This window comes from Ambystoma mexicanum, chromosome 13 (genome assembly GCF_040938575.1).
Source record: "Ambystoma mexicanum isolate Mex_15411 chromosome 13, UKY_AmexF1_1, whole genome shotgun sequence".
NCBI classification, from domain to species: domain Eukaryota; kingdom Metazoa; phylum Chordata; class Amphibia; order Caudata; family Ambystomatidae; genus Ambystoma; species Ambystoma mexicanum.
In genome coordinates, this window is record NC_090938.1 from 770960043 (window position 1) to 771104221 (window position 144179).

The 144179-nt window shown below is 48.2% G+C and overlaps 1 protein-coding gene across 1 annotated transcript; it reads left to right on the forward strand.

Moving 5' to 3' along the window:
* Nucleotides 1-5590: 5590 nt before the first annotated feature.
* Nucleotides 5591-117222, forward strand: LOC138520556 (uncharacterized). Its single transcript, XM_069632897.1, has 5 exons — nucleotides 5591-6230; nucleotides 42171-42461; nucleotides 80418-80747; nucleotides 106466-106561; nucleotides 116851-117222. The coding sequence occupies exons 1-5, from the start codon at nucleotides 5727-5729 to the stop codon at nucleotides 117220-117222; spliced, it is 1593 nt and encodes a 530-aa protein (XP_069488998.1). The 5' UTR covers nucleotides 5591-5726.
* Nucleotides 117223-144179: the final 26957 nt, after the last annotated feature.

The following is a 144179-nucleotide window of genomic DNA, read 5'->3' on the forward strand; positions in this document are numbered from 1 at the left end:
TAACTCTGATGATCTCTTTGACTCTGAGGTTGAATCAGATGTTCATCATTCCATGTCGTTGACGGTGAGTGATTCTGCAAGGGATGCTGTTCGGTCCGCCACACCTGCAGTGAGGGTAGAGCCCTCAAGGGGCAAGTCAGTGTTGGAACGTCCACCTGTGGTGGTTACAGGTGCAGGGTCACACTCCACTACAGTTGCTCCTGTTCCTGGGCACGCTGATCGACAGAGTCATGCAGTCCTGCAGCCTCAGGCAGTGCCAGCACAGCAAGGACCAGGTCTCCTTGGGTCCAACAGGTGTGGTGCCTGGCAACGTGGTGGCCGTGCGCTACCGGGGACAACTGGGTGGGAGCATGCCATGTATGCCATTGCAAAGCAACAGGGGGGAGCTATTGAGCTGATGGCTCAGGGCATGGAACATGTGGCCAATTCCATTCTCCCCCCTGATAGGCAGGTGGAGCTCCAGCAGCAGGCAACGTGGTCCACGTGCCGCTCACTCAGGCTGGGCACGGCGGCCTCCAACAGGGCACGCTGGGCTGAACTGGTGGCTCTGTGCACAGCTATTGCTGCTGAGGCAGAGGCAGACAGGGAGGCCCAGAGGGTAGATAACACCTCCCTAGGGACTACTCTCGCTACGCTCTTGATGAGCCAGAGGACACGGACAGAAGAGAGGATGGAGCGGCTGGAAGACACCATCTCGGCTGAGCTCCGTGCAAGCCGGGAGGAGGCCCATCTGTCATGTGAGGTCTTGCAGGCAGAACTCCGTGCTACATGTAAGACCTTGCAGGAGGAACTCTGTGTTTCACGTGAGGTGCTGCATGGGGACCTCCGTGCCATATGCCTGCAGGACCAGGCTTACCAGGCCCGCATGCTTGCTGCCGTTGAGGGCTATGCATGGTCCGGCACCTGTACCACGTCCACCTTCTGAGTTGCAATCAGAGGGGGAGGAAAACGACTGATCTCTCACCCAGGTCGTGCCGTGCAGGCAATGAGCCCATGGATGATTTTTTTTTTTATCTCAAAATCAACTCATGTGGGTGTTGAGGTGCACCCTGTCCTCCCCCCTCCCGGGTAACCCCCCCCTTCCCGGGTCCACTATGGCCATTTTTCATTTTATTTTTATTTTTTGTCTATTGTGCATTCATGTGACAGTGTGGTGCTGTGTGGCATGCGAAAGCATCCACTGTGTGTTCCGGCTGGGCCCATACAGGCTTGTCTCATGTTTGTGTTTGTGGCTTGGGGTCCAGACACATATGCCACTCCTGCTTCCCCTTTCCATGGGCTCGCAAGGATGGCTCAGTGTGACAGTAACTTACACAGTGGCATTGAGCTTCTGTCATATCTGTGGCCAGTCTGAAGTCCTACTTGTGTATGCACCCCTAGTGGGGATTCATGATGGTTTCTCCACTACATGGTTGAACTGCAATTTGGTGAGTATTTTGTTGACTGTGCATATTTTCATGTTGCTTGTTAATTTTTGAGTTGCCTATATACATTGTTGATGCACTTTGTGCTGTATGCGGTACACTGCCCCCTTTAACTGTCAAAGCCACACTGAGGATGGGAGGGGGCCGTGTGCTGACAATGTAACGTTGAGTCACTTGTGCTACAGTGATCGGTTACTGTCTGACGTTTTCGATGTTGGGTCCTGTGTCCATGTTATGTTATGCTGGTCAATGGGTGGTCCTGTGTTGGGTTTGCTTTTGATGTGTCAGGGGATTTATGTGGTATTTTCATCACTGGGGTGTACACTACAGCAATGTTCACATGTGATGTGTACGCAACACTGAGGATCCCTTCTTTTACCATGCATGCATTCAGTGAATGGCACTACTGAGACACACACACTAACAACATACCCCCACCCTCGCCACCACCCTGATATGCCCCACACACGCCCCATTTCCTTCTCAGCCATGCTGTGTCCATGCAGTGCATGATCAATTTCAGTCCTGTGATTGTGGACATGCACCGCAGGGTAGTTTACTTTTATGTGATTTGTTTTTTTTAGGATGCTGCAGGGGTTTTCACCACGCAAAGCCCGCTCACTGTGCTTTGTGGCGTGGTGAGCAGGGTGTTGCAGGGGACACACAAACAACACACAGTTGATGTATTTGCTAATTTGAATTACCTGAGATGCATGCCAACAAGGCTTTGGACTTTTGGTGTATGAAGCATTGGTGGCATGCATTTACGGCATTATTGTGTAGGTGGTACATTTTTTTACAGTCATTTAATCATGTTACGTGTCAGGGGGAATTGTCTATGGCCTGTTTCCATTTGTCACAGGGCACTTTGTGTCAATTTATTCTTGTGTTGTGCATTTGTTTTGCTGATTGGCTGTTGCATGCCATGGCATGGTGTGTTGGGCGGGTGCCATGGGCGTTGGGAGCGTTTAGGTGACATACCAGGATTTCGACGCCCTGTCTTGCAGGTGGATGGTTGTATATGCACCTTGCATGTGTTCCTTTTGGTCACACCGAATTGTTTTTGTTTGAGTAGCTAGGGATGCACACATTGTGGCACTTCCGTGGACACATTCTCAGGGTGTTAAGGTTGTGACAGTTGACTGTCCCTTTGTCATGATCGATTGTCACCTGGAATGTGCCAGGCCTGTGTGCACTCCTCAGGGGGTGGAGTTTAGGTGAAAAATGCAGCCACAAGCTGGATACGGGCTTCCTCGCCACGCGCCCTTTCCCCTCCCATGCACAGCGGCGGCACTTGTGGTTGGGGATGTGGGGGCACCACCATGTCCACCGGTAGGCCCCGCCGTGTTGCAATGTTGTGCAGGACACATGCTGCCACAATGATCCTGCACACTACTGGGGACGCATATCGCTCAGCCCACCGGAGCGGTCAAGGGAGTGGAAACGTGACTTGAGCACTCTGAATGTGCACTCCACTATGCCCCTGGTTGCAATATGGCTGCGTTGTATCTTACCTGGGGTGGTGTGGTGGGGATCCGTATTGGCGCCATCATGTGGGTGCTCAGTGGGTAGGTACTGTCCCCTGGGGCGGTGAGAATAGTTGTCATTAGTTGAGTTTGTCTTTTGTCTGTGTGTGACATGCATGCTTGTGCACAGGCATTTGTACTCACCAATGAGCCATGTGTTGCCATGCCTCCCAGCTTCCAGATGCCGGCTCAGGGCTGACATTCTGTATATGAAACTGTCATGGGTGGACCCTGGATAGTTTGCATAGAGAGAGGTGATGATTCCCTTGGCATCGCATACAACCTGCACGTTGATGGAATGCCAGTGCTTGCGGTATCGGTAGATGTGCTCAGTGGCCTTAGGTGGACATAGGGCCACATGTGTGCAATCAATGGCACCGAGCACTTTGGGGAAGTGTGCCACCCTGTAGAAGTCCTGCACCACGGCCTGCCTTTCTGCGTGTGTTCTGGGCATGTATATGTGCCTGCGGACTGAGGGGCGCACAGTCATGATTGCCAACGCCTGGTGTAGGCAGCCTGACTGCGTGGGTTGTGAGACACCACCTACAATGGCAGTTGTCCGCTGAAATGACCGAGTGGCCAAAAAATGCAGGACATTAAGCACCTTTTCCAAGGGGCTCAGTGCTTGGGAGCACAGGGTAGGTGATGTGAGGTCATCCTCCCACTCAGTGACCAGGTCTAGGATGATATGAGGTGGAAATCTATACCTGCCATAGACCTGATCATCAGGCTTCCCAAAAAGGCTGGTCCTGGGTAAAAAAATGCGGGGCCTGGCTATCCTCCTCCTGCGGTGTCGCACGATCACTGCTGCGAGAAATGGGACATTCATCGTAGCTGTATATGCTTGTTTGTTGTTTGCGTGCACTTTTATGCTGCGCGGGGGCGCTTCCGCCTGCTTTTGCGTGGCGGACGTGTTTACGCCTGTGCGCGTCTTTTGGCATGCGCGGGTTTGCCCTGTTCAATTCCATGAATACGTGTTGTTAGCGTGCGTGTGGGCATTGCGGGGATTTCACAGCGGTACTTCCCCCGTTACGCCCACATTTTCGCATGTTGTTCCCCATTCCCCTTTTTAGGTGTGTGCGCTGGACGTTGTGCGCCTTCACTGGGCGTCTCACGCACAGCGTTTGGGATGTCACAGTGACGTGTGAGGTGAGCACGGAATCGGCGCAGCTCCCAGGTAAGCCACACGCAGTGCCTTCCATGAATCGCTAGCGTGCGTTTCGCACGCGTGCGCTGCCTTTTTCACGCTTGCGCCACCGATTTCGGCGCACAATCATTCCATGAATTACCCTGTAAATGTCTGTGGCATGTAGAGCACTGGGATCGCTGCTTCGCTCTGCGTTCCTGTTGCAGGTTAAATGAATGCCTGTAGCGCACAGACTGCTGGGATAGCCACTTCGGTGTCAGACAGCGCCACAGTCCTATTTAAGGTAAAATGCATGTCTGTGTCGCGTAGAGCACTGGAATTATTACTCTGATGTGTGGAATGCCACTCTACTCCCTATTTTTGTGAATAAAAATATTTTTTAGGATGTAAAAAAGTAATTCCCATTCACAGCGGGGGTATTTTTCAAGCAGAGAAAGTGTTTCGTCTTGTAATCCATGCTGGTTTGAACCTAATAGTTCATGAAATTATAAGGAGTATTTTTACCTGACATTTGCACTTCAGATCAGGCTGTAATAATATTACAGCTCCGTCCTGTGGCCCTGCTCTGCTGGGGCCCCTGATTCAGACATATCCGCGGATCTGTGTGGGGTCACTCTTCCATATCTTTCGTTAGGAGTATTTGTGCTCCCTATCTTATACTTTTGGGAGTATTTGCCTATTTTTAGGGAGTAAAGGTGGAAGGAACGCCGCATATCTGCAAGGCTTATGCATTTGCATCTATAATGTGTTTTCTTTATATTCTGTTCCAGTCATTCTTGTGTATTTCCTTTCACCTTTTTCTTGTTTCTCTTCTATCTTTCCTTTCTCCCCTCTTGCTTTCCTGGTATTTTTCTTTTTTCATTTACACTGAAGCTTTCTCTGCCTTCATTCTTTTGCTCACACTCGGCACCGCCATTTTGTTTTCTCCACTATCTTCCTTTCAGTTGCCCTCTGTCCCGTTTGCTCGTACTCGCCTCTTCCTTGGGACCTTATCTTTATTAGTGCTGGAGCCACTCCTACCCCGTGGCACCTGCAGTATGTGGGGACTTTGCACAGACCTCCCTCTCCCTGGCACCGAGCGGGGCTTTCTCTGATAGACGTCCCTTTCACCGTGTTGGTCTCTAGACTGTAGCTCAGCACAGGAGTGGCTGCTAAGCGTCCTCTGACCGCTGACCTCCCCTTCCTTGACACAGAGTGGGTCTCTAGACTGCAGCTCAGCACAGGAGTGGCTGCTAAGCGTCCTCTGACAGCTGACCTCCCCTTCCCTGACACAGAGTGGGTCTCTAGACTGTAGCTCAGCACAGGACAGGAGTGGCTGCTAAGCGTCCTCTGACAGCTGACCTCCTCTTCCCTGACACAGAGTGGGTCTCTAGACTGTAGCTCAGCACAGGAGTGGCTGCTAAGCGTCCTCTGACAGACCACCCTTTTCCTGACACAGAGTGGGTCTCTAGACTGTAGCTCAGCACAGGAGTGGCTGCTAAGCGTCCTCTGACAGCTGACTTCCCCTTCCCTGACACTGAGTGGGTCTCTAGGCTGTAGCTCAGCACAGGAGTGGCTGCTAAGCGTCCTCTGACAGACCCCCCTTTCCCTGACACAGAGTAGGACTGCATAGTGCAGCTCAGCACAGCAATGGCGGCTCGTCATCCCTTTACAGACCTCCGGCAAGATGCGCTCTGTTCCATCTGCCAGGAGTTTTACAAGGACCCCGTGACTATAGACTGCGGGCATAACTTCTGCTGCGCCTGTCTCACCAAGTACATGGGACAGCCGGATTTAACCATATCCTGTCCGGAATGCAAACAGAAATTCAACAAGAAGAATCTGAAGCCAAACAAGAGATTGGCAAACATGGTCGAAAGCATTCAGCGGCTGGAAGAGGAGTTTGGACACCCCCTAGAAGGAAGACCCTGTGAGGAACATGGAGAGGCTGTACGCCCCCCAGAAGGAAGTCTCTGTGGGGAACATGGAGAGGCTGCACGCCTTCCAGAAGGTAGTCTCTGTGGGGAACATGGAGAGGCCCTGCGACTCTTCTGTGACACGGATGAGACACTCATCTGCCTGGTGTGCAGGGAATCCCGTGAACACAAGGAACACGGTGTGCGGCCCATCCAGGAGGCCTATGAGGACTACAAAGTAAGAGGGTGGCAAGGGGGCAAGCTACAGCAGGGGGCTATTCAGCCTGTGGCTCTCCAGATGTTTTGGACCATAACTCCCTCCCTTTGGCCCTAGGCAGCAGAGTCAATGGTAATGCAGGATGGGAAGAGTAGTGCAAGGCATCTGCTGAGCTTAAGGATGCAGGCCCCTTATCTACTGCAAGGGCACAGGTGGGAAGAAAGTCAAGACACAACCTTCTGTGGTAGGGCTGTAGGGTGCACCTGGGGCCTCAGGCAGCCACACCTGGTCTGCTCTCTGTATACACAGCGGTGGCCCCTGCTCCTGCCTGCAGGACACTTGAGAGTCTTAGAATGAACCCTCTTCTGGGGATCAGGAACCACCAGGAGTGGGGAAAGGGTCTCTGCTGTGCCCCCTTAAGCTCCCATAGGAACCGGCCGTGTGTATGCAGGGGGGGGTATTTATAATTTTAAGGTGCCACCATCTTATGATGTGCACTCCCCTCATCCCGTGGATGTGGAAAGGGGTGAGAGGGCTTGCATAAGACCTTCATTTATCACACTGAACAAGTCGTTTTACTATTCATTATCTCTATGTTTAATCTAACGATTTGAAAAACCTAACTGGCACATGTTTCCAAGCATTCAAATGGTCTCCACCTGGTATATGGGCACTATTTGAATACTTTTTCTCAAATTATAGCGCATTTTGAAATGGTGATGCTACCTTCCAAGAATGTGCTGCAGTTTGACAAAGTGTTCTTAAACAAAGGCCACATACCCCGTAAGCACCTTTTACTACTGATAAAGGCATGCAAGGCGAGGTTTCCATGCCATTATATTATGCATAGACGCAGTGTAAACACCTATTGTTGGCCGCATTGAAGAGAAGTCTTTTTACCTTGTCTATGAATGGCATGTTGGGGCAAAGCCATCCCCGCTGTGTTCTTCCACAGGCAAATGCTGGCATCCTTTTGGGGCAAAGCCATAACTGATGTGTCCTTGCAGGGGAACATTCTGTCATTTGGGGGCAAAGCCTTCACAGTTGTGGCGTCGCAGGGGTAAATGCTGCCAATATTTGGGCAACACCATCATGGATGTACCCTGACAGCAGCAAGACTGCCATTATTTTTTGTTGGTGTCTATGTACAAGTACAAGTAATGTTATTTGTACTGCCAGTCTGGCAGCTGTTTGCTTTTCTGCATGCCCACTGCATGATTATTATTTGAGGAGTTACATGTCTCTAGTTGCCCTTGTTTTTCGCACTGGCACATCCTTTGGTGGAAGACATTGCGCCCAATAATGACTAGAAATTGCAAAACCGAACAATTCTAAAACTATAATATTTATGTATATATGTGTTGGCACCTTCCAGTGGCATTGTCACTTGATTTGGCTCTCCTGAAACCTGATTCCATGGATAGCCTAGGTGGAACCGGTTGTTAGTCCGCTGCTCCATGAGGGAATGGAGTGCTTGTGATGAGTCTATTGCATGCAGGATTGTGTGTGGAGTCGGCACAAGCTTCGCCTGTGATGAGTCTATTGCATGCAGGATTGTGTGTGGAGTCGGGCACAAGCTCCGCTGCTCCATGAGGGAATGGAGTGCTTGTGATGAGTCTATTGCATGCAGGATTGTGTGTGGAGTCAGGCACAAGCTTCGCTGCTCCATGAGGGAATGGAGTGCTTGTGATGAGTCTATTGCATGCAGGATTGTGTGTGGAGTCAGGCACAAGCTTTGCTTGTGATGAGTCTATTGCATGCAGGATTGTGTGTGGAGTCGGGCACAAGATTCGCTGCTCCAGGAGGGAATAGAGTGCTTGTGATGAGTCTATTGCATGCAGGATTGTGTGTGGAGTCGGGCACAAGCTTCACTGCTACAGGAGGGAATAGAGTGCTTGTGATGAGTTTATTGCATGCAGGATTGTGTGTGGAGTCGGGCACAAGCTTCACTTCTCCAGGAGGGAATGGAGTGCTTGTGATGAGTCTATTGCATGCAGGATTGTGTGTGGAGTCAGGCACAAGCTTCGCTGCTCCAGCAGGGAATAGAGTGCTTGTGATGAATCTATTGCATGCAGGATTGTGTGTGGAGTCAGGCACAAGCTTCACTGCTACAGGAGGGAATAGAGTGCTTGTGATGAGTGTATTGCATGCAGGATTGTGTGTGGAGTCAGGCACAAGCTTTGCTTGTGATGAGTCTATTGCATGCAGGATTGTGTGTGGAGTCGGGCAGAAGCTTCACTGCTCCAGGAGGGAATGTGCTTGTGATGAGTCTATTGCATGCAGGATTGTGTGTGGAGTCGGGCACAAGATTCGCTGCTCCAGGAGGGAATAGAGTGCTTGTGATGAGTCTATTGCATGCAGGATTGTGTGTGGAGTCGGGCACAAGCTTCACTGCTACAGGAGGACATAGAGTGCTTGAGATGAGTCTATTGCATGCAGGATTATGTGTGGAGTCAGGCACAAGCTTTGCTTGTGATGAGACTATTGCATGCAGGATTGTGTGTCGAGTCGGGCACACGCTTCACTCCTCCAGGAGGGAATGGAGTGCTTGTGATGAGTCTATTGCATGCAGGATTGTGTGTGGAGTCAGGCACAAGCTTTGCTGCTCCAGGAGGGAATAGAGTGCTTGTGGTGAGTCTATTGCATGCAGAATTGTGTGTGGAGTCGTCAGGCACAAGCTTCGCCTGTGATGAGTCTATTGCATGCAGGATTGTGTGAGGAGTCAGGCACAAGCTTTGCTGCTCCAGGAGGGAATAGAGTGCTTGTGGTGAGTCTATTGCATGCAGGATTGTGTGTGGAGTCAGGCACAAGCTTTGCTTGTGATGAGTCTATTGCATGCAGGATTGTGTGTGGAGTCAGGCACAAGCTTCGCTGCTCCAGGAGGGAATACAGTGCTTGTGATGAGTCTATTGCATGCAGGATTGTGTGTGGAGTCAGGCACAAGCTTCGCTGCTCCAGGAGGGAATGGAGTGCTTGTGATGAGTCTATTGCATGCAGGATTGTGTGTGGAGTCAGGCACAAGCTTCGCTGCTCCAGGAGGGAATAGAGTGCTTGTGATGAGTCTATTGCATGCAGGATTGTGTGTGGAGTCAGGCACAAGCTTCGCTGCTCCAGGAGGGAATAGAGTGCTTGTGATGAGTCTATTGCATGCAGGATTGTGTGTGGAGTAGGGCACAAGCTTCACTGCTACAGGAGGGAATAGAGTGCTTGTGATGAGTCTATTGCATGCAGGATTATGTGTGGAGTCAGGCACAAGCTTTGCTTGAAATGAGTCTATTGCATGCAGGATTGTGTGTGGAGTCGGGCACAAGCTTCACTTCTCCAGGAGGGAATGGAGTGCTTGTGATAAGTCTATTGCATGCAGGATTGTGTGTGGAGTCAGGCACAAGCTTTGCTGCTCCAGCAGGGAATAGAGTGCTTGTGATGAGTCTATTGCATGCAGGATTGTGTGTGGAGTCAGGCACAAGCTTCACTGCTACAGGAGGGAATAGAGTGCTTGTGATGAGCGTATTGCATGCAGGATTGTGTGTGGAGTCAGGCACAAGCTTTGCTTGTGATGGGTGTATTGCATGCAGGATTGTGTGTGGAGTCGGGCAGAAGCTTCACTGCTCCAGGAGGGAATGGAGTGCTTGTGATGAGTCTATTGCATGCAGGATTGTGTGTGGAGTCAGGCACAAGCTTTGCTTGTGATGAGTCTATTGCATGCAGGATTGTGTGTGGAGTCGGGCACAAGCTTCACTGCTACAGGAGGGAATAGAGTGCTTGAGATGAGTCTATTGCATGCAGGATTATGTGTGGAGTCAGGCACAAGCTTTGCTTGTGATGAGTCTATTGCATGCAGGATTGTGTGTCGAGTCGGGCACAAGCTTCACTTCTCCAGGAGGGAATGGAGTGCTTGTGATGAGTCTATTGCATGCAGGATTGTGTGTGGAGTCAGGCACAAGCTTTGCTGCTCCAGGAGGGAATAGAGTGCTTGTGGTGAGTCTATTGCATGCAGAATTGTGTGTGGAGTCGTCAGACACAAGCTTCGCCTGTGATGAGTCGATTGCATGCAGGATTGTGTGAGGAGTCAGGCACAAGCTTTGCTGCTCCAGGAGGGAATAGAGTGCTTGTGGTGAGTCTATTGCATGCAGGATTGTGTGTGGAGTCAGGCGGCACAAGCTTTGCTTGTGATGAGTCTATTGCATGCAGGATTGTGTGTGGAGTCAGGCACAAGCTTCGCTGCTCCAGGAGGGAATACAGTGCTTGTGATGAGTCTATTACATGCAGGATTGTGTGTGGAGTCAGGCACAAGCTTCGCTGCTCCAGGAGGGAATGGAGTGCTTGTGATGAGTCTATTGCATGCAGGATTGTGTGTGGAGTCAGGAACAAGCTTTGCTGCTCCAGGAGGGAATAGAGTGATTGTGATGTGTCTATTGCATGCAGGATTGTGTGTGGAGTCAGGCACAAGCTTCGCTGCTCCAGGAGGGAATAGAGTGCTTGTGATGAGTCTATTGCATGCAGGATTGTGTGTGTAGTCAGACTCAAGCTTCTGTCGTCCCCGTCTTGGAGGTCATGGGTACAACGTTGATAGTGGCTGCCCCTTCTCCTTGGCAAGGTCGCCATGAGCAAGTTGTCAAGTTGCTTTTGAATGGTGCGGCACTGCTGGCTGCTCTTCTCTCGCTTATAAGCTAAGCATGTCCCACAAATCCACGTTCAACCCCTTAACTCCACTCCTTCTCCTCTTTCAGCCAATGACTTTGCTAGCTTCTTCTCCTACAAGATATGCAAGGTATGCGACACCCCAACTGTCTGGCTTTCTCCCCCTCGCTTCTGTTCTACATCACACCATTGCCACCCACACTGTCCCTCTATTTTGAACTTCCCTTCCACCTCTCTGGATGAACTGGTATCCCACTGCTGGTGTGACATCCCATCCTTTGCTTCTACTGACCCCATTACCCCACAGATATTCAAGGAATTGGCTTCCTGGAGTGCTCCTGTCGTCTCCCTTCAACCTGTCTCTTTCCATTGTCAACATCCCAGGCTGTTTTAATATGGTTACTGTCATACCTATCTTGAAGTCTACTGCCGATCTCAACAAGCATATCCTCATATCAGCCTTCCACCCACTGCTCCGATGCCCTGCAACTGCGTCACTGAACATGTATAAGCTAATGGACACAGCTACGCCCTCCGATCTGGCTCCTGTAGCTAAATCTACCTGAAAATGGAGCTAGTCCCCATCCCCTGCATTATCACCACTGCTCCTGATGCTGTTCACTCTCACCCTCCACATTCTCTTATGAATTTAATGCTGTCAATCACTCATCTCTCCACCAGACTTCCTCCCACCTGGGTTTCCAGGAGGCCTTCCTGTCTGAGAGCATCTACTTCATCTCCTGGAACTCTGGCACTTCTTTGCCCCCCACCCTGTAGGGTCCCTCAAGGGTCTGTCTTCTGCTTCTTCCACTTCCCCTTGTATGTCGCCTCTCTTGGCGAATGACCTCCTCCATCGGCTTCTCATGTCCTCTTTCTGCTGTTGAAATGCAAATATTCTCCTTCTCCTTCTTCATCCCAGAAGCACCCGCTTACATGACCATCTATGTCTCTCCGCCATTTCAATGTGATCTATCGCTTGGTCTCCCACATCACACCTCCTCTCAGATTTCCACCTGATCACCGTACCCCATCCCCCTTGGCTTGCAATGTGGGGTTCCCTTTTGACAGCAACTTCAAACTTCAAACATTCATTGCTGCCACAACCACGACTGCATGGCCCCATCTGCTGAACATCTGGAAAACCCATCCCCATCATACCTTCTACTCCACTAAACACTTACCTCCACTCTACGCGTCAGTAGGGTGGATTGCTGCTTCAGGGTCCGCGTGGGTTTACACGGCCCTACATTGCTCCTCTTAACGAAGCAGTAAGCTTTGCTTCCTGCACAACCTCCCCCATTCCTCACCCACCCCCTGTATATGTTTATCATGTAAGTGTCTTCCATCGCTTCTCCGTGTATATCCACATGTTCTGGCTCCATCGCCCACTCCGTGACATCCTGTTCCCAAGAAAGATGTATTTAGGGGACTATGTACAAATAAGGGCCACATGCAAAAGGGGAACTTCCCAGAAGAAATTATCAGTAGAATGAGAACACATGTCATGATGGTCTCCTCCCAAGGAACTGTCTTTTCCCGCTGAGTGGGAGTTTCAGCATCCGGACCCTGAAGCATAGGTTTGAGTCCGTGCATTTCCTCGGGGGTTGCTTCGTATCCCCACTTTGGTGTTGTTGGTTTATGGGGCTCCCAAAACATCTCCTTCTGTCATTGAGGGGTTTCCAGGTCTCGTTCCCCGAGACTCACTCTGGCACCAAGCTTTGCAAATAGACAGGTCCAGGGTCACTACCAGCTGGAGCTGGAGAGAAGTCTCTGGGTTGGACTGGCCATACTCTAGACTATTTTTGTTTTCCCTTCTGTAAGGTAACAGTAACCTCCCTGCTCAGGTCTTGCTTCTCCTTCCAGCATCTGGGCCAGCCTAGGGCCGACCTGACCTGCTGGACCCTTCCTAAGCTCGCTCTCTAGGTCCTGGAGTCTATCTCTCTCTCTTTTTCTCTCTCCATCTTTGCCCTTCTTTGTGGCCTTCCTACCAACTGTGTGCCACTCTCTCCATCGGACCTGACTGTTTATATGTCACTCTTGGACCTTTGGGTGTGCACTAGTCCCTGGTACATAGGGTCTTCCTCATCCTCTCCACTTCTGATTTGCACCACTTCCCCTCTGTGTGGAACCCGGCAATGGGCCTCATCATGAGTTGGGCTGTAGCCCTTAAATGCGGCGGTAACGCTATCACCGCTGTATTGAAGGGTCCGCCCAATCATGAGTTGGGTGTTAAGTGGGAGTTTTACCTCCAGCTTCTTGCTGGAGGTAAACATTTCCCCTTACTGCCTTTTTTCTGCGTAATTTTGCCGGAGCTAATAGCACCATGTAACCCCCATTGGGTCCAATGGACCCAATGGGGAATTACAGACAGACCGCTACTCGTGATCCAGCGTTAATAGCGCCGGACCGAGTAACGGTTACGCTATTTGCGTAGGGCGGTATCCCGGCGCAATTACTGCCGGAATACCGCCAAACTCATGATGAGGCCCAATGTCACTCCCTCCAATTCCAAGACTTTCCCAGCGACCGCCTTTTTCTGTTTCCTTTCCACTCTTGAGTTTCCCACCGCCTTCGTATGTCCAATTTCCACTCTTAATGCTGTAATGTTGTCCTGGGGCTCCCCTATTACCGCCACGCCCTTCGATTCACACTCTCCTCCTCATGTTATCACCTCCTTTCAGATCCTTCCTGCTTCCCCCACCTACTTCTATTCTCTCTCATTCCCTTAGGTTACGACTTCCTCTTGGATCTCTGCTGCTGCCACCACCCCCTCCTGCTCGCTCTCCTTCCCTTATGTACGACTTCCTCTTGGATCTGTACTGCTGCGGCCACCACCTCCTCCTGCTCACTCTCCTCCCCTTATGTTACGACTTCCTCTTGGATCTGTACTGCTGCTGCAACCACCTCCTCCTGCTTGCTTTCCTTCCCTTATGTATGACTTCCTCATAGATCTGTACTGCTGCTGCCACCACCTCCTCCTGCTCACTCTCCTTCCCTTATGTTACGACTGCCTCTTGTATCTGTACTGCTGCTGCCACCACCCCCTCCTGCTCACTCTCCTACCCTTATGTTACGACTTCCTCTTGGATCTGTACTGCTGCTGCAACCACCTCCTCCTGCTCGCTCTTCTCCCCTTATTTACGACTTCCTCTTGTATCTGTACTGCTGCAGCAACCACCTCCTCCTGCTCGCTCTTCTCCCCTTATTTACGACTTCCTCTTGGATCTGTACTGCTGCTGCTACCACCTCCTCCTGCTCGCTTGCCTTCCCTTCTGTAAGACTTCCTCTTGGATCTGTACTGCTGCTGCCACCACCTCCTCCTGCTCACTCTTCATCCTTGATGTTACCACCTCACATGTATCTGCACTGTCCCACTACCACCACCTACCTCTGCTCACTTTCCATCACTGATGTGATCACCTACTCCAAGATCTGCCCCAGTACCACCACCTTCTGTTTGCTCTCTGCCACTCATTGTATCACTCCCTCCTGGATCTGTTCTGCTATGACCACCACATTCTGCTAATTCTCCACCACTCTTTTTTTCACCCCCTGTTGCATCACTCCGGCTACCACATCTACTTCGGCTCTCCACCCATCAACCATGATGTTATCACTGCCTGCTGCACTTTATGGCCACCATCTCTCCACAATCATCTGCCTCTTCAGTCTCTAGTTCTCCCTTTGCTCTCACATTTCCGGCCTCCTCCAAAGTTGAGTCTCTGGGGCCGACTGTACTTATACTGAGTTACCACTGCTCCCAAGAGTGGGTCTTAGTCTGTGAATCTGCACCTGTCAGTGCTGATTGAGTCAGGGCTGGGATTGTCTAACTTCCCTGAGCACATCTAGGACTGGAGTGTGGGTTTCTGTACGAGTGTCTCCACATAGAGCGAGTTGCAGACCTGACACAAGGTTTTCGGAAAACCGTGGTGTTCGCTGCATTCATAGAGAGTTGTGTTGGTGTACCGGGCAAACTAGATATAGTAGACATGCGTCCTTAACGGTAAATGAGCCTCATTTCAAGTTTGCTGGTTTGCCGGTATCCTGGTGGTAAATATGCCAGGATACCGGCAAACAAAAATACTGATACCGGCACTCCATGTCTAGGCATGTGGAGCCTCGCTCTCCTTCGCCATCCTCTCCTCTTCTTCCTGTTCCCCTCCCCCTCCTAAGAGGAGGCAGGGGAATAGGGTGCCAGAGGACAGGCTCCTGCGCATTTTTAAGAAGGCCCTGCAGGAGGAGGGGATCCAGACTCATCATAGCAGGGGGGTGTGCCCTTCCTCTTCCTCCTGCTCAGACGCTTCTTCCTACAGCCTGGGTGATTCCCAGAGGTCGACTGACTTCAGGGGCAGGTACTTGGACAAGCAAGCCACAGCGAATGTTCTTCTTCAGGTGTCCCATTATATGGGGTTTCCGGACTATGAGCCCTCGTCTACTCTAGCTGGGGGGTGGGGGGGTTTCAGCCCCCTCAGCCCCATTTCAAGCACATCTCAAGAAGGGGCTCCTGCTTCTCCCTGACATAAAGACTGAGATTTTCAGGGAGTGGATTGATCCGGACAAGTCAGCGGTCCCCAGGTTCCTTGCCAAGCTGTATCCCTTGCAGGGGAGGAGATGGCCCTGCTGCAGGTGGTTCTGGTAGATTACATCATTCCCAGTCTGGTGGGGAGGTCGTCCTTGGCCTCAGACGGGGTCTGAAGTCCACCCTGAAGGTGGCTGGTGGGCTCAGATTCTGCCCCCCTTCTATGAGCCATCAAGACTCAGGTGGAGTTTTTGTCAGACTTGGCGTATGATGGTGTGAAGGCGGCCGACGTGTCCATGGGTTCCATCGTGGGGGGTCGGCAGCACGTTCTTACCAGGGATTGGAAGACGGACGCCCGACAGAAGTCTACTGCCATGAACATTCCCTTTGAAGGGCGGATGCTGTTTGGGGATTCCTTGGAGGACACGGTCCATAAGGTCTTCAAGGTGGACAAACATGCTGGCCAGGGTAATGTTACCCCGTGGCAACTACCCCAGGCGTTCGACCTCAGAGACACAGGTAACCTGGGGCCCTGGCGGTTCCGATGGATGAAGGAATTCAAGGTGTACATAGGGGCGATGGGCCCCATGGATGAAGAACGAAGGAAAAACATTCTTACTTTAGCAGTGGGGGCTGCTGTCAGAAACTTCCTCTACGAATTGGTTGATGAGAAAAAGGCGACGTACCAGGCAATTCGAGAGGCACTTGACACCTATTTTGCCCCACACACCAACGTAGACTACGAAGACACATCTTCAATACAACCATGCAGGAGAAAGGGAAATCCATGGACAACTATGTCATGCGGCTACGCATCCTCATGAAACACTACGCTTTCCATCGGTACTCCAATGACAAAGCCGTACGCTCTCAGGTCATCCTGGGTTGCTAATCTGCAGAATTCAAATGGAAATTGCTCCAGAAACAGAGGACCCTTGACAAAATCTTAGCGATGGCCCGCACCAATTCAGCAGTCATGCAGCAGGTGGTTGGCCTGGGACGGGTGAAGATCTCATCGGACACCCAAGATCAGGAAGCTATCAAGAAACTGACACCAACTCAGCACGACAAACCCACCCAGTCAACGAAATCGTGCTACTGCTGCGGCTACGAATTTCCCCATGAAGGCACATGCCCGGCACTCGGACAGAAGTGCACAGCATGCAGGGGTGATGACCATTTCAGAGCAGTCTGCAGAAATGCCCTGACAACACCTGCCCCGACAGCCTCCCGAGGAGCAGCAGACGCCATCCCGCTCACCGACCAGATCACAGGAGAACAAGCTGCGAGCGCAGAAGGTATCGCCCAGCGGAAAGCGAGGGCAACTGCCAACCGCCCAGAAGATTGCTCCAGTCCCCTGACAGGAGAACCACTCACAGGCCCCGACGGAGCGTCCGCTACATGGAGATACGATCACCGTCAGGGAGTGATTCCTCCTCCTCCTCACACAATAGTCAAAGGACGAAAGGATACGTGTGGGCAGTTGGGAACGAGACAGCGAAGGAACATAGCCCCATTCTAACACTCCAAGTACACAACACACCGACAGTTTCTCATCGTCACGGGCACAACTGTCAATGTTTTGAGCGAAGAGGCATATAAGAGCCTTCCTCACCAGCCAAAACTGCGGCCCTCACAGGTCGATATTTTTCCTTATGTCTCCAACACACCCCTGCCCTGCAAGGTCACTTTTACCACGGTCTTCGCACACAAATCAAACACAGCCCGTATACAACTATATGTCCTCTCCCAAGAGGCCAACAGCGGATGCATTTTGAGTTTCAAGATGGCCGTCAACATGGGACTTGTCCACATCTTATATAACATGATGGCCCACAAATATATGTCCCCTGAAGGAGACGTCACGAAAACATATCCAAACCCCTTGAAAGGACTCGGCAAACTGCGCAACTGCAAAGTGAGGCTTCACATTGATCCAGAAGTCAAGTCGGTTGCCCAACACTACAGGGGCATCCCGATAAACATTCTAAAATAGGTGGAAGAGGAGCTGAGATGCTTACTAGACCTCCACATCATTGAGCCGGCGGTGGGGCCCACTCCATGGGTCTCCCCGATTGTACCAGTGCCTAATAAATTGGCTGAGGGCTCCATTCGCTTGTGCGTAGATATGCGCCGCCCCAACATGGCAATCCAACGAGAGTGACAGCAAGCCACGCGAATAACGGACCTGATCCACCTCCTCAATGGTGCAACCATGTTTTCGAAGCTAGACCTCAACAAGGGCTACCATCAGCTTGAGCTAGCGTGGGAGTACCGTTCATCACCACCTTTGTGACTCATATGGGGCTTTACCGCTAAAAGCGCCTGAACTTCGGCGTATCACTCAGCAGGGGGGTTATCCTGCCCGGACAAGCACCTCAGCCAATCACGACAAAGTGCGACTTGGGTCTCCAAGGAGACCCTGTGCAGGGGTGACTACACCCCTCCCTCACATTCAGCCCACCTAGACACCCAGACGCCAAAGGAGGCCTTCTGGACAGAAGCCCGCCAAAGGTCGGCGAACAAAGGAGGCAAACTTGGTTTGCCGCGAAAGTAAAACACAAGAAGGACTTTAACAAAAAGAAATAGAACCCAACCAGAGCCGAAATAAAAAGTATTTGGTCAAGCGGGTTTAAGTTTGAGGCTAATATAATAGCCTAAAACAGTACCACGTTTATATAGTATAATCGCGGTAGAAAAGTTAGGGTAGATACCACTGCCACCAGCCAAGTCTTAGTGTTAAGAGAGCAAAACAAAGCTCAGAGAAGCACAGACAAAAAGGGATAGGAATTAACCCTTTCCAGTACTCCATCTAAGATGGGGTGTACTGGGTCTGTAGTTTAAAGTGACTATATAAAGTTAATGGCAACTTTACCTGTTTCTGGGGGACATTAGTCAACCCCAGAACAATTCAGTCAGTGGGAAGTCTTCAAAGACGACCCATTGTTACTGCACTGAAGGTGCTGTGTAACACAACCAAAAAAGGGCACTCCTGGAGTGGTGTAGCTCCAGAGCCCAAGATCACACAACCAGTAGAAATCCACAAGGCAAAAAACATGTAAGAGTGGGAAAAAGGCTCACACTCTTACCAGGTGGAAAAAATAAACCCCAGAAATCCAGCAAAGCTGCTGAGGGACTCACTAGGTGAGGGAAATTAGCCATAACTGAGAATTCTCCCTAACACACGCTACCTGGAAAATGTTGTGACAGTGAGTGCCCCGCTGAGAGAACTGACCAAGAATGGCCAGGAATTGATCTGGACTGCAGAATGTGAGACTGCTTTTACAGACATTCATGCTCGCAGTGCTTCAGTCTCTTACATGGCCTACTTTAGTTCAGCCAAAGACACAGAGGTGTCTGTGGACGCCAGTCGTGGGATTGGGTGCGATAATGGCGCAATATGACCCCAGAACCCTGCATATCAAGAAAGTGGTGTCATACGTCAGCCGATGCCTCCCCACAACTGAACAGAAATGCTCACAGGCAGAGAAGGAAAGCCTGGCGGTCGTCTGGCCCTGCAAGCATTTCCTTCTGCTCCTATTTGGAAACGCATTCACAGTGGTCACCGACCGCCAAGCCCTCCTCACCATTTATAGCAACCCCCATGCTTGAATGCCCCCGCAAATAGAAAGATGGAGACTCCGTCTCAAGGATTACAAGTTTTCTATCCGCCACAGGCCGGGCAAGGATAAGAATCGAGCCGACTATCTCTCCCGCCACCCCACGGGGCCCTCTGTCCCGGAACATTCAATTGCTGATGCATATCTGCAATACATCATCCACCAGCTAAAACCTTTCCCGATAGCGTGGAAGATGCTGCAGCAAGGATCTGGAAATGACACCGTGCTGGCCCTTCTCGCCCAGCGCATCAGCCAAGGTAAACTGAAGCATGCAAGGGACTGAGCAAAACACCTAGAAGAGTCGCTGCAGGGTGACATAAAAGCAATGCTGCTGGTCCAAGAGGAACTCACCACAACAGAAGACCAAATAGTCATGAAAGGTTATCGAATCGTCCTGTCCAAGTCATTGCGCCAACAGGTGGTCGATCTAGCCCACGAGGGACACTGAGGTGTGGTCTAGACGAAGAAACTTCTGAGACAGAAAATTTGGTTTCCAGGGCTGGAAAACAAGTGGAGGACACCCTAAAGAACTGTGCTATCTGCAGGGCCCTAGCGCCAGCCCCATGCCCAAACCCACTACAGATGTCACCACTCCCCGAGGGCGTATGGGAGGAACTAGCGCTGGACTTCTTTGGACTCCTCCGAGATGGCATGTATGCCCTAGTAGTGATCGATGAGTACTCAAGGTACACAGAGGTACAAATAGTGCCATCTACAGCAGTGTCAGCGTTCATTCCTGCTTTGGACCGCATACTACCAGCCTTTTACATGTCTGAGGTCTTTATGGGCGGACCTCGTGGAACTGGTTACGCAGCTTGCCGCTTCACTGACTTCGAGTGGACATAGCGCACTCTCAAGTGGTTGGACCCATACATATTTTCACGCTGCCTTAAAACGGAGGCATAGGCCCTGGAACATCTCGGCAGATACGTGCCGTGTGGCACACGGTCATCCACATCATCCCAGTACAGGCTCCATTGTTGACACACGTAGCACCTCCAGGCACACAGAGCACTAGAAGGCAGAGAGCTCCGGTTCCCTGGAGTCCCCCATTGGCGAGTCCCCACCCCTCGCTGGCACGCTGCTGAGGCAGCAAGATTAGGCCTCAGTACTCGAGGGTCCTCAAAATACTGCTGCCCAGCGCAGCACTCTATGGAGTTAGTCAAGTTAGACACCACTAAGCCACCTCCGTCTCGATGGCAAAACAAATGCCATTCCGTCTTGAGGACCTCATTAAAGCATGTGGATTGGCGGACGCACAAGGAAAAACAAGGCCCAGCTGGTGTTTCGGCCATTTCATCACCAAACTTAGGCAAGTTGCCAAAGCCGACGCCATACACTGCTCCCAAACTCCCCTTTCCTTTCTCTTTCATAGTACCAATGTTTTGGCGATATATTTGGTGGCTGCTTATGCCACCAAAAAGCGTCGAGGGAGTGGAAATGACCTTCACGTGCAGTGCAAACCCCCCTCACACCTATGCCAAATGGGTGCCGGGGGCTGGTGTTGGTCACAACCGCAGCTTTTGGAACAAGAGGGTGGCGTCCTGCCACATAGATACAAATTGACCTTTCCTGCAGAGATTGTGTCATTGAGCATGCTAAGTATCAGAGGAACTGTATCCTTATAATCATCAAGATAATTGAAAAAAAAGAAGAGGAGAGTAACAGTAGTGACTATTAGCTCATTTATTTTGCTGATGTCAAATTAAACATGGGTTTGATTTCCCATAGTATTTTGTGTTTTTTTTGGGGACAACACCTGCCTAATATTTGGCAGACATATTGAAAAGCGAGAGAAACAAAAGAAGCAAAGTGAGCAAACAAAAAGAACTTAATCCAAATTATTCACACATGGTCATAGGCTTGCCAATACATATACAAAAATACGGAACAGATCCCCAGCAATTCTGATCACATGCTGTTTGGAAAGAGAAAATGTGAACAGTGAGCTGGGGTAAATCTTAATGAGTACATCCTAATAGTTGTTTCCAAGGTGTGCTGAATAGTTGGGAGGTAACCAAGTCTTTGGTCACAACCGCTGCGGCATTCAATATTTGGCAGGCTGTGAAAGATAAATTGACAATCTTTTGATTAAATATGAATTGATATTTTATCATCATATAGCAATGATTTTAGTCTGATTAAGTTTTGATATAGAGCTCTTACTCTTTTAATGAGTTCATTTATTGGTTCAGTTTAAATGGGAACTGGAATTGTACTTTACTTATCTTATGTGTGTAATATTATGCTTTCATGCCTTGTTTTTAACTGTAGTTAAAAGTGCACCGCAAATCCCCGTGACTTCCAGCCATGCTTTCATAACAGCAAAGAGTAGACTTCAAGTACCAGAATGCACAGAATAAAAGCGGGCCCGGATGGGTTGCTATGCTCATACCTGACATGGCGCCGGCTTAGAGGGCCCCACCCGCTGGCGATTGCCGTGGTTGGGGAGGGAGGGGGGGGCTCACAGGTGAGCTGCACATGTGTCTTTCTTTGCCCTGGTCCCAGTCCCAGTCCCAGTGGCCTTTCCTTGACACCACTCATCTGACAACAAATACCTTTGGAGAGGGTCCTGATGAAGCAGGACAAGGTTCATTTCCATCATTCTGCTGAAACATGCTTGTGTGGACCAGATAGCAATTGAATAGTGTGCATATTTTCTACATTTTTATACTTTGCATATAATTAGTGATGGCAAATGTTAGATTATTTGTTTGATTTTCCAGTTTTCACGTTTTGTTTTCTGGTTGCTTTTTCTTTGGTTGTTTTGCATTTTTTTAAATGTTCTGTTAATATATAAAAATGACTTTCCAAGTAGATTCTGTGACGCGCATCACAGCTGGCAAGCACGGTCTCTCTCTCTGGGCATGGGCCAGCATTCATATATCCGGAATCAGAGCACTGAACAGTTAATTACCTCCCCCCTCCCCCCCTCCCCATTCCAATCAGCGATTCAGTGTACACACACCCCCGGCGCCAGCGCGCTCGCACGAGATGTAGCTGATAATGAGCTCACGCGAGATGTAGCTGATAATGAGCTCGTGCGAGATGTAGCTGATAATGAGCTGACACTCTGACCCCGGATTCGGGTCTCGCGAGAAAGAAGCGAACAATGTGCAGGAGGTGGGGGAAGCAGGCAGGGGAAAGTCTGGGGCCGGGCTGGGTGGAGCAGGCAAATCATACATGTTCATCCATCTCACACTGACTCAATTATCGAACACACGCTGGACCTTCTTGGTATCACCTACACTAATTATGCAGATGATACCCAGATTCTCCTACCACTTACCGGTGATTACGACAAGGATTTGGCCTTAGTGAACAGAGTGTATCTCATCATCCAGGCATGGATGGCCACACACGGTCTATGCCTGAATGACAACAAAACTGAAATCATCATCCTGGGCACACCCTCCACCCTTAAAAAACTGGGCCCCAACTACTCCTCCTTCAACATCGACAATAACCAAATCACGACCGCCCACGCGGCAAAAACACTGGGTTTCTACTTGGACTCCACCCTTTCTTTCAACAAGCAGGTCAATGCGATGGCTTCGGCAACCGCCTACACCTGTAAACTGATAAGAGCAGGCAAACCCTTCCTATCAAGTGATAGCTGCATCACACTCACTAGAGCGCTCGTGTTATCAAAACTGGACTACTGCAACTCGCTCTATATTGGGGCTAACAAGGAAATCATCAAAAGAATTCAAATTCTGCAGAACAACACGCTTAGAGCAGCACTTTGCATTCCCAGGAGAGCCCACACCACCGCTCTCCGACGAGCTAACAACTGGCTTTCTACGCAGGAGAAAATCCAACTAAAAGTTGCCTCTTTGGTCCACAAATGCCTTAACAACGCCGCACCACAGTACCTATCTGCTAGATTCACCAAACTAAAACCTATAAGACTTACTAGATCTGCCAATTCCAACAACCTATCTATACCTAGAGTCAAACTGACCAAAGTCGCTGGCTGCAGCTTTCAGGTGAAAGCAGCTCAACTCTGGAACTCCCTACCATCCACCTTGAAGACTGACCAACCCTACCTCACTTTCCAACACAACCTTATAACGTGGATCAAAAATACAGACACAGTTTAGATCATCCACTGCCTGGACCTACTCAATCCTAGGAACTTCTGTTCAGGACTGTAAATACATGCTTTTACACTTTTTACTTGCTGTATATTCTTGTACATTTGTTGTATTTTAATTTGTTGTATCTTATTTTTGCTGCTCTATTTGCCATGTGATCTTGTAACTAAGCTTTGAGCTGTCTTATAAAATGCGCCCGGTTAACCCTGGGTCTGGTGCGCAATATAAGTAATAAAAACAAACAAACAAACAAACAAACACGCACAATATGAAACACGCATTGGCAAAGCCAATCGTTTTGGCGTAAAATACTGTTCTCTGCATTTCTAGGCACCAGGGTGCAAGGAGGAGAGTGTAAAGTTCCAGAGGATGAGATATGAGTGAGAAAGGTTGAGAGTGAGAGGTTAAGAAATAAAGCGAGAGTGTGCGAGGAACGATCAGAGATGGTAGAGAGTGGTGGTTGGGTGGAGAGTGTAGAGAGGGTGGGGGTAGGCTAGTTGGGGTAGAGAGTGTGGGGGTAGGGTGGGTGGTGGTAGAGAAGGTAGGGGTAGAGTGGGTAGGGTGGATGGTGGTAGAGAGGGAGGGGTTAGGGTGGGTAGGGGTAGAGAGGGTGGGTTCGGGTAGGGTGGGTTACAAAAATGTTTTTATGCCAGAGTGTCTATTTTCTTGCCTTCCCTGTCCGTAGGGAGAATGGAAGTTGATGTGGATGGTCTAGTATTAACGGAGTCGGCTTGTACGACCAGCCCCTGGGGCTTAGGATGGGAGGGGAGGCATATTGGGTCCCCCCTTGCAGGCTTATACTTCTTCACGAAGAAAGAATTCACAGGTGCTGTGGTACAAGACTTCTGCCACAAGATGGTGATGGGGTCAGCAATGGCCATATTGAAAGGCATGGCTCTTTCTGTAGGGGCTCCCTCATCCAAAATGTCAGTCAGATCATATCCTGACAGAGGTCTGACTGGGGCACTGCAACCTAGGGCATCCACTCCCCATCCACTGTGGAATGATACTTTGCACTTGCATAAGGGTGGGCTTGCTGAGTCTCCACATCAGAGAAAGTGTCCAGGCCACTTGCATCTCAAAGTCCCTCTGCCACGGCCATCAAATCAGCCACATCTGAGAAAAGATATGTGCCTCCATTGCCTGAATATGCGAGATCAACGTCAAACGGCTTGCGGACATCATCGTCACCGAACATCGACACCATAGTGCCAAATAATCAGATCAGCACTGAGGCATGTACGATCAGTCGGACATCGACGCTGGGGAATCCACACCAGATGGGACTGATTGCTGCGTCAACGCTTGCCAGCAGTCGGCGCCGAGGGCTCGTGTGCCGACACGGTTTCCTTGGGGCTGGGCACCACTGGAGCCGATGGAGCATGCTGCTTCGAGGAGTCACCCGTACCTGCAGCTGCCTTCTTAAACATGTTGAGCATTTGCTCTTTAAAAACCTCCCACTCGGTCCTACATGTAGGTCCTGAAGCTAACTTAACGCGTACGTCAGAGGAATCAGAATCATACATTCGTCGATGACGGCATTTCTTTTTATGGGAAGAGGAGGATGAGGAATGACTGCGCAAATGTGATCACTTTTTGGTCTCTTTATGGTCCCTAACATCCTTTGCCGAAGTGGGCCCCTCTGCTTTGAGCTCCGACGACCAGGCGGTCAAGCAGGCCAGAGATTTTGACACGGGTCAACTTAATGCAAGTATCGCAGCCCTCTTCCACAGTGATTTCGGGTTCATCTTCATGCAGGAACCGCAGTCCTCATTGACGTGACCGATGACGCAGACACTGTGTGGGTCGGTAATGAAAATCTTGGAACTACAGTCCTTGCAGCGCTTCAAGCCTGACACCTTGGGAGCCGACATAATGTTAAAACCGCTTTGAATAAGATGAGAATTCATAGGTTGAAAAGAATATTTCTCTGAGAGAAAGTGAGTTGTACCGATAAGCAGCATGCTGAGCGCGTGGGAAAAAAGAAACTCAGGGATAGGGGCATAGTGACGCGTTATATGTAGGACGACTGACATCACATATGGAGTCAACGACGCCGCATCGAGTCAAGAGGGATCGACAGCCAAGTCGAGGTGCACTAATGCTCCATGTCGAAAAGTTTCCAAGCAGCTGACACTGGAATGGATATCTATCTGATGAGGAATCTGTGGGAAAAAAGCAATCCATTGAAATATATTTTGCATAACAATAGAACTTGGTAGCAGTACTCTCTCCCTCTCACTCTTTCACTCCATTCCATGATCTTATGCCTCCTTACACTCTACTTTTGTCTTCTACATCTCTCAAGTCTTACCCCCCTACTCTCCCACCTTCTCTTACTACCCACACTTTCCATTCTCTCCTCCTCCTCTCTCCCTTTTCCCTATCTCCTTTCACCTCTTTCCTCCTCTGTCCATTCGCTTTTCTCAAACTCCTCACTCGTTTATCTCTCACACTCCCCTCCTTCACCTATGACAGTCTCCACCCCTTTATATGCCCCTCTACAAATCCTGCCTATCCTTTGCCCTCTCTACCACTCACTACTCCCTTTCTGTACCACTCACCTCTCATTTCCACTTTAACCCTCTTCTACCTCCTGCACACCACAACACTAGCACTCCATCTCACATACACTCACAATCACAGCTCCCTCTGGAGTCACTGGTTACCACTCCCACAGAGAGTGCACGCAAGTCCTCCACAGATTATTCAGCACTGGGTTCCTCCTTCTGTGCACCTCACTGATCAAAAGGTTTGGGGGCATCTAGGAAGGGGCTAGAGGATGCATTTACATCGCTTAAGGGGTACCAGAGTAAATCTAAAACAGGATGACCACTTGTGTTAGTGTGAATTACCCCCAGAAAAACAGGGCAATGTGAATTACCATATGTGTGTACAGGCCATGATATCTTGCACCCCCACAATCAAAAGGTATGGGGGTGTCCAGGGGCTAGACGGTGCCTATCCATTGGTAGGGACAAGAGCAAATATAAAACAGGATGACCACTTGGGTCAATGCAAATTAATCCCAGGGACGAAGGGGATGTGAATTACCATAGGTGGGTTCAGGCCATGATATCTTGCACCCCCACAATCAAAAGGTATGGGGGTTTTCCGGAAGGGACTAGATGGTGTATATACATTTGTTCGGACCAAAGTAAATATTAAACAGGATGACCACTTGGGTCAATGCAAATTAACCCCAGGAAGGAAGGGGATACAAATTACCAAAGGCGTGTTCAGGCCTTGATAACTTGCATCCCCACAATCAAAAGGTATGGGGGTGTCCAGGGAGGGGCTAGATGGTGCCTATCCATTGATTGGAACCAGAGGAAACACAAAACTGGACGACCATTTGTGTCAGTGTGAGTTAAGCCCCAGGAGGCAAGGAATGCAAATTACCATAGATGCGTTCAGGCCATGATATCTTGCACCCCCACAATCAAAAGGTATGGGGGTGTCCAGGGAGGGCCTAGATGGTGTCTATACATTGGTTGGTACATGAGTAAATATAAAACAGGAGGACTACTTCTGTTGCTGCGGATTAGACCCAGGGAGCATGGGGATTGAAATTATCATGGATGTGTTCAGGCCATGATATCTTGCATCTCTGCTTTAAAAAGGTATGGGGGTGTTCCGGAAAGGGCTAGATGGTGCATATACATGTGTTCGGACCAGAGTGAATATTGGATGGAACTGGACAGAGTGGATGGAACTGGACAGAGGGGATGGAACTGGACAGAGGAGATGGAACTGGACAGAGGGTATGGACTAGACAAAGGGGAAGGAACTGTACAGAGTGGATGGAACTGGACAGAGTGGATGAAATGAACAGAATGGATGGAACTGGACAAAGTGGACGGAACCAGTAAAAGCAGACTGAGCGGATGGAGCTGATGGAACGGATAGATGGAATGGAATGGATAGAATTGACAGAACAGGTGGAACAGATGGAGTAGACCGAAAGGATAGAACAGATGAACAGGAATAGATAGAATGGATGAATTGGATAGAATGCATAATTTGGATAGAATGGGCAAACTGGATAGAATGGGTGGCCCGGGTAGAAGGGATGACCTGGATTGAATAGATGAACTGGACTGAATGGATGAACCGGATAGGAGTGAAGGAATGGGTAATAGATGGATGGAACGGATAGAACAGATGGAACGGCTAGTGTGGATGGAACGGCTAACATAGATGGAATTGATGAATGGACAAAGTGGACGGAATAGACAGAATCGGTAGAATAGATCGACTATATAGAATGAATGGAATGAATAGAGTGAACAGAATAGGTAGAATAGATGACATAGATAACATGGCGGGAATAGATTGAGTAAACGAAGCAGAAGAAATGGACGGAGTGGACGAAATGAATTGGGCAGAATGGAAGGAGTTGTATCACTCTGCACCCTATATCCGTGTTGTTGCTATACATCTGTAACCACCCAATATAGGCTATATATCTGTATCACCATATATACCTGTATCGACCCCTGTCCCTATATATCTGTATGTCGCTATGTCCCCACCATCCTGTTTCACGTGCCTGGTCTCGGGCACTTTACAGATAACCACCATATCACACCTCTACGCTCACTCTCTACTATACACCATCATTTAACTAGAACACAGCTATACCCCTGATAATTCGGCCTAGCTGTTCACATACATATACGAACCCATGGACACCTCATCACCCTAATAAAACACAACTAGCTGAGCACATTCCAGCCTAGTTGCTCACATAAGCGTTCCTCAGGCCTAACGCAGCCAGAACCCAGCCTGGGTGTCCACCCACCAGACTGCACACATCCAACTGATATCCTCAGCACCACCTATCGCTAGGAAGCAGCTACCATCCGACAATTACACCACGCACCTTACGACTCCATCTCTCTCTACTGACCTGAACTACGGTTCCCGAGGTCGTTCAACCTACCAGCGCTTTGAGGTCATAACAATGATATATAAAGCACTATATAAATGCCAAGTAACATAACATAACATTAAATAGGATGACCACTTGTGTTAGTGTGAGTTAACCCCAGGTAGGCAGGGGATGCAAATTACCATAGGTGCGTTCAGACCATGATATCTTGCACCCCCACAATGAAAAGGTAGGGGGGTGTCCAGGGAGGAGATAGATGGTGCCTCTACATTGGTTGGGACCTGAGCAAATATAAAACAAGAAGACCACTTGTGTTGGTGTGAATGACCCCAAAAGAAATAGGGGATGCAAATTAACTTAGGTGCAATCAGGCCATAATATCTTGCACCCCCCACAATCAAAAGGTATGGGGTGTCAAGTGAGGGGCTGGCTGGTACCTCTACTTCGGTTGGGACCAGATTAAACATGAAATGGGATGACCACTTGTGTTAGTGTAAATTAACCCCAGGGAGGCAGGGGATGTGAATTACCATAGGTGCATTCAGGCCATGATATATTGGGATCGGTTTTGTACGATCGGACCGAAAAAAAAGGTCTGACCGCACAAAACGACAGAAAAATGCTACCACCAAAGGTTCTAACACCAAAAGTTCGAACCTTTGGTGGTAGCATTGCAGGTAAGTAAAAATAAAAAAAGGGTGTCCCCCGCAACACCCTGCTCACTATACTGTGTGGCATAGTGAGCGGGGGTTGCGGGGGAAACCCCTGCAGCCCCCGTAGTATATAAGTGTGTTTGCATGAGAAAGGTGCAAACTTTTGGTAGTTTGCACCTTTCTCATGCGAACTTTCCAGCTGCAGCAAAATCAGCCACGGTCGGATCACTTAGAATCATTGGGATCTGCGTGATTTTTTTGTCACAGAAAAGTCAGTGACGGAAAAGTTTGCATGGGAAATGTACGCACCACCAAAGGTTCGTACATTTCCCATGCGAACAACCACTGCAAATCACACATACCCACACCCCCACCCACACCCACAACACACCCATGACACACCCCCCACCCACACACTCAACACACCCCCACCCACACCCCCAACATAAACAAACCCTACTTACCTTTTCTTCACGCTGTGTCCCTGCAGCACCGGTTCCCTTTCACTTCTGTGATTGGGAACCAGCGCCGCAGGGTCCTTTTTCTTTTTTTGTTTTCTTTCTTTTTTTTTACGGTCAGCTGCAGGGGTTTTCCCTGCAACCCCGCTCACTATACTGTAAAGTATAGTGATCGGGGTGTTGTGGGGGACATGCCGGCAGCCCCCATTTTCTAATGTTTTTTCTCGGGTGTGATAAGGGGGTGCCCCCCCAACACCCTACTCACTATACCACACAGTATAGTGAGCGGTGTGTTGCGGGGGGGGGGGGCCTGCAGCCCCTGCAGTCTTTTCTTTTTTTTTTTACTTACCTACAATGCATGCCACCAAAGATTCGAACTTTTGGTGTTCGAACCTTTGGTGGTATGTATTTTTCAGACTTTTTGTGCAGTCGGACCTTTTTTTTCGGTGCGTTCGTACAATTCTGATATATTGCACCCCCACACTCAAAAGGTATGGGGTGTGCAGGGAGGGGTTAGATGGTGCCTTTACATTGGCTGGGACCAGATTAAACATAAAACTGGATGACCACTTGTGTTAGTGTGAGTTAACTCCAGGGAGGCAGGGGATGTGAATTACCAAAGGTGCGTTCAGCCATGATATATTGCACCCCCCCACAATCAAAAGGTATGGGGGTGGTCAGGAGGGGGTTAGATGGCGCCTCTACCTTGGTTGGGACTAGATTAAACATAGAACAGGATGACCACTTGTGTTAGTGTGATCACTCCTTTCCTGGACAAACTCCTGGAAAAGCTGGCCATCTCCCTGCTTATTCTATCCACATACTCAGAATGCAAGAATTGCGCCAGACTTGTAATGTTGTGTTATTCAAGTTTGAATTTATGCCCATACTGATGACACGTGTTTCGGCTACTGAAAGCCTTCCTCAAATCAGAGCTAATAATACTTTCATGACTACTCACAAGACAATCGATACAACTGATAAATAAAAATAACAAAATTAGAAATCAAAACAAAGAAACATAGAGATTCGGGGTTGGAGAAAGGGAGGATTTGTAGGGTGTTTTTTTTCGAAATAGAAAAATGTAGCAAAAAGACAAAAAACAAAATGTAAGGGTCAGATTTTCACAGTGTACACAATAAACAAATAACAATCCATATTAAACTCATATGGGTATGTAAACTGTTGGTGCTCCACGTTACCTTTGTAGTGTTGTTTAAAGTGGCAAACGTTGTTAGGTATGAAACCTAGTATAAGGGTCCGATCCCTGTGGGTAAATATCATAATACTGTGTTCAGTCCCTACTGGTCTGTTGTCAGAAAGTTCAAGTAAAAACAACATTGGAATTCTATGCACTCTTATTAAGGCAATCCATTTGATCTTGTTTCCATTCTTATAAAATGTGCGTTCCGTCTTCTCATGGTTAGCTTTTATGTAAATCGTATCTAGTCCAGTTCAAGTATTCTAATTAATTGCATGCATACTTGTATTGCTCACGTTCATATCCTCTATTCCGGAAATTCCAGTGCTCTGTTTACATCATTACTACTGGAGATCTACACGCATAATTGGTTTCTTCTCTGAGTAAAAATGCACTCGTATTGCATTATGAGTATACTGCTATTTGGTCATTGCATAGTATTGTCTGCGCCTTTCTACCATCCTAATCGCTCACTCTGGAGCTTAGAACGAAGCTTCCCTGTTTTTAAACCATATATTTCCTCATTTCATTTGTGTGCGATTGATTCCTTAGCCGTGCAGTTACGTCTATCTACAATCATTGCGCTGCTCGTAAAGCGGTTTCATTATAAAATGCTGATGTTGCTCTACGTATTCTGAGCTAATCCCATTACATTGACGGTCTCTTACCTGTTGAGTGTGCCCTCCGGCGTCCCTCGCGTTGGTTCTGTGTCAGCTCTCGCGTTGTAGTGAAGCTAATACAGACTTTCCTTCCTGCGTTACTCGGGCAATGGTGGATGCCTGCGTCCTACCTTTGTGCCTATTGTTATCCCGGCGTATTTCGGCCGCCATCTTTTGGGGATGCATTTACCTTGTGTTCAATGTAACCCAATTGCATATCCCCCATTCTTTTTTTTTTAAACATTTTTTATTATTTTATAACAACACACCAAACATTACAAATAATTAGGACTTCCATGCTTAAGTTTAACAACATAACATTACAGAATGCGCTCTTCTGTCCCACTCCCTCCCGCCCCATTAACTCGAGCCACTGTATCCGTGTCATCGGCCTGTTCGTCTTCAGTCTGGTCTATTGTCATTATCTTTTCTGTGTCATCATCACCGTGATCGGTCTGAGAGGGGCCCGCCATAGTGGCCACCAGTTGCCTCCATTCGATTAGGGGTCCACCTCCTCCTCTCCTCCCCTGCTGACCGCTTCGAATCAAGCAGCCGTTTCTGCCTCTGCCCACTTCATGAGGTCAGCCCACCACAACTCTATCCTAGGCCTATGGGCTGCCTTCCAGCACATTGCAATCCTCCGTTTGGCCAGGATGTAGGCCAGGGCTTTCATCTTACTAATGTGCCTCAGATTCCATGGTCTAGGAAAGCCCCCAAGCATGCATGCCCAGGCCGACTCCACCTCCAGCGTAATTCCTTTTCCTGCCAAGCGTATCTTCAATTCTGGCCAAAACCTTCCCACCTCCGGGCAAGCCCAGAACATGTGTAACATCCCAGCTTCCTCCTCCCCGCACCTGGGGCATCTGTGAGTCGATTCAATCTTACTGGGGGTCAGATATGCTCTATGTGTGACATATAGTTGGATCTGTTGGAGCCTCGCGTTCCCGGACACTTTCTTATGATATCTTTGGACTCTGTCCCATAGCCCATCCGACATGGGTTCTCCCACCTCTTCCTCCCAGACCTGTCTCAGTTGGAGCAATTCCTTCTCCACCTTAGACCCTAGTAGCTCATATATGCGGGATATCTCATGCCCACCCTCCGAGATGTCATATATCATCTCAATGGTGGCATCCGGTTGTTCTGCAAGCACCGCCGCTGGCCACTTTTCTCTCAATCGTTTAACGATTCTGGAGTAGGTAATGTGATGCCCTTTGTGCACCCCGGTGTCCTCTATTAGTTTCTGGAATTCCAGTGCCTCCCCCTCCTGCCATATGTCAATTGGGGGTCCTCTCTGCATAGCGCCACCAATGACACCTGCATAGAGAACGGAGCTGGGTATCCCACAATCTGCCATGCCCTGTGCCACACCTCCCAACCAAGCGCCAACAGCCTCGCCATCTCTAGTACCTTTGGCTTTGATAACCACACTTCCTCTCTAAGGAAGTAGGGAGCAGGTTCCATGCACATCAGCCTGGTTTGAGCTGTTTCTTCTTCAGACAGCCACCTGGCCACATATTGCAGTTGTCCCGCCAAGTAATATAACTCAAAATTCGGCAGGTTTATTCCCCCCCTATCACACAAATTCTGTAGTTTCCAGAGAGCCACCCTGTTCCTGGAGTTATGCCATATAAAGCCCCTGCACAAGCTGTGGAGACTAGCGAACAAGCGCCTAGGGTTCACATACGGGATATTTACGAAGAAGTGTAACAGTCTGGGCAGGACTACCATCGTAATCAGAGCAGCTCTCCCCATCATGGCCAGGGGTATTCTGGACCAGAATCCCAAGCTATTTTTGATGCTTTCGACTGCCTTTTCCGTATTGTGTTTGTGTTCTTCTCCTGTCGTGTGGTATATGTCAATTTCAAGATATCGGAACGTCTCGGTTCGCCAGGGTATTGGCAATACTGGTAAGCCCCTTGGTAAGGCACGTCTATATATCTCCCCAGGGGGAACATGCTAGATTTTTTGGGGTTCACCGCTATGCCGGAGAGAGTAGCATATCGATCCATCACCTCCAGGATGTATTGTATGTTCTCCTCTAGGAAGCGCAGATACAAGAGTATATCGTCCGCATATAATGAAATAAGATGCGGACCGCTTGCAGTGCGGATCCCTATCTCCTCACATTGTTGTCTAAGACAAGACAGCCAATGGTTCCAAAGCTAATATGTACAACATGGGCGACCAGGGGCAGCCCTGTCTAGTGCCCCTGCTAAATTGCCATTTGTCTGAGATAATGGCACCCATTTTAACCCTTGCAATTGGGGAGCTGTATAACATTTTGACCCACCTGAGATGCCCCGGCCCCATTCCGTAGTCTCTCAAAGTCGCCAACAGCCAGTGCCATCTTACTGAATCGAAAGCCTTAACCGCATCAAGTGAGACGATCGCCAGTTCACCCGGGTCCTCCTCTGTCTGATCAATGATATGGTGCAGTCTTCTATGGTTATCAGTTATGTTCCTGCCAGGGACGTAGCCTGTTTGGTCGGGGTGTATCAGTTTGCCGATGACTCGTTTAAGCCTGTTTGCTAGCACTGCCGTAAGGATTTTGCTGTCCTGGTTAAGCATCGATAAGGGTCTATATGACCCGCAGTCTGTGCTAGGCTTACCCGTCTTTAAAAACAGAATGATCCCCGCCTCCCGTAGGGACTCTGGCAACCTGCCATGCTCAAACGCCTCATTAAGCACAGCCAGCAACGGGGGAAGCAGCTCTTGTTTGTAGGTCTTGTAGAATTTGCTTGGGAGCCCGTCTGACCCCGGAGCTTTACAAGTGGGCAGGTGCTGAATCACTATCTCGAGTTCTTCTAATGTGATTGGGGCATCCAGGTCTGCCCGTTCTAAATCGTCTAAGGTGGGCAAGCCTATATCTTCTAGCGTTTCCTGGATTTCTTGGTCCCTCTCTTCGCCTGGGTCCTCATAGAGACGTTTGTAATATCCAAGGAACGCTTCATTCACTCCCTCTTGGATATCCAGGATCTGGCCACCCTCCCCTCTGATTTCCCTGATCACTGGCCGTGACACTTCGCTCTTATATAGCCAGGCCAGCAATCTGCCTGGCTTGTCTCCCCTGGCATGCTGTCTCTCCACATATTTCTTATAGCTTCATTTACATAACCTGTCCCAGTGTTCACTGTTAGCTTGTTGTAACTGCCTCATCCTGACCCCGTCTTCCCGAGAGGTACCACTCCTATGCATAATGTCTTCCAACTCCTTCTCTGTCTCCTGTAGCTCTCGTTCAATGCCCCCCTGGATCCCTCTGGATTTTGATATAGCCACCCCCCGCACTACTACCTTAAACGCCTCCCACACAGTTCCCATAGTTCGAACACTACCGGTATTAATCTCGAAGTACTCCGTGATTGCCTCCCTTAGATCCTCCCAGATTCCTGAGTCCTGCAGATCCACAGCTCTGATTTTCCACGTCGGAATCCGCGCTCTAGGGGGTTGGTGTTGCCACTCTAGGACCAGGGGGGAGTGGTCTGAGAGCACCCTGGCCTTATATTCCGCCCCTCTCATTTCACCTACCAGCTCGACAGCGGCGAACACGTAGTCCAGCCTCGTGTGCAAATCATGTGGTGCGGCATAGTGTGAGTATTGCCTGTCTGCTGGGTGCAACTGCCTCCAGACATCTACTAGGTCAAAATCTCTCAGGAGGGCCTGTAGCACCTTTGCAGCCGGGGTGGGTTTGTCTAGTTTACTATCTGATCTGTCCATCTTAGGGTTCAGTACACAATTAAAGTCTCCGCCCCAAAGGATCATGCCACCTAATAGGGGGCTAATTATGCCATACAGGGTCTGAAAGTAAGCTGCTGTATCCTGGTTAGGGGGGGTATAAGTTTATAATACTCACTTCCCGGTTTTCCAACATCCCCCGCACTACTATCATTCTGCCTTCTAGGTCTCCCGTAGACTGAAGCAATTGAAATGGTACATGAGGTGCTACCCATGTGATAACTCCTCTTGCGTAGGCCGAGTATGTAGCTCCCACAATGCTCCCCCTCCACTTCCTCTTGACCACCTCCAATTTCTCCTTGCAAGGTGGGTCTCCTGCAATAATGCTATGTCGATCCTCATCCTTCTCAGGTACATCATTACTTTATTACGCTTCAAGTAACCATTCAGGCCTGACATTCCAGGTAACCACTCTAAGGCACCCCGATGCCATAGACACAATATCCCGCCTTCCCTCTCCGCCTCCCATCCCGCCTGATAAGATTCTCAGTTGGGCTTGTTACCCGCCCTCTCCCAACAAACTCCCCCCCCCCCTTTACCAACAACAAACCCCAACACACCGCCCCTTCCCTCCCCCCGCCCCTCGCAACCCCAACAAGTGCCCAGCTCCATCCCTGGATCTCAGGCGACCCCGCGTTTGGTCCCGCCTCGGAATGCCGAGGGCGGGAACCCGGCAGGGTGTCACCGGACTACCGGTGACCTAACTAAGCTTCTCGTTATGGGGGTATGAGGACTAGCTCTGCAAGGCTCCCGTGCTCGTATCAAAAGTCTCACTGCTAACGGATCATATCCACTAATATCCCTAATCATGCACGCCCATAGGCTACATCTTATACAATAATCAAGTCCCATTGTCTTAAGCCGCGACACCCTTTGGTGCCTCAGACACAGATTACTTATCTCCTCCTTCTCCTTCTCCCGTCTGGATGCCCGACTCCTGGGGGCAGCTCTGCGTGCCGAGCCACCCCATAGCTTTTCCGGGGATTCAAAAAACAAGGTTCTGTTTTTGTGGAACACCTTCAGCTTCGCCGGGTAGAGCAACATATACTTGTGGCCTGCTTCACTCAATCTTCTCTTCACAGTCCCAAAGTTCATGCGACTACGTTGTACCAACAGGGTGTAATCTGGGTATGCGGTTATGTTTGCTGTCCCCCTTTGTATTGTTCTGCCCTTTCGGAAGTGTTCAAGGATTCTTTCCCGATCTCGATAGTTCAGAATCTTGGCAATCGCCGGCCTAGGGGGGGTTCCTGGCGGCGGCCTCCTCATTAGGGCCCTATGCGCTCTTTCCACCGCAAACCCCTGGGACAACACTCCTCCGGTTATCTCCTGCAGCAGAATAGATTCAATGAACTCCGTAGGGTTGGGTCCCTCAGCTCCCTCCGGCAAACCAACAATACAGATGTTATTCCTCCGGGCCCGTCCCTCTGCCTCTTCCGCCCTGCTCTAGGTTACTCACGCGTTGCACGAGGGCGTGAAGTTCCGATTTATGTGCTGCACAGTCCGCTGTGTTCGGGCCCACCTCTTTTTCTAAGTTCTCTGTGCGTTCTGCCAGCGACCTGACATCTTGCCGGAGGAGATTCACTTCTTCTTGTACTGCCCCAACTTTGAGCTCTAGTGCTGCTTTCAATTCTGTCATAGCCAGTCCCAGTTTGGTCTCCCAGGCCACTTTCAGGTCAGCGATCGCAGCAAGGATCTCTTGATTTGTGCCCATGGTGACTGCGCTCCCAGCGGGGGTTTTGTCTTTACTCTTGGCACCTTCCAGGCCCGGTGATGTTCTGGCGTATTCTTCCAGCGTGGGTTGCTTGCCCTTCGTTCTTAGAGGTTTGCTGGACATGGCGTTGTGCCAGAAACTTGTGGGCGAGCCCCACCACTTGTGGTTTTCAGCCCCAGCGGGGCTAGACCGCTATTAGCGCCTGGGCCCAGACAGGCCACGCAAGGGGTGTCTTGAAGCTACTTATTTGCCTCGGCCGCCAATATTTCAGGATACTGTCTGCGCCCCCGGGGTCCTATTTGGATGTTGATGGAACCCTGGCTGCCCTCAGCAGAAGGCGTCACCTGCGGGGATGGTCCCCTGCCTGTCCCCCGCTTCGAGTTGTCCTCCGGGGTTTGCCTTCTTCGCCTCTTATATGCGCAGGGTGACTCTGCCAGTGTGCCGGCCTCCTGTGGTGCAGTGTATGGGGGTTCCAGCTCTATGTAATGAGCTTCCACGTGTCCCCCTGCCAGATGTTAGACAGTGATTTGGGTCTAGTATCAGGCGCCCGGTGTTATTACCCCCTGCGCTGCTTGCCCGCATCAATAGAATGTGGCCATTTCATGTCTACAGCGCATGTCTCCCACAGCATGCCATACCTCTGACAATGCAGTCCTATCACTTATCACTCCTTTGCTGTGGATGCTGCGGTGATCTGCCTCCACTTCTTACAGTCTCCTTCCAAGCTTCAGAAGCGCGTGTTTTCACGCTAGTTGGGTGTTTACTGGAGTGACCGTGTGCTGTTAGTGCGGCGTCTAGCACTCCTTGTCAGCTGTGATCAGCTGCTCATCTTCCCACCGTTCGGGCACAGCGCCCTCGCTATGTGTTTGGCTTAATACAAAGTATCCGCCGGGTGTCCTTCAATCCGGGCTCCCGGCTGCTGATCCGTTCCTCCCTCGCTGTCCCCGACATCAGGCAGCACTCCTACCCAGCATTATTGTCTGATGCAGCGTGTCTCCAGAGCGGGCACCAACACTTGCTGTGATACAAATGTATCTGTTTCCTCTGCTCGCGTGCTTTGCCTGCGGGGTCTGCCCTTCTCCCAATGCGCGGCTGTTCGACTCTTATGGTCTGGCAGCCCACGTTACTGCCACTGCTCGCTGCCGGCTGTGGGTACGCTGCAGTACCTCGCTAGGCGGCTCATCCAGTTGTTGATTCAGACGGACCGCATCAAGCCTGCATAATTCCTCCGGCCCGCTACTGTGTTTCGCTTCCGCAATCCTCCGCTCCCTCTTCACATGAGACCTATTCCGTCTCACGCTGTTCAGCTTCTTTGTTGCCGGCCATCCGCCATTTTGCTTTGTCCATTCCAGGCCACCGCAATTTTCGGAAGGCTCAGAGCCATGGACCCGCTGCGTTCTGCTGCTCGAGACCTTTCTCAGTCCAGCTCGGGTTGTTCCTGTGCATGCACGCCTCTTTTTGTCTGTGTCAGGCGCCTGCATATGCACTTATATTACGGATCATAGTCGGATCCAGCAGAGCTCTCCCAGGAATACGTCTGCTCACATGGCCCTTGTAGCCACTCCCCCATATCCCCATTCTTGAAACATTACGTGTATAATATCATTGCATATTTATGTTAGTGGTTTTAGAGTTACGAGCCGCATATTTCTATGCTTAGAACATCATTGTTAGTAGAACTGAATTAGAGTACGTATTTGGTACTACGCCTAATTAATGAATGCAAGTGTTGTTAGCATCATAAATTGTGGGAATGCATTATTGCCCCGCATATTGGTGATCGAAAAAGCGCATTTAGTGGTTAGGATCCAATCAGGTGTATATATACGCCTGAACCAAGTCATAGTGTGTTAGTATTTTTAGCGCCATATGGTGGTTCTTTTAATCTCCATTATGCATGTTATAAAGGTACATTGCAATTGTTAACTTTTCTTACTCCACAAGTCTAAGAACTGTACATTCAAGTATCAATTATATGCATTTAGAATACAGTTAGAGAAATGACACCATCTCATTATCAGAGTTCAGTCCAGTTACAGTACTGTTAACTCTACAGATGATTCTGGCTTCGGCTTGTTGCAGTGCTTTCTCTCTGTCTCCTCCTCTTTTGCCCATTTGGACATACTGTAGACCAATGAATTTAAGGTCACTCTTCTTCTCCATTTGATGGCATTTCTGCCAGTGTGCTGCTGAGGGCACAAGTATGCATGCAATTAATTAAAATACTTGAACTGGACTAGATACGATTTAGATAAAAGCTAACCATGAGAAGACGGAACGCACATTTTATAAGAATGGAAACAAGATCAAATGGATTGCCTTAATAAGAGTGCATAGAATTCCAATGTTGTTTTTACTTGAACTTTCTGACAACAACAGACCAATAGGGACTGAACACAGTATTATGATATTTACCCACAGGGATCGGACCCTTATACTAGGTTTCATACCTAACAACGTTTGCCACTTTAAACAACACTACAAAGGTAACGTGGAGCACCAACAGTTTACATACCCATATGAGTTTAATATGGATTGTTATTTGTTTATTGTGTACACTGTGAAAATCTGACCCTTACATTTAGTTTTTTGTCTTTTTGCTACGTTTTTCAATTTCGAAAAAAAACACCCTCCCTTTCTCCAACCACGAATCTCTGTGTTTCTTTGTTTTGATTTCTAATTTTGTTATTTTTATTTATCAGTTGTATCGAGTGTCTTGTGAGTAATCATGAAAGTAGTATTAGCCCTGATTTGAGGAAGGCTTTCAGTAGCCGAAACACGTGTCATCAGTATGGGCATAAATTAAAACTTGAATAACACAACATTACAAGTCTGGCGCAATTCTTGCACTCTGAGTATGTGGATAAAATACTATCTGCAAGGTGGTTTAGTAGACTTTTTTTCCACCTAACTCAGATAAGACACGACAGTAAGTATGGATTTAAATAAACTGTAAAACAGGAGGACTAAAAAATTAAGTGTCGCCTGAAAGCTAGCCTCTTAAAAGGAGTACAAGTGTACATATATCATCTCCCAGCTTAATCTTCACACTGAATCTGTCCGTTGTCTTTATGAACATCAGTCTGGTTTAGAGCTGCCAGAAGCACAGAAACTGCTCTCCTGAACATCCGTGAAGACCTGCTCGCAAACCTTGATTCCAACACCCCCTGTGTCCTCATCTTACTTGATCTCTCTTCTGCCTTTGACACAGTCAACCATGCCATCCTGCTCAACCTTCTCCGTGATAAACTGGGTGTCACCGATCAGGCCCTGGCTTGGCTGACTTCTTTCCTCTCTGATCGAGCCTCCCTGGTCCAACTTGGGTCCTTCCTCTCCTCTATCTCTATCTCTACCTGTGGTGTTCCCCAGGGATCTAACCTTTCTCCCTGGCTGTTTAACCAATACCTGGCACTTCTTGCCCACTGCATTGCAGCTCTCTGCCTAAACTTTGAGTGCTATGGGGATACCACACAACTCATTTTCAGGCTCCCCTCCGTCACCTCTTCTCCCTCTCTCATCTCTGACTGTCTGCTATCCGGGAGTGGTGTGCCGCCAATGATCTCTGCCTTAATGCCAGTAAGACCGAGATTCTCCTCATCCGCACATCTGCTCTCTCCTTTCCTGTCACTCTCTGGCCCGCCTCACTTGGCCCTCTTCCTTCTCCCACCTGTGAGACTAAAAACCTCAGGGTCATCTTTGACTCCACACTTTCCTTCTCTCCTCAGATCTCTGACGTCTCTAAGAAATCACACTACCAGCTCCACCTCCTCAGAGGTATTCTTCCTTTCCTCTCCTCCCCCAGAAGCTCACTGTCTCCAGAGCTCTGGCTGGACTACTGCAACAGCCCCTTTCTAAATCTGCCTGCCTCTACTCTCCGCCCTCTGCAACTCATCCAAAACAGGACTGCAAGACTTGTTTTTATTCTCAAGCCCAGGGAACGTATCTCTGCAGGACTGAAATCTCTGCAATGGCTCCCAGTGGCGGCGAGGATTAAGTGCAAAACCCTCTGCATTGTTCACAAGGCCTTCTGGGGCCTAGGGCCTCAATACCTTCAACTCTCTCTTCCAAAATATCTTCCTTCTTGAGCTCTTCGCTCATCTGCCTCCAACTCCCTCAGGGTCAGTCGCTTCCCCAAGCAACGAGTTGGTGGTAGATCTCTTTATTCTGCTGGGGCCTCCCTCTGGAACAGCCTCTCTGCCTCTCTGAAACTTGAGGAGAACCATCTCCGGTTCCGGAAGCACCTCAAGACCTTCCTCTTTGCTTCTGCTTTCTCTCCTCCTCTCTCCTGGCTGAAACTGAAACTGCACTGGTTACCTGGCGACCCTCTGATCTCGGGCCCAGATCCCCTCCCTGCCAGTTGCACACCTGAACTACCCCCCTGGCAACCCTTGCACCCGGGGACTGTAACCCTACAGTCCCCTATCAGCACTTGACACCTGATGTCTGCACTTACCCCTGCACTTGCCACCAGCTGGCTGCCCATTTATTTATTGTCTTTATTTATTTTACTGTTATCCTATGTACTGCACTGTCCCCTCCCCCTCTACCCCTGCACTTTTCTCTCATTGTCACCTGGCCTAGTAAGATCGTTATCTCTGTCCTCCCTCTGTTCCCCCTCCCTTGCCTCATCGTGCCTTGAAACACTTGTGTATAGGCGCGTTATAAATGCCGTTTCATATCGTATCATAACCCCAGGGAGGTAGGGGATGCGATTTACCATAGGTGTGTTCAGGCCATGATATCTTGCACCCCCCACAATCAAAAGGTATGGGGGTGTTCCGGGAGGTGCTAGAGGGTGCCTCTACATTGGTTAGGACCAGAGTAAACATAGAACAGGATGACCACTTGTGTCAGTGTGAGTTAACCCCAGCAAAACAAGGTATGTGAATGACCATAGGTGTGTTCCGGCCATATCATGCACCCACACAATGAAAAGGTATAGGGGTGTCCAGGGAGGAGATAGATGGTGTCAATACAATGGTTGGGACCTGAGTAAATATAAAACAGGATGTCCACTTGTGTTAGTGTGAATTACCCCAAGCGAAATCGGATAGGTGCAATCAGGCCATGATATCTTGCACCCCCAACAATCAAACGGTATGGGGTGTCCAGGGAGTGGTTAGATGGTGCATCTACATTGGTTGGGACCAGAGTAAACATTAAACAGCATGACCACTTGTGTCATTGTGAGTTAACCCCCGGGAGACAGGGAATGCGAATTACCATAGCTGTGTTCAGGCCATGATATCTTGCACCCCCACAATCAAAAAGCATGGGGGTGTCCAGGGAGGGGTTAGATTTATTTATTAACATTTTTATAACGTGCCACACACCCGTAGGTCTCAGGGCGCACACAGAAGACAAAAAAAAGCTGAATCAGCAGGAAAGCAGGTTCAGTTTATGCAAAGGTTAAAGAGGTGAGTCTTAACTTTTTCCTTGAAGTCCACCAGAGACACTGGGGGTCATTCCGGGCTTGGAGGTCAGTTCCGGTACTTACCGGCATGGCGGAAAGAACGAGACCGGCCCGGTGACAGACCGCTAATTGCGGCCCATTACGACCTCGCGGGCACAAGCTTTCCGCCATGCCGGTAAAGCACCTAGCGGCATGCCGCTAAATGGCCCGTAAAACCCCCTACCGGCATGCTGCGAGAAGTACTTAACAACACCGCCACGGAAGCAGCGACGCCTGTAAATAACCGTGACCGTAATTTACGGATGCCGTAAATTACGGTCACCGCAAAATAACGGAACCAGAAATATTGTCATCGCACAGGAACGGGAAGGAGCGCGGCGGACATCTTTAAAAACACAATCCATTGCAATCCTCATCAGGCAGCACCCTTGGGAGCAATCTGAAGTTTGGAAAAGGCCTACACACCCGGTAGCAATGCCAAAAACCCCGAAGAAGTCAGCGGACCGGCTCCGCAAGCAGCGATTTAGCCCGGAAGAGCTGCAGGCCATGGTCGACACCCTGGCGGAGCACGCTGACATCGTGTTCAGCGGGAACATGCGCCGGGAGGCGGTGCTCCGCAAAAAAGACATCTGGGAACAACTCGCCCAAAGGGTGAGCGCAGTAGGCACCAACCCCCACACCCCCTGTGACTGCCGCAAGCGGTGGGATGACTTGCGGATGAGGGTGCAGAGCCTCCTCTCCGCCAACCGGAGTCAGGCACAGCAGACCGTAGGGGGCCCAAGTTCCCCATTGAGACTGGAGCCATGGGAGGAGACATGCGCTGCACTGATTGGGACCGCATCCAAAGAGGGCGTTGGTGAAATGGAGTGTGGGGCACCGTCGTCTGCTGATGGAGGTGAGTGTCCAAAGTCAACACCGCCAATGGCAATTACATGATAAATACACACCCAAGGGCCGTCCAAAGCACCTTGTCATGGTGCCATCCCCCCATCCAAATCATGCTGAGCCATCTGCCACCCAAGCAAGTGCCAAGTGCACGTACATAACGCACATCACACATAGTACACAAACTGGCACATCCCATGATGCACACCATGCAGATGGGTTGGCAGTGTGCGAGTCAGACTGCACAGTACCAGGCCAGGATGAGTGACTCCGACACCTGCGTACATATCAGACACATGTTGCAACGCCCAAAAGGCCACAAACCCCAAATGACTGAAATGTGAATGCAGCCATTAATGTAATTAGCGTCTCAGACAATCACTCATGCAGTCCCCCTCTTCTACCCCCACAGGCACTGAGCATGCGAGCGAGGAGGCCGAGACGAGCCATCCCACCACCTCCACGGGCAAAGGCAGGGTCTGCTGCATACCAGCCCGGACAAAAACACCCACCCCGGCTCCCCAAAGGTCCATGGAGGATGCACCACCCCCATCCCTCCCTGCATCAGCGCCTGACACAATGCCCACCCTAAGGTCAGAGGAGTCGAGCATTGCTGGGGAGGTGGCAGCCACGGCCCCCCTGGAAAATGTGGACAGCCCCTTGTCCACCTGTGGGCGTCAGAGGAGGAGTTCTACCCCACCGTCCACACCCCAGAGCCCAGCAATGTCCCCCAGGTGTTGTGCAGTGACTCAGGGGAGCCTGACACACCTGGCCGAAGTGCACGTGGCAATGCAAAGGGAGACGCCGATCCCGGGCCCAGTTCCCCAGTCGAGGCCCTGTCAGGGCATGTAGGCCCAATCCCCTGCAGGGATGAAACACCACCACTGGATGCACTTCGTGTGGCACAGCTCACTGCCCTCATCACTGAGGTGATGGAAGACAACCGCCAGGGCAGGGTGGAGTGGCTAGACGAACTTAGGGCAATGCGTCAGGTGGTCACGGAGAGCACGAACCGGTTATGCAACATCCTTGGACGCATTGCAGATGCCCTTGAGGCTGCGCATCCCAATCAGCCGCCTCAGCAGGAGGACACCCCCTCATCCAGTATCTCCACCCCAGCAAGCCCACCGCGACGCACCCTGCGTTCTCCGCGGTGCCGGGACATGCCTCCCCGGGAGCATGGATTAGTCGGCATTGCTGCCACATGTGGCCTTGATGGACAACATGGGACTACTGTTGTGGAGTTGGGGGGCGGCGTGGGGGGTGAGGGTTTGTTGTGGAGTTGGGGGGGAGGGGGGTGGGGGTGAGGCTTTGTTGTGGAGTTGGGGGGGGGAATGTTCACACTTATGCATTTGAATCTACAATACACCGTTGGAGTCGCAAAGTTAAACATGTGTGGACATTCATCATTGTGCATGCGTATTATGATGTATGACAGTGCATGGTGTACAAGTATCCACACACCTAGTGAGTGCCCTGTGTGCCCATGTCATGGCACCCTCTGCTGACTTGTGTTTCAGTTTTGTTGTCCAATCAATGTTTGCCCCACGACATGTCCCTCCTGTGCACCGGCTCAATGATGCTGTCTTGCCCCTTCCTCCTCCACCTTCACTCCAACTTCATCTGGTGTTAGCAGTCCCATGTCAGGGGACAGGGCCACGTCCCAAGGGATGCACAATTTCGTTCAGCATCACACATGACATGGGGCTCTTGGACACCTACTCATTGCAGTAGCTGGGTCCCCCACCGGACCAGCTTAGGCAACTCATATGTGCACTGTACAAGCCAAGTGGCTGCTTCATCTGCACGCATGCACGGGTATGGGCAGTATTGTAAGCCTACTTGGGCCTGTTCTGTGGGTTTGTGACAGGGGTCCTGTACCATGGTGTCAAGGGACAGCCACCAACACCTGCATGTCTAGCCAATGAAGGTAAGTGTCTTGACTGTCATGGTGGAGTAATGAACTTGTCTTACATGGTAGCAGGTCATTGATGCCCATATGCACACGTCCATGGATGCATTTACCCCATTCATGGCCCCAATATGTGTCCTGTGCAATGGAATGCTGTAGGGGGGAGCGTCTTCGAGATGGTCTATGAACAGTGGCCCGCACATCTCGTGGTTTGTGCTTCATTAATGCATGCAGCAGTCTTGAGGTTAGATCCATGAATTGCAGTGTACTTTGTGATTCCGTAGTTGGGTGTGTTGGCTGTAGTCAGTGGCATATCCATCATACTGCTCTTATCCGTACTATGGTGACACAGTCAGACGACTCAACAAGCAGACAGGCACGTCGTCCTGCATGTCGCCCCATGCGGCAGGGTAGCATGGGGTTCAGCTGGCCCATTGAGTCATGAGTTGGTCCTGGATGTTGGGCCCACCCATGTGTGATGGTGTTGCTTGCGTTGCATTCCGTCTGCACGTTGGTGGAGTGGTATTGCTTGCGGTTGCGATACGCCACCTGCATGCCATGCGGGTCCGCCTAATCCACGTGGGTGCAGTCAGGGGGACCCATGCAATTTGGCATGCCTGCCAATGCATGGGGTGAAACTTTTGTGTCGTATATCTCCTGGGTAGTCCATGGTAGGGATGTGTAGTCCCTTGTGTGCTTGTGGAGGTGATCCGGCACTTGGTTCTGCGTCCGTGAAATGAACGGTTGTGATATGCCATGCATGGGCCCCACTGTGTGCTGGTAGGTGCCTGGTAGGTGCCTGTGGCATGGATGTGGGGCACAGGCACCACCTTCAGTTGAGCAGGGATAGCGGTGTGTATTTGTATGATGCTCACTTATCTCTCGTAATTAATCAGGGCAACTATGGTGGTGATGGTGGCACAGTCAAGCTGGTAGAGGGTGAGTATCTGCTCAGGGGTTCGCTTGGGGACCGGACCTGATGCATGGGAGTGGGGGCTGCTGGGGTGGTGACGGTGGCTGCACTGGTGCTGCATGCTGGGCCTGTCTCACCCTCCTTCTCCTCCTGTGTCTTCTCTGTGGTGGGGCCTGGTGTTGTTGGAGTTGTTATTGTAGTTGTGGCCTTGCAAGCAGGGCCTCCTGCTTCATGTACTGCTACCACTATTGGTATCATCTTGGTGTGGGAAGGGGTGTGGTGTGTGGGTGTGACCCTTTTCAGCTGTGGCAGACTCCATTGCCTACACCTGTGCTGATTGTGCGGACCTTTGGCTCTGGGAACCACTGATCAGGGTTCTTTACACCTTCTCTGAGCTGTATGTACTCCATGCCGGTAAGGTACTTTACGGCCTTAAGTAGGCCGTTATTTAAGTGTGCGCGTTACTTGTGATCAGCTCCGGTTTACGCCATGCCGCTATTATCGGCATGGTGTATCACGAGCGTGACCCAAAACCGCTATTTACTGCATCGTACTTTACGGTACCGTAAATAGCGGTCTGGTTGGTCAGAATAGCCCATATCGGTAAGCGATGCCGGTAATCCTTTACCGGCATCGTTTTTCCATTACCTCCAACCTCGGAATGACCCCCACTGTCTTTCTTAGGTAGGGAGGGAGCACATTCCAAGCCAAGGGGTCCTGGACATTGAATGAGGTACCGCCAAACCCTTTCAGTTTGAATTTAGGTTGTTGAAGGCTAGCCTGATCAGCTGACCGAAGCGAGTGGCCGGGTTGGTAAACCCTGGTACGTTCACAAAGGTAAGAGGGGGCCTGGAGATTGAGGCATTGTGACTCAGTGTTAGAGCCTTCTGAGTGATGCAGTGTTTCACCGGGAGCCAATGAAGCACCCTCCTCGCATGAGCAATGTGAACTCGTCTGGCTAAGCACTTCACAGCCCGGACTGCCTCATTCTGAATCACCTGCAGTGCTGCCAACTTTGCCTGCGAAGTACCCAGGAACAAACTATTACAGTAGTCCAGGCGTGAGCCCTGAGAAGGGGGACCGTGAGATTTCATAGTGAGCTCGGCATCGAGCGTGACCCCTAGGGTCTTGACACTTTTCGCCACTGGAATGATAGTGCCTGCTATGTTAAAACATTGGAAAGCAGCTGGTAGTTTTTTCAGCCGAGGCCCTGTGGCAACAACCAGGAGCTCAGTCTTGTCCTTGTTCAAGACCAACGTGTTGGTTGCCACGCATGCCTGGATAACGCTATACTGGTCTCCTTGGATATAGAAGCTCTATATACCAATATACCACAAGACAGGGCCATTGTAAGTCTGAGGACGATTTTGGATAAGCGACCACCTCCACATTCTGTCCCCACAGAATTCTTATGCAAAGCAGCTCAATTGGTTCTTAATAACAGCTTCTTTAAATTTAAGGAAGACTTCTTTCTGCAAAGCAAGGGAACGGCTATGGGCTGTACTTTTGCCCCCAATTTGGCTATAATTTTTATGGCACTGCTCGAGGAAGAGAAAATTCTACATGTTTCCAACCCATATAGAGAAAAATCATATCGACGATATATTTATGATTTGGGAAGGATCATTGCAGTCACTGCTGTCCTTTGTAGAATGGCTAAATCAAGTAGATGTGGATATTCACTTCACTTTTGAATATTCCACCTCGAGATTAGCCTTTCTGGATTTGTCCATCTTTTTGGAAGAGGGGATTCTCCATACGGAATTACATAGAAAGGCAACAGAAAGAAATACTACTCTAAAATATGAGAGCCAACATCCGGCCAGTCTTTTGCGGAACCTACCGTACGGTATGTTTTTGCGGCTTCGTCGTAACTGCACTGACATTAACAACTACACCAAACATGCTCTGATTTTAGAGAAAAGACTTTTGGAACGAGGATATCCAAGAAGGCTCATAAAGCAATCTAGAAAAAGAGCTCGTTTCACAAACCGAGAGGCATTATTGCAACCTAAAACCCAAGTAAAGAAAAAAGAGGAACTAGTTTGTGTATCAACCTTTTGTCAACACAGTGAAAGCATTAAAGGTATTATACTAAAAAACTGGCGCATCCTAAAAGTATCGGGCATTGCACTGAAAAAACCTCTTTTTGCATTCAAAAAGAGTAAGAATCTTAAACAGCAAATTACCCGGGCCAGCAGAGATCACGTGAAACTATCAAACGTGCGCGATTTTAATCAAAATCCAGTCATTGGTCATTTTCCATGCACCACTTGTATAGCGTGCAAATTTTCAAAAAAGACTACTCACTTTTTTAAGGAAAATAAAAATTGGGATCTTCGTACCTTCACAACATGTAAAAGTAAAAACGTAATTTATGCAATTATCTGTCCGTGTAAAAAAATGTACATAGGAAAAACCGCTCGAGAAGTGAGTACCCGCATCAATGAACATCGTTCCAAGATAAAAACACGTAACTTAAATGCTCCGATGGTCATCCATTATGTGGAAATGGGCCATAAAGCAGACCAGATGGAATGGTTCTGTATAGAAAAGGTATTTGGTCAAAATTCGATACAGCTTGCGAAAAATCTAGCTTATAAAGAACAATTATGGATTTTCAATTTAAAAACATTGACAGAGGGGCTCAACACTATAGAACCCTGGCATTCAGACAGTTAATATTCGCATATTTCAGGCCAAACAAGAATGCCGTGGCATTCAAGATAAACTTCCTGAACTTTAGGTAATGGTCCTTGTGTTTATAGCTAGTATACTTAACTTTGTGGGTTGGCTGAGGTTTACTGCCAATTCTTCCAAATACCCTAATGACTGCATTTAGAGCGTTTTTCCCGCCGTCTCTCCTGTTCTTTTTGACACGCTGGACATTGCGCGCAAGCACGTAACCACGTAACGCACAATACGATCACGTGAGGAGTTCAAACTGATTATTTATACGCCCCATGAGCGCTGCCTCTCAGATGCGATTCTACGGTCTGCATTGAAGGTCGGGGAAAGTGAGCGTGCGAGACCTGAACTGGGAACAGGTTCAGCATTACGTGGGCTGCCAGTTTCAGGTAAACTAGATCCACACTTCCGCTCTAATGCGGGATTTTGTTTATCTAGTCTTAACTAGCATTTATCTAGTCAACCCAACTGCATACTTTATTGTTGGTCTCACAAGTCTACTTAGCTTTTAGTTGCTCACATTATATATCCATTAGTAGGATACAATTATGTGACCCGAATTGATGACTCCAAATTATGTTATGAGTCTGTCAGCTGCAGAAATAGGTAGATAGTGTAATTATGAAATCACATAATTATTAACATCTTTCCCTCTGCTTATATATTATATTTTAGGTTTCACTCTCCTGGCAACTGCAGCAGTTCCTTTTGAATAAATATCCAGCTAGAGGCACTACCAGCACCACCAATAGGTCCACTGCGATCTGACCCGTTGGGGTAAGAATAATATATTGATCACTACTTGGGTCCAGGTACCTCCGCTCCTTGTTAGAGGGCTTGCCTGATTCTCCCAATCTACTCTAATCCCTTAGATGGAAGTACTAAGTACACTTTTTCAAAATTAACGGGATCCTCGCTCTGAAGGTTGAAAAATCTAAGTAACAGCGATAACACATCACAGATTTACTCTGGATTATGCTCTCAAGGTTAGTAGTTGGGCTATTTTATACCTAAACTTTCTAATATGGGAAGCCTTTCTTTTTTTGCATGCCGTAATTGATGTATCACATTTAGTGGGTTTCGAGTCCTGATCTAGTCCTGCCGAGCCTGGGGACACTGATTTTGTTTGGTGGCACTCCTTATATGACGCCTTCTGTTTACCCTTTATGTATACTCACATTTAGGGGTATTAGCAGGACAGGAGCAGATTCCTCCACTTTTAACTTGAGCACGGTGTATTCACATATTTGCGCCTTTTCACTATGTATATATATTTGTTTAGGGAAACTTATGTCTCTCATAATTGTTCCATCTCATTTTTTAGAATATATCAATATCTCCTGATGAAGACGTAACACAAAAAATGTTAACACGTCGAAACCGGTAGAGAAAGTGTGGATAAGGCTATTTGAGAAGACCCTCTATTCTTTGCCTATCCGAACCATTGACCACTCTCAAGAATTATTGTGGTTATTCTGTTTGTTGTTGTTTCTTACAACATATAATAATTTTTGTATAAATAATCGGATTGTGAATGAATTATGATGTTTTACATGTGTTTTTTACTTGTACTTATTGATGTTGTGTATGAATGAGTTACTGTATGGTGTATGGCTGAAGATAAATGTGTGAATGATTTAAGAGTATGAATTTTATGAAATTATGATGAGTTTTTAAACAAAAGTGTTCTGCTACTATGTTTAATTAAATAATTGTTTGAGTGCAAAATAAACCTGTGATTAAACTCACATAACAAGTAATGTATTAGGTTTAATAAAATCCTTAATACGAGAAATTTAAATGATATTCTCTGGATGTTTTTTCCGAGACTAGTCTTTATCACTAATACCCTCTTCCAGAGAGTGGGGTTTCCTGTACCTTTCAGAGAAATATGGATAACGCTATAGACCATGTTGATAGCTGCCGAGTCTTGTTTGTGGATGCCGACAGCTTCAAGACTACCTGGGTGTTGTCAGCATAGTTAGCATACTGTACACCCAGGTCATCGAGAAGTGTTAGGAACGGCAGGATGTAAATATTAAAGAGAGTCGGCGAGATACAGGATCCCTGTGGTACACCAGAGGAAGTAGCCTCCGGGATGGATCGTGCATCACCAACCGTGACCCTAGCATTGTGGGGTCCCAGAAAGGATGAAACCCACTGAGCAGCCGCATTGGAACAACCTGCCACCTCTCGCAGCCTAGTGACCAGGAGGGATTGATCCACGAGATCAAAGGCTGCAGGGCGGTCCAATAGCATTAGCAAGGCAGGGTGGCCATTTTCCACAATGAGAGAAAGGTTAGATTTCAAATCGAGAAGGGCAGTTTCTGTGCCATATTTGGCCCGAAAGCCAGACTGGTGTGGGCCGAGAATATTATTTATATCAAAGTAGCTCTGGAATTGTAGGAAGGCTGCTCGATCCAACACTGAGCAAAAAAGGAACATTTGTGATGGGACGATAATTGCCAGCTTTAAATGGATCTAAGCTGCTCTTCTTGAGAAGTGGCGTAATCCAGGCCTCCTTCAGAAACTGAGGTACCAGGCCTTCGGAAAAAGATAAGTTCACCAACTTATTAACCCTCAGGACTAAGATGTCTGAGCAATCTTTAAACACCCTTGAGGGACAGATGTCCCCATGGCATACGGTGGGTTTCAGAGAGCTTATGATCTGGGAAACATCATTCTCAGAGGAGGGGGAGAAGGTGAACTCATTACTTTTGAGGACTGGGATGGGCCTAGGATTGAACCCGGAGATGGAAACATCCGCTCTCGCAGGTGGGATGGTCTTCCTATCAGCACTGAGAGCCTCCTGATGTTCAAACATGTTTTGCTTAAATTCATCATGGATTGCCTTACACCACTTTGAATCCTTAGTAGGAGTAGGTCCCACCACTGTCTTACCTTCGAATTCCTTCAGGATTGTGAAAAGCTCTTTAGAGCTAGACTTAGCCTGAGAAATCCTACGATTGAAGGTAGTGGTTTTAGCGGCCATGTTACCTGTCTTTAGTTGATGTGCAGCTTGTTTGTACAAGGTCAATGTAGATGGCGAAGGAGATTTGCGCCAAATTCTTTCTGCTACTCTTTCAGAGTCAAGAACCAGGAGTTCTTGATGGAAGCTGGTTTAATTACTCTGGTTTCAGGCGGGGCAAGATGATTGACAGCTTTGTTAAAGGTGTCCACAAAAAAGAGGGCCAGGTCATTGTCCTTATCAAATTGTTTGAGCCCAAGGAGCTTAGTTTTAAGGATGGGCACTATGTTCTCAGGAACAAGTTTTTTAATGTTTCTTGAGATTGTAGTGAGGTTAGGAGTAGTATTAATCCTCAGAGGAGGGGCAGGAGGATGAACCAGTGAGGACACAAGGAAGTGATCAGACCAAGGACAGGCTCGAACAGAGATGTCAGACACCGGCAAGCGGTGTGAGAGGATCCAATCGAGAGTGTGTCCAACGATGTGTGTTGGTTTGCTCACTGCTTGGGAGTACCCTATGAAGCCAAGCGCGGCCAGCAAGGAGGAGGCCGGTTTGTCCAAGCAGTCATCTGCCCAAAGGCCAAGGTCAATAACAAGAATACTGGCTTCAGTGAGTTTGTTTAAAAGGCTGATGAATTGTTCCTCAAATGATGGCATAGCTCTAGGTGGACGGTACAGAGCAAGTATGGTAAGGGATACCTTGTGGTTTGTTTTAACTTTTATCGCCAGCCACTCACACTCGTCAGGTGCCACACAGAGGATCACATGACAATTGAAGAGTCTATTGTAAAAAATTGCAACCCCCCAAACTTTTGCCATGCCTGTCACGCCATACTAGGTCCTACTGTGGTGAGCAGGCATTGGAGGGGGAGGCAGAATCTAAACACAGGCATCTCTGCTTAAGTCACATGCCTAAGAAGAGAAATGAAACTTTAAAAAAGGTGTAGGACAGGCGTGAAGGGGGAGTGAAACTGCACCTTGATTTAAATGGAAGAAATACATTGTATTGCATAAAATGGACAGCGTACATCGCACGACGGTCATTTCAGATTTTTACTAAAGGTGACAGTCACGGCCTTGTAACCATTCTAAAACAATTTTGGTGTGATAAACATAACTAAAGTTATTCATGAAAATGTGATTTGGATCTTCCCTTGTTTCTGGGAGAGGGGAAAGTTGGTAGGCGCGTGCAGGTCATCATTAACATGGGAGCTGTAGAGTGGCATATTTTTCACTGATATGGTTCCTGAGTAAATTAAGAAAAAATGTATATCGGTATAGAAAGGGTGTGCAGATTTCAGACTAGTCTTATATGATTCACTTTAAAATGTAGTTCTCAAAAATGTATCCCTACATGGAAAGATTTGAAAATTCAGGTTACTTGCCATGTTGTGAGCTCAATGCAGACCAAGCCCATCTGTCAAAGTGGGATGATGAAGTTTTCTCCTCCCACAGCTATCCCAAATCACTCCCCCATCCCCTTGCCCTATTAGCACACAGTGGTAGTGAACATTAACCAATCCCTTTCGAGGGAATCATGACAAGTCAATGATGTCATTTGCACTATAAATAAACCTGTTTGCATGAGAACTGGACTTCTTCCACTCATTCCAAGAGGCAACCTGCTGCCGGAATCTGGCGAGAAACATCCCAGCAGAGAGGCCTAAATCCTGCAGTGGAGACAGGAGCCAGGAGACATAGAAGCTGACTGGGAACCCTTGGAGGAAAGAGAGAAGATCCTTGACTGACCCACTTGCTGTCCCAGCGGTGTGTCTTGATGCTCCCTGATGCCAAGTTCCAGGCCTTTCCTGTAAGTAAAACTACCCCAAATCCATATACTGTGTAAGCCCTATATTTGTCCAGCATTGTTTTAGTCATTCCCCCATAGAAAGATATCCTGTTTGTCTGTGAAGATCCCTAGCATATTTAATCAAAGTAAATCAATTAATTCCCCCATAGAAATCACAGGTGGTGTTTGTTGGCATTCAAAACTAACAAACTCTTTGCAGTGTGTTGTGAGCCTGTATAGTCATAAAAATGTTCCAGAAGTCTTAACCCCAAAGCCCTGTTCCATGTGTGTGCGCAGGGTGTAAAAACAAAATTCCCCTTAACCCCCTTCATTTTAAATCAGAAGTGGGAAGCCCAGTAGTGCCTGTGCATATGCAAGGTGCTAAATGAAATTGCCCCGGTGTCTCCATTGTGCTCTGCAAAATGAATTTCACCTTGCTTTTCATTCTTTCACTTTACAGCTGTGTTTCTATCCCAAAACCGATTTTCTCATTGTGCTCTGCAAAACTAATTTACCCTTGCTGTTCATTCTTTCACATTGCAGCTTTGCTTCTATCCCCAAACCGATTTTCCCATTGTGCTCTGACTAAAACCTTAAAGCCCTACCTGTTCTTGTTAGGTGTAGCAAAACAAATTTTCCCATTACTTTTCTGTCTCCCATTTTGTTTCTGTAATACTTAAAATCCGATTTTCCCACTGTGTTCCCACTCCCTGCCACTGCCTTCCATTCAAAGGAGTCAAGCCTAATTGATGTTTGGCGGGTGAGGGTTGCTGGGGGGAAAGGTATCATTTTTTTATTTTTAAATATTTTTTATTGGCATTTAGTAAAAACATTTTGCGTTACATGAGGTTGATTAGGGTCATGCAGTAATGCCAGTTTTAGATAATAACTGTCAAACAAACAAAACAAAACAGGTCAAGCGGTTCTTAACTACGGTCTTGGCATATGGGGACATGGGACCGAGCGGACGTTGCGGCATCCGGGGTGCAGTTCTTGCCCCTTTCTTCGAGGTTTCCCACCCGGTTCTTGTGTAGTGGGGGTGGGCAGTTTGCCGCCTGGGCGTGGGTGGGCACACTTCATGGTATGCAGTTCATTCATGGGGGTTTGTCATCGGATGGGTGAAACATGTCCCATACCAGTGCTTTCCAAGCAACCCATTTGTCGTTACTATCCAGCCCTGATCTGTTAACCGCCTCCATCCATACCTAAGTTTCAGCCTCCGCCCATCTCTCGAATTCCCTGTGCCAGTGTTGGTATTGTGGCCCCCCGGCCCTCTTCCATGACATGGCAAGGGTTCTTTTGGCTAGGATACATGAGAGGTCCATGAATTTGAGCACATGTTTATGTTTGCTGATCCTGGGGTAAGTTCGAAACAGGCACTCTCTTGGTGACCACTCGTACCGGACAACACCGGCTGCTCTACAAGCTTGTTCTATTCGTGACCAGAATCCCTCACCCGCTCAGAGCCCCAGAACATGTGTATCATGTCGGCTTCCTCCCTTCCGCACCATGGGCATCGCGAGCTAGCGTTCTTATTGAAGGTAGCTATCCTGTGTGGGGTCATATAAGTGCGGTACAGCACATTAAGCTGTATCAATTTGAACCAGTGGTTTTGTGACACTGCTTTGGGGTAGCTCAACGCCCTCTCCCAGTCCTGTTCCGTTAATGTCGTGCCCAGGTCTTCTTCCCATTGTTCTTTTAGCGCTGCACTCTTGGGGTACGGTGTGTCTACGAGCATGCTATATAAACTAGAGACTGAGCGCCAGCCATCGCCAAGGCTGTACATCAGGGTGAGGATTGGTTCAGCCTGCGGCTCGTCCGGCCAGCCCTCCCAGCCATCTCTGGCCACCTTTCGAACCCGTTGGTACCACAGGAACTGCCCGCCGGGGACCCCTTCCCGTTCCTGTATTGAGCTGAACTCCCTGAAGGCCCCTTCATCATACATGTCTCCCCACGTGTATATCCCATACCCCTCCCATCTTCGCAGCACCGCCAAGTCTGTGCTGTCCTGGCATGTACCTGCCGCTATTGGTATTTCTGGGGAGTAAGGGTGCGTGACCTTTAGTACAGCTCGTGTCCTCTTCCATATCTTCCTCCCCAGCATTACCACCATTGGAGTGCGCTCCGCCGCCTCAAGAGTTACCCAGAGTGCTTCTTTTAGTGTGGTAGGCGCAACCAACTGTTGTAGCAAGATAGTCTCCGAGGTGAGGTCATCGGACAGCCATTTGACCACGTGGCTAAGTTGGGCTGCCAGGCAGTACTTTTCTAGGTTTGGCAGTTTCACGCCCCCCTGGTTGTATGGCAGGTATAGTGTTGTTAGTGAGAGTCTGTGGCGAGCAGCGCCCCATAGGAACCCCCGGATCAGCTTTTCCAGTGTGCGAAAGAAGAAAGCCTTGATGTAGTAATGCACATTGTTAAAGAAGTATAGGAACCTCGGGAGGATGATCATCTTGGTGATGACTACTCTGCCCAGTAATGATAACGGTATCTTGGCCCAGAACTTCATGGAGTTCCTCATGCCATGCAGCACTCTAGCCGTGTTATGTTCGTGTAGCTGTTCAGGCATGTGTTTAATGTTAACCCCCAGGTATTTAAACGAAACAGTTTCCAATCTGAGGCCAACCGCAGGCAGCGTGCTGGGGTCTCTCCCTCTCAGTCCGGCTATTGGGAATATGCAGGACTTGGATCTGCTAAAGCTGATTCCGGATACCTTGGCGTAATTGTCCAGTATGTCTAGGATTACTGGGACGTTTAGATGTGGGTCCCTGACATATAAAAGCACGTTGTCTGCGTAGAGTGATAGTAGGTGCCCCGCTCCCCCGAACCAGATACCCGCGTCTAAGTACTGTTTCCTAAGGTATATCGCTATGGGTTCAAGACCCAGGACGTACAGCATTGGGGAGAGCGGGCAGCCCTGCCTAGTCCCCCTCTCAATGTCCCAGATTGCAGACACCAACCTCCCTGTTTTTACCCTGGCCTTGGGATTAGTGTACAGGATGCGGACCCAGCGAATAAAGACCTCCCCAAAACCAAACCCCCTCAGTGCCGCCAGCAACCACTCCCAGTAGATTGAATCGAACGCTTTGATAGCGTCCAAGGAGAGTATAGCATATTCCTTTTGGGATCGCTCGGTCTGCGCCAGAATGTGTTGTAGTCTGCGCAGGTTTAAAGCGGTGCTGCGCCCAGGTATAAAGTCTGTTTGATTGCTGTGTATTATGTCCCCAATTATTCTATTCAGGCATTTGGCGAGGATTGTGGTGAGGATTTTGACATCATAGTTTAGCATCGCCAAGGGGTGGTATGAGTCGCAGCTTTCCGTCGGTTTCCCGGGTTTGGGTATTGGGACAATTAGTGTTTCCCTCATAGACCCCGGTAGTACCCCGTTGGTGAATGCTTCTTGATAGACCTCGAGCAGTACTGGTGTGATGATGTCGTCATATGCTTTGTAGAACTCTGGGGGGAGTCCGTCGCTACCCGGTGATTTGCCGGAGGCGAGGGACCTGATTGCCTCAGTAATATCTTCACCCGTTGTTTCAGCGTCTAGGGCCACTCTATGTGTTTCCTCTATTTTGGGAAGGCATATTTCCTCCAATGTGTCTAATATGTCTGAGTGTGCCACTTGATGGTCGTGGCTGTATAAGCGGGAGTAGAAATCCCAGAATGTGTCATTTATGTCTTGTTGTGTTTTATGTGACGTGCCTGTTTTGTCCTTGATTTCAGTTATTTGGTGTTGTGGGTGTTCCCTTCTACATAGCCATGCTAGCAGCCTGCTTGGTCTATCACCTTCAGCGTGTGCTTTGGCTGTTTTCACTGTGAAGTCAAATTTGGAGAGCCTACTCCATGCCTCTAAGCAATTTCCTCGCAGCAATGCTAGTTCTTCCTCCTCCCCCTGTGTCCCTTTGGTGTTCACTTCCTTGTGTTTTATCTCCTCTTCCGTTCTTTCCAGTTCAGCCCTTAGTGTTTTCCGTATGCCTCCAGCTCCCGTGATGGCCTCCCCTCTGACAACCACTTTCATTGCTTCCCATACTGTGCCCCATTGTTCAACACTGCCCACGTTTATTTCCATGTACTCTTCCAGTTTGTCCCGTAACCCCTCCGCAAAAGCCTGGTCTGTCAGGGCATCTGGTGACATGCGCCATAGTGGTATGGGTGGTCTGGGGCCCCTCAATTTCCACATCACCTGCAGCGGGGAGTGGTCCGATATTGACCTGCCCAAGTATTGAGCTGAGTCCATTTGTGGCTGGTAATGTTTGGGTACAAATATATAATCTATTCTGGTGCGCAGGGCGTGGGGGGCGGAGAAGTACGAGTACTCTCTGTCCATTGGGTGGATTTATTGCCACACGTTGACCAGGTCCAAGTTTTCTATCAGCGCGTTAAGCGCCCCGGTCGCCGCGTCATTTTTGGTTACTGGTGATTTGGATCTGTCCAGTTCCCAGTCCCTAACACAGTTAAAATCGCCCACCCCCCAGATGCAGAGGCTGTCTTGGCAGCTGGCTAGTTTGGCTCCCAGTGTGTCCAGGTGTTTTGGGATTCCATAATTGGGGAAATATTAATTTATTATGCTGATTTCAGTCTGTTCAATCCAGCCCCTGACCAACAGGTAACGTCCCTCCTGGTCTGCCTCCCAGCTCGACACCTTGAACGGGACCAATGGGCTAATCCAGATAAGCACTCCCCGGGCATACTTGGAATAGGGAGCTCCATAACACTGCCCATCCCACTGATCTCTCAACACCCACAGGGGTTGTTGCGTCAATGGGTCTCCTGAAGCAGAGCTATGGACACCCTCTTCCTATTAAGGAAAGACTTAATTCTGTTTCTGCGTATGTAGGTGCCCAAACCCCGGACATTCCAAGTTAGGATTCTAATGTCGTTGGCCATTTCGGTATGTGCGACCCCGCTGGTTGGCTCCGGGGTCATCCAGCCATTGATCTCGCCCCAACTGGAGAGCTAGTCCATTGCTCTGGCTGAGCCCACCCCCCACCCCGTAACTTACAACAGCACTTCCGTTCCTCATGTTACATGCCCCATTTTGAGTTGAGATCTTACCGCTTGCATGATCGAAACAAACAAAAACCAAACCCAAACAAATTTGTAACCATACCAAAACTAGGTAACTGTGCTCAGCAGCCACCTTGTGTCTGTGGCGCTCGAGCGCCCCCGCAACTGACTGGCCCTCCAGGGCCAAGGCGTGCGGGCTGTGGTGTGTCAGCAACCGGCCGCCACTGAACGGTTCGTGGGGTGTATGCTTTTGCCCGGTCGGAGGCTCCCGCCTCGCTCCTGCCCCATAACAAACTGTGGCGACCTTCTTGGTTTTTTACTTGCGCCCATAGAGCTTCCTTTATTATGTTCCACCCCCCTCCGCATAGCTGACTGGACCTCTGTTCCTCAGGTGACCGCTTCCCGGTCATCCTCCAGGTTGTTGTGCTCCAGCCACATGTTGGCCGCAGCCGGTGTTTCCAGAAAAACGCTGCGCCCTTTATAGAGGATCTTGAGGCGGGACGGGTACATGAGCATGTACTTGAGGTTCAATTTCCTGAGTTTCAGCTTGACGGGCACGAAAGAGTTCCGGGCCCTCTGCACCGCCGGGGTGTAATCCGGGTATATGGCTATGTTGGCATTGTCCCGGGGATCACTCCTCCTTCTCTGGAGAACTTCAGGATTGTTTCTCTGTCGCGAAAGTTCAGTATTTTAGCTATCATGGGTCAAGGATGTGAGCCCGGGGGCGGCCTTTTTTGCAGTGATCTGTGTGCCCGTTCCACCGTGAACCCCTGCAATAGTTTCTCTGCTCCAATCTCCTGAAGTATCATGTTTTCGACAAAGTCTGTTGGGTTGGACCCTTCCATTCCCTCTGGAACCCCCAAAACGTGTATATTATTGCGTTGGGAACGCCCTTCTGCATCTTCTGCTCGGGCTTCCAGCATTGCGTTCTTCCTTTCGAGCTCCGTCAGTCGCCTCCCCAGGTCGCTAGTGGTTTCTGCTGTCTCCTTCAGGGTCGTTTCAGCCGTTGTGACTCTTTCCATGAGGTTTCTCATGTCTTGTCTCATCAATTGTACGTCCGACTTGACCTCCTCAATCTTGGTGTCAATGAAAGTGCGTAGGGCTGCGATTGCTTTGAGCACCTGATTATCCTTGCTAGCAGAGCTCTCTGCAGGTTGTGCCACCTGTGTTTCTGGGGTGGTTTGTAGCTGCCCCTTTTGTCTGGCGACGTTGAATGAGTCCATGATCGTTGGTTCCTTTTTCTGTTTCGTGGACGGCATGTTCCCAGTGATGGTTGGGAATGCGGGGGGTATCGGCTGTGCAGTGGTGTATCACTCATGTGGGGGTCCCCGGGTTGGTTCCCTCGTCGCAGTTTTGTGTCTAGGGTTCCGGGTTTTCCACTGGGCGCACGGTCGGCAAGGATGCGGCAATGTAATATATATAGTGCCCTGGCGCTGTGCGCTGTGCTATTCCCCACTGCCCAGCAGGCCGTGGTCCTCTCTGATCGGTTAATGCAGTGCTCTGATTCTGCCCAACACTGCCCGTGACGTGTTATCGCCTCCACGTGGGGCCTTGTAGGTCAGCTGCAATGTGCGCCCCCTCAGGATTGTGGCCCTCCGTGGTCTGCGGAGGCTGTGGTCTGTTGCCCCAGGATCTGAGCTCTGATGCCCTTAGTTCAGCGCAGGGTGAGTTGCCCCCAGCGTGATATGGCAGGTGGTGGGCTTCAGCAACCTGCCCAGTGCCTTGTTCTCGACCCACCCAGCCCTTCTGCAGCAAGTGGTGGTCCCAGGGGTGGTATCCTAGCTCTGGTTCATCCGTTGTTGCGTGTCCCCGCCCACGCTATGGCCAGCGTCGCCCGCAAACTGTGGGGGCCACAGGAGATTGTTTCAAGGTATCACCAGGCCCCAGCCCCCGTGCTCGCAGAGTTTCTATCCCAGTGGGCCATGGGAGCGCAGGTGTGTCACGTACCTTGTGTCCCTCTCAGTGTTTTCACTGCACACGTGTGCGGGGGTGCCAGTTCCTTCCCGCACCTGCCGGTCCTCAATCAGGGCGGGGCGCCCCTTCGCCGTGTTCCAAGGCAGCGGGCGCTTATCATGGGCAGCCCAGGCTGCCCGCAGCAGGAGACGGCCGCCTCCGCTTGCGAGTCCGCAGCCTCGCCTTAGTATGCAAGAGAGTCCAGGCAGCCACCACAGCAGGTCTCCGTGTCCCCTGGAGTCCTCCCCAGCACCTTCTCAGTGTGCCGGAGCGCACATCGCCGGCGGACCTGCTCAGCGTCGAGCGTCCAAGCCGCTCCTCCCCCTCTCTGCCAAGCCGATGTCGCGTCGGCCATCTTGAAGCCGGGGGGTCTCAGCTTCGCCGTTGTCTCCTCGCCCGCCCGCACTCCGATTTTGTAGTATGTGCGGTCCGGGGACTGGGGAAATGCTCATCGAGTCCGTTGGTGCAGGCAAAGCCACTCAGTTGTTTCTTTTATTAGAAGAACGCAGGATCTTTGCAGGATCAGGGCAGGAGCCGCGGGTGAAAGCGTCCTCACGGCATGAGCCCAAGCCACGCCCCCGGGAGGAAAGGTATCATAACATTGAGTTTTCAATCTGCACTCACTGTGTGTCTAGAACTGTTCTTTTCTGTATTGGTTTGCGATTAAAAAGGAAACAATTGTAACTGCATATTTTAGTGTCATCTCTGTGTTGGTACTTTACAGAAGTTATTTTGTTCTTGTGTTGCCACAGTATTGGTGGCTGATGTTCATCTATTTGTGATATTTAATTCAAATAAATTAATAAATCTATATCCTTAATACACACCGGCCTGGTTCCTAGTCCATTGTGGCACCGGGTACTTGTTGTGGGTGGGTGCGAGACGGGTTAGAGGCCTCACCAAAAAGCACCTGAATGAAAAACTGAAAGTGCATTATTGAGTGCCACAATCATTGTGGGGGAAAAGAGCTCCCTGACTTGGGTGTGACCGTATAATAAACTGTGACAGAATGTTCAAAGTTCAATGTTCAATTGATGCCCAGTAATAAACAGTATGCTGATAACAAGCGCTCATGCACACAGTTTTGCAAGATGCAGACACCCTCACATAGGAACCGACAAAACACAAACACAGTATCAAAGTGCTTTGGGGGAAGACGAGGGCTTATGGACCGGTGAAAACCGGCCTGGCCAACACGCTGGCACTTACGCGCCACCAAAGGAGTTAAGTTGCAGCTAAGCAACTTGGGAAATGTAGTATATTGTTAGGCAGAATCATCTGCAGTACCCTTGGGGAACACTACAGGCAATTAGGACTACAAGTGTAAGCACAATTTCACTTTTGGTACAAGCCCGTACTACACAGTAAAGTGGTAGCGATGGCTGAGCAGCCAGACTTATCTCAAGAGTTTAAGGGAGCAGTAGAACAAGTTACACAAAGGACCAACCAATACAGTGATTCAAGTAAACACTTACTCAAGGTTTCTTGGTAAAAGAATATACATTTATTTACTCAATCAGTTATAAAACATTACTCTAGCATAAGCAGCTCAATATCACACACTAATACACCACAAAAATCCAACCGGTAAGTAAATGAACAAGTTTAGCTCCAAAATGAAGTGGGAGCAAAATGGTAATTCAGATACTTAATAAAGGAGGGAAAAGACAAGGTTATAATAATAGACAGCCCAAATACATTCATAGGCAGGGCAAAGGGTTTCAGTTAAATACAACCAGCAATTCTTCTCAATAGGCCTGGGCCAAAGTCAATGGTTCAGATTCTTTTGTATAGAGTAGCACAGTTCTGGTATATAATGGTGAAGTCTTTGCCACTGATTTTTAAAGGATTTGGCTAGGTGAAAAGTTTGACGAATGTTTAGGGAAGGACAAGTCTTTGTAGTTGAGGAAAGTTTCACGCACTTTCTCGATGGCCGAAAAGATTTCCGGACGTGTTTGCACAGTACCTTGTCAATGAAGAAAGCTGTAGCTGAGGCAGTTGTTCCTGGTAGTTCGAGCAAATCTCGCTGTTCCTGAGCTTCAGTCGTGGGGACAAGAAGGAGGACATCGGGAGGTTCCTGCACTGCCCAGGGAAGAGGCCAAAAGCTGTAGCAAGATGTCGGTTTAAGGTGTGAGTACCTTAAAGTCCACAAGCTGGTTTCCTTCCCTCTGGCTACCCGGTTTTCAACAGCACTCTGATGAAAATTCGACCAGAATAGGACAGTGTCCAGGTGGCTTGTGAGTTGGTTGTTCCCACCAAACTCAAGGGAAGAAGTTAACCTTTAAGGGCTTCTCTGTCGTCTGAGTTTCAGGCAATTCGTACCTGCAGCAGAGCTTCAATAGTCGTCCAGGAGTTGCAGCAGTCCTCTTCCTTCCTCTAATCTTCGGTTCTTTCATTCGAGTGGTCGACTCTGCTTTCCAAGTCCCAGAGACCTGCTTTTAAATAGTTTACCCCATTCATTCCAGCCTGGCTGTCACTCATGCATCAGGGTGTCTGTCCTTGCCGGACAGCCAGCCGGCCAATCACGCCAGAGTGCATTCAGGTCTCCTAGGAGACTAAGCGCAGGGAATTCCGGGCACCTCGCTCACATCCTGTCCACCCCAGACACCCTGGCGCCAGAGGAGGGCTTCAGCACTGAAGCCCGCCAAAGGCCAACGGACAAAGGGACCAAACCTGGTTTGGCGCGCAGAGACAAACACAAGCAGGACCTTTCCTAAAAGAAATGTCAAAAAAAGGTGACCGGAGTCTGTTTTTACAAATAGGTCTTGGGTGCCATATTGAAAAACATGGCTGACCCGATTTTTAGCTACCGGTGTTAGCGGTAGGGAAAAATCATGGTAGTTTGATCTAAACCACTGCCACCAGCCATTTAAAGTAGGAAAGGGTAACATTTTACTGTTACATGAGTATTTTGACTCGGGGGGAAGCTAGGCAACCCCTCCCGAACTCTATAGTAAGATAGCGTGTGCTGGGGCAGTAAATTTAAAGAGACTAGTAAAGTCAATTTAACTTTACATGCCCTGGGAGACAGTAATCAGTCCCAGGGAAGGTATTTAAACCTTGGGGAGTCTGAAAGACACCCCTGTGCCACTTCACTGAATGTGCTGTGTGATACACAGAAAAAGATGATGCCTATGGAGTTGTGTTAAAACTCCATAATCAAAGAACACAAAAGTAAAACACACATCAAAATACATGAAAGAGTGGGAAAAAAAGGCTCACACTCTTTCCAGGTAAGAAATCAAATCCTAGAAATCCAGCAAAGTTGCTGGGGGTCTCAAAAGGTAAGGGAAATTAGCACATATTGAGAATTCTCCCTAACACGCTCCCCCCCCCCCCCCAATGTAAGGGACAGGAGGATTTAATCCACTCCTGGATGAATCTCCTTACTCCAGTCGGTCAAACATCCCGGAGAGACCATCAGCATTTTGGCGGTGACCCCCTGACCTGTGTTCAATGGTAAAATCAAACCCTTGCAGGCTGATTGACCATCTCAGTAGCTTTAGGTTTTCCCCTTTCATTTGCATCAACTATCTCAAGGGTTGGTGGTCAGTCTGAATCACAAAAGTAGATCCATACAGGTATGGCCTAAACTTCTTCAGTGATCACACAATAGAAAAGCATTCACGCTCAATGGTTGCCCACCTTGTTTCTGGTTCCTTCAGCTTCCTGCTGATGAAGCACATGGGGTGTTCCCTACCTTTCTCATCCAGTTGACTAAGGACTGCACCTATACCTGTATTTGAAGCATCTGTCTGCACAATGAAGGTTTGGTTATAGTCAGGAGCTCTTAGAACTGGAGCTTGACAAAGGGCTTTCTTTAGGCCTTCAAAGGCTTGAGTGCACTCCTCATTCTACCTGACCTTTTTAGGGAATTTGGGAGAGGAGATCACATTCAAGGGAGAAGCTATGGTCCCATAGTTCTCAATGAAGTTCCTATAGTACCCAGTGAGACCTAGGAAGGCTCTCACTTGGGTTTGAGTAGTAGGGGTGGCCCAGTTTTGTACAGCTTGTACTTTTCTAGGCAATGGCCTGATTTCACCTCCTCCTACCTCATGTCCAAGGTAGACCACTTTACTCTGACCAATTTGACATTTACTAGCCTTTATGGTCAGCTGTGCCTGCTCAAGAGCCTGCAAAACATATACTAAGTGGTCAACATGTTCTTACCAAGTAGCGCTGAACACTGCAATGTCATCCAAGTATGCCATGCAGAAGTCCTCCATCCCATTCAGAACTTGATTGACCATCCTTTGGAATGTAGCAGGTGCATTCTTTAGTCCAAAAGGCATTACCTTAAACTGGTAGAGGCCTGCTGGGGTTGAGAATGCCGTTTTCTCCTTGCTATGATCTGTCAGTGCTATTTGCCAATAGCCAGAAGTGAGATCCTAGTGTTGCTTTGCCTTGGAAGGATTATTTGAACAAAAGTAAAAGTAGCACTCTAAATGTAACAAGTATACTTTATCCTCACCGCTGTACACCAGTGTTAGGCAGAATCACCTACAGTACCCCTGGGGAACACTACAGGCAATTAGGACTACAAGTGTAAACACAATTTCACCTTTGGTACAAGCCTGTACTACACAGTAAAGTGGTAGCGATGGCTGAGCAGCCCAACTTATCTCAAGAGTTTAAGTGAGCAGTAGAACAAGTTACACAAAGGACCAACCAATGCAGTGATTCAAGTAAACACTTATCAAGGTTTCTTGGTAAAAGAATATACATTTATTTACTCAGTCAGTTATAAAACATTACTCTAGCATAAGCAGCTCAATATCACACACTAATACACCACAAAAATCCAACCGGTAAGTAAGTTTAGCTCCATAATCAAGTGGGAGCAAAATGGATCTTCAGATACTTAATAAAGGAGGGACACGACAAGGTTATAAGAATAGACAGCCCAAATACATTCATAAGCAGGGCAAAGGGTTTCAGTTAAATACAACTAGCAATTCTTCTTAATAGGCCTGGGCCAAAGTCAATGGTTCAGAGTCTTTTGTATAGGATAGCACAGTTCTGGTATATAATGGTTATGGCGAAAAGTTGACGAATGTTTAGGGAAGGACAAGCCTTCTTGTTGAGGAAAGTTTCACGCACTTTCTCGATGGCCGAAAAGATTTCCGGACCACCTTTCCACAGTACCTTGTCAATGAAGAAAGCTGTAGCTGAGGCAGTTGTTCCTGGCAGTTCGAGCAGATCTCGCTGTTCCTGAGCGTCAGTCGTGGGGACAAGAAGGAGGACGTCGGGAGGTTCCTGCACTGCCCAGGGAAGAGGCCAAAAGCTGTAGCAAGATGTCGGTTTAAGGTGTGAGTGCCTTAAAGTCCACGAGCTGGTTTCCTTCCCTCTGGCTATGCGGTTTTCAACAGCACTCTGATGAAAATTCGACCAGAATAGGACGGTGTCCAGGTGGCTTGCGAGTTGGTTGTTCCCACCAAACTCAAGGGAAGAAGTTAACCAAGGGCTTCTCTGTCGTCAGAGTTTCAGGCAATTCAGACCTGCAGCAGGGCTTCAATAGTCGTCCAGGAGTTGCAGCAGTCCTCTTCCTTCCTCTCATCTTCGGTTCTTTCATTCGAGTGGTCGACTCTGCTTTCCAAGTCCCAGAGACCTGCTTTTAAACAGTTTTCCCCTATTCATTCCAGCCTTGCTGTCACGCACGCAGCAGGGTGGCTGTCCTTGCCGGACAGCCAGCTGGCAAATAACGCCAGAGTGCATTCAGGTCTTCTAGGAGACTAAGCACAGGGACTTTCGGGCACCTCCTTCACATCCTGTCCACCCCAGACACCCTGGCGACAGAGGAGGGCTTCAGCACTGAAACCCGCCAAAGGCCAACGAACAAAGGGACCAAACCTGGTTTGGCGCGCAGAGACAAACACAAGAAGGACCTTTCCTAAAAGAAATGGCGAAAAAAGATGACCAGAGTCTGTTTTTACAGATAGGTCTTGGGCGCCATATTGAAAAACATGGCTGGCCCGATTTTTAGCTACCATTGTTAGCAGTAGGGAAAAATCATGGTAGTTTGATCTAAACCACTGCCACCAGCCATTTAAAGTAGGAAAGGGTTACATTTTACTGTTACATGAGTGTTTTGACTCGGGGGAAGCTAGGCAACCCCTCCAGCACTCTATAGTAAGATAGTGTGTGCTGGGTCAGTAAATTTAAAGAGACTAGTAAAGCCAATTTAACTTTACATGCCCTGGGAGACAGTAGTCAGTCCCATGGAAGGTATTTAAACCTTGGGGAGTCTGAAAGACACTTCTGTGCCGCTGCACTGAAGGTGATGTGTGACACACAGAAAAGGATGATGCCTATGGAGTTGTGTTAAAACTCCATAACCAAAGAACACAAAAGTAAAACACACATCAAAATACATGAAAGAGTGGGAAAAAAAGGCTCACACTCTTTCCAGGTAAAAAATCAAATCTTAGAAATCCAGCAAAGTTGCTGGGGATCTCAAAAGGTAAGGGAAATTAGCACATATTGAGAATTCTCCCTAACATATATCAAAACTACAAGCAGCTCGCGATTGGCAGTGAGCAGTTAGAATGTAACAAGCCAGCTGCAAGGATACCGAATGTCAGGGAAGCATCGGACTAGGCTAACACCAAAGGTCAATCTAGCTGAGCTAACTAAAGTATTTGAATGTTCAAAGTTCAATGTTCAATTGCTGCACAGTAAAAAACAGTATGCCGATTACAAGCGCTCATGCACAGTTTCAGAAGATGCAGACACCCACACACAGGAACCGACAAAACACAAACAGAAGATCAAAGTGCTTTGTGGAGACGAGGGTTTATGCACCGGCGAAAACCGGCCTGTAGATGGTGCCTCTACATTGGTTGTGACCAGATTAAACATAAAACAGGACGACCAGTTGTGTCATTGTGAGTTAACTCCAGGGAGGCAGGGGATGCGAATTACCATAGGTACATTCAGGCCAATATATGTTGCACCCCCACAATCAAAAGGTATGGGGTGTGCAGGGAGGGGTTAGATGGTGCCTCTACATTGGTTTGGACCAGATTATACATAAAACAGGATGACCACTTGTGTTAGTGTGAGTTAACCCCAGGCGGGCAGAGGATGCGAATTACCGTAGGTGTGTTCAGGCCATGATATCCTGCACCCCCACTATCAACATTGTTTGTATTGTTCTTGTAAGTGTATGAATGCTGCACCTCTGGTACATGTGTATAGTATTCAATGCTGTGACGTGCGGTATGAGCCATGATTTGCCAGGGCACCATTGTTTCGATGTTTCGATGCAGTGGTGCATATAGGTCCGATAAAATGTCCTCTATAAACATAATGGAATATTCTCTGCAGACCCGGGTGAAGATGTGTGGGGGACCATTTCAACATGATGGTTGGGGGCTCCCCTTGCCTAGAGCAGAAAGCAGTCTGAGGCTCCTGTGGGGAGGAGGGCATACATTATAATGGAGATAAAGGTAAGGTTAATAGCCGCCAATTATCATGAGCCAGCAGGAAGATGAAACCAACGAATGGCCGCTGAATAGTTGTGAATGATCCTTCTTTATAAGAAAGTGACTGACGTGGAGGGAACAGTGTTGAAAGAAGGTGATAATACTTCTGTTTTCCTCAAGTGACGGCAGGACGGGCTCCAGCAGCAGCCTGTAAGGCGAGCACTGCAAAGCGCACACTGTAAGACCCAGAAAGTGAGCAATATATAAAGGAATATATTGCTGTGTTATTACACTGCTGAGTGGCAATATGGGGGATGTTGCTGGGGGCCCCCTGAGGCTCGAGGCCCCTTTCAATTGAAAGAGTTAAAAGGCCCTGCCGCCGTCCCTTATTCTCTGCTAATGTGCTGTCCTTATTGCTTACTAGCAAAGTATACAGCAAACATGGCTGGGAAGAACCTAGCAGCTACGCACCAGGGCTATACAGCTGTAGAGTTTGTTAACATAAAACGATAAGTTCATAACTGGTTTATAAATACACATGTACAAACTGAGCTAAATACAACTCTTCCATTGACCTGAATGTGAACGTTTGGCAGTAGATTGTGCTGTTGCAGAGCTTGCTTGGTGCCCCCATCTTTCCTCCAAGACCAGCTTGCTTAGTTTAAGTAAAAGGTATGACGTGCAGACGTAATGTTCTAGTCCTTGCGCACTGGTATTTTTGAAGGGCTATTCCTGGCACCTTTGCTCCCAATGTCTAGTCCAAATCTTAGAGGCAATTCTTGATTTAAGCCATTTCATAGTAAGCAGATTCAGATCTGTGTGCAATATGCAGTTTAATGTTCACGTCGGCAGAGCAACGGGCTTGCAGTTCAGAAGTAGTGCAGCCGTCTCCATGCACCGCCGCCCCTTGCCCCCACAGCTGCCCCCACCCCTCCCACCTTGGTCCTGGGACATGAACCGCACACACTGCGTGGCCCTGAAACTTACAACGGCATGCATAGAAAAAGCAGTCACCAGTTCCCTCGCTCTAACATGGGAAGCCGTATAATATACATAATATACATACAGTGTGGTATTCGGCTTCCCACCAAGAGTGAAGGCCCTGAAGCCACGCGCAGCTGGTAGCTCTGAGGGCGGGCTACTGGGTGGACAGAGTGAAGTCCCTGAAGTCACGCCCACCTGGTCGCTCTGAGAGCGGGCTACTGGGTGGACAGAGTGAAGGCCCTGAAGCCACGCCCACCTGGTAGCTCTGAGGGCGGGCTACTGGGTGGACAGAGTGAAGGCCCTGAAGCCACGCCTACCTGGTAACTCTGTGGACAGGCTACTAGGTGGACAGAGTGATGGCCTGAAGCCACGCCCACCTGGTAACTCTGAGGGCGGGCTACTGGGTGAGCGTGGCTCAGAAGATTGCGAACACTGCCTCCCTCATGCTGCCATGGGGATGCAGGATATCATATAACACCTCCCTCATGCAGCCATGGGGATGCAGGATATCATACAACACCTCCCTCATGCTGCCATGGGGATGCAGGATATCATACAACACCTCATGCTGCCACAGGGATGCAGGATATCATACAACACCTCATGCTGCCATGGGGATGCAGGATATCATACACCACCTCCCTCATGCAGCCACGTGGATGCAGGATATCATACAACACCTCCTCATGCTGCCATGGGGATGCAGAGTATCATACACCTCCCTCATGCTGCCATACGGATGCAGGATATCATACACCTCCCTCTTGCTGCCAGGGGGATGCAGGATATCACACAACACCTCCCTCATGCTGCCATGGGGATGCAGGACATCATGCAACACCTCCCTCATGCTGCCATGGGGATGCAGGATATCATACAACACCTCCCTCATGCTGCCTTTGGGATGCAGGATATCATACATCTCCCTCATGCTGCCATGGGGATGCAGGATATCATACAACACCTCATGCTGCCACAGGGACGCAGGATATCATACAACAACAAGAGGGGCCGCCATGACAGTGGCACATGACACATCCTGCCAGGTGGATTATCGGCAGGGATTGGCAACCAGAGGTAAAGCACCTAAAATCATTCAAGGACGTTCTTCACAATAATCTGCTAGCAAAGACGCATACACATTTGTTTTCGCACTAGCCTGTGGCTGCTTGCACTGGAGTTGACGACGTGAATAAAATGGAGGAGGTGCCCTGATAATGTGGGCAGCGTCCTCTCCTTCCTCTCACCTGGGTAAGGGGGAGGTGTGTAGGAAGCAGCTGGAGGGGCGAAGAGCCTGCAAAACCGGGTGAAATGCACGCAAAAAGAGACAATGGGAAGGGGCAGGCCTGTTGCCTACAAGGAGAGGATTTGGCAAAAGGAGTTTTTTGAGATCTTTTCCCTGTTAGACATGGAGCCTGTGGGGATGGGGTTTTGCGAATTGTCAGAGAAGGAGAGGGAGAAGAAGGATAGAGAGAAAGCCAAAGTTGAGGAAAACAACCACAATTGGTTGGCAGCTTTCAGGATGCTGGCATCCATCATGATAGAAAAATTCCTTCAGGATGCGGGGCCTTTCTTTACATATGAGCAGTATGCCCATACATTATACTTGAACTATGGCGATGACGCCTGTTTAAAGTATGACAGGGGTTTCAGGCTTCAGATGCAGGTTTGGCCTGCTATGTCCTGGGACGAGGTGGATGTGGGGGCGTACATTGAGAAAATGGTACCTTCAAGGGAGAATGGAGACAAAGCACAGGGCGAGAAACCTCATTATAAAAGAATGGTTTTACGGGGACTGGAGAAGGGTATCCTTTCGTGGGCGCTCCTCTTAGAATAGCCGGCCCAGTTATCAGGGGGAGCAGGCAGTCTGCTGGAAATTTGAGCAAGGATATTGCCCCTTTGGCAAAATCTTCAGATTTAAACACACAGGTGGCAGAAATTCAGGGAACCACAGCTCTTCTCCAGTGAGGGGAAGCAGAGGGGTAGTGCTAAACCCAAAGAGAAGGCCAAGCATAATTAAGACTCAATTACCCACACCCGTACTCCAGCATACATTGATTCCTTTCCTGAATACATATCACAATAGCACTAACGCTAAATTGCTCTGGGAAGTTTCAGGTGGGGGTTTAGGATCCCCTATGAGGGTGATTTGGGGAGCAGGGAAACAGACAATTTAAAGTCAGCTGTGGGAATGCCGAAAGTGGTGGCACAGGAGGTTGCTAAGGAGATCAAGCTGGGTAGGGTGGCGGGCCCATTCACTTCCCCGCATTGGAAAATGTTGTAGTCTCACCCCTGGGCTTGGTACCAAAGAGGGAGGAAGAGCAGTTTTGGCTCATACAACATCTTTCCTTCCCCGAGGGCGCGTCAGTTAACGACGACATAGCCGAGGATAAGTGCAGGGTTCACTATTCTTCTTTTGACGATGCAGTAGAGCTTGTGAGGTCGTCAGGGAGAGGCACACTGATGGGGAAGGCTGACATTGAGTCCGCCTTCAGGCTACTGCCAATTCACAAGGAAAGCTACCATTTGCTGGGCTTCAAGTTAAAAGACTCTTACTTCTACAACAGGTGCTTACCAATGGGTTGCGCTATTACCTGCGCTTACTTTGAAAAGTTTTGTAACTTTCTGGAGTATGAAACAAGGGGTCCAGGGCGGGTGGGTAATGCATTACCTTGACGATTTCTTGTTCATTGGGAAAGAGGGGACAGATTAGTGTGGGTCACTCATGAGCAGGTTTCAGGCATTGATGGAGGGGATGGGGTTCCCTTGACCAAGGGGAAGACAGTCGGCCCCCTCACAACGCTTACATTCCTGGGAATAGAGATAGAGTCTGTGGAAGGAAAGTGTAGGCTGCCCAAGGACAAGGTGGTGAAGCTGAAGGAAACAATCAAGGGATTGAGGGGCAGGAGTAAGGCCACGCTGAGGGAGCTACAATCATTGGCGGGGAACTTAAACTTTGCGGGTAACATTATCCCGGCAGGGAATGTTTTCGCCAGGAGCATTGAGATCAAAACGGTATAGTTGCAACACGCTTCACAACATATGCGGCTGGGGGCAGTGGTGAAGGAGATCTCAGAATGTGGGACGGTTTCCTGGATAAGTTCAATGGGATACTACTTTGGCGGGAGCAGTGGGCCACTAGCGAATAGCTCAAGCTCTTTACTGACTCTTCGGGCTCACACAGTTTTTGGGCCATTCTGGGGAGCAACTGGTGCGGCCAAGCCTGGCCGGCAGCATGGCATCAGGAAGGGAATACCGGGGAAATCACCCTACTGGAGCTGTTTCCTATCATGGTGGCTTTCAAACTGTGGGGGAGTCATTAGCAAATAGGAGAGTGGTGCTCTAGCCGGATAACCTGGCAGAGGTTCAAATCATCAATCAGGGAACGTACAGCAATTTAAGGGTACTGAGTTTACTGAGAGAGCTGACGACATGCTTGCTCAAACTAAACATGGAGGTAAGAGCGCATCACATTCCTGGAGTAAAAAACGTAGCCGCTGACACTCTCTCTCGTTTACAGTGGTAGAGGTTTCGGGGGAACTGTCCAGAGGCAAGCAAAAGGATGACCCCATTCAAGGAGCGGTGGTGCGGCATGATTGGTGGGATCTGAGCTATTTTATCCACACTGCTCTGGCCCCGGGCACAGCAAGGAGATACAAGGGCTGCTGGGACCGATTCCTGGCCTTTCAAGAAGAAATGTTGGCGGAAGGGCAAAGGAGAGCGCCAGTGCGCACCTTTGTAGGATGGGGGTGGCGGTCTGGGAAGACCAGATCCTGGATGCCTTATAATTTGGCGGCAATAGCGCATTACTTCAATCTGGGGGAAGACCGATCCTACCAAAGAGCATTACATTATAATGGCGATGAAGGGGTGGGCAAAGCAAACAGAGAGGAAGCCGGATGTAAGGCGGCCCATTGATATTGTATAATTGCACAGTTTAATTGCAACCCTGCGGACTGTTTGCCATAACGAAGGGGAGAGGGTTTTGTTCTCGGGGCCTTTTCATTGGCCATATTTGGAGTCTTCAGAGTAAGCAAGCTGGTGCCCGAGAATAGAGAGGGACGGGGCATGGGGTTTTTAAGGTTGGAGGATGTGCAATTAACTCCAGCAAGGGCCGCAACAATAAGGGCCTGTCTGCATCTGTTGATCTCACTCAGGCAGCCATCCAGGGCAGGGCAGGAGCCCCTCTCACCCGTGGCACCATTTTTACTAACTTGGACACATCTCCGCATACGGAGCATCGCCGCGGTGCACTGTAGCACCTGCACCTGAAGGAAGCTTTTCCTGCTTCCACGAAAGCTTTTACCTTGATTTCATCCGACCCGATCCCCATTCAACACCGCCTCCAGCTACAGGATCGAGCATTACAGGAGCCATTCTAAGATGGCCGCCCAGACAACATCGGCAGAGACCATCAGATTCCTCCTCTCCCCGCCCAGCACAGCTGATTGGCTCTGCGCCAATATTTTCTTTCGTGCCGCGGACCGGAGGCGGAAGCCGGCCGCTCCAGCAAGGGCCGTAACAATAAGGGCCTGTCTGCATCTGTCCGCGGCGTGACCGCAAGGGAGCCGCAGCTACCTCTTCACAGCTGATCCAATCATTGACTCTACTTTACTGCTGCTCTCAATGAGTCTTTGCCATGAACTGTAAGTAAATGCACACCGTTAATTATGATGCACACTGCTTAGCCTCTACACGTGCCCCATATGCACCTGCTGTATACCAACTTAGAGATGATTAGACAAAGAGTTAGCCATGCAAGTCACGCTATAATTTGCCTTGCATACTACACCAGTGTAGTCTACGACTTACTGCTAAGTATTTGGAGTGCACTCAGACGACCAATGTTTAACAGCTCCATACGATCCCTGCACTAAATACAATGCTTGTACTGTATCGTGTATCACCAAAGATTTCGTCAGGGCACCAATGTATTATCATGGCACATCTATCTATGTAATCGCTCCTCAGCCACAAATGTATACTATATATGACTAAAAGTGCACCTTTGAAGTCTATAGCTAAGCACTGTAGCCTACCCCACGGTGCCTTAACAGTGCCAAACACGTCTAGCACCAGCTACAACGAAATTACTGTCACTAACATAGTCTCAGCCCATTGCAAATAAGTAACTATGCAAGGTTGGTTAATCCTTACAATGTCCCCGTTCTGCATCATAGCCAGAGATCTGCCATGTACAGGAACCCACTAACTAGCACATCCAAATGGCCTTAGTAAACTAGCCTGCCCAAGACACTTCCCCATCCCCTGTCCCACCCCATTCCTCCCCTACACAAGCCCATTCCAGCCTCCCCACTACCAAAACAACCACTATACCATCCAAAGCAGTTACCAAAGCCCCAGATGCACCCCTATACCTAGCATTGCCACCATAAACACAAAGCCTTTAAGGAAGTCCTACCCGAGCCAAGGTACATTGAGATGCTACCGCATCAGATCACGGACACAAACATCCCCACCTAAGTACACCAACAGCACGATCACCAAATTGAACTCACTGCATTTAAATGCCAGAAACAACCGGCTCAGAGCACGGACAATGAAGTGCAGTTCTACAGTTGCTCCACCTGCAACAAAGCCCACCCCTCTCAGGCCCGTAAGCGACTACCCAGTCCATACTCCCAAAAGGACAGTCCTAAATACCACTAAGAGCCAAATCACCTCACACAGCCCTAGAAAGGCCCAGCCACCACTAAACCCTCAAACTCAACCTTCTACGAAACTCAGAGTAACACTCATCAATGCACGATCCATAGCTGCCCACGCCACAGAAATACATGATTATATCATTGAACAGAAACTTGACTTGTTAATAGTGACAGAAACCTGGCTTCACCAAGCCTCAGGCCCGATACTTACTATCGCCATACCACCAAGCTACACCATACTTAGGTCTGACAGAATCAACTCAATTGGAGGAGGAGTAGCCATCATAGCCAAAAACCACCTCCAAATTAGAGCCTGCCCTCTTGACAACGTAGATGGTTACGAAATGCTACTCACTAAATTGGCCACATACAACAAAACCACTATCAATATAGTCACTATATACAGAGCACCAAATAATAACTCTGAACCTGATCTATATATATATCACTGCTACTAACGCCCTTAATCAAACCCAAGACTAAATGTATCGTACTTGGAGACCTGAACCTCGGATTCAATGACATTCTAGATCATAAAGTAGATGCCCTTCACACCGCCCTCAAAGACATGCTATTTGTACAACTAGTGAATGCACCCACCCACTCCAAAGGAAGAACACTGGACTGGGTACTATCTCTTAATACTGCAGTCTCTATAGAAACTATAACCCCTCTACTATGGACAGACCACCATGCCATCAACTTTACCATCGAGTCTAACGAACTCGAATCACCTAAGTCCACCACACTAGACACCTACGCAACCAGGAATATTCGCAAACTATCAGCGGAAGTCCTGAGCCCAATTTTTAAAAATTCTCTCACAGAGACATTAATCACTAATGATAACCCATGCTCATTAGCAGACACCTACTATAATTGCCTCACTAACACAATAGATGCCATAGCTCCCTGCATTACCAAAACCAGAAGAGCAGACAAAAAATCCTCCTTATGGTTTGACGGGGACTGGTAGCACTCAGGTGAACTAAACGTGAGCTTGAACACCGCCACAACAAATCCCGTACTACTGAAACATCCAATGCTTACAATGCAGCAAACAAAACCTACAAAGCAGCCATCACTGCACATAAAGCTGATTCCCTTAACAACAGGATTACTAATGCAGCATCTGACGCAAAAGAACTATTTTCCATCCTCAAAGAACTAGAAAACCCCATCCCTATCACTAACCCAGTTAAACCTAGCAAAGAATGGTGCACTACCATCCAAGACGCACTGGCCGCCTAAATTAAATTACTACAAAACAAAATAGTCATGAAAAGAACAATTCTTGCAGAAAAACCTACCAAGATAGACTTAACTAGCAGCATTATAGAACGGAAGACCCAACCTTCCATTTCTCGCCAGTCTCCCAAGAAACAGTCTTCAATACAATGGGGAAACTGAAAGCGTCTAGTTGCAAAGGGGACAACTTCCCGGCACATCTAGTCAAACTATGTGCCCCCACCTTCACCCCCATCATTACTAATTTCGTTAATGCATCCTTCAATACGAATATGGTCCCAGCCAGCATCAAATAAGCCTGGGTCACACCCTTACTAAAAAAAACAACACTGGACCCTCTTATCCCAACGAATTATAGGCCCATAACCACAGTCCCATTCCTTCTCAAAATCATAGACAAAATAGCATATAACCAAATACAAACCCACCTCGCACAGAACAAACTTCTAGGAGATAGACAATCCGGCTTTAGGCCTCACCACTGTACTGAAACTGCTCTCACCGACCTTAAAATCCAAATAGACACCATCAGAGACGCAGGAAAAATGGCTATATAGTTGCTACTGGATCTGTCAGCAGCATTCGATCTAGTAGATCATGACAAACTTTGCGAAACATTAGCTAAAGACTTTAGCTTCTCCAACAACGCCACACCTCTGGGTCAAATCGTTCCTTTCTGAACGTACTTCCAGAGTCGCCATTGGCACAGAGGCGGCAGACCCCATAACCGTCCCTATCGGAGTACCCCAGGGCTCTTGCCTCTCCCCGACCCTCTACAATGCCTACACCAAACTTCTATTCTCAGCACTTGACGATATGGGTGTCATCTACACGAATTTTGCAGATGACACCCAGATCCTTATTCCCATCTCAGGGGATTATACCCAAGACAACCAAACTATTAACTAAATCTACGCCATCATACAAAACTGGATGGCACTAAATAGTCTCTGGGCCTCATTACAACCCAGGCGTTAAGGGTTTAACGGCGCCGTCGGCGCCGTTAACCCTTAACGCCTGATTACCATTTTAACGCCTGCTTTTAGCAGGCGTTAAAATGCAAGGCGCTAACCCGCCTTGGTGCTAATTACGGCACCGTAATTTACGGTGCCGTAATTAGCGCCTTCCCCACTCCCATTATGCCCTATGGGGCAAAAATGGGAATGGGGAAGGGTAAATGGGGAATGGGGATTTACCGCCCCACTCACCTTGGAATGGGGCGGTAAATTCGCCATCCACCATGGTGTAAACGGAGTTTACACCATGGTGGTAAAGTAGGGAACTTACCGCCTGGGTTGTAATGAGGCCCTCTGTCTCAATGATGAGAGGACAGAGATCCTCATCGTAGGATCCCAAGCTAGATCAAGTTCTCTTCACACAGACTATGCTGACATCAACATCGACGGCACCAGGATACCAGTACTTAAGCAAGTTAAAACCCTTGGTGTCAATCTAGATGCTAACCTCACTATGAGTAAGGACATCTCAGCCCTCTCCTCCTCCACAGCATAAACAGCCAAACTCATTGCCCTCAGCCGCCAATTCCTGACTCCTACCAATTGCATAACTCTAGCTAGAGCTTTGATATTAACTAAGCTTGATTACTGCAATGTGCTTCTACTAGGAACTTCCAATGCCAACACAAGTAAAATGCACCTGCTGCAGAATAAAGCATTAAGAGCAGCGTTAGGTATCAAGAAATCAGAGCACATCTCTAGCATTAGGAGAGAAAACCATTGGCTACCTGTCAAAGCCAGAATCATTTTCAAAACTCTATGTGTTGTATAAAATTGGCTCTCCAATACAGCCGTAAAGAAAAAAACACCAGACAGAGTACTGAGGTCAAACAACAAGGCTCTACGGGAAATTCCGCGGCATAAAAGTACCAAAGCAGGAGGGAACAGCTTCAGAGTCCTCGCCCCCACCCTATGGAATTCCCTACCCCTCAGAATTAAAAATGAGGCAACAATGGCAAGTTTTTAAAAAGTGCTCAAAACTTGGCTATTTAATCAATACTGAGGGTCCAAGACCCCACACCTGCTTCCTGCCTACACAGGGCCACTCTCATTCCTTTGATGCACACAAAGCCTGCCAATAACAAGTAACTAATTGTAACTAAACATTTGCTTAGAGCCATGTTGGCCATTTGTTTTATCTGCACAAGTGTAACATTGTTCCATTTATGCACAAGATGTCTGTGACCTCGCCGTGATACCCAAGGGTCTGGGCCATTAACAAATCAACTAAATAAAATAACTAAAGAGCGTGTGTGCATTTATTTAAGAAAGTCCAAGACCGACCAGAAGGGAAAAGGGAGGACTGTTACCCTGCATGGCATATCGGGGAGCATAGTGTGTCCAGTAGCGGGGCTGATGGCTTACCTCCAAGGGAGGCTGCAGGTGGGGGCAGGGTCCCCCCTATTCTTGCACAAGGACGGGTCAGCCCTGAGCAGGTTTCAGTTCAGTAGGATCATGGATATGGCTTTGGATGGGATGGGGGCGACAGGTCGGGTGTTTGGTACACACTCCTTTAGGATAGGGGCGGCCACATCAGCGGCCGAGCTGGGCATGGGACCTGGAGCAATCATGAGTATTGGGGGATGGAAGTCGGGTTGTTTGAAAAGGTACAGAAGGCTGGACAAAATGTAGTTTAATAACCACCTTCTCATCTCCTTCCAATTAACAACAGCTCGAAGAAGGAGACGGTCCGTTTGGGTAGTCGAGCATTCATTTGTGTCTAGGGCCGGGGCCAGCTGAACGGCAGAAAGAGAGAGGATGACCGCCAGCGAGTACTGGATCTGGTGGCACGGGGTGCCCGGAATAAGATGGGCACAGTTGCAGGGGCACATCGACAGATTGCTGGGTAAGCAGCACAAGCCCAACGCTTTGATTGCACATCTGGGTGGCAATGAAGCTTGGGTAGCGGGGGCCTTGATGAGGGAGATGATGTTCATGTTATAGGAATTGTCCTTGCAATTGGGCGAGACTGACATTTTGTGCTCCGCGATCATTCCAAGGCAGGAATGGAGGGGTGCTGAAAGCCATTCAGCAGTAGAAAAATCGAGGAGGAAATTGAACGGGGCAATGGCTAAATTCTTAGTTCGAGTGACTGGAGCCGAATTAATGGTGGCGGCCGGTGGTAAGAATCTCCTTGTCGTACTAAAAGCACGTTATATGACCTATTGAGTCGGCAATTTATATGCTGACCGAGGAGTGACCTTGGGTCAGGAAATCTTGGTGAAGATTTTCGAGCCACATTGTGGGAGCCTGTACAGTATTGGCACTGTTTCCAGTGGAGGATTAAAGTCCATTTTCCTGTTCACCTACCTTCTATTTGGAAATTGGGGGATTGTACGGGCCCATATCTGATAAGAACAGGGCGAAGCACTTTTCTTTGCCCGACGTCCTGAAGAAGGTCTCCGACCGAAACACGTGTCGACGTTTTTGTGAAAGATACCTGACTGCAATTCGGTATCAGATAGACCACGACACCTAATATTAAATGTTTGAATGAACTGTTGTATGTGGCCATGATTGTTGGTATGAAACTGTTTTTTTTTATCAGGTTTTATGATATTTAGATGATTTTTTTCTTATGTAACGAATTAATTGAATAAAATTTAAATATGCAATAAAAGAGTGTCATCCCATTCTACTGTTCCAATCTTGGATATTAATAAATTCTGCAGGGGCAGAGGTTTCCCCCAGGTCAGGCACGGGCTGATCAATTTGAAATCACTGGAATACTATTTCAAGGACGGAGTGCATTCGTCATCATCGGGCATCGGGCATGGTTTATGGTCATTTCATCCAAAACCATGTCCATATGATGCACTTCTGTTTATTAATATTGTTTGTTATTTTGGGGTGGTGGGTCCCCCCGAAACCCCTGTTTTTTACCCTTTAAAATGCACCTAAACAAAATTAACCCTTTACCCCCTAAAAATATGCATTAGATGGACATTTTTTAGATGAAAAAAATTTGCTGGAATGGTATTAGATGCAATGGCTTTAGATGAAATGACCAGATACCTCGGGCATGGATCTGTTCTACTGGAATATGTGCACAAAGCTGCTGGAATTATAAAAAGAGGAACGGGGAGCCACGGTGGGCGTAGACCCACCTTTGGCGTGGCTGTGTTTTGGTGACCAGTGGCAAGATACAGACTACTAATGAGCATTGGGACTCTTCTCTGGACCAGCGCTCCTTGGGGGCCTAAGCGGCAGGGGCGCTGGATGTAGCAATGAGGGCTCAGCTTCCCCCGACAAAACGGCACTTCCCCAGCCCAGGAAAACCTGCAAAGGCAGGCGGGGCTCAGACAAGAATGGTTGGGGGAACTTTGGCCTGCAGTGGACTTGGTTGGGAAAGGGTGAAGCAAGGTTTGGACACGCAGCAGTGGGCGGGTCGCTGCACCTTCAGAACTAATTTCACTAGGTGTGCTTGCAGTTTTTTGAGTTATTATGTCGTAAAAATAAATCTGCAGACTTTTATGCCAACAAATAAAGCATGACTCATTCTGCACCTTTCCTGAGTGGGGTATAGAAAGAGTGAATAGAATGAGCGTCTTGTTACAGGCTGGACACATGCCCAGGTTATGCTGCTATGGCAACGAGTGTCAGGAGGAGCTGTGGTGCAATCCATTTGCACAATAAAGAAGCTAAAAATGAGGCAAATGTGCTTCAAGGTGCTATGCAGTGTTACATACATAACTCTGGACAGTGCTCCGAAGCAGCTCTACTAATCATGGCGACTGAAAAAAAAAACAACAAAAAGAAGACATTATAGGAAAATACCAATAAGGAAAAAAGTGCTTGAAAAAATTGGTTGAAACTGCATTTTAAAAGCTTTATGCAGGGGGAACCCCTCGAAATCCTCCCCTTTCCAGGGATTGCTCTCGCCTACCCGATGTAATGAGGTGGGGGGGGGGGCTCTTCTCAAGCATTTTCCAAGGTCTCTTTTTGTCCAAGTCCACACCAGTGCCTGCTCAACTGAAGACACGCCCATCCAGCTTGATAGGCATGTCCCACAGCCAGTAAAAACCTCACGCTCCTCCAGGGTGTATAAGGAGAAGGGACTGACACGCACCCTTCAGGGGCTCTGATGAGAAAGGGCCTACGCATTCAGTAATTTAGAAGAAGAAGAAACCGAACGTAAAACATTTTTTTTTGCAGCTGAGCAGGAACATGGCTGCAGCCGCTCCGCTCCAGAGCCTGAAGGAGGAGGCCACCTGCTCCATATGCCTGGAATACTTCACAGAGCCGGTGTCTGTGGAGTGCGGACATGCCTTCTGCCTGTCCTGCATCACTCAGTGCTGGGAGGCACTGGAGGCAAACTTCCCCTGCCCTCAGTGCAGGGAAACCTCACAGAGCAAAACCCTCCGACCTTACAGGCAGCTGGGGAACATGGTGGAAACGTTAAAACAGCTCCACCTACCCAATGCGACCTCCTCCCCACCCCCAGGAGGAGAATATGTGCAGAGAACACGAAGAGAAACTGAAGCTGTTCTCCGATGATGATCAGGGAACCATCTGTGTGGTGTGCAGCATGTCACGTGATCACAAGCTCCACACAGTGCTCCCCATCCAAGAAGCAGCCCAAGAGTACAAGGTGTGTGTGCTATAGGGACATGGGCGTGTTCTAACACAGTGCTCCCCATTCCAGAGGCTGCCCAAGAGTACAAGGTATGTGTGCTATAGGCACATAGGTGAATTTACCATACAGTGCACCCCATTTCAGAGGCAGCACAGGAGTAGAAGGTAAGTGTGCTGGCTGTAGGGACATAGGGGTGTTCTAACACAGTGCTCTTCATTTCCGAGGCTGCCCAGGAGTACAAGATATGTGTTATATAGGGCCATGGAGGGGGATGGGTTCTTACACAGTCCCCCCCATTCCAGCGGCTGCCCAGGAGTACAAGGTATGTGTGCTGTAGGTCTGGGACGTGGGTGGGTTCTCACACACTGCTCTTCATTTCTGAGGCTGTCCAGGAGTACAAGGTATGTGTGCTGTAGGTCTGGGACATGGGTGGGTTCTCACACACTGCTCTTCATTTCTGAGGCTGTCCAGGAGTACAAGGTAAGTGTGCTGTAGGTATGGGACATGAGGGGTTCCCACGCAGTGCTCTTCATTTCTGAGGCTGCCCAGGAGTACAAGGTATGTGTGCTATAGGGACATGGAGGCGCGTGGGTTCTTACAGTCCTCCCCATTCCAGAGGCTGCCCAGGAGTACAAGGTAAGTGTGCTGTAGGTATGGGACATGAGGGGTTCCCACGCAGTGCTCCCCATTTCCGAGGCTACACAGGAGTACAAGGTATGTGTGCTGTAGGTCTGGGACATGGGGGGGTTCTCACACAATGCTCTTCATTTCTGAGGCTGTCCAGGAGTACAAGGTGTGTGTGCTGTAGGTCTGGGACACTGGGGTGTTATTACACGGTGCTCTTCATTTCCGAGGCTGCCCAGGAGTACAAGGTATGTGTGCTGTAGGTCTGGGACATATGTGGGTTCTCACAGACTCTTCATTTCTGAGGCTGTCCAGGAGTACGTAGTTTGCACTATAGCCCTGGGGCGAAAGGAGGCCGTGCATAATGCTTCCCATTCCAGACACTAGTGTCCAGGATTACACAGTATGTGTGCTGTATGTAGGTCAAGGAGACTCGTGGGGGGCAGTCTCCCGGGGAAGATGGGTAACGTTGTGGATATGATGGCACTCATTATAGCCACAGTGTACCCCTAAAGGTGGAGGTCCAGGACGTGCAGCTGCACAGTGAAGAGAACCACACACCTGAGTGTGTGCCAGGTATCTCTGCAGCATAGAGCTCACACAGTGTGTCCTATAGAGAAGGGCCCAAGAGCACACTGTGTGTGACTTGACTGGTGGCAAAAGGCACCCTCAGAAGGGTGCCCAGGAGCACAAGTAGAGTATGTTAAAGAGCAGGAATCAAAGAGTCTGTCCAAAGTACCACAGTGTGCATTAGACAGGTCTGGGACCTTAGGGTGCACGCCGTATAGGAGGCTGACTAAGGGCACACAATGCATATTATGTGAAGGGTCTGAGCTCACAAAGGTCACAGTGTGGTCTATAGTAAGATACTCAAGAGCACACGATGTTCATATGGCAAGCTGGGGACCAAAGGGTTGCCACAGAATAGGGCTGACCAAATGTACAAGATGCATATGTGACCAGACAGGAACCACATATCCCACGATGCCCTCGCCCCCAGAGAGCACACATGCCATGGATAGAACCTATGTACATGATATGCCTTGGTTTCAAAATCAGGTGCTGGGTGGGGGCTGCCCAAGAGTACATGGGGCATGTGTAGTATGTCTTGGGACCCTAAATCTCTTACCGAGTTTGAGGCTGGCCAACAGTACAATGGTGTGTGTGGCATGTTTGGGACCTTGATTTTCATACTTTGTGGAGGCAGCCATACAGTGCAGGGGGTGTACGTGGCATGTCATGTGACTCCAAACCTCTTACTGAGTTCGAGACTGCCCAACAGTACAATGCTGTGTGTGGCATGTTTGGGACCTTGAATCTCATGCTAAGTACAGGCTGCCACAGAGTACAGGGTGTGTGTGCGGTATGTCTTGGTCAGTAATGCACTGGACGGCTGCTGCTATGCCCCATTATGGAATCCCACAGGACATGCAGTAATTATGCATGGACAGTTGCTGCAGCTTTACAGGTCAGTATTAACTCCATGTCAAAGCAGAAGATTGTTGGTGTGGGTTCCAAACCCATAAACTGGCAAAGCTGTGACCTCACTTCTAATGAGGCCCTTCCTTTAAGGAAATAAATAAATGGAGGTTGTTCCCGAATTAACCCTTAAAATCTCACTTCTTTTGACTGCAGATCCTCTTCTGACTCCCGACCTCTTTCCCCACTGCTCGACTGCAGCCCCCACTGCCCCCCACTTCACCCAATGGCGAGCTCTCTGCAGATGGGCAATGGTTGGACCTAGCCCCTCACTTCACCTAAAGGTGTGCTCTCCGCAGATGGGCAATGGTTGGACCCAGCCCTGGGGCGCAGCCCCATCACATGCGAGTCTGGTGCTACTCGACTGCAGCCCCCACTTCACCCAAAGGTGAGCTCTCTGCAGATGGGCAATGGACCCAGCCCTGGGGCACAGCCCCATCACATGCAAGGCTGGTGCTGCTCGACTGCATCCCCACACTTCTCCCAATGGCAAGTTCTCTGCAGATGGGACTTCACCCAAAGGCGAGCTCTCTGCAGATGGGCAATGGTAGGACACAGGCCTGGGGCACACCTCCATCACATGCGAGGCTGGTGCTACTCGACTGAAGCCCCCACTTCACCCAATGGCGAGCTCTCTGCAGATGGGAAATGGACCCAGCCCTGGGGCGTAGCCCCATCACATGCGAGACTGGTGCTGGCCGACTGCAGCCCCCCCACTTCTCCCAATGGCGAGCTCCCTGCAGATGGGCAATGGACCCAGCCCTGGGGCGCAGCCCCATCACAAGCGAGGCTGGTGCTGCTTGACTGCAGCCCCCACTTCACCCACTGGTGAGCTCTCTGCAGATGGACAATGGATCCAGCCCTGGTGCGCAGCCCCATCACATGCGAGGCTGGTGCTACTCGACTGCAGCCCCCCACTTCATCCTATGGCAAGCTCTCTGCAGATGGGCAATGGTTGGACCCAGCCCTGGGGCGCAGCCCCATCACACGTGAGGCTGGTGCTGCTCGACTGCAGCCCCCACTTCCTCCAATGGCGAGCTTTCTGCAGATGGGCAATGGATCCAGCCCTGGTGCGCAGCCCCATCACATGCGAGGCTGGTGCTACTCGACTGCAGCCCCCATCTTCATCCTATGGCAAGCTCTCTGCAGATGGGCAATGGTTGGACCCATCCCTGGGGCGCAGCCCCATCACACGTGAAGCTGGTGCTGCTCGACTGCAGCCCCCACTTCATCCTATGGCGAGCTCCCTGCAGATGGGCAATGGACCCAGCCCTGGGGCGCAGCCCCATCACATGCGAGGCTGGTGCTGCTCGACTGCAGCCCCCACTTCATCCTATGGCGAGCTCTCTGCAGATGGGCAATGGACCCAGCCCTGGAGCGCAGCCCCATTACAAGCGAGGCTGGTGCTGCTTGACTGCAGCCCCCACTTCATCCTATGGCGAGCTCTCTGCAGATGGGCAATGGTTGGACTCAGCCCTGGGGCGCAGCCCCATCACATGCAAGGCTGGTGCTGCTCGACTGCAGCCCCCACTTCATCCTATGGCGAGCTCTCTGCAGATGGGCAATGGTTGGACTCAGCCCTGGGGCACAGCCCCATCACATACTCGACGCTGGAGGAAGAATAGACCTGTTTGGCTCAACTCTCATAGGACGGAGGATAAGCCTTTTCTGGGCTATTGGGGGTTGTACACTTTTCTACACTTAGAAAGCCAGAGCTACTGGCTTTGCCAGTGCTTCGTTCTTTTTATGTACATCTCACAGTGACAGGTGTTTAAGTGTAATTCACTGTGAAATGTGTTCTTAGCAAGGAGGTGGTGCTGGGAGTCTATTGTACATTAGTGTCAGTAGCAGATGCAATGCCAGTGGCTTCACTGCTGGCCTATAATGAGGGTGTGGGCCGATAATGCATTTTAAAGCCTCCCCCCTGGGTTGCCTTTTCACAGTAAATCATAGTTAATGTTAAGGTTTCGCCTTAAACTTTACTCTCTGATTAGTGCAATGCACGTAACGTGGCATGTGCCCAGCATGTGACCTCACACACGTGTGCAATGTGTGGATATCCCAAGCCTCCCTGTGGGTGCTCCTGCTGAGGGTGCAAGTTCTGGGACCATGAGTCTCCCACTGTAGGAGGGTCTACTGAGGAGAACTAGGTGTGTTTGTGGCAGGTCAAGGATCGCAGATCTGGTTACATATGTGTCGTGGGTGGTGTCAACATTCATATTTAATGGGGGAAAGGATATGAGGATTGATGACCTTAGGACCTCTATGACTTTAACTTTTGGCTGGGTCACGATGAAGACCCCCGGGGAGTAGAGTTGGATATGACCGTGGCCAACCTAGGTTTGGATTGGATCTCGGCCACTAATGTTGTTAGGAAAGAACTCCAGGTATCTCCCTGCCCTGGTCTGACCATTCGTTTGTGCACTTCGATATCCAGACTGATTTCCCAATAAAATCTAGAAATAAGGGGATGTCGGATATCATTGCTAGAAATTCCAGGCTAATTACGCGGATTAGAATAGAACAATTGTTGAGACCTAATATACATTTCTCACCCAAGGACCCGGTGGTGGAGATGTCAAAAACCTCGATCTCTAACTTGGAGGACATTACAAATAACTTGGAACCAGTGCAACATAAAAGAATCCATAAGGAGGTAAAACATAAACTATGGTATTCCCCGGACTTGCAAAAGCTAAAATCTAATATGAGGAAACCTTGTTATGACTGGAAAACCAATCCGGCACCAGGATCTCTGGTGGCCTATAAAGGTGCAGCCAGAGGGTGTAAACTGGCTGTCCTTGATGCGAAGAAAACCTTTATCAACGAAAGGATTGTAAATGCCAAATCTGAGGTGAAAGAACTCTTTAAATTACTCAAAGAGCAGGAATCCACCACTCTCCAGACGCTGGGCCTGTTTCGAAAGATGTGACATGGTGCCAGAGTATCCAAGATGCCATGGTCAATAAATTGAAGGGCATCAAGGCAGACATTTCGGGAAAGACAGTTGCCTCCTTGCTAGATCAGAGCAAGCCTTGCACTGAGCGTCACAACATTTTTCTCCAATCAATGTTGATGAATTGTCAGAGGTGGTGACGCACCTTAAAACAACTAGATGCAAAGGCAGCCCTTGTTCGGCCTTGATTATAAAAACCTGCCCCCTGACCTTACTTGCAGCGATCTGCAAATTCGTGAATGCCTCGCTCATTGAGGGTCAAAGTATGGACAGGAACTCGCTATTGAGCTGCTCAAGCTACCACCCAAGGGCCCTAAAAGACAATCTTCCATTCGGCCAGTTCCTCCGCTACCGGAGGCTGTGCACCATCACCACTGACTATACTTCTCAGACCAAAGCCCTAAAAAAACAACTTACAGAATGGGGTTATCCTTGCAAGATTGTACAACAAACATACAAAAGGGCCAAGAACATCCCTAGATCGGTCACTTTGGAACAGCACAGAAAAGCGGCAGATGAGACATGCATTACAGCTATATTCAGCTATTCACCTTTGCTGAATAAAATCAAAAGAGAAATAAAAAAACTATGGCCCATTCTGAACACTGGGACTGGTACCCTAGCAGAACCTCGATTCGCTCTCAAAAGATGATCCAATGTGAGGGATAAACTTGTTAAAAGCCTTCCTTCACCCATCTCTGGTCCAATCACACAGGCTACACTATGGCACTCCAACCCACCAACAGGACACTCTCCCTGTGGACAGTGTTCTATGTGCAACCAGACCAGAAGATCAACCAGCATCGAGATAGGCTGGCATACCCCTTGGGTGCAGAAAGCATTCACCAACTACAACACTAAAGGTGTTATATATAAATGATCACGTGCCCATGTGGGCTAAAATACATAGGAATGACAGCTCGAGCAGTTAAAACCAGGATGATTGAACAACGGTCCTGTATTAGAACAGGCAAAGCAACAGCTCCCCTGGTCCCCCACTTCTTAGCTGAGGGGCATACAGCGACAGTTTTGAATGGACCATCTTAGAAAAAGTAAAACCACCAGCAAGAGGTGGGAACTACCATGACGTTCTGTTTAGATTTGAAAGAAAATGGATTTTCAAACTAGACACTTCAAGGTCTAAACGAATGTATTAAGTGGCAAGAATTGGCAAACATTCGATGACTGCAACCATCCGGTCTGCCTTCATTTGCCCTTTTCTTTCAGCGAATCAGCTGCGAATTCCACCATGCCGCTGCTAGCATGACCCTCTGACCATACCAGCAGTGGTCCCTCTTGTGTACCATTTTTTGCCTTTGATTTCTGACTTTGCTACTTTTTCTTTGTCATTTTGATGTGACTAGTTGTTGCTAAACCACCCACCCCCCCTTTTTTCCTCTTTTCCTTCTATGGCTCAGCAGCAGCCAACACTCCACTGCCAGACTTTGTGACCACACTATCGTGTAATCCCCCTGAGTGCCCGTTTTTCACTGCACATCTAGCCTTTTCTTTGAGCACTAGGATGTGTCTCAGTTGCAGACACCCCTCCTTCCCTCATCCTTCATGCTCTCCCTCGCCCCTCCCGCCCACCCACTTACCCCCCCTATCCCCCCTTGAGTGTTCCGGATTCACCTTTCATTGTTTGGTCTGTGCAGCGGGCCATTACAACCCACTGTTTATTCCATCCACTACACATTTACTTTCTCTCTGACACGCTCAGCCCCCACTACCCGTGGATGCCATCTGTCACCCATGGGCTCAGCCACCAGTCATTACGTGGCCCCACGTGTCATTGTGACAATGTGCTCTCTGATCGGCTCACGGCAATCAAACCGCCTCCTTGCACGCGCAACCAGGAAGTCTTGCTGCCCAGTGCGCGTACTCGCAGAAGATGCGCATCAATCCCGCGCTGCGATCCGCAGGCTGCTATCCTCAGTCCCTGCACCATCTACACGCAGGTGAGCCCCCGAATCTGATCAATAGATGCGCAGTGCGCACACAGCGTTTCACGCACCCAGTGCAAGCATTGTTTACCAGCCCTCTATGGACACAGATACACACTTGACACGCCGTTTCCGATATTAAAACATTTCATTCTTCTCCTTGCAGTACCTGTTTGGCCACAAGAGCCTCTCTCCTGGCTGAGCACCTTTATTGAACGCTCTGCAAGTCACCAGCAATTAAGGTGGGCATTCTTGATACTTGCCATTTGGGGTGGGTCACCATTAAGCTCACCTAGCTTGCACATATTTTGCTTCCCATGCACTTCCTCACCTTCTCACCCGCCTGACCCTCTGACCAAGGACTGTTAGGCACAGCTGTTTTGGCTATCCAGCAAGCAGCCCACATATTTTTATGGTTCTCCCTTGTGACTTGAGGCACTTATTGCGGTCCCCCCATGCTCTCTGATGTTCAACATAGTTGTGAATTACATCATGAGTCAGCCCATTGGGTCCCCTGATTACCTCCCTTTGGTCTATCCATTTTTTGTCTCCTCTACAGGAGACGGAGCAGCCCATCCATATTGTGCTCCATACTTTTTGGCACGTTTTGGAAGACAAATTTGATGATTGATTGAACAAATGGTCCTGAAGAAGATGGTCTGAACATCCTACTCCATCGAAACCGGTCGTCCCTCTTGGCCATGGGTGGTACCATGGCCATCTTGTAGATATCGCCAATAACAAGGGGCGATACCTTACAAATAACATTCCACGCTCTTTACTCACATTATGTGAGCCTTTTTAAGTGTATTACACTCACAGGCATTGATGTACCAACACCAATTGCCCTTTTAGATGTTAAGAAGATTTACCACTCCAACATGAGGCTTAACCAATATTTCCTTAGGGTAAATAAAACATATACAGAAAATCCCATGGTCATTGGAACACTCATGGAAGCTATTTAGCTGTGCCGGGCAGTGATTCAATTAGCAGCTCTGCCGCACTAAGATATAGTGGAAGTGGTATGGTGGTGTTTTCTATGGTTGCTCCTCATTGCTACATCCCGTGTCCAGAATTCTTCAATGCAGGTCGGGCGCTTACATTTTTGGTAGATTAAGGGACAGTTTTCTTCCTACCCTATCCCTATTAGATAAGAGTTGCACCATTCACTGCCGAGGGATAGGCACCCCTGAGTAGGGACAGGGTGTTCTTCTAGTAAGGGCTAGATAGATACATAACGTTGGTTCCCGATTCCCCCCACCTGCACCCAGTTCTAACCAGCATCTCTAGACACCAGTTTGCTATATCTTTTCTCCTATGAACCGTTTGCATTGTGTTATCAGTCTGAGGAAGCATACATTATAGACTGTCCCTTAGCCTATGGGAGCAGCTGGGAGTCTGAGGGAGCATTCTCTATAGACTGTCCATTAGTCTATGGTTGCAGCTGGGATTCTGAGGGAGCATACATTATAGACTGTCCATTAGCCTATGGGAGCAGCTGGGAGTCTGAGGGAGCATTCTTTATAGACTGTCCCTTGGTGTTTAAAAGGATTTCTGAACTCTGACCTGGTGGGCAGAGGTTCAGAAGGCCAGCCTTGTTTCTTTGAACAGGGTAACCTTCTGGACAAGACAGACCAATCAAGGTAGGATTGGCGGCGGTCAAGACTAGGTCTCTGGAGGGGTGAGGGTGATCAAAAGCCCACAATGAGCACCCACAGCAAGGACACTACAAATTACTCTCTGTCAGGTTTATATCAAAAATACATATACATTTATTAAAGGCCTTTTAAATCAAACACAAGCAAAGATCAGTAGCAATACTTAGACCTACACAACCCTACTATAGAACATATATACAGTTACAGTTGGCCTAAAGGAATGACACGCAGTAAGAGTCCACAACCTGTAAGGGAAAGGGGCATACAGTGCTGATACACTTTAGGCAATCCTTCACTTATCAAATCCCTACGAAGAGTGGAGCCTAGCGCTCAAAAGTACTTTCAGTGTAGACACACGTGATCATGCAGTAGAGCGAAAAACAGGGTCTGTTGCAGGGGCTGTAGCGACGCAGGAAGGTGGGTGAGGCAGGGAAGAATAAGTTCCCACTATTTGCAGAGGGTCTCCCCAAGAGAGCAGAACAGGTTCCTTGAGTTGGGAATAGGACGGTAGCACAGGCTACCTCGAGAAAGGGGAGTGGCCTTCAGGAGACACTCGTCTGTAAAAATTGATGTATGCACCAGGGGCCACCGGTAAGTATTGCAAGTACTCACTGACCCAAGGTGCGCTATGAAAAATAACAGCTGCCACCAGCTCTGTCCAAGGCATATTTGCACTTGTACCAAAAAATCCTTTGAGGGCGTCTAGGGTCTTTGGAAACGAAAGGAAGACCCCAGCGCACTGTACTGTAAGGTACTTTGTGCACTGGTAACATGTTGCAAAGAAAATGCAGCAATAGGAAGGACTAAGGGAAACAACGTCTCCCAGTACTGACTGTCTTTAAGGGCATGTCAGTTTCCCCAAAACAAAGGGAGTGAAAGCCCAGCAGAGTGCAGCAGAAGGCTGTGCTCCACTGGCAAAAGTCAGGCTAGGCTTGTCAGACAACAGCAAAAAGTTAGTTTGGGGGTTCACAACTGGAGGGAACATTACACATACATGGGAATCTTTCCTAACACTCACCCCTGCCAGACCAAGGACAGGGGGAACTAATCCACCCCTGGACGAGTCTCATGTTCACGTCGGTTGTTGAACACCTGGCCTATGCTCAATAGTGAAGTCAAACCCTTGCAGGCTTATGGACCACCTGAGCAATTTAGGATTCTCTCCCTCATGTTCATGAGCCACTTTAAGGGCTTATAGTCAGTTTGCACAGTGAAGTGGGGCCCATAGAGGTAGGGTCTCCGCTTCCTTAGGGTCCACACAACAGAGAAACATTATTTCTCTACAGCTCCTATCCCAGTGTCAAAGGCATCTGCACAATAAAAGGTCTTTGGTAAGCAGGGGCCCTTAGAACAGGGGCCTGGCACAAGGAGTCTTTTAAGCCTTTGAAGGCCCTCCCACTATCCTCAGACCGAGAGACCTTCTTGGGTTTCTTTGGAGTTGTGAGAGCAGTCAGAGGGGCAGCTACGATGCCATAGTCTGCAATGAAGTTTCTGTAATACCCTGTGAGTCCTAAAAAGGCTCTCACCTGGGTTTGTGTATTGGGGGTAGGCCAGTCTTGTACTGCTTGTACTTTACTGGGTAGAGGCTGTATCCTCCCTCCACCTACTTCATGCCCAAGGTAGACCACTGAACCTTGACCAATCTGCTCTTGGCCTATATGGTCAAGTGGGCCTTCTGAAGAGCCTGCACCACAATTCTAAGGTGTTTCACATGATCCTCCCAGGTGACACTGAATACTGCTATATCATCCAGATATGCTAGATGGAATTCAACCGATATGGTAGACAGAATTCATCCATCCCATTAAGACTTTCTTTATTGCAGGGGGTAACAGCCAGCACCACATACATTACAGCATATTTACGCAGTACATAACAACAGTGAACGTTTAGCCATATATTCTACAGAAGGTGCGGTGTAGACAAACCAGAGATAGGTTACAGTGAAAGCATGCATCATGTAGAGTTATCTGCTCCCGGGGTGGGGGAAGGAGGGGATGATACGAGCTCTAAGTCCACATTCCTGTTCAGGTAGCTGCAGAACTCTGTCCATATATATTTAGGGCGAGCATTGGCGGGGAGCAGGTTAATATAGTCTTCTTCACAGGATTGCATCCAGGTGAGGGCCTTCAGCCACATTTCCAGGGAAGGGGGGGATCTGCGCTTCCAGCAGAGTAGAATGCATTTCTTGGCCATGCTCGCCGCCACATTCAAAAATTTAGACATCCGTTTCGTTTCATTCCCCTCCCAGAGCCCAAACAAGAGAGACAGGGGTTCAGGGTCTACGCGGAACCCAACGATTTCAGAGAGGGTCTCAAGTACCGCTTGCCAGAACGGGGCCAATGCTGCGCAGGACCAGAACATGTGTGCGTGGTCCGCTTCTCCAGATCTGCATCTCTGACAGGGGTGGGGGAGATCTCGGGCAAATTTCTCACTCCTATGAGGGGTGTAGTACAGTCGATTAAGCAGCTTGTATTGGATACATCTAATTCTAGAATTAGAAGAGACTTTGCGAGTGTGCGTACACATAGTGGACCAGATGTCATCTGTGATGTCTACTCCCAACTCCCGGCTCCAGGCGTCACGGGCAGTGCGGGGGGGTTCAGTGGCCCGGGCCAACAGCATCTTGTACAAGGAGGAAACAATACCCCTACCTCCAGCGGAGTTGGATATATAGCGGATCTCAGGGGACTCGGGGGGTTCGTCAGGGTACATAGGCCACATGTCCTGGATTGCTGCCCTAATGCGGAAATATTGCAGCATCTCAAGGGGGGACCCGGAGTGCCCTGGCTTCCACGTATTTGGGGTAATGAATTTCCCGTCAGGGAAGAGGTCTGAGAATGAGTGGTATCCCAAGTCCGACCAGTGGCGTATGAGCAGCTGATCCTGAGTGGGGGTGAGACCAGGGAAAGACCAGATGGGAAGCCACTTGTAGTATGGGAGGGGGTGGGACCCAGGCGCCAGTATCAGCCGCCACGCTCTAATGGTGGAGGCCACTGGATCAGCAGGGGCCTGCGAGCGGTATGTGTGAAACAGGATTAGGGACATGACATTAACCCCCCGAGTCGCAAGGATTTCAAGTTTGACATGTGGGGGGGGTTCTTGGTGATGGTACCAGTATGTGGCATGTTGGGCCTGGGCGGCTATCCAATACTGAGCAATGTCAGGTGCATTGAAGCCACCCCTCTCGTAAGGGAGGGTCATATGTTGCCACTTTCTGCGCACTGCACCAGAATGCCAGAGAAAGCGAGCGCACTCAGAGTGCAGATCAGCAAAGTATTGTTTCCCGGGCCAGAGTGGGACATTAGCAAACACGTACAGTAGTTTAGGGACGATAATCATTTTAATCAGCGACATTCTCCCAGAGAGCGAGAGGGGAAGATTACGCCATTTCTCAAACCTGGCATGAACGTATTTTGCGGCGGCCCCATAATTATCAGTCAATAGGGAGGATTTTGAGGGGGACACCTGGACCCCTAAATATTTGATGCCCTCGGGAGCCCACCTGAGAGGGAACTCGCACGTCGGATTGGAGGTATCTGGAGTAAGGGGAAAGATTTCCGATTTAGAGTAATTTATAGTGAAGCCCGAGAATGTGCCAATTTTAATTATCTCGCGCATGATTGGGTTGAGATGGACTGAGGGGTCCCTGATATATAAAAGAACATCGTCAGCGTAAAGGGAGATAATTTCGGGAGAATCCTGCAAGCGAATCCCTTTGCGCGCGTGATTGTGCCGTACGCTATCAGCCATAGGCTCGATGGCCATCGCGAATAGAAGGGGAGAGAAAGGGCACCCCTATCGTGTCCCTCTATAGAGGGAGAAAGGAGCCGAGAGGTGAGAGTTTACCAGGACTCTGGCCACCGGGTCAGTATATAGTAATTTGATACAGGAGATCATGTAAGGGCCGATCCCCATCTTCTCCAGAACCGCCCACAGGTATTGCCAGGATACCATGTCGAACGCTTTTTGGGCGTCTAAAGTCACAGCCACTGCATTGGTCTGAGGGTCAATTCTAGACATGACATTAAATAGCCGCCGAATATTTAAGGCGGTGGATCGAGCCGGGACGAATCCACTCTGGTCCGGGTGGATAAGGAATTTCATGATGGGGAGGAATCTATTTGCAATAATTTTGGCGTATATTTTAGTATCGGTATTGATAAGGGACAGGGGTCTATATGACCCGCATTGGTCTGGTGGCTTCCCCGGTTTAGGCAGCACGGTGATGACAGCCTCACGCAGGGATCGAGGAAGGATGGTAAGGCGCATTGACTCCTCCCAAACCTCCTGGAGGCGCGGAGCTAGTAGAGCAATGTGTTCTTGATAAAACTCGGCAGTGAGGCCGTCCGGACCAGGGGCCTTCCCTTTAGGGAGGGCCGAAATAACAGTGGTGATCTCATCAAGGGTAAAGGGAGCGTCTAGTTGCTCTTTGGTGGCCGGGGACACAAGGGACATTGGAATGCGGTCAAGGAGGTCATTCAATTCCTGCGGGCTGTGCTCTGATTTCTGGGCATAAAGGGTTGCGTAGAAGTCCGCAAAGGTCTCCAGGATGGGCCGGTCGGCCCAATGTCGCACCCCGTCATTGCCAACAATACTGTCAATACGGGCTCTCCCTCCCTCAGTCCGAACAAGTCGGGCGAGGGTGCGTCCCGGTCTTTCCCCTTCACCATACTTACGGGCAGCAATCGGGCGAGCGAGGTATCTTATCTCGCTTTGAGCAAGGGACTCGAAGTTGTCCAATTCAGCCCTAATCTGCGCTAGCGTGGGTGGGGAGGGGGTGGCCGCATACTCGCGCTCCAGCTCCCCCAGTCTGGACTCCGAACGGCGCAGAGAGTTTCTGATATCCTTTAGGACCCCGGCCTCCCTGGAGATACACATGCCCCTAATGAAAACCTTAAAGGCCTCCCATCTCACCCCGTCAGTTGTATCATGGCGTTTGTTGCGTTCAAAAAACAAGGTGATATCTGCAAGGATGTCAGCCTTAAAAACGATATCATGTAGTGCGTCCGCCTTAAACCTCCAGTTAGAGTGCTGAGGGAGGGCTGGGTGCAAGTGGATGTCCAGGGTGATCGGGGAATGATCAGAGAACGTGCGGGGGAGGATCTGAGTGGAGAGGGTTTTGCCCATGAGGCAGGCAGAGAGAAGGAAGAGATCGATCCTGGAGTGACTATCGTGGACAGAGGAGTAGAACGTGAACTCCTTAGACGTTGGATGAAGTTCCCTCCAGGCGTCCACGAGATCAGTAGAGAGCATGTGTGCTTGGAGGCATCGAGCAGCCCTGGACAGTGTTCTGGGCGCCACTCCGGACCTGTCAAGGGCGGTATCAAGGATGAGATTCATGTCCCCACCCCAGATAACGGGGACCCCAACATGGGCGAGGAGAATGTCGAGGATGTGATCGAAGAAGTCGGGTGTGTCGACGCATGGGGCGTATGTATTGACCAGAAGGCACTCCACATTGGCGAGGAAACAGTGTAGGATCACATATCTACCCTGGGTATCTATGTGGCTTGTGCGGAGGGAGAACTCCAAGGACTTGTGAATCAAGGTGAGGACACCTCTGGATTGTGAGGAGAACGATGTGTAGAATCTGTTAGGGCCCCATGACGGGGCGAGAGAGGACGAGAGTGGAGCAAGGGCGTGGGTTTCTTGTAGTAGAAGTATTTTGACCCCATGCCTCTGGACATAGGCCATGACCTTACGTGCCTTCGTGTAGTTACTGAGCCCTCTGACGTTCCAGGACATTAGTCTAATAGCCATTCACTGATCGTTTAGGGGGGATCCGAGTAATGCGTGTCGTACCTTGTCCAGTAAGCGTGGGTCACTTGTACAGCAACCAAATGTGTGGTGCTAAAGGCTGCCGCCAGCCTGCCATTTTTGTTTTTGTAACATCCCACAACAACACCTCCCCCCTCCCTCACTGCCAACCCCAACAAGGCAGTGCCTAAGGACCCACCCTGAGTCACATGGCATTTGCGCCCAGCCCAACGGGGCCGGACCAGTCCCCAAACCCAACAGGGGAACAGCCACTTAACAAAAGAAGCCAAACAAGGCATTGCAACTGCAGCGGGGGTAGCTGCTGCCGTGAGCCCGGCAAGACAATTGAACGGTGGAGTGCACCAAAGGGCGTGCAGCAGTGCCTAAATTGAGTTCTGGGAGGAGACTACGCAATAGATTACAGTGAGCAGAGGGTGCGGGGAGAGGATCTGATCACAGGTAACATGTTCAATAAACCATACAGCGGTGCCCCCAGTTGCATTTCAAGAAGTTACACCAAGAGTTACGACTGTAGGAGAGTATACAGTAGAAGGCTAGATGAGAGTACAAGGAAATTGCAAATGCCAGGTGCGGTATCAGTGCCGCAGTGCCATTAATGACAGGTGTATACCCAATGCATTCAGCCCTCGTCAACCGGCTCCCCCCCCCGGGCCCGGAACAGGAATATGTGCCTCAATAAACTTCACCGCCTCCTCAGGGACGGTGAAAAAGTACAGTTTGTTACGGTGGGTGAGCTTCAGCCTAGCAGGAAACAACATGGCATATTCCACCCCCCTCTCCCTTAGTATCTTTTCCACGCCATTGAATTGCCTGCGCTCCAATTGAACATTAACAGAGAAGTCAGGGAAAATGCGGATAACCTGGGACTCAAGTCTCAGTTCTCCCTTTTCACGGGCCAGTCGTAGGATGTGGTCACGATCTCTGAAGCTGAGAACCTTGGCTATTATAGGTCTAGGGAAGTCGCCCGGCCTGGGGCGAGGGGCCAATGAACGATGGGCACGCTCGATGGTAAAGAACTGGGAGAGTTGTGGATCCCCCAGCAGGTCTCTCAAAAGGGTCTCGACTGCAGACTCCATTCTGCCCTTAAGGGCAGTCTCGGGAACCCCCACGATGCGAATGTTATTCCTGCGGGATCTGGACTCGAGATCATCGCACTTCGCCTTGACCTGCCTCATGTCTCGCACCAAGTCAGAGACCGTTTCCTGGAGCACATGCACCCCATCCTCGGCGGCGCCAATCCTGGTCTCGGCTTCAACCAGCCTAGTGCCGTGCTGGTCTAGTTTGGTACGCAGGGATGCTACATTGGCATTTATGTCATCTAATTTTTCGTGGAATGACGCAAAGTTCTTGGCCATAGACTCCATGATTGATGTAAGGTCGGGCTGAGGGGGAGATGCGGATGCCTCAAATTCGTCTTGCATAGGGGCGGCCCCGGGCTGGTCCTGCTTGGCCAGGGCCTTGGCAAACTTGTCCATTGCCCCCGCCTTGTTTGCCCCCCGTGCCTTGCCGGACATCTTAGAGGGCGCCCTGGTATAAACAGCGTGCGCTTCGTTGAAAGGCGACGATGGGGGGCAGGGGCTCCAGAAAGGATCAGGGCCTGTAGTCAGAGCCGGGTCGGTATCCGCCTGGGAGGAAGAGGCAACGGCCCACTCCAGAGCGATGTGCTGAGGGGGTAAGAGCCCCTTTCCAGTAGTTGAGCCAAGCGTCAGGGTGGGAGTATGGACCGAGGGGATAGCACTCAGTGGGTCCCGACCTCGAGCAGGGGGATCAGGCCGAGGGGGGGCGAGTATTGAGGAACAGCTTGGGGTGTGCGTACTGAGGATGTGAGTAGAGGAGATGAAAGTAGTGCAGGGCAGCCCCGCAAGGGAGCGCAGTCGTGGGGGGGCCCGGCAGCCTGGGGGGCAGTTGCAACAAATGAGGCAGCAGGGACAAGGCAGAGCAAGTGGGCCCAGTGGCCTGTATTCAGTTAATACCCCCCTCTCACCTCGGGGCCCGGCGGACCAGATCGGGAGCTGTCAATCTGCGGGGGTGGTATCCGGGACCGCCGCCGGGGGTCAGCCGGAGCCAGCAGGCACAGCCACCTCACCAAGCAGGAGAACCAGGCAGCTAAGCAGCCCCCGCAGTGTCACGTCGTCCTCTGTGCCCCACAGGGCGCGCAGCGTTGAAGCCACCCAGGAGCAGGGGGTGGGCGGGGAGAGATCCACTCCAGGCCGGGGAGGCGGCGGGCCGAGGTCCCGTGGAGGAGAAGGAGGGCGATGCCAAATCCCGAGAGCGGAGCGTCCAGGCCCGTGGAGGGAGATCCCCGCGGGCAACGGGGGGGATGGGCCCCCAAAGAGATGATGCGGCCCACGGTCCTCCAGTGGGAACAGGGTGGTGGGCAGCCTGTGGTCACAAATGTGCCGCCGACTCGGGAGGGGGTCCAGTGCAGTCACGCAGGAGGACCAGGAGAAGCGACAGAGGAGGCGGCAGGAAGGAGTCCACAGGGGGGAGAACCAGCGCGTCCCTCTGAGGCAGGAGCAGCCGGCAGGAGGAGGAGACGCTCCGGCGGCCCCGCGGGTTCACAATCCGACGCCCCTCAAGGGGGAGGGCGAGCCGCGGCTGGGGATCCAGGAGCTCCGTCAGCAGTGCAGTCCGCGGAGGGAGGGAGGGGGGCGATGGTAAAGCCCCAGGCCGAGGCGCTCAAGCCGCGGGCGAGCCGCTCCGGCGGCAGATGAGGAGGATGGGCCCAAACGTAGCAGAGCGCCCCGCAGGCCACCAACGGCGTCGGGCGGGCCCCGAGGTCCGAATTCGCCTGAAATTCGGGCCGAGTGCAGCCAAGGCGGTGGGCAGCAGGTTAGCAGTGGTCTCGTCCCCCGCAGATGCGAGGCACCGCTGATCTAGGCGGATATGTTGCAGCCGGGTACGGAGCTCTAACACTAAGCGGCCATCTTGATGGCTGCTCAACAGCGCCCCCCATCCATCCCATTAAGAACATGATTCACAAGCCTCTGAAAAGTTGCAGGTCCATTCTTCAACTGAAAAGGCATTACCCTGAACTGGTGAAGACCCTCTGGAGTTCAGAATGCTGTCTTCGCCTTGGTATGTTCTGCTTGGGCTATTTGCCAATAGCCTGCAGTGAGGTCAAATCTGCTGAGGTACTTGGAGGCACCCAAAGTATACATCAGCTCATCGGTTCTTGGCAAGGGGTGTACATCTGGCTCAGAGGAAACTGCTTTTGGAACCAGAACCACAGGGTTGGACCAAGGACTGCTGGAGGGTTCAATCACCCCAAGATCTAGCATGTGTTGACCTCTGTCTTGATGTAAGATCTTACCTTGTTTGACATCCTGTATCCCCTACATTTGGTAATTACACTCTCCTCTGTCAATGCCATGTTTGCACCAAATTGTCAAACCAGGAGATAGGGAAAACAAGGGGGAGAATTGCCTCAGCAAACTTGTCACCTCAGCTTGTTGAACATAAATCAGATGAGGGGCCACTTTGACACCCTCAATGCAGATGTCTGAAGGACTGCCCTGGAACAGATCAGGAAGAGGTTCTGACTCTTCCTCCTCTAAATCTGAAGCCAACAGCAGTGTAGCTATTTCAACTCTTGGGATGAAAGCCTTCAGCCTATTTACATGGAACACTTTTGGAGCCTGTCCTGCCCTTCCAAGGTCCACTAAATGCTTAACCTCACCCAGTGACTCCACCACTGTGTAAGAGCCTGACCATTTGTCATGCAACACTCATTCCTTATAGGATTCATGATCAGGACTTTCTGGCCTGGTGGGAAGTCGATCAGGGAAGCTTTCTGGTCATACCAATGTTTCGCCAGAGCTTGCTCAGCCTTCAACTTCTCACTAGCCTGACCCATCAGGAGTAACATTCTTTTTCTGAGTCCTAGCACATAGTTCACTACATTGGTAGTGATAAGGGGAGTAGGCATCTCCCGCCCCTCCTTGAGTACAGCCCAGTGTCCCCTCACAGGGTGACCAAAAAGAAGCTCAAAGGGGCTGAAGCCAACACCCTCCTGAGGTACCTCTCTTTAGGCAAACAACAAGCATGGCAACAGAAGATCACATTTTCTTCTTTGGGGCTCTTCCAGAGCCCCTATCATGCTTTTGAGAGTTATATTAAACCTCTCAACTAGACCATTGGTTTGGGGGTGATATGCTGAGGAAAACTTGTAAGTAACCCCAACGTCCTTCCACATTGTCTGCATATACTTTGACATACAGTTCCTGCCCCTATCCGACACAACTTCTTTAGGGAAGGTAACTCTAGTAAATATGCCAAGTAAAGCTTTTGCAACTGACTTGGCAGTCAAAGTCTTCAATTGGATGGCCTCAGGATACCTGGTGGCATGGTCGACCAGCACCAGGATAAACCTATTGCCTGAGGATGTTTGGGCGTCAAGGGGACCAATAATGTCAATCCCTACCCTCTCAAATGGTACCCCCACAACTGAGAGTGGTACCAAATGAGCTTGGATTGTTGTGCCACTTTTTCTAGATACCTGGCATGTGGCACAACTCCTGCAGTGACTTTCTACTTGTACCCCTATTTTAGGCTAGTAGAAGTGCAGTGCATGGATAACCTTGGCTTGGTTCTCTTGATACCAAGGTGATATCTAATATCAGCCTAAAAAAGGCTAGTGCTCTCGGTGAAAGCAATATTCCCGAATGCCAGGAGTACACCAGATGCCCCACAATCCCGGAATTCTCATTTTCTGCAATTACGCTAGAAGAACTGACGGAGGTGGTCAAACATCTGAAAACAACCAGCTGCAGGGGCGATCCATTCTCTGCCATTATAATTAAAACATGCCCCCTTCACTGTTAGAGGCCATTCTCCAATTTGTAAATTCCTCTCTCAAAGAAAGGGTTGTACCAGATGGACTCAAAAGCTCTTGGGTTGCACCCTTATTAAAAAAAACAGGTCTCTCTAAAGAGGATCCCTTGAATTGTAGACCTATCACGAACTCGGCTTTTCTGATGAAGATCCTGGACCGAGTTGCCTATAAACAAATAGCCAAACACATAGAAAGCCACCCTATTCCAAACTGCCGGCAATCAGGATTCAGAGCACGGCATAGCACGGAAACTGCCCTTCTGAAATTAAAATCTAGGCTCCTTTCTAACATAGATAAGGGAGCAACCACCATGCTCATGCTGCTGGGCCTCTCAGCCGCATTCGACCTGGTTGACCACACAGTGTTGGTCACCAGGCTCAAACAAGTGGCAGCATTCTCACCCGAAGCCTCGGAGTGGGGAGCTTCTTTTCTCAAGACTCAGGTTAGTTGTGTTTGCTCAGACACGGCTGAAGCGGACACAATCCGATCGAGTATGGAGTCCCGCAGGCAGCAAACCTCTCACCCTGTTTTTACAACATCTTCACTGTCCCCTTTTTCTCTATGTGGTGCATGAAAACATCTGGTTCACCAACTTTGCAGATGATACACAATGTATCATCCCTCTGACGGGAGATCATACCTGCGACAAAGAGTGTATGAATAAAGTCTACACCTGCATTGAGAACTGGATGGTGCAAAACGGACTAGCTCTAAACAGAGCAAAAACAGAGCTCATGATTGTGGGATCCCCCAATCGGATCTCCAAGCTTGACCCCAGGTACAGCAAAATCCAGCTTGGTGAAGTTAAAATAGATACACTCAAGAAAGTTAAGTTGCTAGGGGTGATTCCCGATCAACACCTCTCCATGAATGCACATGTGGGAAGTGTAGTATCTGGCGCGGCTTATTACTTAAAACTCTTTACACATCTCAGACCCAGGATTTCCCAGGCTAATGCAGAAACCTTGGCGAGAGCCATAGTAGGCGCCACAATGGATTACTGTTGAGTCTGCTGACCGGTATCAGCAAAAAGGAAATCAGCAGACTGCAAGTCATTCAAAACGGTGCAGTGAGGGTGGTCACGGGTCTCTCCAGACGGGACCATGTTACACCAGCTAGAAGAGCCCTGCATTGGCTACATGCAGAGGCCAGAATTCAGTATCGCCTCATCCTTATCACTTTCAAGAGCCTCCTGGGTACCATGCCCTGTTACCTTAATGAATTGATTCTGCCCAAGAGTTCCTTACGGGTCCTCAGGTCACAGGAGACAAAAATGCTTATAATCCCGAAAAGCAAGTCCAGGAACGCGGAAAAAGGAGCCTTTGCTATAGCAGCCCAGACTGCCTGGAATCGCCTACCTCTGGACCTAAGGCGGGAAACTGCTCTCTAGGCCTTTAAAAGAAAGCTAAAAACATGGCTTTTGACTAAGGATCATCTGAATTGTAGCTTGACATCCTCGGTCTGCTGACTCTTATTTGTTTCTCGTTGTTTAGTCTTGTCCAGGGCATCATGCCCAAGGGTTCATTGTTGCACAATACAAATGTATTAAAGTAAAGTAAGGTAAAGGGGGACTTCATGTGCCAACTGCAAAAGGATGGGTTATACAGTAAGGGGAACCACCAACCTCCCATGGTCTCCTTCTGTAGACTCTGTGGGCTCACTGTAGAGGAGCCCACCTTCCCAATAAATCCTGTGCTTCCCAGGAGGTTCCCCCTCAAACTGGGAGCAGGCCTGTCTCCTTACGCCTTCCAAAGATGGGCACTCACGTTGGCCCTTACTTAACTCAACCCTATCAGGACCACCTTCCACCAACAAACTCTGGAGTTCAGGATGGTTATTTGGATTGAGAATTTCAGGCAACACCTCTTCCTCGTCAGGTTCAGGTGTTTGACCAACAACCTCTATCTCAGTGGTAGGTGAATTAGGGGGAATGTTCTCTTTCCCTCTTCTCTTTTTTGACTCCTTTAGCCTTGAGTTTCCCCTTTGGCTTGAACTTGGCTTTGGTCTTGTCCAATGCAACCCTTGTTTGTGACCTTGCGCATGGTCTCTCTGCTGTGTCACCCACAAGACCTAAGTCTCTAAGATCATTCCCTAGCAGGACCTCACCTGGGACTTGTCTCTGAATGCTCACTGGAATCCTGACCATAGTACCATTGATAGTAAGATTTACAGGCATTACTGGGAACTTGAGAGGGTGGCCATCAGCTAACTTGGTGGGCATCAAAGGAGCTGTGGCAAGTTCCTCTTGGTCTACCAAGGTAGAATCCACCACTGTTCTGCTGGCCCCACTATCCCTAAGAGCAGGAGTATCTACTCCATTGGTCAGCACACTGTCCATAAAGTAGTGTTTGGTATTGTCAGGAATGCTAGCATAAGCCTCTGAGACTTTAGGCTCCAAGGAACCCATGGAAACTAGGAAAACCTCAGATTCTATCCCACTGGGGAAAGAGTCTGAGGAGAAGGATGCCCCTGTGATCTCTTCCTCCTCATAGGAGGGGAAGGCCAGACTCACAGAGTGGACCCCCAAGGTTTTGACCTTACATCTGGGATCCCCCTTTACATGGTCATTTGCTCCACAAGCCACACACGATCTACTGGGTCTTTGGACATAGGGAGGCTTATTATAACCAGAGTTCTGTTTGGAAGGATAACTTCCACTACCCTGAACATTCTCTTGGGACTTAACTTTGAATTTGTTTTTGTGGCTCTTTTGAGAGGACGTTTTATCCGATTTCCCCCACCCTCTTTATCTCTGGACTCTCCCTCCTCCCCCGCTTCCCAGGAGTAGTCTTGTCCTTATGGGACACTCTGTGTGACACCCATAAATCTGCTGCCATGGCCAACTTCTTAGGATCTAACTCTTTTGAATTAGCCAAATGCTGCTTAAGCTCAGGGGAACAAGATGCAAAAATATGTTCAAGCTTGACTAAGGAAATCATACCCTCAAAGGTGGAGACCTTATAGCCTTCAGCCAGTGAAGTTCTTCAAGGAATCAGTAACATAGGACAGCCAAGTGTTACCTTCTTTCTTTGTGTACTCTCTGAATCATTTTAAGTATTGGGCAGGAGTCTTCCCAAATTTTAAGATGAGAGTCTGCTTTAATTTTGCAATGTCTACTCTTTCAGCCTTTGACATTTCCATAATAGCATTGCAGCCAGAATGGGGTAGTCCTCTGAGCAAAAATGCAATCATGTCAGCATCCACAAACTCCTGAACTTCACATGCATATTCAAATGCAGTCAACCAGTCCATAATGTCATTCTTCTCATCATATACACTGAGCAGATCTTTAGGAAACCTTGGATGAGAGTAGGACCCAGACCCATGTCCAGATCCATTGGATAAGCCGATTGAAACTAGAAACTTGGCCAGTTCCAACTGGAGATCCTTGTCCTTCTGTTTTTCTACCCGCTCTACTTAAAGCTTTGCCATTGTGAATTCAAGCTCCTTCCCCTTAAGCAGTTCTTGCTTCTTGAATTCTAACATGGCCTCAGCATCAGAGCTGGCAGAGGAAACTTGGGACATCACATCATCTCTGTCATCATGGGCACCATGAACAAGTGCAGCGACAGAACTGTCAGTTCTGTCAGTGAGAGCAGCCCCACCACCTTCTGCACTGTCATCTGAGGTGATGACCTTGAGTTGTGATTCTTGCCAATCCATGATCCTTTGGATCATTTCACTTTTTGTACCTTGAGCAAAACCTCTCTCAGTACAAAGCGTTCTCAATGTTTCCGATCTAGAAGCATTTAAGGTTATGTTTGTAACTGTTTCCATATTGTAAGATGGGTTGTTTTGCCTTTACAGTACTTTACTACTAAGGTCACTATGTGTCCTGGGTAAGTGTAATCTGAGCACCATTACCAGTGTGCAACACTGGGTACCTTCGATCCTTCCCACTGCTGTACACCAATTTGATAAGATGGATTTCTGAACTCTGACCTGGTGTTCAGAGGTTCAGAAGGCCAGCCTAGTTTCTTGGAACAGGGTAACCTTCTGGACAAGCCAGACCATTCAAGGTTGCATTGGCGGTGGTCAAGACTAGGTCTCGGAAGGGGTGAGGGTGATCGAAAGCCCACAATGAGCTCACACAGCAAGGACACTACAAATTACTCCCAGTCAGGTGTATATAAAAAATACATATACATGTATTAAAGGCCTTTTAAATCAAACACAAGCAAAGATCAGTAGCAATACTTAAACCTACACAACATTACTATAGAACATATATACAGTTAAAGTTGGCCTAAAGGAATGGCACACAGTAAGAGTTCATAACCTGTAAGGGAAAGGGGCATACAGTGTGAATATACTTTAGGCAATCCTTCACTTACCAAATCCTAACTCGGAGGCAGTCCAGTCCCTACGAATAGTGGAGCCTAGCATTCAAAAGTACTTTCAGTATAGACACGCGCAATTGTGCGGTAGAGTGAAAAACAGGGGCTTAGCGACTCAGGAAGGTGGGTGAGGCAGTGAAGAATAAGTTCCCACCATTAGAGGAGGGTCTCCCTAAGAGGGCAGAACAGGTTCCTTGAGTTGGGAATAGGACGGTAGCACAGGCTACCTCGAGAAAGGTGAGTGGCCCTCAGGGGTAAAAATGGATGAATGCGCCAGGGGCCACCGATAAGGGTTGCAAGTACTCACCGACCCAAGGTGCACTCCGGACCAAACTTTGGCAGTCGAGTCCACTTCGGTTGCGGGTTCAAATGCTGCAATTGTGCGGCTCCGCGGCTTTCAGCTGCTGAGTTCCAGGGATGATTCTGTGGCGTGACAGTGGCGATTTCTCCTCTTCTGGTGAAGGAATCAGCTCGATTTCACTGCAGCACATCTCAGGGCAGAGGGGGGCACAGCAGCAGCGTACCCTCGAAGTTCATCACCACGACTGGGTGACACAGTGACCGTGTGCCCTTGGGTTCAGGCGTACTCTCCTAATTCCAGACCTAGGGCGCCTAGGTGTATGCAGCTCGGCATGAGAGTGCCTTGGACCCAGTGCTTACGATCTCCAAATTCTCAAGTGTCAACTCGAGACGGCAGCTGTTCCAGAGCAAATGTCCTGCGCAAGCTGGTCAGTTTGCTGGTTGGCCTAGGAACACTTCTGAGAAGGCTCGCTTGCAAGTTAGGATGGAGGTGCCGTGAATAGTTGGTCCCACTATTCAAATGGGTCGAAGCGCCTTTGCAGACCTCCTAAATTCGATCAGAGGCAGAGGGGTCCTGCGGGACAACAGTGGGCTCAGTGTGCCAAACCTTCCAGAGGGTCACCAGTGGTTCCTCCACTCGGTTTCTTGGTTTCAGGATGCTTGGATCCTATCCTAGGTTCAGTGAGAACTCAAGAGATCGACCTGGTATGGGTGTTAGGAGCCTTCTCTTTTCCAGAATCTCCTTTGCGCTAAAACGAAGAGGACCCAATGGGAGATCTGCTCACATACAGGCACACCAGACCTGGACCAATCACAGACCACGGTGGTCCCAGTCATTCCCAGCACACCAGAATCTCTGGCACCCAGGATGTGTATTGTAACTAGACAGTCCAGCCCACATCCTGGAGGTACACACACAAGGCATGCAGAAGCCTGCAAAAGCTTTTGGTTTTGCAGGAAAGTGCATGACCAAATAAGGATTTTCCCAGGTCTGCTCGGCCTGGGGAAGGCAAAGGGACAAAATGGCCAAAGGACATAACGAAGGACCTCGTAGAATGGCCATTTTGGGGCCAAGCTACTGTCCAGGGCCAAACGGAGTAAATGCGAAATGGACCACAAGAAAGTGTTAAAAATCTATGAAAAATAACAGCTGCTACCAGCTCTGTCCAAGGCACATTTGTACGTCTACCAAGAAATCCCTTGAGGGTGTCTAGGGTCTTAGGAAACGAAAGGAAGACCCCAGCACACCGTACTGTAAGATACTTTATGCACTGGTGACATGTTGCAAAGAAATTGCAACAATGGGACGGACTAAGGAAAACAAAGTCTCCCAGTACTGACTGTCTTTAAGGGCATGTGAGCTTCCCTCTAACATAGTGATTGAAAGCCCAGCAGAGTACAGCAGAAGGCTGGGCTCCACTGGCAAAAGTCAGGCTAGGATGATCAGACAACAGCAAATAGTTGGGGGCTTCACAACTGGAGGGTACACATACATGGGAATCTTTCCTAACACTTAGCCTATAGGAGCAGCTGGGAGTCTGTGGGAGCATATGTTGTAGACTGTAAGTGAGCTTAAGAGAGCATATTCTTTATAGACTATATACAAGCATAGGGAACCAGCTAGGATGTCATGGGAGCCTTCTGCCATGTTCTGCGTAAATTATTCATTTGCAGGAAATCTTTTGACTAACCAAATGATTTTATTCTTTTAGGATAAACTTTACAGCCACATGGAGCATCTGCAAAAAGAGCTGAAGGAGCTGCAGGAGTGGGGAGAGGAAGAAAGCAGGAAAGCATCCGAGCTTGAGGTGAGAGCAATGCCTTCATATATGTGTAGAGAGGCTCAGGGCAGAGAGGCATGAGGGTGCCTTTGAGAGTCCATGGAGCAGAGCTGGAGGGGATAGATATGAGACATCCTGAGAGTACAGAGAGTAGAGCTGGAGGGGAGAGGTATGAGACATCCCGAGAGTACAGAGAGCAGAGTTGGAGGGGAGAGATACGAGACATCCCCTGAGAGTACATTGAGCAGAGCTGGCGGGGAGAGATACGAGACATCCCCTGAGAGTACAGGGAGCAGAGCTGGAGGGGATAGATATGAGACATCCTGAGAGTACAGAGAGGAGAGCTGGAGGGGAGAGGTATGAGACATCCCGAGAGTACAGAGAGCAGAGCTGGAGGGGAGAGATACGAGACATCCCCTGAGAGTACAGAGAGCAGAGCTGGACTGGAGAGATACGAGACATCCCCTGAGAGTACAGAGAGCAGAGCTTGAGGGGAGAGATACGAGACATCCCCTGAGAGTACAGGGAGCAGAGCTGAAGGGGAGAGATACGAGACATCCTGAGAGTACAGAGAGCAGAGCTGGAGGGGAGAGATACGAGACATCCTGAGAGTACAGAGAGCAGAGCTGAAGGGGAGAGTTACGAGCCACCCTGAGAGTACAGAGAGCAGAGCTGGAGGGGAGAGATACAAGACATCCATTGAGAGTACATGGAGAAGTGCTGGAAATCCGACATGGGGCTCCTATGAAAGTAACAAAAAGCAGAACTGGGGGTCAGAGACCAAGGGCCCACCCGAAAGTTACAGATAATGGAACAATAGCACAGAGACCTGCTTTGGATCCCATTCCATAGTAAGCACATTAGGGGGTGTATATAAGCCCTCTAATAGTGTGCAGTGAGTGATAGAGGTGAGTCATGGGGGCAATGATGAGTGACGCTCTTGCACTATGTCCCAGGTCTATAGGTTGCTGTTCATCCTGCGAGGACCTTTACATAAGTCTAATAGTGTGCAGTGAGTGATAGAGGCGAGTCATGGGGGCAATGATGAGTGACGCTCTTGCACTATGTCCCAGGTCTATAGGTTGCTGTTTATCCTGCGAGGACCTTTACATAAGTGGGTACTGCCCACTTAGCCTGAACCCAATGCTGGCTCCAGAAGTCTCCAAAGTCGCACCTTCACTTCTGTTTGTAGGGTCACTGCTGCTTTGGGATTCCATATTCTAACACACTGTATTTGGGAACATGTGGGAGAACCCACACTTTCACCAGGGCCACTTGCATTTACTCTGATGCTTGAGGACTCTCTTGATCCTGGAGAGAGAGCATCTCCTACACTTCCAGACTTTCCTATGGATCTGCTGGTCAGATCTATATGGGTTTTATTCAGTGACACATGGTTGCCTGTGTTTCCGCGAGGCTAATGGGATTAAACGTGCCCTGGGTGCCGAGTCCCAATAGTGCTATAGACTGTCTGTGAGACATCCAGATCCTCTGAAGCCAGTGGCAGGAAGCACAGTCTGTGAATGTCTCTTCTTTCAGTGTTAGGGAGATTCTTGTGTCCTTACATGGTACCATACCCCAATCACCCTACCTTTCTTCCCTTTCCAGTCTCACTTTCCAGTCCCTATGGGACACGTGTGCTTTAGCTATGGGGCTTGAAGCTGACCAGTATGGGCATATCCCAGTCACATATGTACATAGGGGCTTCCCAGACACCAGTCTATTTAAATACTGCAGGGTCTGGGTCTGGGTAGGAGGGGTCTGGGGAGGAGGATGAAGTGACCTCTACACAGAATCCAGGAGAATTTGCTTCTAAACTCCCAGTTCAACAAAAGAACTCTATAGCACACACACTAACTTGCTGAGTAGACTGGACTCCGAGAAGGGTCAGTCCTACATCCCGAGGGGGAGAGTGGAGGCAGCAGCTCACATCTCCACACAGAAAAGAAATCCAAAATGGCAGCTTGCATAGTTCAAGACTTCTATCACAAGCCCAGGACTACACAACATTCGTGGCAGTGAGCTTGCTCAGACAAAGCAGCTGACATGTCCAGCCACTCGGGGAGAAGCTACACAGTTCAGACCCATATTTAGGCCATATTTAGGCCAGTTTCCCCGGCAACAGTGATAGAGTGTATGGGGATAAAGAGGTGGTGTGTTGTCATTTAGAGAGCCGGAGAACTGGTGGTTAAGGAGACCAGGAAAGTGGAGTGGAGGCGACTGGGTTTGTTCGAGGGGTCAAGGGGCAGGGAGGGTGGTAATATGGGTAGTTACACATGCACAATTGCAGTTCGGTACACATCTTGACTTAACAGCAAGGCAAGGGATCTCACATCTGGGAAAAGAAAACTCAAAGAGGCACATGGCAAAACACGGAACGATGCAAGGAGAACATATGACGGTGAAATGCCTAACATGGAATGTTAATGGCCTAAATGATGAGATTAAGAGGGGGCTGGTGGCAAAGTATTTGATGAGGCAGAAGGCCTGCATTATACTATTGTAGGAAACACACTTGATGGCTCAGAGTGTAGGTTTCTGGGCAGGGGTCAATACACGGTGGTGGAACATGCTGAATACTAGAGAGGCTCCATGGGGGTGGTGGTCCTCAACAGTCGTAGCATTCCATTCCATTTGGGTCAAGTGGAGAGAGAAGGAGAGGACGATATCTGGTAGTGACCGGGGGAATTATGGGGGAAGCAATTACCATACTGAACGTGTACGCACCTCCACCATTACAACCGGACTTACCTATCAAGATACAGGCGATACTGACAACACATGGTGCAAATTTAACCATAGTGGTAGGCGACTTTAATGGTGTCCTTCACGGACGAATAGATGTCCTCAGAGGGGGGAACATCCCAGAGGGAGACGCGCACCAAGCTGCCAACCTTTTTGGAGGCAACAGGATTACAGTATGTCTGGTAAAAGACAGTTCTCATACTATTCCGGAGCACACAACTCGTTGTCTCGCTTAGACTACTTTTTGGTTCAATGTACCATCAGCAGGAGGGTAATAAAAGCAGACTACCTGACAAGAGAGACATTGGATTATGCCCCGCTGTATATTACGCTAAGAGGGGAGGGGCTGAAGAGGCAAGGGGTGTGGAGACTGAACACATACCACCTAGGGATCGAGGCAACATCGGAGATGAAAGACTGTACAGAGAAATACTTTGAATTGAATGAGGGAACGGTGAAGAGTGGCTGCACACTTTGGGAAGTATAAAACCGTATTTAGGGGCAGGGCAGAGGTGGCAATAAGGTGATATTGGAAAGAAAGATGGGAAAAGCTGGAGACTCTAGAAGAAGAGGTGGCTAGGATAGAAAGGCACGTAGACGAACAAACAAAAGAATCTAAAATAGAGATGCTAAAAGTCACCAGGCAATACATAGCAGTGGTGAAGGACGAGACAAAAAAGGCATTCTGGGCGACGAAAGCCAAAGTGTATGAACTCGGGTCCTAAGGTGGAAGGATGCATGCATGGTTGGAGAAAAGGGAGGAGGAGTCCAGAAGGGTTAGGGGCAATGTTCTGTCTAAACTGTGTGCATGTTTACTTGCCCAGCCTCCACTCAGACGAGTTTTAGCAGCGCGCGCAGACAGTTCCCACCATCTCAAGCCACAGCAGTTACCTGACATTGGTTTCTCTCTTAATAAAACTGAATTATAACAACTAGGTATTCTGCTCTGGCCTATTTACATGACCATACTATACAAGTGTGACCTTAAAAGCCTAAACACAGAAGACACCTTGAAGAGGTTAAAACGATTATAAAAAGTGGCTCCATGAGCAGAAGATGTAGCTAAGATCTGCCTGCACACCGTAACCAAATACCCTTCCCTTCCAACCCATGATTCCTATACTTGATTCTACCACGCTTATACCCTAGCACTGTAACTTCCGCCCCAGGCTGCATTTAGATATTAGTGGATAACCTTGCCTGTGCCTACCTTAGCTTTGTGAAAGGCTACCAGACTTGCACATACATCCACCTGCTTTATGTTTGTTGTAATATGACTTATGGTGCCTTAGCAAAATCATCAGCCACACTATGCAACCCGAGTGTCAGCTCAAATATTGGATCCTGACTGTCAGTAAGCAGGTTACTTGGACGTGTAACCTCATCCCATGCTTCCTATTCTTTCTGCATATGCCACACTATGTAACCCGAGTGTCAGCTCAATATTGGATCCTGACTGTCAGTAAGCAGGTTACGAGGATGTGTAACCTCATCCCATGCTTCCTATTCTTTCAGCATATGCCACACTATGCAACCCGAGTGTCAGCTCAATATTGCATCCTGACTGTCAGTAAGCAGGTTACGAGGACGTGTAACCTCATCCCATGCTTCCTATTCTTTCTGCATATGCCAAACTATGTAACCTGAGTGCCAGGTCAATATTGGATCCAGACTGTCAGTCAGCAGGTTACTAGGACGTGTAACCTCATCCCATGCTTCCTATTCTTTCTGCATATGCCACACCATGTAACCCGAGTGTCAGCTCAATATTGGATCGGGACTGACAGAAAGCAGGTTACGAGGACGTGTAACCTCATCCCATGCTTCCTATTCTTTCTGCATATGCCACACTATGTAACCTGAGTGCCAGCTCAATATTGCATCCTGACTGTCAGTAAGCAGGTTACTAGGACGTGTAACCTCATCCCATGCTTCCTATTCTTTCTGCACATGCCACACTATGTAACCCGAGTGTCAGCTCAATATTGGATCGGGACTGACAGAAAGCAGGTTACTAGGACGTGTAACCTCATCCCATGCTTCCTATTCTTTCTACATATGCCACACAATTGCTTTGAAGCAGTGTCCTTGCAAGTTAATGCATTATGACAACCAAATATTATTTTGCCCTCTAAGGACTTTGAGTAGGCAAATGCCATGCTCAGTGTGTCCTACTTTAGCATTGGTAACATTACCCTTTATATGGAGAGAAGCATTGGAATATCATTTACTTGGCATGCAAGGGATAATGGGTATGGACTAGGCCTGCCATTACTCGTGCATAGTATGAGGGCAACAGATATTCAGACCACTAGAACGCTTCTCACAAAATGTGCATCCATTCCAGGTTTTCAGAATTCCATTGGGCATAGAGCTTACAACATGATATGGAAACTCTTTGCTCTACAGAACAGTTTCACTGAGCACTTGCATAATCCTACCCATTAACATTAGGGTGGGGCATTAGGGTGGGGTATTTTGCAAACAATCTTGTATGCACTGCAAAATAATTGTGTACATGCGTTTCATGACATTTCCGTAAACTGCCCATAATGTCCTATTGAGGCTTTAGATATATTTTGCTTGAAAAGTATGGTGGGTATGTAAATATCCCGGTGGGAGTTTTGCTGCTGCAGTCCTTCATGTTTTACACAGCCCTGTCAACTAGTACTGGAGGAGCTGGGATGGGTGGGGTGGGGGGTGCACATGAGCACACTCCTTGGGTGTGAAGAACACATCAGCAACATCGGCAAACAGTAGAGTAAAGCGAGGCACAGGAATTATGATCACCATATTCTGTGGTGAAGTTATTCTGATGCAATTATTATCCTAATGCAATATATGAGAGGCATGTTCTGCTGGCCTTTTCTGACTCGTTCCCTTTAGTTACCCTTATTCCATCTGCAAATATTGTATCCTGTCTGAATTTGTTGCCAGCCACATCAGTTATGCTAAGTGACATTTGTTTCTTTGTTATACAAATGATGAGTGTTTTTTCCAGTGGCATAAACCACTTTCTCCGTTTCAGCAGTGTTGGCAAATAAATAGCCACAACTAACCCTATTGTTCATACTAAGCATTCAATATTATTTTTGCGTACACATTGGGCCTCATTACGAGTTTGGCGGTAGCTGGGCCGGTAAAACCGGCACGGCTGCCACCAAACTTGTCAAAATACCGGCAATGAGGAATTACTGAGGTATTCCGACTTTGCCAGACTCAGTAATTCCTCCATTGCCGGCATATGTCAGCCCCATACCCATTTGAGCCCTGTAGTGCTCAATGAGAATGGGGACGTTGGATGCACCAGCACTGTTTACAACGGTGCCGGTGCATCCGACATGCTGTGCTCGCGGCTGCCGCTCTGCCCGGCAGGTCAGACCTGGCGGGCAGCCAGGCACCCGCAAACACATCTCGTAGTATGGCGGTACGGTAGCAACGGTGCCAGTAGCTTACCGGCACCGTTGTTACCGTACCACCATACTTGTAATGAGGCCCATTTTCTCTTAGTAGGAGTACATTTGGTAGGTACTGTGGCCGATCTTGAAGTCTTGGACTGGTTGATGAGCTCTCTTTATAATCGCATATAAGATATTTGATTTTTTAGACTATATCTTTGGAAAAAGTGCTGTAAAATGCACCTTTTTATAATGATTTGTAAAGAATTGCATTGGGTGGGAAGGGGACATTCCCTTCCAAACTCTCTTCAGAGATGATAGCTCACTTACTAGGCATGCTCACAAAGTCGCTTACCTCGTCATTTGTGCACATGGAAAATAATGTGCGCACGAAAGGCAACCATTTTCCCACTCAGAGAAAAAAATTTGAGGGAACGTTAGTTCGGGACATCAGTAATGATGAGGGAACAATCTACACGGAAGGGGGTGAAATAGTAGACGACTTTGCACACTTTTACCAGGGGCTATACAGTGCGGTCGCAGGACCTACAGAGATCGTAATTGGGAGATACTTAGATGGGGTAAACCTGTCGCAGGTAGATGAAGAAATGCGACAAGTAATGGATAGAGATGACGATGGAGGAAGTATAAGAGGCAATTAAGAGCTTAAAATCCCGACTGAATTTTGGAAACAAATGGGAGACAAGCCAATGTGGGACATGTTCATGGAAGGCTGTGCACAAGACACACTCCGACGCGACGTGAGAACGGCTACAATAGTGGTTATACACAAAAAAGTAAACCCACCGATAAATATGCCTCGTACCGTTCTATATCTTTGCTGAATGGAGAGGCAAAGATCCTAGCCAAGATACTAGCAACAAGGCTAGTAGGGGTAATACACAAGCTAATGAACTCAGGTCAATGTGCTTTTGTTCCAGGAAGAGCAACAAGGATTTTTAAAAATATATTTTATCAGGTATTTCTCAAGATATAACAAGTTATTTGCATCGTACATCTCCAATATTTTGCATACAAACATATCTTAATTCCCTGTCCCATCCCAACCCCCTCCCTAACCCCAATACAAACTGTAACTGTAAGCACGGTATATGACTTTACGAGAGTCTGAACCTCTTGGGTCATTGTAGCCTTTGCTAGGGTGAGAAGCACATGGCTTTATTCATGCGTGTCCATCCATGATCACTTGTGAGTGTTAATCTGAGGGTGCTGGTATCAGGGGGGTTTGTCATCTGGGGAAGTGAACAGTTCTTGTACGAGTGTATTCCATGATATGATGTCTTCAGAGCTTTCTCTTCTGCCTGTTGAAGTGCTTCATACCATACTGCTGCCTCTGCCATGGACCATCTTTCCAGATCATTCCACCACGCCTCTATACTCAGCCCTTTTTTAGTCTTCCATGTCATCACTATTCTCCTTTTGGCCAGTACCCATGCCAGATCTATCATTTTCCTCACTGCTCTATCACTTCTGGGGTATTTGTAGATCCCTAGGAGACATGCTTCAGCTCTCCATTCCTGGCACTTTATCCCTCGTTGTCGTAATCGCTTTTCAATTTCCTGCCAGTATTCCCGGATTTCTGAGCAGGACCAGAACATGTGTCCCAAATCTGCTTTTTCTTCCCCACATCTTGGGCAGCTCTTTATTCCTGCCCCGGGAAATTGCAATATTTCATGGGGTGTCATGTACCCCCTGTGAAATGTGTAGAATTGGGTGAATTTCAGCCTAGCGTTTCTCAAAACTATCTATGGGGTATAGCATTGCCTTAGACCACTCCTCTTCTGTAATTTGCCTTCCTACCTCTAATTCCCATGACCGCTTTCCTCTGTTTAAGTCTTTGGGTATTGCTTCCAACAGTGCCTGGTATATTCTGGAGACCATGTGTCCTCCCTCAGATACATCATATAGGAAGAGCAGCAATGATGAACCTGAGAAGTGTACATAAGACTTTAGCATTATCGGACTCGTTGGAGGGTCCCCATGCAATAATGGCACTAGACTCAGAGAAGGCCTTTGATTCAGTGTGATGGGAATTCCTGTGGGCAGCAATGGAAAAGTTAGGCCTGGGCCCCAACTTCATGAAAGTTAGAGTGAATGGACACACATCCCGTATCTTCTCGCTCCAGAGGGGCGCGAGACAAGGATGTCCACTGTCGCCGCTGCTATTCCTAATAGCAATCGAACCACTAGCCGAGCGCATTAGAGGGGATTCAACAATTCAAGGGTTCCGATGGCCCAGGAACTGGGAAGATAAAATCTCTCTATATGCAGACCATCTTCTGAGATATCTGAGGGATCCCAGAAGAACGGGCCCAAGGGTAATGGATACCATACGGGAGTTCGGAATTTACTCCAGTCTGGAGAGTTAACTGGGAGAAATCAGTCATAATACCAGTACAGGGGGGAAAGATTCAGTTCATGAGGAATGCCCCCTCGGGGTGGAGCAAGGGGGATTTAAGTAGCTGCGTATAACCGTGCAAAAGGAAGAACATGTGTTTCTTAAAAATAATCTAGAACCAATAAATCGCAGACTACAAGAAGACGCTGAACATTGGGCTAACCTACCTATAACACTGCTCGGAAGGATCAATTTATTAAAAATGATGGCACTGCCCAGACTGCTATATATCTTGCAGAACACTTCGGTGAAAACACCCAAGATACAGTTCACAAGCATCGAAGCTATAAAGAGGACTATTATGGGGTGACAAGAATCCACGCATAGCCCTGCGGATGCTCTCAAAAGCGGTATGTGACGGAGGGGTAGGACTGCCGGATATATGGAAATACTACTGGGCGGCCCATCTGGTGGTAGCAAATGAGTGGGTATTTGGAGGGGGAAATCTAGCTCACACAAGACTGGAACTGTCACGAATGGAAGGCCAAACCCCTTACAGATACTGTACGGAAGCCGGGGGAAGGGTGCTCTTCCCCAGCTGGACCGAGATTGGTGCAGATCAGGAAGGAAGTCACACACGCAATGGGATGGAACGGAAAAGCTACCAGACAGTCCCCAATGTGGGAAAATCCCAATATTAAAAAGATACAAAAGCCAGGCAGGCAGCCACATAAGGTGGAAAAGGAAATATGCAGACTGGGAGATATAGTGGATAATAGAGAGATAACCCATTCCAACAATGCAGGAAAAATATGGACTCGGCCCAGAAGAATTCTTCACATACATGAGACTAAAACACACTGTAGACGCTCAATTTGGAGGGGAATTGGACTTCCTCGAACACACATTCATGGAGATTAATCTGTTTACAGAGAAAATCGAGGGGAAAGGGATAACAGCACTATATCAAGTCATAAATAAAAACACATCCCCCCCATGACACACCTGAAAGGGAGATGGGAAAGAGACCCTGGAACAATAGAGGAGGAAAAATAGATAGAAGCGCTAGTGGCTTCAAGAGAGGTTAATGTATCACCCAGGATGAGGCTCTGCACAGAGTATATACCATTCCAGAGATAGACTGCATAACAGGGGTAGAGTAACGCATGGCCGGTGTCTCAAATGTGGAAGGGAAGTGGGAACATTCCTAAGATGATGTCACTGCATATAAGAGGGGAAGAGACACTGATACACATACCATCGATGGTGGTAAAAAGGGACCTAGTGGCAAAATGGGAGACCTAGGAAATGCCCACTATGGGAACCTGAGAGATTGGAATGGACCATTGCAGCAGAATGGAGCAGATCACGTACAGGAATAGGGGGCGGGGGGAATCCATGAGGAAGTGTCAGAAGATATGGGGGAAATGGGACATGGATGCCTGAGAGAAGGGGCACATCTGTACGAGATACTACAGGAGGGGGGAGGCAGGGGATTGGGGGCAAGGGAAGGAAGGGGTAGAATGAGGGAGAGGAAGGAGGAATGGGATAGGACGAATGGTCAACACTAACAAAAATGTGTATTTGAACAAGGATATGATGAATAATGTTGGAATATGTAAAAAACGTAATAAAAACTGGTTTATAAAAAAAGGAAATCATTGGCAATCGGTAATTCACGTGTGTTAGGTTTATGATTTTAAGAGTTATTGAGAGGGAACCACTACAGATGTTATATGTAAGGTATGTTATGATAGTTAATATAATAATCAGAAATGTAATATGTGTCTTGTTTGTTTGAATCTATTTTTTAGGGAACCATTATGAAGCAGAGAGAGAAAATCCTTAGTACATTTGATCACTTGAAGCAGCTTCTGGAGAAGGAGAAACAGCAGCTGCTCAGCAGACTGGAGAAGGAGCAAGAGGAGAAGATGAAGAAGATTCAGGGGAAACTGACCCGACTGGAGGAACAACAAAGCACCCACAGGAGCCTGATCACAGAGCTGGAGAGGAAGTGCCAGCAACAGGACGTGGATCTACTGAAGGTGAGAGGGGATCAGAAACCTATAGAACTAGATCAGCAATCCACCCACAGGGGCCTGATCCCAGAGATAGAACAGAGGTGTCAGCAGCAGGACAGGGAGCTACTGAAGGTGAGACAGGATCAGGGATCTATGGACCTGTAGGAGCAGCAATCCACTGACTGGAGCCTGATCCCAGAGATAGAACAGAGGTATCAGCAGCAGGACAGGTATGGAGCTACTGAAGGTGAGGCAGGAATCTATAGACCTGTAGGAGCAGCGATCCACTGCCAGAGACCTGATCACAGAGCTGGAGAGCAAGTGCCAGCAGCAGGATGTGGATCTACTGAAGGTGAGAGGGGATCAGAACCCTATAGAACTAGATCAGCAATCCACCCACAGGGGCCTGATCCCAGAGATAGAACAGAGGTGTCAGCAGCAGGACAGGGAGCTACTGAAGGTGAGACAGAATCAGGGATCTATGGACCTGTAGGAGCAGCAATCCACTGACTGGGGCCTGATCCCAGAGATAGAACAGAGGTATCAGCAGCAGGACACGGAACTACAGAGGGTGAGACAGGATCAGGGATCTATGGACCTGTAGGAACAGCAATCCACCCACAGGGGCCTGATCCCAGAGATAGAACAGAGGTGTCAGCAGCAGGACAGGGAGCTACAGAGGGTGAGAGGGGATCAGGGATCTATGGACCTGTAGGAGCAGCAATCCACCCACAGGGCCTGATCCGATAGATAGAACAGAGGTATCAGCAGCAGGACAGGGAGCTACTGAAAGTGAGACAGGAATCTATAGACCTGTAGGAGCAGCGATCCACTGCCAGGGACCTGACCACAGAGCTGGAGAGGAAGTGCCAGCAACAGGACATGGATCTACTGACGGTGAGACAGGATCAGGGATCTATGGACCTGTAGGAGCAGCAATCCACTGCCAGGGACCTGATCACAGAGATAGAACAGAGGTATCAGCAGCAGGACAGGGAGCTACGAGGGTGAGACGGGATCAGGGATCTATGGACCAGTAGGAGCAGCAATCCACCCACAGGGCCTGATCCCAGAGATTGAAGAGAGGTATCAGCAGCAGGACAGGGAGCTACTGAAAGTGAGACAGGAATCTATAGACCTGTAGGAGCAGCGATCCACTGCCAGGGACCTGACCACAGAGCTGGTGAGGAAGTGCCAGCAACAGGACGTGGATCTACTGAAGGTGAGAGGGGATCAGAAACTTATAGAACTAGAGCAGCAATATACAGGTGTAAGCATTTCCTCCATAGGGACGCCACATCAGCACTATAGGGGATCAGACAGATATAGAACAAGAAGTACAGCATTTCCTCCATAGGGACGTCATATCAGCACTATAAGGGATCAGACAGATATAGAACCAGAAGTACAGCATTTCCTCCATAGGGACGTCATATCAGCACTATTGTCATATCAGCACTATAGGGGAAGTGTCAACAGCACGACGATAAGATAAGATCAGCCCTTGAACTTTCTTGATAGCAACTCTGGGGAAGTACAAAAACCCATCTGTTGGCAACTGGATCCAGAAGAAAGCATTTGGAAATAGTCAGCAGGAATGTACACCAGAGCACTACCTTTAAGTGAAGAACTCACAACTGCAGAGGATAATTGCAGCAAGGGTGGGATATCTCACTCGCTCCATGCCAGCTCCTACTAAACACAGTTGTGGCTTTTGGACAGTGGGGTATTTGAACCAAAATATATATGTGTGTAATTATGTATATCGAGATATTAAACAATAACATTAAAAATGTAATCAATACAATATAATTACCACTAGAATTTCCTTCATAGCAATTCAGTAGATGCTCAAAAAAACTCCATTGCTAGTAAATTGATAAGATAGCAAACAGTTGCAAATGGTTTCTACTGGTCCTACTTGCTGACATACAATATCATATACAAAATGCTTAGGATGTCAATGCAATAATAGTTCACACTTTCACCAGCAGAGGGCAGAAAAGTGTAATGGTGATGGTCTGTGTTGCAATGAGCAAGTGACTGATGTAGGAGGGAAAGTCCAGTTTCTATTAACTCTATAGTCACTGTTATTACCCTGGCCCCACCTCTCATCGGTCTCTCTTGTCCCTCTGGTTCTGCAGTCCTTGGACCTCCCAAGGGTAGCACTCCAATGGGTCTCATCTCACTATTGGTCTCCTGATACAGGACATCTCTCATCCTCTCCACACTTTTGTCTACATGCAGGATGTAAGGGTGCTGGAGATCTGTGTATCCCGGGGCTGGTGCTGTGGTGAGGTTCCACTTGCTCTCCTCAAAGGTCTGCCCACATCTGTCTATCCATCTCTCACCAAATCTGCCCCAAGGATGATGTTAATATTGTGGGACTGATGATACTCCTTCTGCTCTTCTGGGTAGACTAATATCCCTTGGTGAGGTCCCCAAGCGGTCGAGTGATTTTTGGCAAATCTTTCCACGAACCTCCAGTGGTATTTGCAGAACTACAGGTAACGCTGCAGCTTGCAGTGAGGACTCTCACTGCTGTTGACGTTGGACCTGTCCACGGCCTTTGACACGGTTGATCATCGTATTCTGCTTGACCGCTTGAGAGTGGTAGGCAGGATCTCCGAACATGCCATCAGGTGGTTTAACTCATTTTTCGCCAATTGTCAACAACAGGTCAAATTTAGTGAATATATATCAGAGCCCATCAGAATGAGGTGTGGAGTCCCACAAAGGTCTTTGCGATCACCCATCCTTTTTAATTTGTATCTGCGACCAATGATGGAGATTTTGAAGAGGCACGGTGTGAATTACCATTCCTATGCCGACGACACGCAGCTCTTTTTAAAGTTGGTGACATAGAGGATACCTTTTATAAGGTTAAGCAGTGTTTGGAGGAGGTTAGCAAATGGATGTCTGAAAAACAATAACAATTGAACAACATTTGTTGATTTATTTTTCCTTCAGTAATTCACACGTTGGTTGTCACTCTTGTGACCAACATATTTTCTGCTAAAACTTCATATGTAGTACAGAGTATGTGATATACTTTTATTCCATTCGTGCCGACACGTGTTTCAACCTTTGAGGTCTTTCTCAAGGCTGCATATTAGTGACATGAGTGACAGTGTGCATGGTGAGGAACATCCATAATTATTACATTAAAGCCCATAATTGGTTGTCAGTATTTGACGGTGAGACCATAGTTGACAAGTTCATAAACAATGTTAATAGTGCCGTGACATTTGTCAGGTGTGACATATTAGCAATGCATTTGTGTGTGTGTTAGTTGGTCACATGGGTTAAATTGCCATTGCATCTTACCATTTTCAGTCAGTTATAGTCATATTATACAATTGTTATTGTTTCATTCCATTATTAGCAAAATACAATGGGGAACATTTTTTGATTAGTTTGGGGAGGTAAAATGGGAGAGAAAAAGAGAGTAATTGCTCTTTAGTTGCCTTATTTGTTGTCTAATTAAGATTTGCGTAAGCTTATGAGGTTGGTTGAGTAAAGGTTACCAAATGTAGGGTTAGCGTGTTCCCGGATGGTTGGAATTGAAAAACAGCAATGGTAGAGGGTGAAGCCTATGTGGAAAGAGATTGAGGTAGTAATGAATTCTCCTATCTTGGTCCTAATGCTAATAATTCCAAGGTTGGCTCGGGTTTCTTGGTGCCTCCGTTAGGTGCAATTCACCAGATTTAAGAGAAAGGGGGCACAAGGCCCGGTCATGCCACCGATCAGTGTGGCTGTGCTCGTGGGTTAGTTAGCTAGGGAGGTAGCGTGCCAACATAATGCAGTGATAACTAACTATCCAGTGCCCAGTACATACAGTATGAGGAGGTTCCTCCATAGCGTTAATGGGGTTCCATGGTGCGTTAACCTATCGCTCCTGTGGAGAGGATCTTGTGTTCGACCGATGCAGTGAATACTATGTAACCAGCAATCAATATTAACAATGTGTGGAAGTTCCTTCATGACGTTTTTTGCGCATTAGAATACATGGTCCTGTGCTGAGGTAAGTGTGTTGCCCACTCCCGTTAGTACGTGTCAGTTTCAGTAAATAGTTTAGTTGTTGTGGGCGCCTCTATACTGTAGAATTAGGCCCATTATCTTGCCCAAATAGTTGAATGTAGCCCCAATGATTATGGCATAAATGCTGTGCTGGTTCAGCTTCACGTAGGTCATAAAAAACACACGTGGTTTTAAATAGTGTGGTTTTCAATTCATCACTTGCCTATAAGCGCTGTAATCGCTTATCACCTATCGGCACTGAAACTACTGTACATATGTATATAAGATCCTCTTGCAAATATATATAATGACTCTTTGCTAGACCTGCATATTGGAACCCATGTTTGTAATGATGCTCTGTTATACCTGCATATCTGTAACCTTGTACAAATTGCGCCCTGATGCCTCCGGGCCTGCGGGTTTGCGCGTTATAAATAAAATACAATACAATACAATACAATACAATCATTAGCGTTGCATAAATGACAAGGTGCCTCCTTCATTTGAGAGTTCCAAGGTACCAGTGTTACATATCCAGTGCTCAGTACATACAGAATGAGGAGAGTCCTCCCTAGCATTATTGGGGTTCCATAGTGTGTTAAACTATTGCTCCTGTGCAGAGGAACTTGCGTGCCCGACCGATGCAGTGAATACTATGTAACCAGCAATCAATATTTACAATGCGCGGATGTTCCTTCATGGCGTTTTTTGGGGGGGGTCCCAGGTGTGTTAAATTAAGTGGTCCTGTGCCGAGGCAAGAGTGTTGCCCACTCCCGTTAGTACGTGTCAGTTTCAGTAAAAGGTTAGGTTGTTGTGGGCGCCTCTATACTGTAGAAGTAGGCCCATTATCTTGCCCAAATAGTTGAATGTAGCCCCAGTGATTATGGCATAAATGCTGTGTTGGTTCAGCTCCACGTAGGTTACAAAAAACAACACATGGGGCCTCATTACAACCCTGGCGTTGGACCATGGTGCTATTAGCACCATGGTCCATGCCGGATTCCGCCATGGTGTATGGCGGATTTACCGCCCAATTCCAAGGTTGGCGGGGCGGTAAATCCCCATTCACCATTGCCCCTTCCCCATTCCCATTTTTGCCCCATAGGGCTCAATGGGGATGGGGAAGGCGCTAATTACGGCACCGTAAATTACGGTGCCGTAATTAGCACCAAGGTCGTTTAGCGCCTTGGACTTTAACGCCTGCAAAAAGCAGGCATTAAAGTGTGAATCTGGCGTTAAGGGTTTAACGGCGCTGCAGCCTTTTACGGCGCCGTTAACCCCTTAACGCCAGGGTTGTAATGAGGCCCATTGTTTTAAGGAGTGTGGTTTTCAATGTATCGCTTGCCTGTAAGCGCTGTAATCCTTAGCGTTGCAAAATGACAAGGTGCATATATTAGTGCCCCTTTTCTAGTGCATGTTGTCGTGTGTGCGACGTGACTTGTTAAAAAGGTGAAGGAGAGAAAGGGGTTGCAATGGACACAAACTTCTGTAAAGTTAGGTTAGGTCTCTATCATAGGGAGGATCACTAGTTGTGACCAAATGGCGCTTTTAAATAAACTACATGTTGGGCCCAGAATTGTTGGCAGTCTTACCTCTTACTCTCGAGTGAGTGTCCGTGTAGTCTCCTGGTCTCGCGGTGATATGCTTCAGTGAGCGACACCGCAAGACTGCAAGAATTCTATAATTAAAGTGTAAGCTGCCCATCCATTGGTCCCAGCCAAAAAGCGTTCCTATTGGTCAATGGACAGCTGTATGGGATGAGCCAATGACGCGCGGCTCAATTGCTCCCCTCATTGCACTGGGTAGTAAGTGGGGCCCATTTGTGCAAGGAAGTCAAGGTTTTGACAAAGCCCCTTATCATATTAGAAAAAGCGGGGAGAAAAGAAAGAGGAATTGTGTTCTGTTTGGAATACTCATTAGTTTCCAACACGGCTCCTCCGGTGCCTTGTTTCAAAATATTTGTAATAAAATTGCAAACATGATGTGTGTCACAATACGGGTGTTTGGGTGTGCCATTAGTCACACAAAGAAGGTGTTCCATAGACCCATGGTGAAACCTAACACTCTGTAATTGAATGGGTCAGTAATTTGTGTCTGTGGCCACACTAGATGGTGAGTCAACATCTCTAGTGATTGCTGTTGTTAAGTGGTCTCTGAAGAAAGGTTCACATTGTTAATGGGGGCCTATATGACATGTCCTCTCCACTGGTGACCAGCCAGAGGAGGCTTAAGTTGTTCTCAAGGAGGTTAATATATAAGTTAAAGAACATCCATCATTCCATTAAAAACTTTCAAATCACTATAGTCATCTTAGTGACCATCAACTCAGTCCACAGTATTCATAACGTATCAAAGAAACACATTTAGTTCATGTTCCGTGTTTAGGCCAAGCAGTACATTTCTATATTTACAAATGAGTTTGGCCTCCCTTTGGCGTAGTCTTAGTTCACGGTCCCCTCCTCTGGGCTCTGGCCTGATGATTTCCAGACCCAAGAATCTGACGTCCTTCTTTCTCTCCAGTTGGTGTTGTTCCTGCCACTGTTGTGCCAGGGGGAATTTGGCATCCTGTGACTTCAGTGATCCTAGATGTTCACGTATCCTTACTCGCAGTTCCCTGATCGTACTGCCTATATACATGAATTTGCATACACATTTTACTACATATATAACATACTTGGTTTTGCAATTCACAAAGTCTGTTATATTATGTTTGAGGTTGTCTCAAATGATTAATGTTTTGGTGTCCTGAGCAAAACTGCACATAGAGCATGTGCCACATTTGTAAAAAACATTTTGGTTTTGCTGCTGATAGCCAGTTATCCCTTCTTGTTCCTCCGTTCTCATATATGATGGGCTCAATAATGTCTTTAATGTTGGTGCTCTGCTGTAAGCCGTGAGTGGTTTGTCCGTTATCCATGTTCTTAAATCCTCATCGATTTGGAGTAGGTGCCAGTGTTTGGCTAGAATCTTCTGGATCTTGTGGCTCTCTTGTTGATATTGCGTGATATATCTTAATTTGTTGTCAATGCTCTTGGTCCGATCTTTTGGCTTGAGTAAATTCTTCCTTGATGTGTGTTCAGCTTTCTTGATGGCTATTGTTATGGGCTCTTGCAGGTAACTTCTTTGCGTGAAGCACTCTCTGAGTAGTTCACACTCCGCTGTGAATGCTGTATCATTGTTACAGTTCCTTCTCGCTCTTGTATACTCACCTTTCGGAATATTGTTGATTGTTGCTTTCCCATGGCAACTAGTTGCATGTAACACAGAGTTTACTTCAGTTGGTTTCCTAAACGTCCTAGTGAGGATTGTGCCTTGTTTGACTGAGATGTTCAAGTCCAGGAATTCTATTTGCTCCGCACTATGCGTTCCTGTGAATTCTATTCCGAACTGGTTCTTGTTCAGATATTCCTTAAAATCAGCTAATTGTAGCTCAGTACCTGACCATATCATTAGTACATCGTCTATAAATCTGTGCCATGCATGTACATGTGCCATAAAGTCCTTGTTGTAGAAGACATGCACCTGTTCAAGTGATTCATAAATAGGTTCACAAGTGATGGCGCATACGTAGCCCCCATTGCTATCCCCTTGGTTTGGCGGTAGAAAGTTCCATTGAATAGGAAGATAGTGTTGTTAAGTGTGAACTCCAAAAACTCCTTGGTCATTTCTATGTGGGAGTAGTAGGATGCTGACGTTTTGCGAAATGTGTAGTCCACCGCTTTCAGTACCAGATGGTGTTCAATTGACGTGTATAGCGCTTTGACATCCAATGTCACAAATAGGTACTCTTCCTTCCAATCCATTTCTTTCAAAATCTGTAGGGTATGCATACTGTCCCTGAGGTATGCGGGTATCTTGCTGACCTCAGGTCCCAGAACATTGTTAATGTACTTGGCGAATGCCTCCGTTATCCAACCTGTAGCACTTAGTATTGGCCTGCCATCTGGGATGGTGTCAACCGTATTGTGTACCTTTGGCAGGAAGTAAATTGTAGGTATACGTGGGTGCTTGGGTTTCAAATAGTCACGCTCGTTGTCCGTGAGTTGTCCCCTCTTGTGCCATTTCGTTATCAGTTCCATGGATTGTTGCTCTATTGTCTGAGTCAGATTGCTTGGTATCTTGCTGTAACATCCTGGTGTTTGTAAGTGTTGTGTTGCCATTTTGATATAATCTTCCTCATCAAGTATCATGATGTTCCCACCTTTGTCAGCCTCTTTGATAATTATAGTTTTGTTCTCCTTCAAAGCTTTGAGGACCTTGACTTCCTCTGGTTTCAAATTGCCTTTGGTATATTGTTTTCTGGTTTTGGACTTATCCTCCAACTCATGCAGGTCTTTAGTTACTGCTAGTTGAAAAATATCAATGGCATTGTCCCCATATAGTACTGGGTTGAATTTGGATTTTTTCCTAAGTTCTGGTATATCCAAATTTGATTCTTTAATGTTCAGTTCCTTCATTACAGATGTTTTAGCTATTGTGTCTTCCGTAGTTTCTGTCTCCAAGTTCATCAGTAGGTGAGTATGGTTCAGGTTCTCTAGATCAATGCTGCTTATGATTTGGTATTCTGGAGCTGTTGTTTGCCAGTTGACTTTTTTAGCAAAAATGTTTTTCAGTTTCAGCTTCCTAGTGAATTTAAAGAGTTCAATGTGTGCTTCCACATGGTCCAGGTTTGCTGTCGGGGCAAATGATAACCCTTTGTTGAGAATGTCAATTTCAGTGTCACTTGGTGTATATTTGGATAGATTCTGTACCAAGTTTACCTTCTTGAGCTTCGTTGCTCCAGTTGTGTCTTTGATCTGGTGAGCATAACTGCGTTTTCTTGCTCTTTGCTTAGGTTTCTTGATCCCTCCTCTCATGCCTCTCGTGGTTGGTTTCCTCTTGGTGCTTGGTTTCCCACTAAAGGGTCCTGGAATCTCACCTTCTTGGTGTGTTTTGGTACCCTTCAGATATCTTTTGATCTCTTGTAGTTGGTTTCCTCTTGGTGCTTGGTTTCCCACTAAAGGGTCCTGGAATCTCACCTTCTTGGTGTTTTGCAGTGTTTTGGTACCCTTCCGATATCTTTTGATCTCATCTAAAAAACAATATCCTTTGGTATAGCTTGTTTCCACAGTGGCTGTTTCCCCGGAATTCTTTTCCAGGTTTGTCTCCGGTTCATTTTGTACAGTGTCTGTTGTTACTGTGGCAGGGTCATATTCCTCATTGTTAGTTATCCAAAACAAGCGCTGAAACATACATTCGGAGGATGTCCATGGTACGTCGAAACTTAAACAAATATATACATTTTAAAGCACGTGTTGAAACCTTTTTAAAACCAAATCCAACAAAATCAATGGATCTTTCCACGCCCGTTGATATCACGTTAAAAGACACACATTGCACGCCTTCAACTTCTACCTTGACAGAAGCTCTACACTCTCAGGGCAAGGATCCCACAGATCCTTTTTAGTTTCAGGATGTCCCCATCTCTAATCAGTGGACATGGGAAAGGTTTGAAAGGACCATGAAACAAATGTCATGCTTTGTAGACTTTATGGACAAGCACCATGACTAATTTACAGACCCACAGGTGGCAGGAGAACCTCCTGTTAGAACACAAAGGTCACACTCATTACACCCCTCTGACACATCTTCGACTCAGACTGCCCCTACACATGGCCAGGACACATTATATGATTTATACATCATTGATAACCAACAATAGGGAGACCAATAATCTCCAGATGACCAATTCACAAACGATCAATAGTATGATGACGATGTTTGTTTGTTTGTTTATTGATTTTGTATGGCGCACCAAACCCAAAGGTAACAGGGCGCAACAGAGAACAGGAAAATCTGAATACATAAAAGCTTAGTTACAGGATAAGGCACAATATGAGTATAGAAAAGAACATTACATTTCGTTGAATCAGGTTAAAAGATTTACATATATACAGATAGTAAATTACATTACAAGTAAATTACAATTGTGTTGTGCCTTAAGGTCGCTTACAGACCATTTCAATTGTGTTGTGCCTTAAGGTCGCTTACAGACCATTTCAATTGTGTTGTGCCTTAAGGTCGCCTACAGACCATCTCAATTGTAATGTACCCTATGGTAGCCCACTGACCACTTCAATGGTGTTGTGCCTTAAGGGCGCTTCAAATTGTATTGTGCCGTGCCTGACTTGGGTCACGTCTAATCTAGGTTTACCACTGCCCTGGGCGACAGCCTGTGATTACGCTAATCTAGGGCTGCCCTGACTTGTGCATTCCAGCCATTGGGTTATCCCTATCTAGGTGCCCAGGCTTCCAGCCATACCATAGCATCCTCACTCCCTTCCATTATCTCACCAGTCCCACTCAAGGAGACCCTATCTGTCCCTGTCAACAAGCTCATAGGGAACCTATTCTGGCAGCCAGCACCACCATAATGCACATCAGCGTGCGCTTTCTACTGCACTACCTCCTAGCCACGCACCTTGCCCTATTCACTCAACCACCCAAGTCAACCACTCCTACCTTTGAGGTTAATAACCAGGCCTGCCCTGACCTACGTGACCCAGCGTCACCCACCATGACTTTGACACCCTCAACGAGTCCTTCAGCAACTACCGTTGACGCTCACCACCCCTGCAACCAGATTAACCAATACCTTAATGACCCAGCTCTCTGGCTCAAACACTTTGCCACAAAACCAACTCCTAACCAACCTTGCCCCCTCACTCTCAGGAACAAGAGACTAGGCACCAGATTCTGCATTCGTCCTTCCCACACCAACACCACTAAGCAAGCCCCACGCACACCACCCAGCCCGCCTTCGCCCACCGCCACTTGCAAAACTAAGACCACAGGGGTTAAATTGCCTGTGTTCAAGGGTGCCCTCATCAATGCTAAATCCCTCACAGCACACGCTCTTGACATAGCCGACCTAATCACCACTGCCGACCTTGACTTCATTGCCATATCCGAAACCTGGCTACATGCCGCCTCTGGCCCTTCTCTATCCTTGGTCTTACCGCCTGACTATGGCATCACACGCTGTGACCGCTCCTCTGCACATACTAGAGGTGGCGGCGTGGCATTCATCCACAAAAACTCCCTTGACCTAAGAGTGGTATCCGACTCCAAACTCGAATCAGCTGAACTGCTGACAATCAAATTACTACTAACACCTAACCAAACAGCCACCCTTCACCTTATCTACAGGCCCCCAGGGCCGGCACCCACCTTTGTCAGTGAAATTTCCACTCTTCTTCTTGACAAAACAAAAAACAACTCCCAAACAATAATCGTAGGTGACTTCAATCTTGGTCACGGCGACCCTAAGGATCCTGTAGCAACTGATCTGGAGAATGCTCTTACTGACCTTGGCCTCACCTTGTACCTACAAGAACCGACCCATATCAAAGGCAGGACCATCGATTGGTTAGCCGGTTCCAACTGCAACATCCAGGTCCTCAATAACTCCCCATGCTTATGGTTTGACCATCACATCATAACATTTAACATTGAAGCTACCCCGCGAGCCCCATCACCCATAGCCCCAGCCCTCCCCACCCGCAATAAAAAAAATATAACAAGAGAACAACTCCTCCCACTGTTACTCCCCTCTCTTAATGCGGCGACCAACGCCTGCTCTGATCCCACCTCCCTAGCAGACATCGACAACCAAACGATGCTCACGGCTATTGACACTATAGCACCAATCAAACCTAGGAAGGCTAAACCACGAGCACATCTCAACTCATGGTTCACTCCACAGCTAAGAATCCTCCGCAAAGCCAAACGATGCGCGGAAATCCGTTGGAAAAGCCACCCATCTGATGAGGATAAAGACGGCTTCCTCCTCGCCTCCCTCACTTATAAAGACGCCATCATCATTGCTAAAAAAGAATCGCTTAATAATCGTATCATGCAAGCCGACTCTAATTCCAAGGAACTCTTTAGAGTCCTAAAAGAGCTCGAAACCCCAGTCTCCCCGCCAGACACTTGCACGAAAGACAGCAAATGGTGTGCTAACATTCAAGCAGCCCTCCTAAACAAAATTTCTATGCTCCAAACTAAAATAAAAGAAAAGCAGGACTGCCTGAGGCGTGACAACCGCTCATTCTCCCCTACTAGGCCCACCCTCTCCAACTCTGCCAACATCAAACCTTTCACCTTCGCACCGCTCACTGTCACCGAAGTAGAAAACATCATCCTCAGGATGAAACCATCCAACTGACAAGGTGACCCGTGCCCAGCTCCCATCATTAAGGACTCTGCCCATGACCTAGCCCCATTCATTACAGCCTTCATTAACTCATCCTTTGAAACAGGTATTGTCCCGGACAACCTTAAAGATGCCTGGGTGATCCTGCTACTAAAAAAACCTTCCCTTGACCCAAGCATACCCACGAACTTCCGACCTATTACTACAGTACCATTTCTGCTGAAGATACTGGACTGTGCAGTTTACCTGCAGATCCAAAACTACCTTGAATCAAACAATCTGTTAGGTCTACGACAATCCGGATTTCGGCCCAGACATGGGACCGGAACGGCTCTATTAGACCTAAAAACCCAGATCGAAGTCCTGAAGGACAAGGGCAAATTAGCAATGCTATTACTCCTCGACCTTTCCGCCGCATTTGATTTGGTTAACCACCAGATCCTTTGCAGGCACCTCCACTCTGCTGCCAACTTCTCTCCCTCCGCAGCGGCCTGGATCAAATCCTTCCTGAGCAACAGATCTATGAGGGTCTTTGCACCTTCCGCTGCCGCAGATCCCTCCCCTATTCGTTGCGGTGTTCCTCAGGGTTCTTGCGTGTCACCTACTCTTTACAATATCTTTACGAAACCACTCTTTGATGTGCTTGATTATCTGGGTGTCTCCTACACCAACTATGCGGACGACACCCAGATACTCATTCCCATCTCTGGTGATTATCTTGCTGACACCAAGGCCCTCAATGACGTCTACTTGGTCATCCAAGCCTGGATGGCCCAGCACCAGCTATGTCTGAACGACGATAAGACGGAGCTACTTATCCTGGGCACATCACAACGCCTGAGCAAACTTGAGCCATCCTATCAGTCATTCATCATAGACGGCAACTCCATACAAGTCTCGAAAGACACTAAAACACTAGGCTTTTACCTGGATTCCACCTTATCCTTGTCAAGACAAACTAATGCAGTCAGGTCCACATCCGCTTACACGTGTAAACTCATTTCAGCCTGCAGACCATTCCTCACCACCCACAATAGCGTCACACTAGCGAGAACACTTATCATGGCAAAAATAGATTACTGCAGTGCTCTATATTTAGGCACCAGCCAAGAAAACCTGTCCAAACTCCAAACCACCCAGAACAATGCAATTCGAGCGGCCCTGAACATCCCTCGTAACCACCACATCTCAGAAGCCAGAACTAGCCTAAAGTGGTTACCCGTGAAGCAGAGAATTTCCCTAAAAACGCTTGCCCTCACGCACAAATGCCTAGCCAACAAGGCTCCGATCTATCTCTGCAGTCGGCTTTCGCGCCACTCCACTGCCCGTCCACTAAGAATTGCTCAGACTCACTGCCTTACTATCCCTAGGTTTAAGCTCCAAAAAGCGGGAGGCACTAGCTTCCCTGTCCTAGCCTCCAAACTTTGGAACACCCTCCCCGCTGCCATCAGAGCTGAAGACTCCTTCAACACCTTCAAGAATAAAACCAAATCTTGGCTCTTTGACCGGCAATAGTTGTGTTAGACATCTGTCCTACTTACTCAGCCCGCCTGTTCCCCAGCACGATTTCCGGTCTGCTACCCTCCCAACTACCTCAGGGATACTTCCTCTGCGGATCGTAGGGACACTGTACCATGTGTAATATATGTAATTATTAAGATTGTTATTATGCTGTATTGTATACTTTTATTGTAATCTATCTCCCTGTATGTTCTTTTCTTGCAACCCTGTACAAATTGCGCCGTGATGCCCCCGGGCCTGATGGTCTGCGCGTTATAAATAAACAAATACAAATACAATTACATTTCGGCAGATCAGTTAAGGAATGCACATATATACAGATAGTCAATTACATTTCGGCAGATCAGTTAAGGAATGTACATATATACAGATAGTCAATTACATTTCGGCAGATCAGTTAAGGAATGTACATATATACAGATAGTCAATTACATTTCGGCAGATCAGTTAAGGAATGTACATATATACAGTCGGATTAGATAGGAACTGTCAGTGTAAGAGGGGCAAGGTTAGTCATAGGGGTCATTGGAGCGTAGCCAGGTGAGAGTGGTCCGCCTAAAACTGTAGTTGGATTGGTCTGTTCTGATGTTGAGTGGGAGAGCATTCCAGTGTTGGGCTGCCTTGACTGGGAAGCTGCTCCCGCCCGTTTTTTTTGTCTAAATTTGGGTACCTGAAGGCAGTAGTAGTTAAAATCAGTGTCTGAGGGCAAGCAAGTTGCCAACTGCATTCTCAAGAACAACTTAGATGCAGCAGACCATGCTGGCCACATTATTGCAGAAGGTGCACTTTTAAAACTTAATTCTTTGCTACGCCAATCAGGGTTCACACTAGAGACACAAGCTACCTTGGCTAAATATGCCCATTGAGCCCAATGTTTTTTTTTTGGTAAAGCGTTGATGATGCACTTAAAAGTGGAAAGATAAAACGTGAAACCCGAAAATCATTAGGTCAAATAAAAACCAAACCCTAGTTACAACAAAAGGGGTTTAACACACAACGCTCTTTTTCGGGGCAAGGATTCCTACGCTCACAGGGTTACAGTCAGGGACAGCCCTCTTCTTGGGTCTGAGGGCCAATCCACCCCTTACCAGTCAATCGTTCAAAGGGGCTATAGAAGGTCTTGGGGTAGAGGTAGAGCCCCCACTGCTAGAGGCACTGCCGCCTCTAAGCAATGACATTCCAGCCCAGGGTCCCTCCGATGCCTCTCCAGTAGGAGGACGCATTTCTCAATTCACCCACGCATGGGAGGGAAACGCGTCAGATCAGTGGGTGTTATCTACAGTGGTGGTGGGGGTGGGGGGCCGGTGTTGCTCAATTGTGTTTCTGGAGAAACCCCAGCATCATCCACCAAGACTCAGGAAGATGTCTCCACAGCATCAAAAGATCCTACAAGAAGAAATCAAGTCTCTTCTTCATAAGGCGCAATAGAGCTAGTTCCAGCTCACGAGGTAAACAAGGGCATCAATTCAGTGTACTTCCTAGTGCCAAAGAAAAATCCGGCTCACGAAGTAAACAAGGGCATCTATTCAGTGTACTTCCTAGTGCCAAAGGATCCAGCTCACGAGGTAAACAAGGGCATCTATTCAGTGTACTTCCTAGTGCCAAAGAAAGATCCAGCTCACGAGGTAAACAAGGGCATCTATTCAGTGTACTTCCTAGTGCCAAAGGATCCAGCTCACGTGGTAAACAATGACATCTATTCAGTGTACTTCCTAGTGCCAAAGAAAGATCCAGCTCACGAGGTAAACAAGGGCATCTATTCAGTGTACTTCCTAGTGTCAAAGAAAGATCCAGCTCACGAGGTAAACAAGGGTATCTATTCAGTGTACTTCCTAGTGCCAAAGAAAGATCCAGCTCACGAAGTAAACAAGGGCATCTATTCAGTGTACTTCTTAGTGCCAAAGAAAGATCCAGCTTACGAGGTAAACAAGGGCATCTATTCAGTGTACTTCTTAGTGCCAAAGGATCCAGCTCACAAGGTAAACAAGGGCATCTATTCAGTGTACTTCCTAGTGCCAAAGACAGATCCAGCTCACGAGGTAAACAAGGGCATCTATTCAGTGTACTTCCTAGTGCCAAAGAAAGATCCAGCTCATGAGGTAAACAAGGGCATCTATTCAGTGTACTTCCTAGTGCCAAAGGATCCAGCTCACGAGGTAAACAAGGGCATCTATTCCGTGTACTTCCTAGTGCCAAAGAAAGATCCAGCTCACGAGGTAAACAAGGGCATATATTCAGTGTACTTCCTAGTGCCAAAGGATCCAGCTCACGTGGTAAACAATGACATCTATTCAGTGTACTTCCTAGTGCCAAAGAAAGATCCAGCTCACGAGGTAAACAAGGGAATCTATTCAGTGTACTTCCTAGTGCCAAAACAAGATCCAGCTGACGAGGTAAACAAGGGCATCTATTCAGTGTACTTCCTAGTGCCAAAGAAAGATCCAGCTCACGAGGTAAACAAGGGCCTCTATTCAGTGTACTTCCTAATGCCAAAGAAAGATCCAGCTCACGAGGTAAACAAGGGCATCTATTCAGTGTACTTCCTAGTGCCAAAGAAAGATCCAGCTCACGAGGTAAAGAAGGGCATCTATTCAGTGTACTTCCTAGTGTCAAAGAAAGATCCAGCTCACGAGGTAAACAAGGGCATCTATTCAGTGTACTTCCTAGTGCCAAAGAAAGATCCAGCTCACGAGGTAAACAAGGGCATCTATTCAGTGTACTTCCTAGTGCCAAAGAAAGATCCAGCTCACGAGGTAAACAAGGGTATCTATTCAGTGTACTTCCTAGTGCCAAAGAAAGATCCAGCTCACGAGGTAAACAAGGGCATCTATTCAGTGTACTTCCTAGTGCCAAAGAAAGATCCAGCTCACGAGGTAAACAAGGGCATCTATTCAGTGTACTTCCTAGTGCCAAAGACAGATCCAGCTCACGAGTTAAACAAGGGCATCTATTCAGTGTACCTCCTAGTGCCAAAGAAAGATCCAGCTCACGAGGTAAACAAGGGCATCTATTCAGTGTACTTCCTAGTGCCAAAGAAAGATCCAGCTCAACTTCCTAGTGCCAATGAATGATCCAGCTCACGAGGTAAACAAGGGCATCTATTCAGTGTACTTCCTAGTGCCATCTATTCAGTGTACTTCCTAGTGCCAAAGAAAGATCCAGCTCACGAGGTAAACAAGGGCATCTATTCAGTGTACTTCCTAGTGCCAAAGAAAGATCCAGCTCACGAGGTAAACACGGGCATCTATTCAGTGTACTTCCTAGTGCCAAAGAAAGATCTAGCTCACAAGGTAAACAAGGGCATCTATTCAGTGTACTTCCTAGTGCCAAAGAAAGATCCATCTCACGAGGTAAACAAGGGCATCTATTCAGTGTACTTCCTAGTGCCAAAGAAAGATCCAGCTCACGAGGTAAACAAGGGCATCTATTCAGTGTACTTCCTAGTGCCAAATGATCCAGCTCACGAGGTAAGCAAGGGCATCTATTCAGTGTACTTCCTAGTGCCAAATGATCCAGCTCACGAGGTAAACAAGGGCATCTATTCAGTGTACTTCCTAGTGCCAAAGAAAGATCCAGCTCACGAGGTAAACAAGGGCATCTATTCAGTGTACTTCCTAGTGCCAAAGAAAGATCCAGCTCATGAGGTAAACAAGGGCATCTATTCAGTGTACTTCCTAGTGCCAAAGAAAGATCCAGTTCACGAGTTAAACAAGGGCATCTATTCAGTGTACTTCCTAGTGCCAAAGAAAGATCCATCTCATGAGGTAAACAAGGGTATCTATTTTTTTTTTTTAATTAATTTTATTGGTTTAAAATCAAACCTTTAAAATATTACGCAACCAAAATCAACAGAAGTAAAAACCACAAAGTCCAGTGACCTTTATCTTTTACCCCCCAATTTGACCTCCTCCCTTCTCGCTGCCCAAACAGAAAAGTCACATTGCCAGATCTTATTTTCCATGATCAACCTTGAAAGCACTTGAACTCATTCAGGCATTCTCACAATTGTCCGGTTTGATCTTTTAGTTTGTCATCAATGACAGCCAGGAAGGAGGTCAAGGGCAAGATTAATTTCATATCTAATCCATTCCACATTCTCCTCCACCACTCGTCTGCACATGCAGACTGATTCTCGTGATACCACCGGCCCAGATGAATTGATCTTGCATCTTTCAACGCTGAGCAAAAGAGGACTAAGTGTTTAAGGGACTCGAACTCCTTATTACAAAAGCGACAGATAGAATTTAGTCCCACATTACACGCCCAGTGGCCGGTTCGCTCTTTCGTTTTCATTGCATTCAGCCGAAATAGCATGTATAGTCTTCTGGCTTTCGAATTCGGGAATCGAGTCAGATATTTTTGAAGGATGTTGTAACCCCTTGATTCAGCAGGAGAATTTTTCATCGCATTGGCGGCTAAACGCTTGTTACAAGTATTTATCCAGTCAGCGCGCCAAAGGGTTACTTTAGCAGCCGTAGGATTTGTGTGAAGAGTTTTCAAGCAACTGTTGTTAAATGCTAAAAGATCTTCACATCTTTTTATCAATTGAGAGAGAATATCTGAGCCTCCCGATGGAGCATTGTGGAATATCTGGAATTGGAATATTCCTTCCTCTGCTCTAGTTTTTCGAAACAGTGCTAGTTGGTTCCAGCATATCCTAGCGTGCAGTGAAATTAAAGCTAATTCATATCGTATGCAGGCTGATGCAATTCCAGGTGGTAAGTTTAAGGTTTTGGTCCAGAACATATGTTCTAATGAGTTCCAGTGTGTCACCGGGCAACCAAAGGCATTTTCCGCGCCGTAAGCCAGAATCGGTACAACTTTTTGTTCATAGAAATTACGCTGCGGTTGCAATGAAAATCGCCCATATTTTCTATGTATCACCGAGCCCTGGCAGGCCAGCTGACCACATTTTCGCTTTGAATCGACCACCCAAGGGTCGTCCCATATGCTGGAATTTAGATTCATGCCGAGGTAGTTTACGCTTTTTGAGAGCTGCAATTTCATTTGATTTAGAGACCATACATATTTGAAGTCTCTTGAGTTACGACTTGTTTTAAAATTTTCGAACACCAGTATTTCTGTCTTGGTTATATTGATCTTCAATTTATTCTGGCAAACATATTTTTGAACAGCTTCGAGTTTGCGTTGAAGACCAATCGGTGTTAAATCTAGAATTACCAAGTCGTCAGCATACAACAGCCAGCTTACCTTCAATGAATTGAGTTTTGGTGACAAAGATCGCACCAATTGAATTGCGTCCCCAATATCAGAGATAAACAGGCCGAAGATTGCAGCTGCTAATGGGCAACCTTGCTTGACTCCTTTGCATGTCTTGATTTGAGCTGACAACGTCCCCAATGTGTCCAGCCGAACGGCAATTGAAGTATTAGAGTGAAGCTCTAATTGCTGCAAGTAAGCCAACCGGACAGCCCCACAGTTCCAACTTTTGCCACAATAGTTCACGATCAATCATGTCAAAGGCCATGGAGAAGTTGACGAAAGCAAGATACACTCTCGTGTTAGTTCTCAAAGCTTCCATTTTCAGCAGATTTAGAACCAGCAGGTTTAGTGAACACCCCACAAATTTCACAAAACCCGCCTGTCTTTCATCTGCTCTTTTCGCTGATTTAGCCCAAGTGATCAGTTTTACTTGCAACAGGGATGAGAAAATCTTGCCCAGAACGTCGAGCAGGGCCACCGGACGATAATTTTCCGGTGATGATCTGTTTCCTTTCTTAAATATTGGCACGATTATCCCAGTCTTCCATGAGGCTGGCACTTGCTTTTGCAAGTTGATTTTCGTAAATAGATCAAAACACAAGTCTGTCCATAGATCAGGAAACTGTTTGATCATATAGTTAGACAACCCATCGGGGCCGGGGGCCCGCAAGTTTTTTGCTCTCATGATTATATCTCGGATATCGTCCTTTGTGAAATGTAAATTTCATGATGTTAGATTGGTAGTTGACATATTTGGAGCAAGATCTTTGAAGTATAGGGCTGTGAAGTGGTTTACCCACTCTATTTCAGGAATAGGGCAAGCTTGCAGGGCCACTTGCGAGGTTTCCATGCAGTTCATAGTTCGCCAAAACTCGCCAATGTTTTTATTTGTAAGGATCTTCATCATTGCTTCAGCATCGTTTTGATGTAATATAAATCGATGGCTTTTGATCCAATTTTTATAGGCTTGTTTGACTACTTTGTTTTTTACTGCTATTTCACTCTTTGGGCCTTTATTATTTTTTTGAATTTCAGCTCGCATTGTTCTTTTTTGTTGTTTTACCATAAGATCAAAACGATGTTTGTTCACGAAAGACCAGTTTTTCAGACCAATATTTTTGGTTTTAGATTGAGATAAAATTTGCACATATTCAATCTTGTCTGGCTTTGACTTGAGTTGTTTACATATCTTAGCCACGTCGTGTTCTTCCAATTTTAGACGAAGACGATTTGTTTCCACTGTGAATTTAGTTTTCCACTTTTTGATTTGCGGACTTTGTGAGTCTTGAAATCGTAATTCTAGCATTTCATGATCGCTATTCTTCATGGAACGAACTTTCATGGTCTTCATTTCTCCATGCAGCGTGTCAGAAACAAAAATATAATCAATGATGGAACTTTGACCTTCCCGCTGCCACGTGGACTTAGCCGGTATGTCACCTTGCATTCGACCATTTAGCATTGAGAGTCCTCTTACTTCCATTTCTTCTAACCATAATTTTGACAGATGACCTTTGGCGGGACACTGGGGATTGAAAAAATCAATGTTTAAGTCGCCACAAACTATCAAAGCACTTCCACTGTTTGATTCCAACAAATTATCGAGAATTGCGGTAACCTGATCAATAAATGGAAGTGACCCAGTCCGTTGGTGATTCCAATATAAGTTGATAATATAGATCATATCGGAAAGTTTGAAGGGACCGGCAGTTTTGCGTAACTCACAGACTTGGATGTAGGGCGTATAGTTCGTCGAGTTCTGCAACCGGTATCCCGATGACCTTTTAATCAATGTCAGGAGACCTGCTACTGGGCAGCCCTTTTCTGCCTTTATGGCTGGATTGATTGCACATTCATAGTCTGTGATTGTTGGTAATTCACAGATCCAGGTTTCTTGTAAACAGATTAGTTGTAACTTGTGTGCCCAGTTATTATTTAAGAGATGTGAAAAACCACGCGTATTCCATGGTTGTAGGTCATTTGGTCGAAAACCTTTGGTCGACTGGACAACTGGTCGACACCATTTGGTCGAAAACCAAATGGTTGAATTTTTTTTTTTTTTTTTACCCCTATTTCGGTTTTTTTAGGGGGGTCCCTCCCCCCCAACCCCCTTTTTTTCTTTTTTTTTTTTCCCACACGAAAACCCACAAAACACATATATAAATAACAAAAAAAATTCGACCATTTGGTTTTCGACCAAATGGTGTCGACCAAATTGCAGTCGACCAGTTTGCAGTCGACCAAATGACCGGACACTGTATTCCATGAGGCAAAAGAGCATTCTTGATCCACATTAAGCTTCGGGCATTAGCTGTTCAAATTTGCATTTAGTGTCGAGGCCATCCAGTTCCAGTCTTCTACGGGGACATGTTCTCTTTGAGTGCTTGTTTTTATCAAGGAGGATTTTTCAGTTTGTCTCTCATTATCTATAGTATTCTTAATTCTTTCCATTGAACTTCTTCTGAAGCTCATGACCTCTTCAACCGCCGCAAAACTTTGGGGAGGCGAAGCGGCTGAATGCGCACTGCTAGTTAGACCATTCAGGTCGGACGAGGATCGCCAGGTTTTCTCGCTTTGATCCAACTTTCTTGCCACTTTGAAAGGTTTAGAGGTACACTTATTAGAGGGCCAAGCTTCTCGTGGCTGATTTAACATCTCTTCTTTTTCGCGTCGTTCCGGGTCCCTCACTTTATAAGTGTCGAAGCCCATTGATAACAGCTCTTCATTTCCATCCAAAATTACATTTGCGATTAGATTAGAGCTTAGATGTAAAATCACCTTATCGGTGCACCTTTCCTCTGGGAATTCAATAATTTTCAGATCTTTCGACTCCAAAGAGCGAAGACGGGGTACATGATGAAGTAGTCGTAGCACATTAGTTCTGTTCAGAATAAGTTTATCCGAGCCCTCCAGTCGCTCTAACATTAATTTAATCAGCAACGATGGCTCTGCCGTTTGTCCGGCAGGCATCCTGTTCTTGTTTTTCAAATTTTGCGCTAACATTTTGGGCTTAAATAAGTCCGATTTCTGAAACATTTCTACTTTGGCATCAAGAGGCGTTTTTGTGTCTGATCCCAATTCTTTCTCAAGGTACCCCTCATATAAGTTGCACTGACTTGAGTCGACAGTATTTTGTGCTTTCAACTGGCCTTGTATCCTTTGTCTTTCGCTTTTGGCTTGTAGTGTCATGAATTCCGGGCTCCTTGGCACTCTACCCTCTTCCTTCTCCTCTACAACTGGCGGAATGATCTCGCACAGTCTGTCTCTCACTACACGTCTTGGACAGGTTAATGGAGCTTCACCCTTCTGTGACTCATTCGGGGTGCAATTTTGTTTCTCAAATGATGTAATCTTATTATCGCTGCTCGATTTTGTTTCCAATGCAGATACTACGCGTACTTCCGCAACAGTTTTAACCGGTTCAACATCGAGTTCAATCTTGTCTTCATAAACTGATAGATCCATTAATTCCGCTTGTATTGCCAAGTCCTCTTCGTTGGGCAAACTCTCCATCGCATTAGATTTTGGATCGTCTATTTCCAGGTGCACAAACTGAGTCTCCTTTATTGTGTCCGCTAATTTCAAACTGGTCGAAATAGCCTTGTCAACTATTTGAAACATATTTAAATTCCGTAAGAATTTTCAGGCTCCTTTTTGTTGCGATTATTTTCGAGCAGGCATGTTCTTTTGCTTTTTCATTAGAGGATGATTTTTCTTTGAACCCACAGTTGAAGTCGGTTGAACTTCTAGATCTAAACTTTGAAAAATAGGAAACATACCTGCAGACTTTGCTGTTGTCACCGACACATTCTGCGGGTCAGAAACCCCTTCTATAATTTTCTGAAGTGAAGATGAACCGGAGGCCATTTGAGGGTCCACTAAGGCTGGATTAGATGCATTTTTTGCTTGCATAAAAGCTGTATTAAACTAAATATCAAGAGCTTTTCCTAAGCAATCGTTTTTGGAATGTGATTCATCAACAAGCTTTTGCTTGCGCACCTCAATTTCCAACAGAGCAGCTCTTTCTTTAGGCCCCTCATTCGAAATGTGAATCACTTCTATTATTGAACTTCCTGGTGACTTACTATGCAGGAGAAATTGCGTGTCTGGTTGGACCGGCTGTAAATGTGGATCAGGCATCTTGGTCAGTTTTGAAGAGTTTACGCAAACATTCGAATTGGTAGCTAAAGCTTTACTTCCCAAGTCTTTCAGGTTACCGTCGTCCCGTAGTTCATCTTTTTTTTTTACTATGGCTGTGTGTGATTTATGAAATAAGGACAAGGCTTCTTTTGCAACCTCTGCAAACAGCTTTTTGTCAATCATATCATTCTTTTTAGCCTCATTTGTTGCTAGGATGCCCGCCATAATTTGATGAGTCATCTCTTCTTGTTTGTGTCTATCTCTGCATTGATTCTAGGTGAACCAATTTTGAATTCATCAGAGCCAGTAGAGTTGTGACATCCTTCACGTTATCATTTAAGGTTTCATATAACTTTGTGAAGGGTGTGAGAGAAATTGACATTGCCGATGTAAGAGCTATTAATAGATCATTAGAGGGCACATGAACACAAGGAGCTGGCCGATCACATTCCACTCTCCCCTCTACCTTACGTGGAATGCGTCTGGAGCATGTCCCTTCCCTCCTAATCTTAGGAAACGGACGTTCACCAATCGAAGAGTCCGACGTATCAGAATCGTCAGATGTCTCTTCACAAATTGAGCTTTCACTTCCAATGATGTAACGTCTCTTGTTGCTGGACTGACCAGTCTTGGGTGGAATAGGCCATCTTTTCTGCGAATCGGCCACATTTCCCTCTTGTGACGGTTCAAAACTATCAGAAGACTCTGTCACGCATGGTTTACTTCTTTTATAATTACCAATTCCCCATATATCTGGATTTGAGTTAGTAACACTCATACAAGTCCTTTTCTGTGGGGCTTTGGATAATAACTCATGAGGTAGATTAGATACATCCGACCGGTTTCAAGATCTGGATTTGTTTAAACTAATTAGGTTCTGTAGGACTGCAGAGACTACCTCTAACGAGTTTCTTTTGTCATTGATTAGTAAACCATTTCCTGTAGCATTTTGAATAATCTGTGTATTTTCACTATGCGATGTTGTCTTCAGGCTAGAATCCTTAAGGGGGGGTCTCTGTGGGCTGTGAAGCATAAATGGGGCTCCTAGCGTTTTGAGGGGCAGCAAAAGAATCACACAGCGAGGCATTTACAGGATTGCTCAGCGACATGAGAGAATCTGTAGTTGTACTTACAGTGTTTCCGTGTCCATCGCCCGCGCCACCTGTCCCGCTGGGCGAAGTGGTTAGCCTCATATTACACTCAGGGGGAGGAAGCGAGGCAGAGCCCACTGCAGCATCTGCCAAATACACCAGGCGCTGCACGTTCCCCGCCTCACTCACGATCCCCACAGCGGCGCCGGGCTCGCCCACGACCACGCCCCCTGGCCCAGCCCGCCAACGCCATCAACGGCCGCCACGGCAGGGGATTTTGTGGCATCCTCCATTCTCCACTCCTCGGTAGCGTCCTTGCATACCGGCACAACACCCGTCGAGGCGGCGGTCTCCGCTCGGCGACAGCGGCATATCGGCCCGGCCAATCCGTGAATCAAGGTCGATATTTCTGTTCTCTTCTATCTCGATACCACTTGACTTTATGTTCTTCATATTATTCATATTGGTTTTTTTGTTGGCCCTCTTCACTTGGTTTGAGAACATTGAGACCAAGCCCCCGTCCCCCTCTACTTGTTTTACTAGCAAAGGAAGGGGAGGGGGCAGTGGGCATGGAAGTCTTGAAATAGCCTGCGCATGTAAGCTAAGGGGCATGAACGTGCCACGAATAGGTGATAGGCCAACATCCAGTGTTTTCAGGGGTTCAAACACATCTTCCAGCGGCGTTACAGATGCATCTTCAGCTAAGTCAATATTGTCAGTTGCTGACCCACAGGAAAACTATTGACTTACTTTTTTGGTTTTCGATTTTTTCGCCTGCAGAATTTCTAAGTTTGCTGTTTGTCTTACTTGAGCTCTAGTTCTTAGCAGCACATTAGATGTACTGAGATTAGATGGCTCCATTTCTTACAGACTAATATCGTCTGATTATTTGCCTTGCGCTTTGCGCTACTCGCCAAACAGCAAACAGCGATATCCTCAGCCCTTTGGTCCTCAGGGCATCTATTCAGTGTACTTCCTAGTGCCAAAGAAAGATCCAGCTCACGAGGTAAACAAGGGCATCTATTCAGTGTACTTCCTAGTGCCAAAGAAAGATCCAGCTCACGAGGTAAACAAGGGCATCTATTCAGTGTACCTCCTAGTGCCAAAGAAAGATCCAGCTCACGAGGTAAACAAGGGCATCTATTCAGTGTACTTCCTAGTGCCAAAGAAAGATCCAGCTCAAGAGGTAAACAAGGGCATCTATTCAGTGTACTTCTTAGTGCCAAAGGATCCAGCTCACAAGGTAAACAAGGGCATCTATTCAGTGTACTTCTTAGTGCCAAAGAAAGATCCAGCTCACAAGGTAAACAAGGGCATCTATTCAGTGTACTTCCTAGTGCCAAATGATCCAGCTCATGAGGTAAGCAAGGGAATCTATTCAGTGTACTTCCTAGTGCCAAAGGATCCAGCTCACAAGGTAAACAAGGGCATCTAATCAGTGTACTTCCTAGTGCCAAAGAAAGATCCAGCTCACAAGGTAAACAAGGGCATCTATTCAGTGTACTTCCTAGTGCCAAAGGATCCAGCTCACAAGGTAAACAAGGGCATCTATTCAGTGTACTTCCTAGTGCCAAAGAAAGATCCAGCTCACAAGGTAAACAAGGGCATCTATTCAGTGTACTTCCTAGTGCCAAAGAAAGATCCAGCTCACAAGGTACACAAGGGCATCTATTCAGTGTACTTCCTAGTGCCAAAGGATCCAGCTCACAAGGTAAACAAGGGCATCTATTCAGTGTACTTCCTAGTGCAAAGAAAGATCCAGCTCACAAGGTAAACAAGGGCATCTATTCAGTGTACTTCCTAGTGTCAAATGATCCAGCTCATGAGGTAAACAAGGGCATCTATTCAGTGTACTTCCTAGTGCCAAAGAAAGATCCAGCTCACGAGGTAAACAAGGGCATCTATTCAGTGTACTTCCTAGTGCCAATGTTCTGACTTGAGTGTCGTGTAGACCGATGAGACCTCCGTCCCCAAGTGACGCACAGGGGAACTAGATAGAAACCCGCTGTGCGACCTTTGAGGCCACAGGTGGGAGATGACTTCCCAGATCCACGGAGCCTCTGGAACACCGATGCTGCTGTCAAGAAGGAACGAGGTTAAGTACCAGGCAATCACAATACAATCAGATAAACCAAAAGGATCTAAAGAGTCTTACCTATCTGGTGTTAGGGAAACCCAGGAAACCTACTGGAGGGGTTCGAGGCTCAGATGATGCGGCGGTCCCAGGAATAGTAGAACCGCAGGTTATCGTGGATGTAGGATCCGCCACCTGTAGGAATGAAGACGTAACTTGAATCCCCAGAAGGGAAATGGCGTAGAAGTTCAGTGAGGTACCAAGGGATGATCCAAAGACAAGTCAGGATGCAGTCCAAAATCCGGCAACAGGTAAACAGTTCCAAGGCAAAGGTACAAAGGGGTGTCCGAAGGAGTCCGTGGTAGAGTTCCGTGATCAAGGTAACAGTGGAGCAATACGTAACGCCAAACAGAGTCTGAAGACAGCTGAGAAGCAATGAGTGTTCTGTCTCTCAGACCTTTATACTGAGCGTCTCTGGGTCATGTGACTTCCACCAAGGTCACGTGAGGAACGCCACTCTGGATCACGTGCTCGACGTGGAGACGTAACACCGCCCCTTCTGCTATATGTCCTCCACGGCAATTGCCAATGCAGAAAGGGTTGCAATCGAGCCCGTACCCCACCACTGGTACGGAGTCTTCGGTGCTTTGGGTTCACCGAATCACGTGAGCCTCGAACCATGGCAGGAGATGTTGGGGAAACGTGAGCAGTGTTCTGGTGTGTAGTGGACTGGTGTGCAGAGGATCGCCTAACAGCCAAAGAAAGATCCAGCTCACAAGGTAAACAAGGGCATCTATTCAGTGTACTTCCTAGTGCCAAAGACAGATCCAGCTCACAAGGTAAACAAGGGCATCTATTC

Bases quoted from the DNA above. Each gene is read 5' to 3' on its own strand.
- LOC138520556 (XM_069632897.1), top strand. From the start codon at position 5,727: ATGGCGGCTCGTCATCCCTTTACAGACCTCCGGCAAGATGCGCTCTGT. The intron at 6,231-42,170 runs GTAAGAGGGTGG...GTCATCGCACAG, and splicing joins AGGCCTATGAGGACTACAAA to GAACGGGAAGGAGCGCGGCG. The intron at 42,462-80,417 runs GTGAGCGCAGTA...TTTTTTTTGCAG, and splicing joins GGGAACAACTCGCCCAAAGG to CTGAGCAGGAACATGGCTGC.